This window comes from Lissotriton vulgaris, chromosome 3_1, assembly GCF_964263255.1.
Source record: "Lissotriton vulgaris chromosome 3_1, aLisVul1.2, whole genome shotgun sequence".
NCBI classification, from domain to species: Eukaryota; Metazoa; Chordata; class Amphibia; order Caudata; family Salamandridae; genus Lissotriton; species Lissotriton vulgaris.
Window position 1 is genome coordinate 227356790 of NC_141689.1, and position 144179 is coordinate 227500968.

At 43.7% G+C, this 144179-nt stretch overlaps 1 long non-coding RNA gene across 1 annotated transcript; it reads left to right on the forward strand.

Moving 5' to 3' along the window:
* Positions 1 to 8672: 8672 nt before the first annotated feature.
* LOC147726232 (uncharacterized) lies at positions 8673 to 101411 on the forward strand. Its single transcript, XR_015309422.1, has 3 exons — positions 8673 to 8808; positions 14572 to 14715; positions 101295 to 101411. It is a non-coding gene; the product is annotated as an uncharacterized LOC147726232 (long non-coding RNA).
* Positions 101412 to 144179: the final 42768 nt, after the last annotated feature.

Sequence of the window (144179 nt, forward strand, 5' to 3'; positions counted from 1 at the left end):
ACCTGGAAAAGAACAACGACAGCAACACGACCACCCTTCTGGACAACCTCGCCAATCTCGGACTCAAACAACTTGTTGACACCCCCACACACTATGCCGGGCACACGCTCGACCCAATCTTCACCTCCAGCAAGCACATCTCCTTCAATCACACCACAGCTCTCCATTGGACAGACCACTCGACTCGACAACAACGCCCACAACAGCAAGGAACTATTCAACATCGTCAAAGAATTTACCAACCCCACCGCCGGCACCAACGACATCACTCACTCCCAAGACCTCTGCGACTCCCTAGCCTCATTCTTCCACAACAAAATCGCTGACATACATAACAGCTTGGAAAACCAGTCCGAAGACCAGTCCACCCCACCCACCTCCGAACTAAAACCCCCCTCCAACAACCTTTGCGCCTGGAACCCAATCACCATTGAAGACACCATCCGCCTGATGAACTCCATCCACTCACAATCACCAACCAACCCATGTCCCCACCACATTTTCAACAAAGCAGACTCCATTATTGCACCCCATCTCCGAGACATCATCAACTGGTCCCTCAACTCCGCTACCTTCCCGGAAAGCTGGAAACATGCAGAACTCAGCGCCCTTCTGAAGAAACCCACAGCAGACGCCACTGAACTTAAGAACTACCGCCCATCTCGCTCCTCCCATTCCCTGCCAAAGTCATTGAGAAAGCCGTCAACAGTCAGCTCGCCGCCTTCCTCGAATCCAACAAATCCCTCGACGCCTCACAGTCTGGCTTCCGAGCCAAACACAGCACCGAGACCGCCCTTATCGCGGCAACAGACGACATTCGAACTCTACTGGACAACGGAGAAACAGCTGCCCTCATCCTACTTGACCTCTCCGCAGCCTTCGACACAGTCAGTCATAGCACCCTTATACAACGCCTCAGCAACGTCGGAATACAAGGAAAAGCATTGGACTGGATCATCTCGTTCCTCACCGGAAGAACCCAGAGAGTCCGCCTCCCCCCTTTTAAATCAGAGGCCACCGAAGTCATCTGCGGCGTACCACAAGGATCATCACTCAGTCCCACCCTCTTCAACGTATACATGAATCCCCTCACATCCATTGCGCGCCGACACAACCTCAAAATCATCTCCTACGCAGATGACACCCAGCTGATCCTCTCCCTCACCAAAGACCCAAACACCGCCAAAACCAACCTACACGAAGGGATGAAAGAAGTAGCCGAGTGGATGAAGAACAGCCGTTTAAAACGGAACTCGGACAAAACGGAAGTCCTCATCTTAGGTTCATCCCCCTCCGCCTGGGACGACTCATGGTGGCCACCGGCCCTGGAAAATGCACTCATACCTACGGACCACGCACGTAACCTGGGCTTCATCCTGGACTCCTCCCTCTCGATGACCAGACAAGTCAACGCCGTCTCATCATCATGCTTCAACATCCTACGTAAGCTAAAAAAAATCTTCCGTTGGATCCCCACCGAAACAAGAAAGATGGTCACCCACGCACTGGTCACAAGCCGACTGGACTACGGAAACACCCTTTACGCCGGAACCACAGCCAAACTACAGAAAAAACTCCACGCATCCAAAACGCCTCAGCCAGACTCATACTAGACATCCCCGCCAAGCTCACATTTCCGGTCACCTGAAAGACCTCCACTGGCTCCCCGTCAACAAGAGAATAACGTTCCGTCTCCTCACCCACGCACACAAAGCCCTCTATGACCTAGGACCCGAATGCCTCAACACGCGCCTGTCCTTTTACACCCCCACCTGCCAACTACGATCGTCCAATCAAGCCCTCGCCGCAATTCCACGCATCCATAGATCCACCATGGGAGTTAGATCCTTCTCCTACTTAGCGGCCGAAACCTGGAATTCTCTCCCCACCCACCTCCGCCTTACACAGAACCACCTCTCCTTCAGAAAACAACTAAAAACTTGGATATTCGATAAGTAAAGTACCCCCCTCCCTCAAGCACCTTGAGACCCTCTGGGTGAGTAGTGTGCTATACAAATGTTAAACCTGAACTTGAACTTGACCCAGAAGGTGAGCTGGTGATCTCTGAGGATGTGAGTCATCACTTACACTAGGTGAAAATGAATGGGAGACTCAGAAGGTGAACAAGTGATCCCTGAGGGTGAGAGTTGTCACTTCCTTCAGGTGAAAGTGAATGGTGTTCCAGTCACTGCTCTGAGGGATACCCAGGATAGACAGACTATGGTTGTGGCAAAGCTAGTTGCCCCAGAACAACCTCAGAGTACACTGGCAAGGTGTGTAGGGTTACTCAAGCCCATGTTCAGGACATTTTCCGCCCTATGGCTCTGGTAACCCTGGAATGGAATGGGCGGGTGACCTAGAGGAGGTTCATAGTTAGTCCTCAGATTCCATAGACTACATTTTGGAGAACGAGTTGATACCAGTGTTATAAAAACTGAGAGGGGCAGCCGTCAAGAGTGCCCTGACAGTTTAGTTTTCTGGGGGTACCACTCCCAAATGGAGGGTACCAGATTTTAGATGGAGAGGCAGGGTGAGGGAGGACTCACCCCATTCCTGTTCAACCTCAGGGTACAAACCCTGGGTTGATTGGCCAGTTTCAGGACACCACCTTGTTGGAAAATGAATCTCTATGAAGGGTCACCCCAGACTCTGCCTGTCTCCTCCTCATTTTCTGACCTCATATTCTGACGTCATTTTCATCGGCTTTAGGACTCTGAGCACTTTACCACTGCCAGCCAGTTATAAAGTGCATGCACTCTCTTCTCTAAACACGGTAACATTGGCTCAGACCCAATTGGCATACTTAATGTGCTTAAAATTCCCTAGTAAAGTGCACTACATGTGCCTAGGGTCTGTAATTTAAATGCTACTGGTGGCCTGCAGCACTGATTTTTGCCACTCACGTAAGTATCCTGTTAACCATGTCTCAGGCCTATTACTGCAGAGCCTGTGTGTGCACTGTTTTATACTGCGATGTCAACCTGCTTAGTAAAACCCCTATGGTAGACCCCAGACAACCTAGAGGGTAGGGTGCAATGCGTTTAAAAAGTAGAACATGTACTTTTAAGTTTTCAAGTTCAAGTTCAAGTTAGGAGATTTGTATAGCGCACTACTTACCCAGAGGGTCTCAAGGCGCTTGGAGGAGGGAGGGGGGCTTTACTTATCGAATATCCAAGTTTTAAGTTGCTTTCTGAAGGAGAGGTGGTTCTGTACAAGGCGGAGGTGGGTGGGGAGAGAATTCCAGGTTTTGGCCGCTAAGTAGGAGAAGGTTCTTCCCCCCAAGGTGGATCTATGGATGCGTGGAACTGCAGCGAGGGCTTGATTGGATGATCGTAGTTGGCGGATGGGGGTGTAGAAGGACAGTCGCGTGTTGAGGCATTCAGGTCCTAGGTCGTAGAGGGCTTTGTGCGCGTGGGTGAGGAGACGGAACGTTATTCTTTTGTTGATGGGGAGCCAGTGGAGGTCTTTCAGATGACCGGAAATGTGAGCTTGACGGGGGATGTCCAGTATGAATCTAGCTGAGGTGTTTTGAATGTGTTGGAGTTTTTTCTGTAGTTTGGTTGTGGTTCCGGCGTAAAGGGCGTTTCCGTAATCCAGTCGGCTTGTGACCAGTGCGTGCGTGACTGTTTTTCTTGTTTCGTGGGGATCCAGCGGAAGATTTTTTTGAGCATGCCTAGGATATTGAAGCATGAGGATGAGACGGCGTAGGCTTGTTTGGTCATCGAGAGGGAGGAGCCCAGGATGAAGCCCAGGTTACGTGCGTGGTCCATAGGTATGGGTGCGGTTCCCAGGGCTGTTGGCCACCATGAGTCGTCCCAGGCGGTGGGGGATGATCCTAAGATGAGGACTTCCGTTTTGTCCGAGTTCAGTTTTAGACGGCTGTTCTTCATCTACTTGGCTACTTCTTTCATTCCTTCGTGTAAGTTGGTTTTGGCGGTGTTTGGGTCTTTGGTGAGGGAGAGGATCAGCTGGGTGTCGTCTGCGTAGGAGATGATGTTGAGGTTGTGTTGGCGTGCGATGGATGTGAGAGGACTCATGTATACGTTGAAGAGGGTGGGACTGAGTGATGATCCTTGTGGTACGCCGCAGATGACTTCGGTGGCTTCTGATCTGAAAGGGGGGAGGCGGACTCTCTGGGTTTTTCCGGCGAGGAACGAGATGATCCAGTCCAATGCTTTTCCTTGTATTCCGATGTTGCTGAGGCGTTGTATTAGGGTGCTATGACAGACTGTGTCGAAGGCTGCGGAGAGGTCAAGTAGGATGAGGGCAGCTGTTTCTCCGTTGTCCAGTAGAGTTCGGATGTCATCTTTTGCTGCGATGAGTACGGTTTCGGTGCTGTGTTTGGCTCGAAAGCCAGTGCACCTGATAAGAACACTGAGGACATAGGAATTGGGATATTCAAGCCTGCATTCAGGATGCAGAATTTTGTGGGGACTTGGTGCAAAGCAATGCATGTGGGTCAGGAAGGTCTGCGATGCTCAAAAAATGTTTCCTGCTCTGAAAAGTTGTTTCCAAAAAAATCAGAATCACAAGCTCTTCCTCCTTGTGAAACCTGAAAGAATTATACAATCCCTGATAGGACTGACCAGAGACCCCCACCTCACCTCATCTCTGTAGGTGAACTGAGACCCGAAATAACAGTGTTTGTAATGTTACTTGTTTCAAAAATGCCTCTCCCAGGGCATCCTGAATGATTCTCATGATCAAATAAAAATCCAGTGCGGGGGCACTTGCCCTAACAACTGGATGGATGACCTATTGAAAAAACCTCTAAAATCAAAATCCTCAGACTTTCCCAGGGTACGCTGAATACTTTAGCAGCTGAGCACTTGAATCTCAGAGTGGAAGGGACCATAATCAATTGCAGGAACATCTGCAGAATCAAGGCAGGATAACCAATATAATAACCAACAACGTCTCATCCCTCTGGGTCCAGGCTAAATGATTAGAAATCTCTAAAATAGGGAAGGCAGTATCCTCTGTTACACTAATGTCCACACTGACTGGAATTTAAATTAAAATGGCAAAAGAATGAGTCCCGGTTTGAATCACTTCCAGAAGGTTTCCAAGGAAAGTCAAAACTCCCCTAACTTGGATCATTCACTAATGAAGTGTCCAGTTCATTGTTGCTGCTGAGGGCTTACGTCCTGGACGGTACTTAACTTGATATTCAAATCATCGCTCATAATCATGTTGTCTGTTAAAATGATTTTTATCTGTTACTGTAGAACTGTTGATCCGGTACTGATAAACAACTCCATCCACTGAAATATTTTTCTTTGTATGAAATACAGATCCAGATACCAACAGTGCCATTCTCAGGCTGTAGGTGAGAGGAATCAACCACTACTGTATTGGTACCTCTGTCTTTTATCACAACCAGAAACTTCAAGAGATCCCTGGCTATCTTCCCAGAACATCTCTGATCAGAATATGGATTACCATGTTCCACTTGACCCGCATACAGGTCAATTTACTGGTTCACTGGTCAACACACTGGTGTCCAGCTTTAGTTTCTCCATTCCAATGCATTAACTAATGATCTTGATGTCTGTGAACTACAATACACTGATTCCCACCACTGGGACTGGGACCATGTCTTTTGAGAAGATTCTTTGGCAAAGCCAAATATCTTTTTTCTATAATTGTCCTCTAGGTCTAGGGGTGGCAAAAACCTACCCAAGTAGATGTAACTGTGATATTTTGTACAGCATCTACAGTTTAATGATTGGTCTGAATCTTGAACGTCTAGACATCTTCTTAACGGTGTGTAGACAAAATATTGAGTTGGAAATTTCGAACTACAGGAATATCGAGTCCTAAATATCGTCAGTGAGAAATATCGACAGCAAGAATATTGTGGTCAAGAATATTGATTTGAATTGGGAGCCCCGGATTTCCATGCGCTTTGCAATGCTAGCCAACTCCAGTGGCATTGCTACTGGACGGATGATCGCCATTTTCATGAAATCCATATGGCGCGGACTGAATGGGCCAAGGGTGCACTACATACACTACTGCTAACGAGTAGTAAAACTCGTCCAGTGGTGCAACCATTTCTTAGAGTAGCTATATCTTACTGGAGGAAAGCGATCCAATACACCAAAAGACAATGTCCGTACGCGCCTAATATCCTGCTACTTTTTCCCAAACCAACAGGTATGCTCTCCAATAGAAATCTAGCTGCCTGGATAGACAAGGGTGTTACTACGGTAGGAATGCTATTCTCAGATAACGTGCTTATGGACCACAATACGTTTGTGAGAGAAGAAGGGGTTCAGAACACACTATATCTAATACATGCTAGTATTCACAAATATGTGAGAAACACCTGGTCCTCTGTTAGTGCGGAACTACCAGCACATGAACGTGCCCATATGTTATATCTTATGGGAAATGGGAGCCACCTGGTAAAATGGCTATACAGTAGCATTAGATCACAAGTAGCGGTTCCCCTTCACAGCCTTAAAATTAAATGGTCTGAAGGTTCCAGATAAGGAATGGATAAAAATATTAGAATATCCCAAGAAAATCTAAGAAACCCTACATTTAAACTAATACAATTCATGCTAATGCACAGAGCATACTTTTCTCCTTGCAGATTAAACAAGATGTTCACAGACACAACAGACGAATGCCCTCAATGGCATATGCAACCGGCTAAACTGCTACATATGACATGGATCTGCCCGAAATTGACAACCTTGTGGGTGGCAGTTTATAAACTTGTCAATGAAGCAGCACCAGGAGTGGGGAAGGACAATGTGGAATACTGTATTACGGGAGTCAGTAAACACAAAAAGTCACAGAATACCCAAACCAAATTTGCTAATTTATTCTTAATTGTGTCAAGAAGAGCAATAACAATCCGCTGGAAGTCTACTCAACCCCCGACAGCGTTATTATGGCATGAAGAAGTAGTGCAATGGGGAAAGGCCGAAAGTATAGAGATATGGAGAGAAGAAAATAGAGGTCTTAGAAAGCACCTAATCTCGATGGAATGGGATATGCCATTGGAACAATTTATAACTGCTAAACAAACTTTATACTGAACACTGACTGTATCCGATTTGTCGCTGTTATCCCAACCCCTAATATCAAATTAGTCCCAGTATTAACCCATTTATATATATATGTTATAAAATGAAGCATGGAAATGTATAATATGTCCACTTTTGTAGCGGACAGTAACATCTGCTGTTACCGTTATAATGAGTGTGGTGGGGAGTGTGGGAGAGTTTATAAGATGTTATTAACAGAGTAGAGGGTATAGACTGTTCAGTAATTCACTGACACATACTCTGTATACGATTTGTAATTATAATACTGTGCAGGGCTATTATTTCAAAACCCAATAAAATATGTTTAAAAAAAACATATCGATTTGAAGGTAGGAAATATAATTTGTAAAAATATAGAAGTTAATAATATCATTTGCAAAAATATGGTTGATTAAAATATCGATTTTTTCATTAGTGTTATGTATTTTAGTATTTATTTTAAATGTGGATGATGTATTTGTTTTGTACACATATTGTTCATGTTTTATAATTTATGTTAAATTCTTAGTAATTATCAACTATAGTTGAATTAAATTTTGGGGTTGATTCCGATTCAGGAAAAACCACTCCGAATAGCCGTACGGAACATTTTTTCCCGTTCGAATCGTACCCTGCAGCATCTCCGTACGTAGGATGAAGTACGATGAAGTACCAGGAGCAGGACTCCGTACCAATCGTACAAAGACTGTACGACTCGAATCTCCGCATGAATCTCCCTCGGAACCCGCTGTACCTGACATCTGTACGGTTCAAAGCAGGTTTTCCCGACCCAGCAAGTACGATTCGTGTCAGGTATGCACCGTATGACGCTTTTTTTACGGGAGCCCAAAACATTCGGAGAAGCTGAGTTCGCCTCGAAACAGGTATGGAAAGGTCCCCCCCGGGTACGGTGCGTATACCCCATGTCTGCAGGGTTACGGTGCGTACCCCTGCGATCATGGGGTGTACGCACTGTACCCCTGCAATCATGGGGTGTACGCACCGTACCCCATGATCGCAGGGTGTACGCACTGTACGGTGTGTATGTGATTGTGTGGTTGTCCGTACGAATTGTCCTTACCTGACGTGGACCGTACGAATTGCGTCCTTGTACCCCGGTCCTGATCGTACTTGTCGGGTCGTACAGCATGTTTAGCAATCGTACGGTTCACTGGGAAGGGTCCGTGTCATACGGTTTCACCCTTGCAATCTGTACGGTTCGCGACAATGCCTAACAATTGCAGTAATTCTCTAAGGAAGTTTTTGCACAATGATAATGTTCAGAAAAATAACTTTGTTTAACAAATTTACACAAATGTTCAATTAATCAAAACTGTCTTGATACTGTTCAAGCAATTCTAAATAAGGTTCTTCAGTTTGACAGGAATGTCTTAAATGCTTCCAGATGAATGACTTCCCTATTAAGATTTGTAATCCAATGTCTTGACTTCAATTGTCTATTTAGCACCCAAGCGCTTTTTTAAAATATGCATCCAAAACGATAATTATGTCCATAACTATTATTAATGTCAAAAAAGCTTACCGATATTCTGTAGGTTCAATATGTGCAAGGAAAAGTTTTACCGATCGTTCTCTCGTTGTGTGCTATCTTTTCTCCCAGCAGACTTAGAGGAAAGCAGTGGGGAGGAGCGCCGACCCAGGAAGGCGTCAGTGGAGATCCGGATGTCAGGAGGAAGCCGAGGAAGCAACCGGGAAGCAGGGAAGGCGAAGAGAAGGTAGAGCCTCACAGGACAGTGTCCGCAGTCAGGTAAGTCGATTGAGGGGTCCAGAAAAGAGGAGCGGAGCTTCCAAGCCGGTTCGGGTATTCCAATGGTGCGCGTGAAGAAGCAAAGCACCTTGTGACTGTTGGGCGGGGTTTATATAGACTGCTGCACAGCTGCATGTGAAGAAGCCATCTGAGCTAACGTTCTGCACGCGTCCCAATGTCAGTAATTTGGGAACGTTAGACATGTGTATTTCCAGATTGTAGATGACAACCTATTTACCAAACCAATAATGAATGTCAAACAAGCATTGCTACTTTCAAACAATTCTTATGAGTATTTTGTAAACCTTCTAAGTTTTACCAATTGTTTATTCTACACCAAGTTTACAAAATATCAGCCAAGACTTACTGTAATGTCTGGAAATAATAGTCAATCAGACTTAACCCTTAACAATTCCTCCCCCCAAAGGTCATCTCACTGGGCGAGCTTTCTCTGTGTGTAATGCATGGATCGTTCTGATGTATCATAACCTTTCGGGTCTATCAAATAATATAAACGTACTTGTATGCATTTTGAGTCTACAATCTTTTTAACCTCGTATTCAAGATGATCACCTATGACAACTGGTAGAGGAGAATGATCAGGTCTTGTAGAAGGGTTATGAGGTTTTAAAAGAGATACGTGAAAGACTGGATAAATTGCATAGTCTTTAGGTAGATTTAACCTGATGGAAACTGGGTTCAACATTTTTTTTCAATTGGAAATGGTCCTATGAACCTGGGTTTGAACCTTTTAGGACCCGCTAACTGAACGTTGCTTGTAGATAAGCATACTAAATCCCCTACTTTGTATGATGGGGTCGCAAGTCTGTGTTTATCTGCTGACTTTTTCATTTCAGAGATATTGTGGGCTAAAGTCTTTTCAACCTGTTCTTGGAATTTTTGTAGATCAGATAATCTTTCAGAGACTGCAGGCATGAGTTATTCAGAATCAGGAAATGAGATTGGTAAGGACCGTGGATGCAATCCAGTTAGGAAATAGAATGGTGAACAACCTAAGGCTGCATGTACGCTATTATTATACGAGAATTCAGCCAAAGGCAGCACCTCATCCCAATGTCTTGATAGTGTAGTAGTTAAACATTTGAGATTTTTTTTCTAAGAACTGGTTTACCTTTTCAGTCTGGCCATCAGTTTGAGGATGGAATGCCGAAGATAATGATAATTCAATTCCCAAGTGATGACTCAATTGTTTCCAAAACTTAGAAATGAATTGAGGGTCTATGTCCGAAATAATCTTGATTAGTAAACCATGTAGTTTAACTATATTATTTAAAAATACAGAACTGAACTCCATTGCTGATGGCATTCTGAAGTGTCTTTTCTTTAATGGAATAAAATGTCCCATTTTTGATAACAAATCAACCACAACTAGGATTGTAGTTAGTCCATGTGATTCCGGCAGATCTGTGATAAAGTCTAGACTGATTGTATGCCAGGGTAGAGGAGGGATTGTCATTGGTTGTTACAGACCTACTGGTAGTGAATGAAGTGATTTTTGTCGTTCACATACTGGACAAGTCCTTACAAATTCTTGCACATCCTTCTTCATACCTTTCCACCAGAATTTTCTTTGGCATAGTTCAAGTGTCTTAATTAATTCCTGGATGGCCAGCAACTCCAGAATCATGATTCTATTCTAAAACCTTCAGACGCAGTTCTTTAGTTGGGACAAACAGTTTCTTTTCATGAAAAAACAAACCTTCATGAATGGAATGCTTTCTTTGGGATAACCATTGATCCTGATCTAAGGTTTCTGATGTCTTTCTAGTGTTCTCAAGAAATTCTTAGGAATGAATGGCTGCTACAATTCTTTCTGCTGAAATTATACTTTGGGTTTTATGTCTTGTTCACCATGTTTATCTCAAACCAGCCGGGATAGAGTGTCAGACAGGAGGTGTTTTGGCCCTGGGCGGTACGTTATCAGAAAATCAAATTCACAAAAAAATGGCAGCCAGCGCATCTGTTTTGGGGTGAGAGCTTTTACTGTGGAGAAGAATTGTAAGTTCTTGTGATCTGAGAATATTGTGATAGTGTGTTTTGCTCCCAATAAATGGTGCCTCAATTCTTGAAAAACGGCTTTAATGGCAAGTAACTCACCCTCCACTATAGTGTAATTTTGTTCTGCTGGTAGTAATTTTCGTAAAAAAAAGGCAATAGGATGTAAGTGTCCAGAGTTAAATTCTTTTTGCATTAACACACCACCAAAACAGTTTGAGAGGTATACGCCTCCACAAAGAATGGTCTGTCAGGATCTGGGTGAATCAGTCTTGGGGCAGATGTAAATGCCTTCTTTAATTTCTCAAAGGCCTGAGCTGCTTCTGAGTTCCACTGGAACTTTTTTCCCTTTTTAACAACTGAGTGATCAGGGTTACTATCTCAGAAAACTGTGAGATAAAGCGTCTATAGAAATTTGCAAATCCAAGGACCCTTTGAGTGTCTTTTACTGATTCAGGAGTTCGACATTTCAGAATTGGTTCAACTTTTTTCGGATCCATGGTTATGCCTTCAGGAGACAGCCAGTTACCTAGGAATTCAAACTTGGAAGTGTTAAAGACACATTTTTCTAATTTTGCATAGAGAGAGTTGTCTCGTAATCTTTGTAGCACCGAATGAACGTGGTGTACATGTTCTTCGATATTTCTGGAGAATATCATTATATCATCTATGTATACTATGACGCATATATCCAGTAGGTCATGCAGGACTTCATTAATAAAATACTGAAATGCTGCAGGAGCGTTGCACAATCCAAACGGCATCACAGTATATTCAAATAACCAAATTTTGTACGGAAGGCCGTTTTCCATTCATCACCTTCCTTTATACGGATTAAGTGATAAGCCCCCCGTAATCCAATTTTGTGTAGACACTGAAGCCTTTTACTTGATTTAACAACACTGGTATCAGGGGTAGTAGGTACCTGTTTTTAATGGTTGCCTTGTTTACTGCGCGAAAGTCGATGCATGCTCTCAGATCACCTGTCTTCTTCGCCATGAAGAAAAGAGGTGACATTGAATGACGAATGAAACCGATTTCTAGTAGTTCATCAAGGTATGATCTTAGGTATTCATTTCCGGTTCCGTGAGAGCATATATCCGGCTACAAGGCAAAGTAGCTCCAGGAAATAGGTCAATTCTACAATCGTAGACTCTGTGTGGGGGTAATGTGGTTGCCTTAATTGAATCAAAACATCAGCGTATTCCAGATATTCGTCTGGAATACTGGAGGGTACTTGATTTGAAGTGGCACAAAAAAGAGGCATCACAGGATCCTTAGTCTCTTGGTAAGAGTGACCCCGACAATGCGGTGAGCCCAATGTCACAGTGCGCTTAACCCAGTCTATCTTTGGGTTATGGAGTTCTAACCATGGAACTCCTAAGATTACCCCAAACGTTGGAGTATCAATGAGATCAAACATGATATTCTCCGTATGACCATTGTCAGCTACGATCATGATAGGAGCTGTGTTGAATCTGATTAAACCGGAAGACTAGGCTGATCCATCGACAGCTCGAACTGGTTCTGGTTCTTTTTTAGGGACTTGAGTAATTTGCAATCTTTTTGCAAACTCCAAATCAAAAAAATTACCTGTAGCTCCAGAATCCAATAAAACAGGTATACTGTGTCTTTGTTGATTGGTTAGTATAAAAGTTAATCGTATAGAAAGTTTTTAGGGGTACGATTAATAACATTAGTTGCAAAATTAGAGATCTGCATTTTTTTGACTCTCGAGGAAACGATCTTTGCTTTCCTCGAGCACTCTAGTTTTCCTCTTGCTTAAGAGAAACTTTGTCAATCGCCCGAACTTTCTTTCTTGCAGGTTTTCTTGGACATTCTTTTGCAAAATGTCCTGACTTTCCACAATACAGGCAAAGATTCCCTTTTCATCTTCTTTCTTTTTCTTCCAAGGATAGTGGGCCTCATAAACTCCATATTTGCATGGGTTCAATACTTGAGTTCTTGTCTTTATCTTCCAATTCTTTTTTGCCATTTTTAAAGTGCAAATGTCTGATATCCCCTCTGGGTTTTTCAGATCTACGTTCTCCCAATCTATGATCTATTCTGACAACTAGATCCACAAATTCAGTATACTCCTCAGGCAAATTCACAATATTAGTTAAAGAATCCTTTAAATCATCCCTTAGACCTCTGTAAAACAATGATATTCTTTTATCTTCCGGCCAGTGGGTTTTAGCTAACAACCTGTTGAAGTTTGTTACATAAGTTAACAGATCCTTAGTTCCCTAATGAAGATTAAGAAGCTCATTGTCTGGATGAACACATGTTTAGCAAAAAGTCTAGACATAGTTGTTTTGAAATTAACTAAATTATGCAATAAGGGATCATTTGAATCAACCAAGGGCATGGCCCAACTAACTGCTACACCTCCTAAGTATGAGATTATAAAAGCTACCTTGGAAGTATCAGTATAAAAAACCTGAGGTTTACACATAAACTGTAATGATACTGACTCATAAAGGTGGCATAACGACTACTGTCTCCGGTGAATCTTTCTGGATTGGTGAGGGGGACAGGACTGGGAGTAATGACATTAACCAAAAACTGTTGATCAGTAGGCTGTTCTAGAAGAAAATGTTGCAGAACCAAAAGTAGGGGCAGAAAAAATTGGTTTTTCTACCTTACCTCGTGAATCCCTCCAACTAGTAAAACCGACCCTAGTTTTATCTAACTCTTCTCTTAAATTCTGATTTTCTACCCATAATTCCAGCATCTCCTCATGGAGTTTTTGGACCAACTGAGTTAATTGTTCTGTATCCATGATGCTTTGCTTTCTGTCACAATTTCACTCACCAAAATCTCCTGAGTCTCCAATTGTGTTCTTCCTGGTGCTGAATGTTCTAAATTCCCCCTTGAACCAAACAAACTAACACATTTTAGTTAATCCATCAGTCTGAGTGACCCCTGGGGGAAAGGGGAAGTGGAGTGAGAAAAACAAGACAAACACTGGACTGCGTCTTCTTGTAGTTGTCCGGCGCTGTTTTCTCTGTATGAAGTGACTCTGGGTCCTCTCCCTCTTGGTGAATTTTACCAAAGAAGTAACAAACTATTACACACTTACTGACAGTGATGACATTTTCAATAATGTACAGAACTTAAATGCTGTCTACCTACTTAGTTGAGAACCCATGTAAACACTTTGAATGGAAATAAGGCGTTACGTCCCTGACTATATAATGCAAAGAAACAAAACAAACATTAATTATATATAATTAGAAATACTGCTGGTTAGGTGATTAGTTGTGTTAGAATTACTGTATGCACTGAAATCATACCTCACTTTCAAGGACGAATCAGATATCAAGGTGTTCTGAAAAATATAATTAGAGAAAGAAACACAATGCCTAACAATTTCAGTAATTCTCTAAGGAAGTTTTTGTACAATGATAATGTTCAGAAAAATAACTTTGTTTAACAAATTTACACGAATGTTCAATGAATCAAAACTGTCTTGATACTGTTCAAGAAATTCTAAATAAGGTTCTTCAGTTTGACAGGAAAGTCTTAAATGCTTCCTTATTAAGATTTGTAATTGAATATCTTGACTTCAATTGTCTATTTAGCACCCAAGAAGCTTTTTTAAAATATGCACCCAAAACGATAAGTATGTCCTGAACTCTTATTTATGCCATAAAAGCTTACCGATATTCTGTAGGTTCAATATATGCAAGGAAAAGTTTTACCAATCGTTCTCTCGTTGTGTGCTATCTTTTTTCCCTGCAGACTTAGAGGAAAGCAGTGGGGAGGAGCGCCGACCCAGGAAGGCGTCGGTGGATATCCGGATGCCCGGAGGAAGATGAGGAAGCAACCGGGAAGCAGGGGAGGCGAAGAGAAGGGAGAGCCTCTCAGGGCAGCGACCGCAGTCAGGTAAGTCGGTTGAGGGGTCCAGAAAAGAGGAGCAGAGCTTCCAAGCCAGTTCAGGTATCCCGATGGTGCGTGCGAAGAAGCGAAGCACCTTGTGACTGTTGGGTGGGGTTTATATACCCCTCCGCTATCCAACAGTTTCCCTACTGTTACACTCACTGGAGTGGGAATAGTATTTTATACCTCTCCGCTTTCCAACACTTTCCCTACTGTTGCACTGACTGGGGTGGGATTAGTCATTTTTACCACTCCGCTACCCAACACTTTCCCTACTATTGCACTCATTGGAGTGGCAACAGTTCTTTTTACCCCTCCGCTATCCAACACTTTCCCTACTGTTGCACTGTCTGGAGTGGGAATAGTATTATTTACCTCTCCGCTATCCAACACTTTCCCTACTGTTGAACTAACTGGAGTAGAAATAGTCATTTTTACCCCTCCGCTTTCCAACACTTTCCCTACTGCTGTACTCATTGGAGTGGCAATGATACTTTTTACCCCTCCGCTATCCAACACTTTACCTACTGTTGCACTGACTGGAGTGGGAATAGTAATATTTACCTCTCCGCTATCCAACACTTTCCCTACTGTTGAACTAATTGGAGTAGCAATAGTAATTTTTACTCCTCCGCTGCCCAACACTTTCCATACTGTTGCACTCATTGGAGTAGGCATAGTAATTTTTACCCCTCTACTTTCCAACACTTTCCCTACTGTTGCACTGACAGGAGTGGAAATAGTAATTTTTAACCCTCCTCTATCCAACACTTTCCCTACTTTTACACTGACTGGAGTGGGAATTGTAATTTTTACCCCTCTGCTATCCAACACTTTCCCTACTTTTGCTTTGAGTGGAGTGGAAAATTTAATTTTAAATAGTGTAATGTTTTAAATAATAATACAATGTTTTTTTTAAAATAAACTTTCTGTTATTGGTATATGTATATTACCTAATGGCGGTCACCAGTAGGTAGTTATAGTTAGGACATCTGCAACATTCTATTTCCAATAACTTTGGCGCCGGTTGACGAATCTTCGTGAAATGCTCAAAACTCATCGGGCGCTCCGTTCCGCTCCTGTCCTGAAAGTTTCGGTGTGATTTGACAAGCGGGGGCCGAGATAAAAGGGGGTGCCAAAATGTGTTTTCCCCATGCAATTTTCCATAGGAAACTTTAGACACGTCTACAGCCCGAACTCCTGAACGGAATTACCCCAAATTTGGCAAAGAGGTAACCTTTGGTTCAGAAAGAGGCCTTTTTGTTAAATGATGTAAATCCGTTCAGTAGTTGCTGAGAAATTCCAAAGTAAAAACACATATATATATCTAGGGCCGCGGATCCTCCTGAGTACGAGCTTTATGCTAATTGGCTGTCAACACTCCAAACCAGGAAGTGTGGGCAGCCATCTTATGCCTCGGTAGAACTGAGGCACAAGAAAGCAGTGAAACAAGTGGGCAAAACACAAAAAGGGGGCCGGGTAGAAACACCCTGACCCCCTAGGCCTGCTTAGGGGGTCCCACAAGGACCCACAGGACCCAAAAAACATTTTTAAAAAATGGGCAAAATTCACGCAGGGTGCGCGGATCCTGCAGAGAAAAAAAACAATTAAGTGCGGGCTCCCGTGCTTTGTTACTATGTAGCCCCCGTGGGGGCCGAGTCCCAAGGGCAATATTGGTAATGTAAAGGGGCCCAAAGGGGCCCCGCAGACTGCAAACCCCTGGACTTTTTTCAAATATGTGCAGGGGGCTCTCAGTCCCCAATGCCCTGGTGACCGCCACCCCCGAGGTTTCAAAAATGAAAGAGTGGGTGGGGCTTAAAGGTTCCCCATGTGGAAAAGCAATGCCGACTCCCACAGGATGCAGGGAGCCGGCGGGACCGTGGGGGGATTGGGGACCTCCCACGGTCCCCAACAGAGAGGTGCAGCCCCTGGGGACGGGGTCTCCGGGGCCGTAAGTGGCCTAAGGAGGGTGGCTATGCAGCCCCCTCCAAAAATTACATAAAAAACTAAAAAATGGCCAGGCCCCGGGGATGGGGTCCCTGGGGCCAATTATGGCATCGGGAGGGAGACCCCGCGGACTTCTTCCAAATTTAGATAAACATTTTTTTAAAAGGGGTCAGGCCCTGGGGCATAATGACCCCAGGGCAAATAAATTAGAAAAAGAAGGGGGCCACACAGCCAGAGAGGTGTTCTGAGACCACACCCCTTTTTACACCTCTCTGCAATGCAGCTCGGTGACACTTAATGGAGGTAGCTGGTGGGCTAGTTGCATATGATGTCATTTGAGATGTCATCAGTGAAGTCATGAGTGATGTCACTGACCATGTCATGAGTGATGTAATATGTGACGCCATCAGCAGTGTATTGCCATCAGCAGTGTATCGCGGGCTCGCAAGTTATAGTTAGCTGAACTAACTGTAACAGGGGAATTTCAATGATTTTGTACGAGTGAAATGTCCAGCTAACTATAACGCCCCTGAAACCTATGGTTTTTTCAGTGAATTTCTAAGGTTTTTTAAATGCTAATTCCTAACTATAACGTGCCTGCAACCTATGGTTTTTTCAGTGAATATATATATTTATTTGCTACATTTTATATATTTTTAAAATTATAAAATACATTTAAATTAATAGTTTATTAATTGTTTTACAGTAAATAAATATAATATTTATTATATATGTGTGTTTAACTTTGTTAGGTTAAGTTAATTTGTTATTTTTGTTAAAATGTATATTACATCTATTTTTTTAAATTAAATGTATTTAATATATTTAATATTTATTAATTGATATATATATACATATATATACATATCATATATATATAAATATATATACAACTATATTTTTTACATCTATATTTGTCATTGATATTTTCTCCCTGATATTTTTGTACTTACCTTTATAAATATAGGATGTCAATATTTTTTAAATCTATGTTTATGACTCTATAGTGTGGTATTGGGATGTTTTGGGTGTCGATGTTTTGTCAGTGAACTCTTCCTAACCTCGTCACATTCAATTACACCATTTTGGCCTTGCTTCCCATCTGTTGGCTAAGCAATGGCATTGTTGTGGAAGTGTTCCCAACTATCAGAAACCTTGAGTTGAATGTCAAATAGCCTCTGACCAAAAATGAAACATAAATATACAGAGTTCCTGGACTCCAGCTACTATAACATCTATTTTCCAGATGTAAGAGAACCTGTTAAAATAGCAGGATGACTGAAAGCCATCATACGAAATAGCCACCAAACAGCCTTCTTGCTGAGAAGGTCTCCACAATGCACACTGTGTTGAACTCCAGATGACAATGCATGGGACATCTTCACTGTTTGTCCACTTCACTAAACATAGTTGCGGAAAGGAAGCAACACACACTGATACCACTCTACATCTTAGGAGCTTGAAATATAGAAGATGACAACATTCTTTGAAAAGGTTCTCTGAAGGAATGTGGGTGTCAGGGTAGAGATTTGATTTGGAAACCCAAGAAGCATGTGTAAGTGGTACCATATGAGAAGATAAGTGACCTAATACGCGACACAAGGAATATGGTGGTTATCAATGTGCCCAAAGTTATCAGAAAGAAACCCTGAGATGCCCTTCTCAACCAGCCATTAGCATTGCCCAGGGAGAAGGTGGACCTGCCAATGGTTTGGTGGCATGACTGAAGGAGTTTCAACGGACTGATTATATCTGGATTGTGAAAGAACTTTTGACTTGTAATTGAGTAGGAGCAGCTGAACTGCCAGAAACTTTTAACCACAATCAGACCTAAAGCTTGCACTGGTTTCCTTCCCATGATTTCTAGTATAGTCAGAAAGGCAGAGTAAAAGAGAAGGATAACCTACCTCAGTTCCACCTTTTCTGGGCATTTTTCCCACTGCATAATCCATTCACTCTTATTTGTGCTATTTTTTATGTTCACCTGCATCATTTGTTGACTCAGTATTGTAATTCTTCTGCATTGCATTCCTTTTAACCTTACTTGATAGTCTCAAGCATCTGTGCGAGTACCTTATTACTTAATTTTATTCTAATTATGTCATTTTTGTATTTTAGAACTGACTGTGCTTAATGACTGGTGAATTGTATTCCACATCTATTGTCATTGTTTTAAAATAAATCTGCTGCCAGTAGAGTTAATCATTTATTTTCCTTTTCTTTATTTATACAGCTCACTTCATACATTTAATTGTATCCAGCTTCCACACAGCCAGAGAGGTGTTCTGAGACCACACCCCTTTTTACACCTCTCTGCAATGCAGCTCTGTGACACTTAATGGAGGTAGCTGGTGGGCTAGTTGCATATGATGTCATTTGAGATGTCATCACTGAAGTCATGAGTGATGTCACTGACCATGTCATGAGTGATGTAATATGTGACGCCATCAGCAGTGTATTGCGGGCTCGCAAATGATAGTTAGCTGAACTAACTATAACGGGGGAATTTCAATGGTTTTGTACGAGTGAAATGTCCAGCTAACTATAACGCCCCTGAAACCTATGGTTCTTCGGTGAATTTCTAAGGTTTTTTAAATGCTAATTCCTAACTATAACGTGCCTGCAACCTATGTTTTTTTCAGTGAATTTATATATTTATTATTTGTTATATCTTATATATTTTTAAAATTATAAAATACATTTAAATTAATAGTTCATTAATTGTTTTACAGTAAATAAATATAATAATTATTATATATGTGTGGGTGCCGCTCGAAGCAACGTGGAAGGACTTTGCGCTCTGTGTAGCTGGTGATCAGCGAGGAGTTTCCCCTTCATCTCTGGGAGGCTAACTGTGCAACATCAACGACATGGGGAGACGAGGGACTGCGAGTCCCAGGACCGCCAGCGGCTCGGCTGGCCGACGTACCTGAGGCTCTTCCCTCCTGACCACGCCCCCACCTGGGTATACAAATCCACGCCTCACGGCCCCCGCTTCGCGGGCGCCGCTCGAAGCAACGTGGAAGGACTTTGCGCTCTGTGTAGCTGGTGATCAGCAAGGAGTTTCCCCTTCATCTCTGGGAGACTAACTGTGCAACATTAACGATGTGGGGAGACGAGGGACTGCAAGTCCCAGGACCGCCAGCGGCTCGGCTGGCCGACGCACCTGAGGCTCTTCCCTCCTGACCACGCCCTCTCAGTCCAGGTGAATTTTAGTATCATAAAAACACTGAAGGCTACGCGTCACGCGCGCGGGCGGGCGCCGGGCTAAGCCCAGGCAAAAGGCGGGCCGTTTTGGCCGTTCGAGGCCGGCAGAGACCGGACCGGGCCACCCCTCTGACGCCCTGCCCTTCATTCACCCTTCTCTCTTCGACCCGGTTTGTGTGCCAGAGGCGCCCTATATATATGGCTACCAGAGAATCTAGAAGTAAGACTGCCCAACAGATATCAGGCACTATGGAAAAATTCCTCACGAAGGCCAATGCTGTGGTTAACAAAGGACTTACTGTACTAGAAAGCCAACCGGAAGAGGGCACAGATAACTTGTCCCTGGCTTCACCAGGTTCCTCAATCAATGCTAGTCCACCTCTACTGCTTGATGCTACCCATCTATCACTTATGGACAGTATCGATCAGACTATCGAATCAGTCCTACAACAACTGAGGACACCATCAACCTCCCATAGGGATAGAGACCCATTACGCCTTTCTGGAGTTGTGGAACATTCCCCGGAAGTTGATTGTATAGAGATAGAGACGCAGGAGGGCGGATCAGATGTAGTTTCATCTGAACACAAGAGCAGCAGTGGGGACAATCCGTCCAAAAGGAAGAGGTTAAGGAAGCCAAAAGTCGCCAAAAGGGATAAAGTTGATTCAATATTGCCCGCCCAAAATGACAACACAGACATTGCGGCCTCTCCTGGGTCTCCACCTACGAGGAATAGGACAGAACCTCCAAGTTCTCCTTTAGTGCCATCCCTACCGGTGTGTACCGGGCCATTCATTTTTGGGGGGGTCCCCTCCATCACTACAGATTCGCTCACTAGCTCATTTATAGACATTTAAAAAAATCTTCTGAATCCTTTGGCTGTAAAACTAGACTCTATAGAGGCCAGATTGACGGCCATAGAAAAACTCTGTACGGCCAACAACGTTGATTCTGGGTCGGGCACAAATTCCCAAAGGGCCCCAAGGGATAGTGCTAGAATCAGTCATCTGTCCCTAGCAACAACTACTCAGCACCTAGACCCCCCCGCAATTCAGCCGAGGGAAGTATCTAGGAATTGCACTGCTTCCGCCCCCCAACCCGGTCCTTCAGTGCCCCAAACAGGGAGGCCTCCAGTACCTGCACCTAGAAGGTCAAAACAACTAGCTCCGTCACAACAACCTAGACAGGAGAGACCACCCGGTGGACAAACTGGACGTCCTATTAGCCCTAACACCAGGCGTAGGACAGTCAATTTGCCCCCCGAGGCAGTAGTTTACACCGCGATTCTGGTGGGAGTACCGGAGCTTACCAGTGGCGTAACGGAATCGCAGGATTCCTTACGCAACAAGGTAATGAACTGGCTAAATATCCATAGGCCTCTCCCACCCAATCTAAAAGGAGATGTCCTTATGGTCAGAAGGGTCCCTTGGATTGGGTCTACTCCAAAAAAATTTATGGGGGATTGCATAATTGTTAGTTTTAAAAGCCCGCAGGTTGCCCCATATATTTGCAATTGGCTTGGTAGTGCTGGTAATACGTTCATTGAAGTAGTGGCCCTTTCATACTTTTACCCAAATGCACATAATTCTGCCAGGAGGAGGGAGGAGGGTTGGACTAGAGTTGGTTTTGCAGTGGACGGCCCACGATATAGGCCTATGCACAATGCACTCCCTAACTATGGTAACTTCTCTCACCCAAACAGATACTCCTGCCTTGACCAAGTTGACTGACCACAAAAGGGGCCTATTCCACAGTCCCTCCGAGAAACTCCTACCGGGGAGGTAGGCAGGGGGGTGACGAGATCAGCCCCCAACACTAACACCCGGCTGCAGGACTCTCCCAATAAAAATATGTTATCATCTGGAAGCAACAAGGGAAAAGCAGTCTACTCTGTAAAAAGACCAGTGGGTACGAATCTGTCCCCAGCAGCTGTGTGTCTCTTGCCCTTGACATTGGCACCATTAACTGCTCCGGACATCCGGACCCCCCCATAGCCTCTCAACCCACTACATCTGATGGGGCAGGAACATCACGCACCCCACCCTTGAGGGTCCTCTCTTGGAATGTGGCGGGATTGTAAATAAGGTGAACACAACTGACTGGGATCTCCTCTTAAATGGCAGTGATGTCTGCCTTTTCGAGGAGACATGGGCGAGGGAACCCCTGAGTAGAACGTGGTATGAAATATTCGAAATTCCGGCTAAGTGGAGTGGTATAGGAAGGCCCTCGGGCGGCCTGGCGGTATGGGTAGCGACACACATTGGGTGTCAGGCGGAAAGTATGGTTACGCTTTCGCAGGACATCCAGTGCTTGCTGCTCAGATGGCCTGGCCCATTAACCTGGGCAATCATTAATGTATATTCACGGCCTGTTGCCGCGGCAAAGGAGTCATCCACCTTAGATGACCTAGTATCCTTTTTGGGCCAATTGCCTGGTGATTACAAGATAGTGTTAGGTGGGGATTTTAACTGCCACTTCGAACCCCTAGCAGATTTAAAGGAGGGTGCCCTCACTACTGAGGATGATTTCTGGGGAGTTCCACCATCCTCATCTCCACATCCCAAAACCTGGTCCCCCCTGGCAGTACAGATCATGTCGCTCACCCTGAATTTTGCATTGAGGGCTTGTAACAGGCGTACCCTGTCCGATACTCCTCAGTGTGTACTTTCAACAGGAAAGGGCATGAGTCTTGGTTAGATTACATTCTCATAGACATCAGCATGTGGCCTAAAGTCCAGGATTTTAAGGTGTTACCCAGAACGGATAGCGACCACAATGCGCTCCTGCTGGAGGTGCAACACCCTGCACCTCTAGATGGGCCTTCCACTTCCACCTCTGGCGATGACCCTGGGAACTTGGTTCTCACTACAAATAGGCGTCGCGTCAAATGGGGGAAGCTGCTTAATGCGGAAGGTGGCATGAACAAATTATATGAAATAGCACTCCCCAAGTTTAAAGAAGTGGAAGATCTTATAGATCAACCTAGACCCATAGATTATAACAAGAAACTAGCGCAAATCCATGTGGAACTTGTGAGTGGTCTTGCGGATGCCTTCTATCCTGAGGTACCGTCGCGCAGGAAAAAGACTCACACCCCGACTTGGTATAATTCTACCTGTAGGAAGATTAAGTCTGACCTAATAGCCACTATAAAAGAAGGGTCTAACAGAACTCAGAAGGGAGGATAGAGCGGTGATGAAAATAGCCAGGGCAGAGTGGGATTGGAATCGCTGGCACGATCTGTCCGATGCCCTAGACGCCAAAGACTCCAAGAAATGTTGGGCTCTGGTGAACAATGGGACAGGGGAACTTAAATCAGCAGTGGAGCCAAACATTGCCGCCTCTGTCTGGGAGGCCCACTTTGGGACACTCTACCAAGACTCTATTTTAGTGTCTGATGGTGTGGTGTCCGAGGACCTTGTCTCCTCGGAAGTGGGCCTAGAACTTACCCTTGGTGAGGTGATGACTGCAATGGAGAGACTAGCGTTAGGGAAGGCCCCTGGTTTAGATAAACTACCGGGGGATCTCTTCAGGCACAATTCTGAGATCTTGGGCCTGTACCTCCTTATTCTTTTTAACGCCATCTTAGGAGGTATGGCGATCCCCTGTACTTGGCTGGGGGCAGAGATTGTCCCTATATTTAAAAAGGGCTCTCCTCTGCTCCCAGCCAATTACAGGCCGATCAGCCGTATAGATGTCCCCCAAAAGCTATTCGCCCGTCTCATCCTGAACCACCTGTTGGATTGGGTGGAGGCCAATGATATTCTGAGTCCCCTCCAGGCTGGCTTCAGGAAAACTACGTCCACCATGGACCAGATTTTCCGCCTCGTCCTGCTCTACTGGAAGACGGTAAGGATAGAGGGGGGAAGGCTGTACATGGTGTTCGTAGACCTCAGGTCAGCCTTTGACCTAGTCCCACGTAAGAAACTCTGGGAGGTCTTGGAAAAGCTAGGGGTACCTGCTCAGATACTAAATATTATAATCAGGCTCCACGATAACACATATGCACAGGTTAGGTGTGGGAGGGACGGAAGATTGTCATCCAGGTTCCCGGTTCGTAGAGGGGTGAGGCAGGGTTGTGTCCTGGCACCGACCCTGTTTTGCCTCTTTATTAACAATATTATATCTCACCTAGAAAGGGTTAAGGACAATGATGCCCCATGCCTGGCAGGAAGGAGGGTTCCGGCAATTATGTTTGCCGATGATACCCTCCTCCTATCCAAATCCCCAATGATTATTCAGAGGATTCTGGATGGATTTGGTCTTTTCTGTAGCCAACATGGTCTTGAGATCAATACAGAAAAGACCAAATTACACCATTTTGGCCTTGCTCCCCATCTGTTGGCTGAACAATGGCATTGTTGTGGAAGTGTTCCCAACTATCAGAAACCTTGAGTTGAATTTCAAATAGCCTCTGACCAAAAATGAAACATAAATATACAGAGTTCCTGGACTCCAGCTACTATAACATCTATTTTTCAGATGTAAGAGAACCTGTTAAAATAGCAGGATGATTGCTGAGAAGGTCTCCACCATGCACACTGTGTTGAACTCCAGATGACAATGCATGGGAAGTCTTCACTGTTTGTCCACTTCACTAAACATAGTTGAGGAAAGGAAGCAACACACACTGATACCACTCTACATCTTAGGAGCTTGAAATATAGAAGATGACAACATTCTATGAAAAGGTTCTCTGAAGGAATGTGGGTGTCAGGGTACAGATATGATTTGGAAACCCAAGAACCATGTGTAAGTGGTACCATATGAGAAGATAAGTGACCTAATACGCGACACAAGGAATATGGTGGTTATCAATGTGCCCAAAGTTATCAGAAAGAAACCCTGAGATGCCCTTCTCAACCAGCCATTAGCATTGCCCAGGGAGAAGGTGGACCTGCCAATGGTTTGGTGGCATGACTGAAGGAGTTTCAACGGGCTGATTATATCTGGATTGTGAAAGAACTTTTGACTTGTAATTGAGCAGGAGCAGCTGAACTGCCAGAAACTTTTAACCACAATCAGACCTAAAGCTTGTACTGGTTTCCTTCCCATGATTTCTAGTATAGTCAGAAAGGCAGAGTAAAAGAGAAGGATAACCTACCTCAGTTCCACCTTTTCTGGGCATTTTTCCCACTGCATAATCCATTCACTCTTATTTGTGCTATTTTTTATGTTCACCTGCATCATTTGTTGACTCAGTATTGTAATTCTTCTGCATTGCATTCCTTTTAACCTTACTTGATAGTCTCAAGCATCTGTGCGAGTACCTTATTACTTAATTTTATTCTAATTATGTCATTTTTGAACTGACTGTGCTTAATGACTGGTGAATTGTATTCCACATCTATTGTCATTGTTTTAAAATAAATCTGCTGCCAGTAGAGTTAATCATTTATTTTCCTTTTCTTTATTTATACAGCTCACTTCATACATTTAATTGTATCCAGCTTCCATAACTTTCTTGTCAGATAGTAGCTGTTTGTTCTTTTTCCTTTTGTTTTAATCTCACATTGTTATATATTATGAGTCGTGTCCTATTTATTTGCAGAAACGTTTTATGTAGTTGTAAGTATAATGAAACTTGAAACTTTTACTGCAGGACAAAACTACCCTCTATCCAGAGATTTCAAAAAGTATTTGTTGTATTTACTAAACATATTTGGAAAATTCACACATCTTGATCATAGAGAATACAATGAGAATGAATTCTGAATTCCAGAAAAACTTTGGGACTTTGGCCAGAGATATGTAAAAAAAAATAATGGGGAGTGATAAGCTAAATTTGGGCAACCCTCAGCCTCCTTTAAATGTAGTAATCAGTACACAAAAGAGGGAAAGCCTCACCACTGATGAATTCCTAACGTTTTAAGAGGTCAAATTACCTGGTCTCAATATATATCACAGTGGAAATGAATCTGCAGCCTGGTGAATTGGTGCAACCATTGCATCACATGGATATATCAGTAGGATTAGTAGTACCACCAGGGGCATGCTTCATCATCAGATCCTCACCCACTGGACCTAGTGTGAGTGGGCAGGCTCACCGCGGATTATAAGTGGAGTTCTTATAAAACACTAAGTGCAAGTTAGAAAAGTCTTCAGGACCCTAATTCTTGTTTATTAATAAGGTCCTTTAGCTGGGACAAAAACAGTGTGATATTATATGAGTACAATGACATATTTAGATCAGTAAGGTTGACATGTTTCAGCCTGTTACTTGGGCCATTCAGGGTCAGCAAGCTTTCTTCAAGCCTGACTAAATCCGTAGATTTTCTACAGATTGCGTTAAATACCAGCTCCTAAGGCTGGTTTATGCACTACTCTAAACAGGAAGCATGCAGTCATACAGGCCTTATTTGAGATGTCATCAGTGATGTGATCAGTGATGTCACTGACCATGTCATGAATGATGTAATACGTGACGTCATCAGCAGTACATTGCGGGGCGCAAGTTATAGTTAGCTCAACTAACTATAACAGCTGCATTTCTCTGGTTTTGTACGAGTGAAATGTCCAACTAACTATAACGTCCCTGAAACCTGTGGTTTCTTCAATGAATTTCTAAGGTTTTTTAAAAGCTTATTTATAACTATAATGTCCCTGAAACCTATTTATTTTTTCCGTGAATTTCAAAGGTTTTTTTAAATGTTAATTTCTAACTATAACGTCCTTAAAAACTATGGTTTTTTTAAGTGAATTTCAAAGGTTTTTTAAATGCTAATTTCTAATTATGCCTACAGAGGTGCAGAATAGGAAGAAAGGTGCAGAAAAAAAGCAAGAGAAATGCAGAAAGAGGCAACAGAAGTCCAGAAAGATGAAGAAAGGCACAGAAAGAAGTGAGAGATATGCAGAAAGAACCAACAGAGGTGCAGAAAAAGGCCTTGTTGCAATGTCATCCTGTGTCCCCAATGTTTTGCTGACTGGTACAGGTGGTAACTGACTCTGACTAACCAGACCCGGAGCCAGTGCTAAGCTGAAAGACACTTAGAATAACAGTGAAAACACCTACATGTAGTAGGGTATTCTTGTGATTGGCATGCCCTCCCCTGTAAGGCCCTACTACATAATAGGGCAGGGGGAATACAACTACCTCTAACTTAACGCTTGGAACCGGAGGAAGCCAGATTCCGAGCGAGATTGAAAACATTCCTCTACACAAAATAATTGTTCGCTCTGTCTTTGTGCTCCCTGCTCGCTGCCTCTCCCTCTTTTAGCGCGTGGACACGCCGGTGTGCGTAACGCAGCGCTCTACAAATGTCCCAATAATAATAATTAAAGGTGCAGAAAGAGGCAAGAGAAGTGCAGAAATAAACAACAGGGGTGCAGAAAGAGGCAAGAAAGGTGCAGAAAGAAGCAACTGAAGTTCAGAAAGAGGCAAGAGAGGTGCAAAGAGGCAAGAGGGGTACAGAAGGAGGCAGGAGGTGTGCAGAAAGAGGTATGAGAGGTACACAAAGAGGCAAGAGAGGTACAGAAAGAGGCTGAATGGGTACAGAAAGAAGTAAGAAAAGTACAGAAAAAGGCAAGAGAATTGCTGAAAGAAGCAACGTAGGTGTAGAAAGAAGCAATAGAAATGCAGAAAGAACCAACCGAGGTGCTGAAAGAGGTACAAAGGGTGCAGAAAGACCAAGAGAAGTGCAGAAAGAGGCAACAGAGGTTCAGAAAGAAGTAACAGACATACAGAAAGAGGCAAAAGAGGTGTAGAAATAGAAAAGAGGGGTGCCGAAAGATGCAAGAGCAGTGCAGAAAGAACCAACCGAGGTTCAAAAAGAGGCAAGAGGGTTGCAGAAAAAGGTAGGAGGGCTGCACAAAGAGGCAACAGAGGTACAGAAAGAGGTAGATGGGGTGCAAAAAGAAGGTAGAGAAGTCCAGAAAGAAGTAACAGAGGTGCTGAAAGAGGTGCAAGGGATACAGAAATAGCAAGAGAAGTGCAGAAAGAGGCAATAGAGGTACAGAAAGTGGCCAGAGAGGCGCAGAAATAGACAGGGAAGGTGCAGAAAGAAACAATAGAAGTGCAGAAAAGTGCAGCGGTGCTGAAAGACAAAAGAAGAGGTGAAGATAGAAGGAACAGAGGTACAGAAAGAGGCAAGTGAGGTACCAAAAGAAGCAAGAGCAGTGCAGAAATAACCAACATAGGTGCTGAAAGAGGTGCAAAGGGTGCAGAAAGACCAAGATAAGTGCAGAAAGAGACGACAGAGGTACAGAAAGAGGCAAGTGAGGTGACGAAAGAAGCAAGATCAGTACAGAAAAAACCAACAGAGGTACTGAAAAAGGCGCAAAGGGTGCAGAAAGACCAAGAAAAGTGCAGAAAGAGGCAACAGAGGTACAGAAAGAGGCAAGAGAGGTGTAGAAAGAGAAAGATGGGCGCAGAAAGAGGCAGGGGAAGTGCAGAAAGTAGCAACAGAGGTGTAGAAAGAGCAGTGCGGAAAGAACCAATATAGGTGCTGAAATGGGTGCATAGGGTTCAGAAAGAGCAAGAGAAGTGCAGAAAGAGGCAATAGAGGTACAGAAAGAGGCAAGAGAGGTGCAGAAAGAGAAAAGAGGGGTGCAGAAAGAGGCAATGGAAGTGCAGAAAAAAGCAACAGAGGTGTAAAAAGAAGCTAGAGCAGTGCAGAAAGACCCAAAAGGGGTGCTGAAAGAGGTGTGAAGGGTGCATAAACAGCAAGAGAAGTGCAGAAAGAGGCAACAGAGCTACAGAAAGAGGCAAGAGAGGAGCATCAAGAAAAAAGGATGGCAGAAAGAGGCAAGTGAGGTTCAGAAAGAGGCAAGTGAGGTTCAGAAAGAAGCAAAAGAGGTTCAGAAAGAAGCAAGAGAGGTGCAGAAAGAGGCAAGTAAGGTGTAGAAAGAAGAAAGAGTAGTGCAGAAAAAAGAAACAGGTGCAGAAAGAGGCAAGAGAGTTGCACAAAGAAGAAAGAGGGGTGCAGAAACAGGCACAAGGGGTGCAGAAATAAGCAAGTGAGGTGCAGAAAGATTCGAGAGAGGGACAGAAAGAGGCAAAAAAGGTGTAGAAAGAGAAAGGGGTGCAGAAAGAGGCAAGTGAGGTTCAGAAAGAAGAAAGAGCGGTGCAGAAAGAGGCAAGTAAGGTGCAGAAAGAAGCAAGAGAAGTACAAAAATAAGCAACAGGTGCAGAAAGAGACAAGAGAGTTTCACAAAGAGGGAAGGGGTGCAGAAACAGGCACAAGTGCCAACTAGCCAACCAGGTAAGGTAACTCCATTAAGTGCCACACAGCTGGATTGCAGAGAGGTGGTTCGAGGCCATACCCCTTTTTACACCACTCTGCAAACTCTGCTCCTGTCCTGGTGCAATGCTGCTCGGGGAATGAAGTCCACTTGTTTCCTGAGGACCTCAGGACATAAGTGGAACCTCATTGCCGCACCAGCAGTGCACCAAGAGGCGCAGATTGGTGTAAAAAGGGGCATAACCTCAGACTCCCTCTCTGTAATCCAGCTGTGTGGCACCTACTAGAGGAACCTGGTGGGCCAGTTGGCACCCAGGGACCCTAAGTATTCAAGGGGACTTAATTCCCCAACTTAGAACACCCCAGGGGGTATATTTGCAGAGTGCGGCAGGAAGGGGGTGGGTCCTCCGGTGAGTTGCTGGTTTCTTTTTTACATTTTATTTCTGTTATTTTCCAGGAGGGGGCTTTGTGGCCCCCCTTCCCTGGGCCACCTTTGGCCCTGGGGACCTCATCCCCCGAGGCCTGGCAGCCTTGTTCTTTTAAAGAAAAATTGGAGGAGGGGGGGCCTCATGGCCGCCCTCCAGGCCAATTATGGCCCTGGGACCCCATCCCCCGGAGCCTGGCCAGCCTTCTTGTTTTCATTATTTTCTTTGAGGGGGCCACGTGGCTCCCCTCCTCAGATAACATATGGCCCCAGGGACCCCAATCTCTGGGGCCAGCATTCCTTTTTTGGTTTTTCTGATTCATTTTACCCAGAATGGGCTGCATGGCCCCTCCTCTGGGTCAATTATGGCCCCAGGGTCCCCATCCCCCAGTGCCTGGCCAACTTTGTCATTTTTTTAGTGGGGGGCTGCATGCCCCATTCCTGAGGCAAATTATGGCCCTGGAGACCCAATCCCTTGGGGCCTGGCCAGCGTTTTCTTTTTTAAATATATGTTGTGAAAGGGGGGCCAGTGGCCCCCTCCCGGGCCACTCCTGGCCCTGGGGACCCACCCCCGGGGCCGACCCTTTGTGTTGGGGACTGTGGGGGTAGCCCCCATGCCCCCACTGTCCGCCGGCTTCCTGCCTCCTGCATGAGCCAGCATTGCTTTTAAGCAAGGGGAGCTGCTGACATCCAGCTCCCCTTGCTCAAAAGCAATCCTGCTTTGCTTCAGTGAAGCAAAGCATAACAAATTTAAGAAGCCCCACGGAGGTGGCGGTCCTTGGGGCTGTGGGGGGCCACATGCCCCCTGTATATATGTTACATAGCCCCAGGGAGGTGGCGGTCCCTAGGGCTGCGAGAGCCCCTCGTGGTCCCCTGCATTTTAATTTCAGCATTGCATCCGGGACCTGGCCACCAAGGAGCTCATTAAAATGAAGCGGAGGAGCCCTTGCTTCTTTCTTTTTTTTATCAGCAGGATTTGCTCACCCAGCACTAATTCGGCAGATTTTTTTTAAATGCTTTTTTTTGGCCCTGGGGTTCCCTGTGGGACCCCCTGAGCGCAGGCCTAGGGGGGTCAGAGTGTTTCTACCCTGCCCCCTTTTTTCATTTTTCAAAACTTTTTCCACTGTTTGTCTTGTGACTCGGTTACTGAGTCATAAGATGGCTGCGAACACTTCCTGGTTTGGATTGTTGGCAGTCAATCAGAATGAAGTTCGTGTTCGGGAGGAGTATCGACTCCTCAATGCTCAGATATCGAAAGTTTTACACCATTTAAAAAAAAGGTCACTTTCTGAACCAAGAGCTACCTTTTTGGCAAATTTGGTGTAATTCCGTTCTGCAGTTCAGGCTATAGCCTGTACCACTTTTTCCTATGGAAATTAACATGGGGAAAATGCGTATTGGGACCCCCTTTTTCTCGGCCCGCTTGAGATATCATCCCGAAACTTTCAAGACAGGAGCTGACCAGAGTGCCCCATCAGTTTTGAAAATTTCGCGAAGATTCGTCAAACAAAGCTAAAGCTATTAGCAAAACAAAAGTGCTTTTCCTACGGAAACTACATTCTAACTATAACTAACTACTGGCGACCGCCAGTATGTAATATATATATATATATATATATATATCCAAACGAAATCCCAAAGCATTTCCAGCCGCAACGGTGCAACACCAGGGCACAGACTCCAAAAGCAAGGATGCAGGTAAGTTTTGTTTATTCAAACATCAAGGTCCAAATGATGCGTTTCGGCTGCCAGACATGCGGCCTTGATCACACATATATATATATATTCATTGAAAAAAACAAAGGATTCAGGGGTGTTATAGTTAGTTGGACATTTCACTCATACAAAACAATTGAAATTTCTCCGTTATAGTTAGTTGTACTAACTGTAACTCTCGCCCCCGCAATCCACTGGTGATAATATCACATATTAGATCATTCATGACATGGTCAGTGACGTCACTGATGACATCACTGATGACATCTCAAATGACATCACTGATCATCAACATGTAACTAATGTAAAGATGTCGACTATGTACTGCGTGAATTACATCCAACTCACACCCATATTTAAAGAGCAATATGTGATAGAGATTCTAATTATACACTTCTAACACCAAACAAAATCACAATAGCCAGCGCCACCACCACTACAACCACCCCTACTAAACCCTCCCCCTCTACTACTTCACAGGCAGTGCAAACCAGGACAACTAACCTTCCCAAAACAGCTCAATGTTCAGAGATCTGGCAACCAAGTATGTATAAGCGAAAGAACTTGCACATCAACAATAATGTACATAATGCCAAGAGTACTGGTGAAATGCTATACACAATTCACTATACAAACCAAAAACTTTTCTGTGTGTAGATATACCATTGATGCGTGTAGTGTACTGCACAGTGGGCGCAACCATATTATCTCAAACACTGGGGAATATTTCGGTCATGTAGCTGTCTCCAACCCCCCTTTGAAGCAGAAGCGGAGTGGGCTGGTCCAACGTACGCAACGTCAGCGTAAGACTATAAATAATTAGGCTACGCCTTGGGTGTGGTTCACTTCTGCAAAGAGTAGAGACTTTGCCACAATGAAGGCCATCATCCTGCCACGTGGCTGCCACCATGACCACATACCTCCTCAATACAGGCTCATTGCGAACTGAGCACAACAGCCGGCAGTCTTATGTCTGTATCGACTACTGCCTCCAATCTTCACTGTGGACAGCAGGGTTCATAACTTAAATTCAGCTTTGGATCTACACTACGGACAGCATTGAAGTTAGCCTTGATTTATGTAAGGCAGAGACAATTGTACTCTATGTCCTCAGACTTTGTTCAAATAAGTCATAAAAATTCTTCGTCGATATCTGTGGTCACTACTGCCTTCGATCTACAGTGCGGTCAGTAGAGTTTATAACTTGATACCAGGTTCCGATAAGCACTACAGACAACATTGAATTCAGTCTCGATTTATTTAAGGTACAGACAATTATACTATGTTCTCAGATTTTATTAAAGTATGTGACAAAAAAGCATTCCTCATTGTCTGTGTCAACTACAGTCTTCGACCTACACTGCGGACAGCAGGGATCACTACTTGAATTCAGCTTTGCATCTTCACTACGGACAGCATTGAAGTTAGCCTTGATTTATGTAAGGCAGAGACAATTTTGTTAAATGATGCAACAAAAAACATTCCTCAATGTCTGTTCTGCGTACTGCTTTTAAATGTACACTGCGATCAACAAAGTTCACCACTTGATACCAGGAGCGCATGAGCAGTACAGACAACATTGAATTTAGTCTCGATTTATTTAAGGCAGATACAATAGTACTGTGTCCTCAGATTTTGTTAAAGTGACAAAAAAAGCATTCCTTGATGTCTGTATCAACTACTGCCTTTGACCTACACTGCAACCAGCAGGGTTCACAACTTGGTACCAGTGGCACTTTAGCTCTACAGACAATATTAAATTCATTCTCCATTTATTTAAGGCAGAGACAATTGTACTGTGTCCTCAGATTTTGTTAACTGTGAGATAAAAACATTCATCGATGTTTGTGTCAAGTAGTGCCTTCGCTCTTCACTGCGGACAGCAGGGTTAACAACTTGAATTCAACTTTGTATCTACACTACGGCAAGTAGGGAATTCACCCTTGATTTCTTTAATGCAGAGACAATTGTACTGTATGTGTTCAGCTTTTGTTAAAATAAGAAGCAAAAATCATCCGTCCATATCAGTGCTCAGTACTGCTTTTGATCTACAATTTTTGACAGCAGGGTTCACAACTTCAAATCAGCTTTGAATCTATACTACGAACAGCATGAAATTTAGCCTTGATTTTTTTAAGGTAGAGATAATTGTACTTTATGTCCTCAGATTTTGTTAAAAGATACAACAAAAATAATTTCTTGATGTCAGTGATCACTACTGCCTTCGATCTACATTGTGAGGCCTCACGATTTAGATAGAATGGCAATTGTACATGACACATTCCAGTAGACAAGATACATTATACCACTGTGACCCCCCCCAACCACGAACCATCGCAGAGTGAGCACACGCTAAGTTATTTCGGTACCACTAACTCACTGCACCACAAGTCATCTCCCCGTAGCCCTATTAAGACACAATTCACTAGGCAAAAAACATTGCTCCCAGTGCAGACTCACTGCACTACGCATTATCTCAGGATACGTAAAAGCTCAGCTCCAAAGATAGTACTAACTCAGTGCACCATAAATCATCGCAAAGAAGAGTGAACAGTTTTATGTCATGGTGAGACATACTGTCCCTTTTAAACATACACTTTTTAATAATGTATTCTAAACATGTTCTATCTTCCACTTCAATCATGATTACAGATGATGCACTCCACCCTAAGATCTACACTGCGGACAACAGGGTTTACAACTTGAATACAGCTTTACAAGTACACTATAGACAGTAGGGAATTCAGCCTTGATATACTTAATGCAGAGACAATTATACTGTATGTATTTACATTTTGTTTAAATAAGTGAAAAAAAGCATTCTTCTATAACTGTGCTAACTAGTTGCTTCACTGTACACTGTGGACAGTGGTAATCACAACTTGAATTCAGCTTTCTAGCTACACTACAGACATTTATTTAGGGCACACACAAAAAATACTCCTGTGGCACTGCTAGTATGCACAAACACCTTTAATCCCAGTATCCTGTGAACTATGTCCACAAAGAATGTAGAACACAGTGCCAAAATGTACCTCCACCAGCGGCAATACCAAGTACCTCTGGCGCATCACCTTCAACATCGCCACCAGACATACGTCACCATTTTGAGAAAGTTAAAATGCACTGCATGAAATGCAATTGTTTACTTTGTTATGGGGAGCAATCTGTAGACCTAGTTTGCAGAGCAATTGATAACCATTGATGGTAGGTTTTTTCCCCTCAAAGTTCATGCAGTACAGTATGCAAAAGTCAGTGCTTTGAGTACAGACTGGTAGAACCACACATCATTGCAGGGTGAGTACACGCTGAACACCAGATGTTCCACTAACTCAGTGCACCATAAACAATAGCCACGTGCCCTTATGAAGGCAAAATTCAGTAGTCAAAAAACATTACCCCCAGTGCGGCCTGTCTGGACCACGCATCATCGCAGGTTACGTACACGCTCATCCCCAAAGGTACTACTAACTCAGTGCTCCATAATTCATCACCACATGGCCGTATTCAGGCAGAATTCAACTGACTCTTCATTCATTATTTGCAGAGTGCAGTACTAAACTAAATAAAGCGTCTATCAAACCCTATACAATATCCCTTAAGTAGCCTTCCTTCAAAAACGTCTTTTATATCAGTTCTAGGTTTAGTTGAAAAACAAAATTCACGCTGCAAGTGCAAAGGCACACTCAATGGCAGTTTACACTGCGGACAGCACAGCTCACAACTTGAACTATAATGTCCCTGAAACATACATATTTCGACAATGTATTCCATACATTTTTCATCTTTTATTTCAATCATGCTTACAGATTACAGATTATACAGTCCAGTAGGCAACACACTGACTACCAGACTTACCACTAACTCAGTGCACCATTAATAATCGCCACGTGGCATTATTAAGGCAAAATTCAGTAGCCAAAAGACATTGCTAGCAGCGCGGTCTGCCTGAACCACACATCATCGCAGGTTCCACACAACCTGACCCTACCTTAGTGCACCACAACTCATGAACCCTTTACAATAGAATCTTCTGTGTATTATTTTACATGTAGTGCTCCTACCTTTGTACAGCAGAAGTCATAAACCATTTACGATTGATATCATGACACGGCTACAGCCCGAATGGCTGAATGCAATTACACCAAACTTGGCAAAATGGTAGGGACAGGTATGCAGTAGTGCCTGTTCTATATTTGGTGAAAATCCCTCCAGTAGTTGTTGAGAAAATTGAATTTGAGCAAATTATATATCTATATGCCCTCAACATTCTATTGGGAATAGTTTTGGCGCCGATTGAGGAATCTGTGTGTAATTTTCCAGAATTTTGGCCAGCTCCGGTCCGCTCCTTCCCTGAAAGTTTCGGGAGAATTCGTTAAGCGGGGGCCTAAAGGGGGGTCCCAAAACATGTTTTCCCCATGTTAATTTCCATAGGGACCTTTAGACACGGCTACAGCCCGAACGGCCAAAATGGTAGAGACAGGTATGCAGTAGTGCCTTTTCTTTATTTGGTGAAAATCCCTCCAGTAGTTGTTGAGAAAATTGAATTTGAGCAAATTATATATCTATATGCGCTCACCGTACGCTTACGGTACGCTTACGGTACGCTTACGGTACGCGTACGTGCGCGAGCGAATTTCTGATTGGCTGGCAGTCGACTGTCAACATTCCAAACTGTCCAAACCAGGAAGTGTTGGCCACCATCTTGTTTTTCAGGAGAACTGAGGCACAAGAGAGCCCAAAACAAGAGTGGAAAACACGAAAAGGGGGCAGGGTAGAGACCCCCCAACCCTCTAGCCCTTCTCAGGGGGTCCCAAAAGGATCCCCAAGGGCAAAAAAAATTAAAAAAATCGCAGTGTACCCGCGATTTAAAAAAAATAATAATAATTTTTTGCACTTGGTGGGCCTTCTGGGACCCCCTGAGAAGGGCTAGGGGGTCAGGGGGTCTCAACCCTGCCCCCTTTTTGCGTTTTCCACTCTTGTTTTGTGCTCTCTTGTGCCTCACTTCTCCTGAGAAACAAGATGGCTGCTCAGGTGGTCCCAGAAGAATAATAACATATATAAACGTTATCCGCTAATAGAGTTACCATTTACAAAACCTTTGAAATTTATTGAAAACAAATATAGGTTTCACGCCTGATATAGTTAGGAATTAGCATTTAAAAAAACCTTGCAAATTCACTGAAAAAACCATAGGTTTCAAACCTTATATAGTTAGGAAGTAGCATTTAAAAAACCTTGCAAATTCACTTAAAAAACCATAGGTTTCAGGCCTTATATAGTTAGGAATTAACATTTAAAAAACCATTGAAATTGCTCCTACATAGTTAGTTGTACTAACTATATTTCACGCACCCGCAATCCACTGCTGATGATGTCACATATTACATCATTCATGACATGGTCAGTGACATCACTGATGAAATCACTGATGACATCTCAAATTACATCACTGATGACATCTCATTTGACATCACTGATGACATCACTGATGACATCATTCAGTGACTGTGTGTTTCTGTAAAGTTTAAATATGTTTTACATATTGAAGAATGAGTGGATGTATAAGTGTCTGTACTGCGGTGTAGTCCACCAACTACAGTCAACCAAAGCCATTAATCATGTGCAGCAGTTAACTACGGAAGCACAAAGTCTGATGCACCTCAAAAGAAGGACCTCTGAGAAAATTCACCTGCACGTTATATCGGACATCGTCCATTGTGGGATCAAGACACTGTTCCACTGTTGGGACCTATAGTTGGTTGCACCTGGTCAAAGGGAGTACCTTCATCTCCACTCTCAGATGCAGTTCTAACATCATCGATTGTGTGATCAAGGCACCACTGTTGGTACTTAGAGTTTGATGCACCTCATGGAGGGGATACACAGAAATCATCACAGACTTTAACATCCTCAATCATAGAATCAAAACCCAGTTTCACTGTTCGGACCTGCTGTACCCTCTTTGCAATTTCAACTTGATGCATAGTAATGGCTGCTTCATTTTCCAGTATTGGTCGTCCAAAAAGATCGTGACTACATGGACCATTAGTTTCACTATCTTGAGAACTTTCATTACTAATTTCACCTGTAATAGTCTTTCCTGTTCAACTTCATCATTCAACATTTTTAAATATATAGCAGAAATTGTACATGCAACGCTACCTTTACATGTATTACAAGAATCTTCGTAACAGTCAAAGTCTCCAAGTAATTCACTTTCACTACACCATGGCTTAAACAGTTGCAGAAGTGCTAAATAGTAAAATTCTCGCTTATCTAAAGTTTCACAACTCATTTTCTTGTGGTTTATGAGATTACTCTTTGCATGTTTTACTAAACAACCATGACATCCAACTACTGCATATTTTCCTTCTTTTACATTCTGTTTAACATTTCTTTTCAAGCTATAATGTTGAAGTACTTCATACAGACATAGCTGTTCCAGATGTTGCCTCCTTTTCGGTTAGTATGTGTCCAACATATTAGTTTTAAGATTGTCTTTCCTGTCTGTTTCATTTACTCCTAATTCTTGAATTTCTACAAATGATTTCCACACTCCAATTCGTTCACAGGCAAGACCTAAACTTACCCAAATAATTACTTGTGACTTTAAATTTAAACTTGAAGAACACAAGCAGTCTGAACATTCATACAATCTAATTTCTCGGTGGGAAAGCAATTTCAAAGTAAAACTGTACAATTCTTTACTCTCTTGTGCAATTTCTTCCCACACTTATTTAATCTCTATTTTTTCTGATTTTGTTATGTATGATGTAACTTAACATGCAACAGCAATTGAGGTATCTGCAACATACTGAATGTCTATGTTCGCATTCCACATTTTTAAAATGACTGGATTGTAATTATTGATATACTTTGACACTTCTGTTCTTTTTAACTTGTAGTTATTCTTTGGAGATATTTGAGTTATTGTGTGCATTACAAAAGAAAAAAAGAATATACTCTTCCTTTACAAATGACTGGACAGGAAAAATCAAACCGACATCTGGTGTAAAATTTTCCTTTAGACTTGTTTTTTCTTCTGCAATACTTTCAACAACCATGACTTTGGAAACGTAAAACTTGCTATCTCAAGCTTCTCTCTCCTTCTTCTCTTGGTATCTCACCTGTCACATACTATTCAATTAAAAACAATATTGTTTCATCAGAATCATTTCCATATTTAGGTTCATCCTTGATCCATAGTAGCATCTGTATATGAGGTGCACCTATTGCTTGATACTCCTTTCTCCAAAAGAAATTGGTAACCTCTCCAGGAGGTGTATTCTTTTTATTGCAGATAAAAGACATCATAGCTTGAAACCTATTATAAAAATATCTGCACAAATTTACAGGATCCAATGAACACAGTTCACCACGAGTCTTTATTTCAAATTTTTTTATATTGGAATTCGCTTCTCTTAGAAACTCAAGCAAATCTTCCCATGCATACTCTGCACAGCTAAGTGTCACAAACCATGTTGGTGCACCTAAGTTCCGTAACATACCCTTGAGTTCTTCATGACGACAATACCAATACTCATTTGTTCCACGTTGACATGCCATCAAATTGATTAAGTGTCCTTCTAAATTTTCACCTGTTTCTTGAACTTTCTCCACAAATTCTTTCGCAGAAAGAACTTATCGATGAACTTTAGTTTTAAGTATGTGGTTCACTGCATATGACAGAGAAGACAAATCACTTTTAAACAAAAGGTGGAATATGTATGAAATGCACTATCGAAATCTAGAATCTTCAGAATATAATCTGAAATTTCAAGTGGTCAAATTGAGAAAGTGGACAAGTCAAGCACTGAAGATATTTATGAACATTACACAATATATCCTTTGCATTCAAAAGAAGTAATAGGAAGCAGCATTGAGTTATTTGAAATGAAAAAGCACAGGGAACTCCAATGAGTGTATGGGAGAAAAGCTTTGAAGGTCATTATTTACCACAGGTGTTTCCTACAGGAGAAGGTGGACAGTATGATGATCGACCTGTACAGATTGCAGCTTCAGAATATCGGTCAACAAGATTCATCTTCTAAACTTATTACCTGTTAACCCACATTTACAATTTTGTAATAAATATTGTTCTCTATAAGATATAAGGTAGCCTTTTCAACTTTAATAAAACCCACAAATTCGTGCCATATTTTCTGACTTAATGTTACTACACCATTTACTAGAATGACTACTACCTAATTTTCCTCTTTCACTCCAGCAACACTTTCAATATTTTTAATAAAATCCAAAGGTAAGTATACCACTCTTCCTTCAAATCTCTTTGCAAGTCTGTTGGTGGCAGTTTATCTGTTTTAGGCTCCATCCGAATTATAGGTTGAAAAGAATGAACACATTGAATTAGAACAGACTCATATGTATTCAATTCTACCAGTTCCTCCGGAATAGCTACTAATTCTAAGTTATTAGGTACTGTTCTAAAAGTCATTTTGTTCTTGTCTAATTTGTTGTAACAATATTTACATATATGTTGATCACTACCTAACTCTAATTGACCTTCCACCAACAAGTAAATTACAAATTCTACCCACTTACCATTGTTCTCCTTTTCACTTTTCAAATACAAATCAACATCATTTCTACTTTGACTTTTATAATGAGTATGTCGACAACAAATACAAACATAGCTTCGTATTTCAGACCACACTACATTAAACTTTCCAATTTCTTTTTCAAACTGATCAGTTCTAATCACTTTCCCATCTCCTCCAACATCTGTAATTGTCAACTTTCACTTTCTATGAACTGCTCCTCTGAACCAAAATATCGCAACTAATAAAGAAGCATATAAAAGACTTGTACTCAGTTCACTTAAAAATAATGCAGGACTTTTTACATAGTACACTTTCCTCACAAACTTCTGCATTTCTGAATGACGTACTTCTAACATTCTCAACTGATGAAAAACACTTTTACTAACTTTTCTTGAAAGACAAGCCAGAGAATGCCCATACTTCTCATTATATTTTCTTACATGACATGGATCTAGTCCTTGTAACAACTTAACCTTCTGTTTAATACTTTCTCTTCAAAATCACAATGAATAACTTCTGTTTTAAATTGAAAGCACTATCCGATATGCTTTCAATACGCTGCTTCTCTTTGAATTAAAACACTTTCCTTTTATATTTCCAGCATGTTTTCATTGAATTCTGAATCACTCTAGATCGAAAATTCTCTGATGAATTTCATGAAACTGCTTTTGTCTCTGAGTAACAGATACTATTTCTTTATCATGTTTCCTTTTCCTGGTATTTGTAATTGAACTCTGCTTCACCTTACTTTAAAAATTCTTCTTTTTCCTCTAGTTCGATCTTTTTTACATTAAATGTACTTAATATTTTTTTCACAAACTATCTTGTACTTATAGTAGAACAAACTGTTTCTTTACTAGTCGCATTTTTTTCTAATTGAAGATATTGCCTTTTGCTGAAATATATATTTTTCTTCGCTTTTCTTTTTTCCACTTCTTCTTGGCATTTCCAAGTTTTAATCCAAACGAAATAATTTTCAGAAAAACGAAAAATAGATTCAATTATTTTTCATATTTGTTCACTATGTTAAAATAATAACATACAATTACAAACTTCCACTAACGACTTTCACACCCAGTGCTACAACGTGATGGAGCACGAAAGAGAAGCATTAGGATGACAAGCAGTGCCATAGAAAATACAGCAAGTATTTATTTAATTATTTACATACACCTTTACAATTTATATGTAACTGCACTACCTCGTACTTTTCCCCTCTCCGCCGCACCCCACCACCCCACAGCACTCTCTCTGCAAGCCACCAGAGACAACCAGAGATGGGTGGTGAAGTATGCTCCACAAAGAGCAACTCAAAAATTTGTTATTCTTTATAAAAAAATCTGCCTGTCAATACTTTTCGCAAGCCTTTTCGACCCCTTAAGAGGCTGGGTGGATGAGTATAATACGTCGTATTTAGGAACGGAGCGGATGATGCACGGAAATAAGAATGTATAGTTGAAAAAGGGCGAGTGGATGAATGGCCAGATGCATCAATGCATAGATACGTAGATGCATGTATCAATGTATGGATGGATGGAAGGATGAATGAATGCAGGGACCAGTACTTATGATAGACGGGTCGGCCGATAGATGCTTAAGATTGGTTCTGGGACAGATGTTGCGCTGGATATATAGGCGTTTAGCTGTATGAATGCCACAGTGCTTACAATAGGCGAGTGGGCTCATAAATGCTTAAGATAAGTGCAGGAACAGATATATGTATGTATGTATATTAGTAGGAATGTATTTATCAATTAAAAGATGGTTGGATGGTGCAGTGCTTAGGATGGATGGATGGATGCTGGGCTTTAATTAGGCCTGGTCTGAGGACCGGCACTTATTTTCAGGGAGCCTCCAAACGGGTCTCTATCGGGTTCTATTTCCGGCCCTCGCAAACATAGTAATTTTTTTATTTTTTATTGCACTGCAGTGAGAGCATGGGCACCGATGTATACATGCTTATTTTGCTCACTACTGAGAACTGGAGGCATCATGCTAGGTTATCCACATTGTAGAAGGAAGGGAAATCCTTTAAAGAATGTTTTTTTCCGAACATAGGATAATTGGAGAGGATTTTCTAAAGCACACAATGATGCTTATCTTGATTTAGACCACGGCCCAACTTGCATAGCCCACATCCCTTTAAGAGCTTTGCCCCCCTTTTAGAGCACCCCCACTTTTTTTCTCCTACTTAGAACCCTAACTGCACCATAGTAACAAAGAAACAGTTTAATCTTCCATTGAAATTTACAATGGCACCAAGTTTCACAATTTTCATAAGCAAAGAGTATTAAAACCTGCAAATTTGTGGGTAAAACATATACCATGCCATAGGGGACTTTATAAGTGCTTCCAGTGGTACTACATTACCTGACATAGCTCGACATCTGCCCGTTACTAAATTCTGTAATTCAATCAGCACCTCCCCCACACCCATCCCCGCCCTTCCCTAACTGTACGAAATCAAACAGAAACCCCCACTGTTCCTGGTTGCACCACTATACCCATGCACAGGCTTAATTTTAACAGGTGTGTGCCGGAACACTTATCAACAAAAAGTATTCAAACATGCAAATTGGCGGGAAATACATAAACCATCCCATAGAACGGTTAATAAATGGGCAGAGTGAAACTACATTACCTTTACTAACTACATATGCCCACATTACAAATGTCCGTCTTATAATCAGCAACATACACACCTCCCCTATCCCCCACCAATGCCCATGCTTAGCCTTACGAAATCAAACAACGAGCCCCAGCTCTCCCGTTACTGTCACTATAGCCATACATAGACTTAATGTCAACAGGTGCCTGCCAGAACGCTCAACATACGCACCTCCCGCACCCCCACCCATGCCCATGCTTAACCTTACGAAATCAAACTACGAGCCCCAGCTCTCATGTTACCGCCACTGTAGCCATACATAGACTTAATGTCAACAGGTGTGTGGTGAAACACTCATCAGCAAAAGCTATTAAAACCTGCAATTTTGCAACTCAAACATACACCATACCATAAGACGGTTTATTACTAGTCACAGAACCACTACACCACCTCAACACCCAAATGTAAATGTAAATGTAAATGTGTTTCGATTTATATAGCGCAACACTTTAACCCAGGGGTCTCAAGGCGCTTGCTTAGGGAACCCGTCCTGGTATTCCCCTGTGAGATAGCCCGGCCGGGTATCCACAAGGTGAAAGCCAGGCATCCCGCCGCGAGGGGCCGTAGTGGAGATTAAGCAAGCTATTGCCCAGAGTCGCAGAGTGTGACCCCGTGAGTCGAGTAGGCACCGGAGCGAGAATTGTCGACTCCGTGGAATTTTGAGCCCGAGACCCGCCGAGGCGGGGAATCGAACCCTGGTCCACGGCCGATCTCAGCTTCCGGGTCTGCCGCCTCTAACCACTGAGCCACGCTTCTTCACATTTCTCCCCACCATTACTTAACTTTACGCAATAAAAGAAAGACCCCAAGCAAACGTAGAATCGCCACTATAGGCATACAGAGGCTTCATTTCACCAGATGTCTCCCGAAATGCTTATCAGCAAAACGTATTAAAACATGCAAATTTGCGGGTAAAACATATACCATGCCATAGGGAACTTTATAAGTGCTCCCAGTGGTACTACATCACCTTTAGTAGCTCCACATCTGCACGTTACTATATTCTGTGTTTCAATCAGCAACATAACTAAATCCCCCATCCCCGCCCTTAGTTAACCATACAAAATCAAACCAAAACCTCCACCATTCCTAGTAGCGCCACTATACCCATACACAGGGTTAATTTTAACATGTGTCTGCTGGAACACTTATCAGCAAAAACGTTTTAAACATGCAAATTGGCGGGGAAAACATAAACCATCCCATATCACAGTTTATAAATGGGCCCAGTGAAACTACATTACCTTTACTAACTACACATGCCCATGTTACAATTGTCCGTCTTATATCAGCAACATACACACCAACACCCCACCCCACGCATGCCCTTGCTTAACCTTACGAAATCAAACAACGAACCTCAGCATTCCCGTTACCGCCACTATAGCCATACATAGTAGCTCCACATCTGCACGTTACTATATTCTGTGTTTCAATCAGCAACATAACTAACTCCCCCATCCCCGCCCTTAGTTAACCATACAAAATCAAACCAAAACCTCCACCATTCCTAGTAGCGCCACTATAACCATACACAGGGTTAATTTTAACAGGTGTCTGCCGGAACACTTATCAGCAAAAACGTTTTAAACATGAAAATTGGCGGTGAAAACATAAACCATCCCATATCACAGTTTATAAATGGGCCCAGTGAAACTACATTACCTTTACTAACTACACATGCCCATGTTACAATTGTCCGTCTTATATCAGCAACATACACACCAACACCCCACCCCACGCATGCCCTTGCTTAACCTTACGAAATCAAACAACGAACCTCAGCATTCCCGTTACCGCCACTATAGCCATACATAGACTTTATGTCAACAGGTGGCTGCAGGAACGCTCATCAACAAAAGCTATTAAAACCTGCAATTTTGCAACTCAAACATACACCATACCATAAGACAGTTTATAATAGTCACAGTACCACTACACCACCTCAACACCCACCCTAGTTTAACTTTACGCAATAAAACAAAGAGCCAAGTAAACGTAGAAGCGCCACTATAGCCATACAGAGGCTTAATTTCAACAGATGTCTCCTGAAACGTCCATCAGCAAAACATATTAAAACATGCAAATTTGTGACTAAAACATATCCAATACCATACATCGCTTTATAAGTGCTCCCAGTGGTACTATATCACCTTTATTAGCTCGAAATCTGCATGTTACCATATTATGTGTTTCAATCAGCAACATAACCACCTCCCACACACCCACCCCCGCCTTTGGCTAACCGCACAAAATCAAACAGAAACCCCCACCATTCCCTGTAGCGCCACTACCTCTCAGTGTCAAAAATGAGACCACAACCTGTCCACATAACACTTCTGTGTTTCGTTTCATCCCATTTACCTTAATAACACATACATCTCCTACCACCACCCCACCGCACTATTGCCACAAAAAGTATTATTTGCAAATGTGCAACATTTTGTTTATCTCCACGAATACATTGTAAACCCAATTTAACACTGTACCTCATTTTCAAAACCATACAGTCCTATAAAGATGACAAACTACACTTCTTTGTGAAAAATTCCTAAATATATATATAAAGTATATATAAAGTACTTATTTAACAACAGCTCAAATTTTATGCATATATTATAACAAATATCAAACACCACACTAACACTATATTACTTTGAAATAAAAAATACTTTCAAAATTAAAAACATCACCTCAAATACTTAATCACTACTACAGAAAACATAACACACCTTGTTCATGCCTAACTCATCTTTGTAGTAGTTATCAGGATTTCAAATGTCACACACGCATACAATTCTTTCTTTTTCACATAGTACATGTAAAGCACCGACTTCATCAAAAATGGTACCAGGAATGGCACAATTTCTCTGTCGCTCCACACATAAATACATGTAAACAACAAATCAAAATACTTCATTCCTTCAAAGACATTCCAAAACGTATCTCCAATGGTTAATTTAGAATTTTCCTTACAAAAAGCTACTTAATATTCCGCACCACATACAGGTCACAAGTTCAACCTATTTTATCAACACACTTTCTGGAACATTCTACGACACATGCAGGTTAAAAGTTCAATTTTTTTTGTAACCTAACAATACTTTTTCAATATTTTATCGAACATTTAACTGCACGTGCAGGTTAAAAGTTCACAATAGGGGTCAGTAGTTCATCAGCTTTATGCCTAACTCCAGCAGCACCTCAGCTTACGCCCCCAGTGCCATCAGACCCGTAGGAGTCAGTGCTTTCCACTTTCCAAATACTAATTTTATTTCATGCACACAAATTTACCTTTGCACTCCCTATATAACACCCCCTAAGCACCATAAACAAGTTACAATGTTCGAAACAAAAGTTCCTTCGAGTAGCTATAACTACATGCTGATGCTACTTGGACAGATGTGGCACAACAGCCAGAGCACATGACTTCAAAGCATATGACACACAGTTTGGGCTCATGCTTTCATCCCCGAGTCCGGCAGCAGCTCAGCTTAACAGCATGAGACCCTAGACACTACCTCACATATTTTCCGTACCCCAGGACTTTCAGACCAGTACGGGTCAGTAGTTTGTCCTAGTAGTCATAAACACATGCTGACACTTATTCCACAGCTGTAGCGCAGTGGTCACTGTATATGACTTCACAGCATAGGACACGCAGTTTGGCTCACGCTTTAATCCCTGAGTCCTGCACCACCTCACCTTACCAGCAACAGACTCTAGGCAATACCTCACTTAATTTCCGTAATCCACCACTTTCACACAGGTAGGGGTGAATACTTCACTTCGCACCCCCTCTCTATCACACGCTAAACACCCCACAGAGGTTACATTGCTCCTACCCTCCTATTTCCCACTTATTTTGCCCTTTTTTCCCCTTAATCGCTTCAACAAAATCACAAAATGGCGGCCATCACTTCCTAGTTGCAACCGCTTGCACCGCTCACAGCCAATAAGCAGCAAGCTTTTAAGGCCTCAGCCAATCAGATGGCATAATTCCCAAATATCCATAACTGTAAATTTTGATATTTCTCAAAAACTACAGAACGGATTTACACCAAAAAAACAAAAGCGTGCTTTCTAGACCAAGACACTTCTCCCTGCCAAATTTGGGGGTTTTCTGTTCACCCGTTCGACTTGTAGCCTTGTCTAACATTTCCTATAGAAATTAACATGGAAAGAACACGTTTTGGGACCCCCCTTTTTTCTGCCCCCCCCCCTTGACGAATCACCCCCAAACTTTCAACATAGGTAACTAAGTCCTAACTATAAGAACTTACTGGTGACCACCAGTAGGTATTATATATATTCAATTGGCGCCAACATTATTGGGAATAGAATCTTGCGACTTTCCTATAGTAACTAGGTCTTAATTGTAACTTCCTACTGGCGACCATAGGAAAATCGCAACATTCTATTCCCAATAACTTTGGTGCCAATTTACAAATCTTTGCTAAATTTTCAAAACTTATGGCCCGCTCCGGTCAGCTCCTATTGTGAAAGTTTTGGGGAGATTCGTCAAAGAGGGGCCGAGAAAAAAAGGGGGGTCCCAAAATGTGTTTTCCCCATGCAATTTCCCATAGGAAACTTTAGCTGCGGCTACAGCCCGAACTGCTGAATGGAATTACACCAAATTTTGCAAAAATTTAGCCCTTGGTTCTTTTTGTAAAATGGTGTAAATCCATTCAGTAGTTCCTGAGAAATTTGAAAAAGAGAAAAATATCGATCTCTGGGTGGAGCCTAACCACACATGTCATCGTGACATCTGATTGGCTGTTAGCACTCCATCCTGGAATTGATGGCAGCCATCTTGTGACCAATATACATGATAGTACCCCATTGAAATGCATTGTAGTGAATCGATGATTTTGAGGTTTACCAAAAGGAGAACTATAAAGGGTGATAACAGACTTTAGTTACACTAGAATTCATTTGTTGATGGTACCATACTAATTTCAGGAACTGTGGTGTGTTCCAAGGTGATTTTACCCTGTGAAAACCTTCTGCTGGGATATCATGAATCATGTTTGAGAGAAAACTATTTTCAAATGCTTGTCCCATAGAGTTTTGGAAGGTGCTCCAGAAGCTAAAATGAGAGCATATTTTCTGTAAATAAATTCACATTATCTTTCTCAGTCATGTCAGAATGAAGTCTGAGATTCTCAGTAAAACATGTACATCCAACAAGGGCAGAGACTGCCAGTTGATTCCATTGTGTTCTGCTGCAGCTTCCCAGAGTGTTCTAAAAATCAACTAGAGAGCTAACAGCCTTACTTATGACATAAGTATGGCACACCTGAAGCCATCTTGATTGGAATAAACTGGTAACACTTAAAACCTTTAATTTAAAAAGGAACAAAATGATGGGGTTCATTTTGTCATAGAAATTATGGTTAGTGCTGTAGAAAGAAAAATTAGGACATGTTTCAAGTGTGATCTGAAATATCTTCCTGTTATATTTCGACAGGAGCAGCCTGTCAGTCTATGCCTTTGTGTTCTGCTGCAGCTTCCCAGAGTGTTCTAAAGAACAACTAGAGCACTAAAGGTCTTACTTATGACAAAATGATAGCACACTTGAAGCCATCTTGATTGGAATAAACTGGTAACACTTAACCCATTTAATCTAAAAAGGAATAAAATGACAGGGTTCATTTTGCCATAGCAATTATGGTTAGTACTGCAGAAAAAAATGTAGTGCATGTTTTAAGTGAGATCTCAAATCCTCTTCTATTTCATTATAAAATTCTGACATGCAGACTGAAACTATCACTTTCAATACCAGAGGTAGACTTCCAGCTAACTCCCTGGTGAGGAGTAGCTTTACGACAGTGACCTAATGAACAACTAGAGTGCTAACATTCTGAATTTATGGCAAATATGTGACACATCTGAATGCCTTCTTGATGGAATCAAAGTAAACAACTGAAAGCATTTCCTACTGAGATAACTGCAGTAAATGAGGAAATTAGGAAACTTCATAACAAATAAGTCTCCCAAGATGGCCACCAGAGAAAAAAGAGCCCAACCGTAGCGCAAATATCACCCAGATGTCGCCCACATATAGCCCAATGACAGAAGTGTGCAAAACACTTTTTATTTTTAGTTTTTCTGCAGTTTTATATAGTGCAGACTGGTCAGGTATTGGAGAGTTACATCTTACTTGGACCCTTTATTGCGAATTTTGCATGACGTACATGAGATTGATCATGCGGAACATTGAACTTTACGATTCTGTTAACCTGAAGTTGCTCTGAACCGGGCTTTGTAACACCTGTTTTTACCTATTGGTTTTAATGAATTCTCACTGTATTGTATTAGGAAATAGGATTTACTGTTTTTATGTACACTTTTATGATCTATGTTTCTAAATCAGTTTGAATAAAGTTTTTTTATTTTTTGTATTTATTTATTGGCATTTCAACAATTCACAATCATGTAACACGAAATTGGCACATGTTGGACAATAATTTCGCAATAACTCTTGGACATTCACACATTACATGAAGGCAACAGCATCACCCCCAACTCAGACGATGATATTATCATATACACAATACACTCCCTCATTTTAGACTTCATTAGTATTATCAGTGCTCCCCACTCCTGCTCCGCCGTCAGCAGCCAAATCGCAGTCCAAGTTCCTCAAACCAAAGTCTCCACGTCAGCGTGTATTGGTGTATCCTTTCGTGTGCCCCCTGTCTCTAAAACTGAGTGTGTGTCGCTTGAATCGTTATCGCCCTGCCCAGCCCTCCTCTCCAGGTACAGCGCCCAGTAGTTCTAAGGTCATTTGCGGGGTGGGAGCAGCTCGCTGTACAGCCCCGTTTGTGTGCAGAAATATAACATGTCCTGAGACCATCTAGTTAGCGTCGGGGTCGGCCCCCGCATCCAGGTGAGCGCAGCACATCGTTTGGCAACTAGGAAGGCCATGTTTACTAGCCTTCGTCGTGCCGGCGCAATATCCTTAGAATACTCCAGTAGGGCCAACAGTGGGGAGGGGGTCAGCGACAGGTCAGTGACTCTATTTACCTCATCATAAACCGTCCGCCAGAAGTCAGCAACCTTCGGGCAGAGCCAGGCCAGATGCAAAGAGTCTGCAGACGGTGCCCTACATCTCTCACAACCAGTGATCTTTCGTAATGCCGTACTGGAACAAGTGCAATAGATGGTGGCGGCCATTGAGTGACACTCTTTTAACATTAGCACAGCAATATTTCCATTTGTCCTCAGGAAGGTCCGGGGCCAAGTCCATCTGCCACGCTAAGCGTGGTTTAGCATAATGCGCTGTCCGTTCTGCCAACGTGATGCGGTAAAGGCACGATATTAATTGAGCCGGTATCTCAGCAGAGACTACAAAGTCATGTGCCAAGACCGTTTGAGGTTCTGTCATATCCTCTCCCAGCAGCTCCCTCAAGGCATGTCTCACCCTATGGAACTGGAAGCGAGGGAGAAGCAGGGCGCCTGAATAGTCGCCCGTATCTAAATCTTCCCAGGTGCGAGTCTTGCCGTTAGCAAAGAGGTCGCCCATGGTGGTGAGGTTCAAGTTAGCAAGAGCAGACAAAACACTCTTGTCCCTACAGGGGATAAGCCACGAGCACCAGGCCAATTTCACTCCCCGAGTGTACAGCAGCGAGCAAGCCTGGCTGTCCATAAGATGATACCAGGCATGCGTCATGGGGTTTAACGAGTCTAAGATGCCCGTTCGTCGATCTCTCGGACGGACCATCAGCGTCGGCAACGGTGTCGGAGCAGCAACTATTTCCTCAATCCTCAGGTGGGGCGCATCAGCTGGGCCATGCATCCAGCCATACGCATGTGCGCCCTCGGCAGCTCGGAAGTATAACTCAAGGTCCGGAGCATGCAGGCCGCCTTCTTCGTATTGACGTATGAGAATGTCCCATGCTACCCTGAGCTTATTGCCAGCCCAAACCAGTCGCAGCACTAAAGTGTGAAGTTTTTTAAAGAATGTACCCGATAAAACCTTAGAGATGTTACTGAAAAGAAATAGGAAGCGGGGGAGGACAATCATTTTCAGCAATGATATGCGGCCCAGTAATGATGGGGGGAGGCCTATCCACTTATTCACATCATCTAAATCAGATTGAATAAAGTTTAATGAATTCTGTGGCAGGACAGAGGTGAGGATTATGCATATCTTTCCTCTTTCTGCACTGTTCATCAGTTAAGTGCATTCTTTACATTCTTGGCTTACTCTGACGTTGTTGCTGTTTGTATAGCGGTTTCTTGTGCACATTATTATTAGCATTATTGCCTTGGTATTGTTTCATATTCCATGCGCAGCAGGCTCTTGCCCGAGCGCGTTTTCCCTCTCTCAGATTCTCCCGCTGTGCGCTCTGCGTGCGGTGAGATCCTGTCAGGCGCGTCTGGTCCGAATGATGCAGCTCCTTCGAGCGCTCCCGCTGGTCTTTACGTGCGTTTGGGAATCCGGTCACTCCTTTAGTGTCTGTTTCATTCCCGACCAACCCTCTCCTAATTTTGACACCACTACATGTGATTTCCCCACACGACCACATTAGTGACCAGTGCCACCTGGTGGTGGTAATTGGTATTGCGCCTCAGTCTATTCTCATAACAGCTTCGGGGAAAGCCTAGCTGTTCGAGCACCAGCTAGGAGGCTGCCTTAAGGATTTTAAGGGCATTTGTTCTGTGCTCACAACCTCTGCTATCATGTCTTTTCCAGAAGACCATTTTTACTCCTCCTACCAGGAAGTTGCGGAGGGATGGCCCCCCAACTTCTCCCTCCAGCAGTGGACAAAGCCCTCTCTCTGGCTATTTCTAGGGCGCTGGCTCCTCTTAGGGATCAGGCTGATAAGCTAGCGAAAAGCATCCTTGGGGTGTTCAGTGACCTAGATCTGGTGGTGGCGGCTCCAGGTAGCTCCCAGATCGCGAATAAAAGGGCCGTTCAGCATAACGTGGGGCACTTGGAAGGATTTGATAAACCTATGGAGAGCTTCCTCAAGAGTCCACGAATGCTAAAACATGCATCCTGCCGGAAGGAGGGGGAGCCCAGAGAAAATTGCAATGGTGTCACCACTATTTTAGACCCCAACGGCGGGTTTCCCTTAGAGGGAGAGGGTGTATCGGAGGATGATTTCCCCTCCGATGAGGAGGGCGGCCCTGGCGTCCAGAGTCCCACTCCTCTCAGTCGCGGGTTGGGGACGGGGTCCACTCGGACATGTTCGAGCCTACCCAAATCTACCATCCTAGGTCAGCGGAGTGGACCCCCTAATGCCTAAGTGGCAGAGTATGTGGTGGGGAAAATCCATCAACCCCTTGAAAGAGAGGTCAGGAGTAGGATGAGGCGAGAATGCCCCAGGCTTAACTGAAGATGAAGGTTGCAAACATGCCTGAAATTGATGAGACATTTTGTATTTTTTCTCGAGCTATAGGAGGGATCCCAAGAGAGGAATTGATAGGTCTTGGACGTGGTAGGGCCCTTGACCAAAATTATTCCATTGGCAGAGCATTGAAAAGAGTCAGGATCCCCTTTGCCCACGGATATTGTGGCTGGGTGGGCACATTACCCTAAACCCTAAAACACTACCCCCTCCTCTACCCAAACATCACTGCACTACCCTAAACCCTAAAACACTATCCCTAGCATGTCACCCTACACTTCGCAAACATAACTGCACTACCCTAAACCCTAAAACACTACCACCAGCATGACTCCTTATACTACCCAAACACCACTCCACTACCCTAAACCCTAAATCAGGGGTACTCATAGTACGGCCCGCGGGCCGGTGGCGGCCCGGCAAGCCTTCCTGGGCGGCCGCGAACATTGCAGACACCTGTGTTTCCTTACAACGACGTGGATCATCTATATGTTTTTTAGAACGCATGGTCATTTGCCATACATACCTTTACAACAACATTTTTTGTAAAGGCATGTGTGGTAAATGACCATGCGTTCTAAAAAAATGCAGAGTAAGGACTTTGCGATGTACAACGCATGCCAGGTAATGCATGCCTTGTAATGGTATCGCGAAGTAGAAAACTTTATTTGATTAATTAGGGGGAAGGAATGTTGTTATTTTTCCAAAAAGTGCATTCTCAGCTGTTGCATTGTGAAAGTGTCTAGGTGGCCTAGCTTCAATTCCAGTGAGTTAGTGGAAGAGTCTGTTTGGATCTAAAGGAGTTCTGTTGTTGGACGGGACTGGCGCGACACGTCATCAGAAAACATAGCTAATGGAAAGCATCCTTCCTGAAGTGTGGAGCAGTGCCATGAGAGGTTAACGAGTGTGCGTCCCACCGCAGTATGACCGTACCAGATGACACATGTGCCACCTCAGGTGTACGGGAGGCAGAGGCAGCATTGCAGGTCCTCTTGAAGACAGTTGCAGCACTAATTCAACATTTGGGTACTAGGGCATTTTAACTTTGTTGTTCCTGCCAGATACAAAGTGAAGATCCTGTGTTATTCAGTACACTTGTTACCTTTTTATGGGTTGTGGTGCTTGTCACTTCGCTGCCCCGCCGGTGCACACGACTGGGCACCCCACCTCGTGTGCCGAGGGCAGGACCTCTGCCCTCGGATCACTTGTTTCAGTTTCTGGAGTGGCAACATAAACAGTTGCTCCCAAAGGACTAGCCTGAACACTTAGGTAAATATCCCCTGTATTAGCATTCCACTTAAATTCTTTCCTAGCTCTCCCACGTCGACAAGGACGTCATAATAGCACGGCTCCGCTCGCGACACCCTATGACGTCATCGGAACCATAAGAGGACCTCGTCGGCGTGCTGACAACACTTCCACCCATTTTTTCCATGCCACCGAGGCAAACAGGTGGACCGAGACATTTTCAGAATTTATACATCGTATATTAAATATATATATATATATATATTCACTAAAAAAAACCATAGATTTCAGGCACAATATATCAGAAATTAGCATTTAAAAAACTTTAGAAATTCACTGAAAAAAACATAGGTTTCAGGGGCGTTATAGTTAGTTGGGCATTTCACTCGTACAATACCATAGAAATTCCCCCGTTATGGTTAGTTCAGCTAACTAACTCGCACGCCCGCAATGCACTGCTGATGATGTCACATATTACATCACTCATGACATGGTCAGTGACATTACTCATGACATCACTGATGACATCTCAAATGACATCACTGATGACATCATCCAGTGAATGTGTGTTTTTCTGAAAATTAAATATGTTTTGTATATGCATATCTCAAGGTCGATGGAAGACTAAATGGGACAGACAGCTGGTCATTCAAGCAATGATCATCTCGCGGTTGGATTACGCCAGTTCACTCCTTTTAGGAGCGAACCAAGCCGAGATTCTTCGTTTACAGCGAGTCCAGAACGCGGCGGCTAGGGCGGTGGTTGGTCTGCCTCGAACTTGCCCTACCTCTAACACTCTGCGGTCCCTGCACTGGCTCCCGATAAGCAAGCGTATCCAATTCAAGGCTCTTTGCCTTGTTTTTAAAATTCTGAGAGAGTTGGCACCCAGGATACTCAATACACTGATCTCTCCCTATGTTCCAACCCGCTCTCTACGATCCCTTGGTCAGTCCTTGGTGGTCGTCCCCCGTTTTAGACTAAGTCGGATGGGGGGTCGCTCCTTCCGCGTGAAAGCTGCAACCCTCTGGAATGCGCTCCCCTTGGAAATCCGCCTCTCGAACGACCTAATATCTTTTCGTAGGGCTTTGAAAACCTTCCTGTTTTAAATGTTCCTTGCTTTTACTGTTCTGCTTTTTTGTTACTGGACTTAGTGTTGTGTTGTGTTTTCCTTTCCTTGCGCCAGGACGCTCCTTCGCTGGAGCAGCTGTGCGCATTAAAATGCAAATAACATAACATAACATAACATATATAAGTGTCTTAATGGAAGATTTTTTTGTAAAATTGATTGTATAACTGATTGATTAAGAGTATCTTAGTGAATACATGGGTTAGTGAGTAATGTTTAAATATGAAAATATCTGTATCAGTCTCTCACTTTGTGTATGAGTGGTTGCATGGGTTGGTGAGTAGCTACATGAGTGTCTATTTGGGTTATTAGTTGTTTTTTGAGAATCAGTATGAGTGTCTGAGTGTCTGTATGGTTCAGTGGGGGTATTATTTAGAGCATAGATGCATGAATGAGCTACTCACTGTTTGTATGTGTTGAAGACAGCATGTGTGCTGGACTGTATAGGTGGATGAGTGGGTGTATGGGTGTGTTAGTGACTGAATGACTGCCTCAATAGTGTCTTTATGAGTAACTACATATGTTTTAAACTAGTATATGTGAGTATTGGTGTGTATATAAGTGACTATATGTGAGAGTGAGAGATTGGAAGAGTTCCTGTACGAATAAGTAGGTGTTTCTATAAGTGATTGTTTAAGAGTAAGTATGTGTTAGTTTCTGTAGAAGTAAGTGTGGTAGTGTGTGTATAAATGTATATGCAAGTAAATGGATGTTTGATACTTTGTTTGCATGTGTGACTATGTGTGTGAGTAACTCTACGGATGAGTGGCGGTGTGTAACAGGATGTATAGGTGTATGAGTACATGTGATGAGTGAGTACATGTATGAGTGACTGTATGGGGCCTGTTGGCGAATGAGTGGATGTGTGTGTTGATCTGGGAATTACTGAATAGGTGCGTTGTAACTGGTATTGGTATGTCCATTGTTTTGAAAATGTTAGTTTGTATTTGTGTGTATTAAAGGTTATATTAGGGAGAGAGGAGGTCTGCCACTCTATCACAAGGATGATGTCATCAGTGATGTCTTTTGAGATGTCATCAGGGATGTCACTGACCATGTCATGAGTGATGTAATATGTGACATCATCAGCAGTGCATTGTGGGCACGCGAGTTATAGATAGCTGAACTAACTATAACGGCAACATTTCTATGGTTTTGCACGAGTGAAATGTCCAACTAACTATAACGTCCCTGAAACCTATGTTTTTTTCAGTGAATTTCTAAGGTTTTTTAAATGCTAATTTCTAACTATAACGTGCCTGAAACCTATGGCTTTTTCAGTTAATATATATATATATATATATATATATATATATATATATATATATATATATATATATATATATATATATATATATATATATATATATATATATATATATATATATATATATATATATATATAGAGAGAGATAGATAGATAGATAGATAGATAGATAGATAGATAGATAGATAGATAGATAGATAGATAGATTTGTATTAAGGGTGCTGCAGGAGCGCTAATGCTCTGCAGTTCCACAATGCAGCTAAAAAAGGAAAATGTAATTTTTAGGGTGCTCCCAACCAGACCTAAGCAGCAGGGTATCCCTACCCTGCCCCCATATATTTTGTTATTGTTTATGCAGGACAGGGAACTGAGTCCCTGAGTCCTAAAATGTCTCTATATAAACATACATTCTAAACCTTCAATTCTCAAATCCTCCTTAACAGTTTTATACCAAATCACAAAAAATACACTTAATGGACCAAGATCTAGCTTTCTGACTAATTTGGTGTAATTTCGTTCAGCCATTTTGCGGTATCACTGGGTCAATTTTCTTATGAAACATTGAATAGGGAAAACACATTTTGGGACCCCACTTTTTCTCGGCCCCTGCTTGACAAATTACCTCTAAACTTTCCCGGAAGAAACTGAGATGGGTGATTTTTGTAAATGTTTTGCGAAGATCTGTCAAACAGCCCAAATTGTAAGCAAACTAAATCATCAATTTCCTATGGAAAAGTGGTTCCAACTATATCTTTCTGGTGGGTCCTAACTATAACTGCCCAGTGATGACTGCCACTGGGTTCTATATCTATATTGATACCTACCAGTTTAATTTGAGGTATAACAGCAGCAAAATGGGCACATGATAAGAATCCGCATGTTCCAACAGTCAGAATCCATTCCGACCGAGCCCATCAGAATGGCTCGGTCAGAAAGGAATCCGGCCGGCACATAACAATGTCGTCAGAATCGCCCCCCAAGTGGTGAAGTCGGATTATAAAACACGTGCACAGCATGCTAACATGACTGGTGAGTACTTCAACAATCATGTTGGTGTGCTGGCTGATCACTATGTTGGTTTTCTGGTATCTGTAGATCCAGTTGGGTTTGAGGACTGCTGTCGAATTAATCCTGCACAATTGGAGGGCTGCGAGCTCCTGTCGCCAATGAGGTCTGTGGGCGTCTCTGCGAGCGCTGACATTTACCCGGTCTTATCCACAAAGACGTCGCCAGATCCCCTCATCGGAAGACGAACGGAATCCTCCTATCAGAACCTTTCGGTACCATTCACCGCCATGACGGCATCCGCCCGGTAAATGTCAGCGCTCGCAGAGACGCCCACAGACCCCCAATCGGAGAACTAGTGGACACAATCCAAAAGATTTTCCCCACTTCACCTCATTGGCGACAGGAGCTCGCAGTCCTCCAATTGTGCAGGATTAATTCGACAGCAGTCCTCAAACCCAACTGGATCTACAGATACCAGAAAACCCCATTAAGGAAGAACGAGTAAAACATTCAATAAAGGTTCACCTGGACATTCACATGGCTCCCTGATGAAGGCCCTCAGCCGAAACGCGCGTAGTTGTTATATTTAGCCATGTTTTTATGTATAGTGTGTTGAAACAAGCTTCCATACAGTTCTCAAATCATGATTTCCTTTGAAATGTACTGAACTGCACCAAGAACCAAATTATGTGTATATATATGTAGATTAACCATCACATGTATAGTGGAGGCACGCACACAGAAAAACTCGCAACAAAGTAAAAGTGTTTTTATATTAACTATAAACAAATTGTCATAATCGAATTAAATAAAGTCTATATTTTTGTACCATGCACTTTGTTTCCCTATAGCCATTGCTGTCCCTTGTCAGGTTTTGTCCTTTAGTTAAACCAGTTCCTAATTAACCTTTTTTCCAAATACTGTACTGTGGTGTTCCCATCATGAGCAGAGAGAACAAGCACAGCTGGCTATGTTTCCATTAAATGCAGCAAAGCAGTAAGCATTGAACTTCAAGCTGGTTTCGGAGAGGTGAGCTATGCCCCAAAGCACATGGGAAGCAGGGTTTTGTAAGTAGATCCAGGAGGCCCATGAGCTTTGGGGATTGCTACAAGGAAATATCTGGTGGCACAACATGAGCTGTGAGAATAGCAGCATGGCAGCATCTAGCATAGTAGCGTGCTTAGAAATACATGGTGCACTTAAACAGTTCTGACAACAGAGAGCAAAAAAGCTGTATAACTGTTTACTAATTTCAACAGATAAGCCCATATTTGCTTCAGTGCGGTTGGTTTAACTGGAAACCAGAATCCCAATTCATTTAATTTGATGCAGGGATTTTGAAAATTAGATTTTCAAGATGTTCATCTCTCATTTTAGAAGCCCAATAAATATAGGATTTGGGTGAAAAAGACTGACATTTAATGCATTTGACAATCTTGACTTTAGTCCTGATGATGGGTCCACATCATTTGTGAAAAGAACGGAAATGTTCCCCTAGCATAGCATACATTCCCTCAAATACATCATATATTACATGAAAAACGAATTCTCCATTGAATGATTATTTTGAGAATTTTTCAACTGGCTAATTCCTAACTTGTGCATCTATTGCTCACAAATTTAACTGGATATAGAGCAGAGGTGTGTTTTTGTACACTGACAACTATAGAATAAATGAAGGGTTGTTTTTATTTTTATATTTCAAAAAAAATGTTTGTATCTGTCACAGCTAATTATACAGCCGGTTCATGCATTATGGGAATTATTATCTACCTAAAAGGCTTTCCTTGACAATCACTTTTGTTTTGTAATTGAGTTGAATGCTGAAAATATTAGGAAGACTCTACCTCCCTTGAAGACACAAAACTACATTCATCACACTTGCTCACAATGGGACTGGTCCTTACTTAATAAAAACAAATGCCTACTCTAGACAGGTTTGAGTTTGAGGGTCCTGAAAGGTGTGCATAGGTCTTATGATACTTACTCATAATGTCCTATCTCCTCTCTGCCTTCCCTGGGTATTCACTCAGGGCTAAACAGAGCTCATCAGGTGAAAGTGGGAGTGGGTACCATAATTATTGGTTATATGTAAATAGACTGCTTTTCAATGAGAAACCATGTCATTACACTTAAGGGGATGCTTACTGGTGCAAGAATTTCCTATGAAGGCTGAAATTGCTAGTTTCATGACACGCTAAGAGTCTCAGAGATTATAAAATGTTCTCTGTAGTTTCAGTCCAACATATTTCGTGTTGCTGGTGCATTTCTGATATGTGTATGCTTGGTTTAAATTTCTAAACATGAACAGCATCTCCACCTTTAGCATTTTGCTGAAAATATTTTAACTAAATCTCCACAAGAAACTGGGGGAACGTGAGTGTCTCCACACTTTAGGATATCGACTTGCACTCACCTGGCTACCTGACATCAGGTTCTTGCTCAAAACCATAACATCCAAAGATTTAGCTTTTATAAGATTTAGATTTCAAACTGTGTTCTAGATATGATCTAAGAATGGGGCAGGTGAAAACCTCATGCGCTCTGATGGAGACAATGTAATAATTTACAGATCATTGAATTTCTTTGGGATTTCCAATGAATAATTGATCTATGTGCCTTTAGGAGAGCAATGCATATACGTCTCAAGAAAGGTTAAAAAATCTTTCCTCATTTTCCTTTATAAATGAGATAGAGTACCCTGTCATGTATTAAACGAACGCGGAGTTCTTATATAAGTCATAGAACACCAAGATGACTTGCAATAACCTCTTAAGGTACAGTATAGGGTATTTTATTCATGGTCACACCATCACTCTTCTCATAATACGCTTAAATCCATATTGTCTTGCTCTTTTCTGTTCCTTGCAGACAAGAAGAGTAAAAGCAAAATCTGTTCTGTGAAACTAAACACTCCAAAAGGCAGTTAGTATATTTTGCAAAAAGATATTGGGATCAATTTAATGTGGGTCAAGTACAAAATGCTGTAGCTCTCATTGTGTAGAAACATGCAAAGAGTCTGTCTTTCCCTCAGTGGCCTATAACTTGTTTCTTTCCTTGCCTTCCACACTGGCAGGTGACTCTGGCAGTAGACATTGTGACATCAGAACTCAACTGCAATACGTTATTAATGTTTAGCAGCTATGTTATTTATTTATTTCATATGACGAAAGACATCACAAGTAATTGCATTTATACAGTGCCTACTACCCCTGACGAGACTTGTATACATGAGATGTAGGCTCCTATTCAATATAATGTATTTATTCTAAACCATTAGGATGACAAAGAACAGTTCCTACAATAAGGAATTGTGCTATTGATTTATAATTGAAATTTAAATTGGGTTGGGATTATATATCACAAGACTTCCCTAAGTCTAGATTTCAGAAAAAATCATGCTCAAATGGAAAGTGTAAAGTGTTATGGGGGATTTGACAGGCCTAAAATCTCAGCTTTGGGCAGGTCATCCAAGTACTGCTCAGGAGATCGCTTACACGCAGTTTCTTTGATAGAACATCCTTCTTTGATAATCCATTTTTGCAAACCCCTCCATTGCTAATTCTTTCAGGAATCTGCTGGGCTCATTGCTGTCTAAATAGCATAGAAGTATTTGACTTCTGGTAAGAAAGCGCAACTGCTGACATTAGTGTAACTCAACTTTACCTTTTATGATTCTGATGTCGCTAAATGACATCTTGTTACATTGGGTAATAGTTGTCTGTGTTTTTTTATAACTCTACACAATAGCAAATCAAGTGCAGTGTGACAATCATCACTGTGGGCCGAGTCACAGAACTAATCTGAGACAAAATCCTAAACTTACTACTTTTGGTATTCACAGAAGGCATTTAGTATTAGTAAAGTTAGGAGTTTGTCTTAAATTAGGATTTTGTCTTAATTTAGGATTTGGTCTTAAGTTAAACTTAAGTTTGTCTTAAATTTTTGCCTTAAGACAAAATCCTAACTTAAGACAAATGACTAACTTAAGACAAAATCCTAACTTAAGACAAAATCCTAACTTTACTACTGCTAAATGCCTTCTGTGAATACCAAATGTAGTAAGTTTAGGATTTTGTTTCAGATTAGTTCTGTGAATCGGCCCGTTGTTATTAATAATGGTTTGCCACTGCCGCTTGGTCTAGTGTTATGTATAAACCACATCCATAAAGCAGGGAGCCACTTATTAAACATTAACGTTCTCCACCATCTCTGTAAGGCATGAGTTGAAAACATGTCAATTGAAGGATGCTTGTTCCGAGTTCATTCTCATAATATTAAAAAGGATTTTAGAGAATATCATGGAAACTGCACTGTCTGATCAGAAATCTTGCTAATGTTGGCAAAAAAAAACATAAGACTCGATTCTCTAGGCTTCAGGGCATCCTATTCATACTGAAAGGCTAGTCTAGATGCTGCGCTCTCTGGGCATGTAAGGGGCCTCTTCTGGCTCCTCGAAGGATCTTATGATGGTGGGGCCAGTAGTGGCCTCCACAGGCTTTATGCAGGGGTGCCTGGCACCGAGGACAGGTGGCACAAGCCACAGCTGCTTGACTATGCACCAGGGAACACTTGCTTCTGGAATCTGTTATTGCATCTTCCAGTAGTGGGTTCCTTGGTAGTGGGGGGACATCCTTTTCAACGCAACTTTTACCACGCAGTGCCTTTACGACGCAACTATTACAACGCATGCCATTACAACGCATAGCGCTGGGGGGTGCTCTAGGATAGGGAATAGATTTAATTTACTATCCACTGGGACTGGAGTTCGAATAGTAAATTAAACTATTCACTATCCAGCAACCCTTGACGCTATGCGTTGTAACAGCATGCGTTGTAAAAACTGCGATGTAAAGGCATGCGTGGTAAAAGCATGCGTTGTAATGTCATACATCCTTGGTAGTGTGTGGGACACTCTTTTTCCACTGTCGTAGCCTTCTGGCGAGAGCTCTGGTCAGGGCTGCACTGGCTACCGGTCGTTTTGGAATGCTGCTGAGCTGGGAGCTGATTTCGTTGATGGGGACTTGCGTGTTCTGAACGAAATTCGTTTTGCTTTGTTTATTTCAAAACACACACTGGTCTCCATCAACGAAATCAGCCCCCACCGCAGTGAAGTCCGCCCCCAGCTCGGCAGCATTCCAAAACTCCGGGTAGTCAGTCCGGCCCTGGCTCTGGCCACCCCCAGGTGTTTGTCATTTGTGCCCATTTTAAGTCCCGATTATTACAATGAATGGTAAATATGGAAAAAAGGACTGGTTTAGTAGCATTACTAGCAACACTTTCCACCATGTTCAGGTCTAGGCCCGTTAATTTAGGAAAAAATCAGCAGGAGACATTATTTCCACGTTTAATTCATTCAGCGTTCTCTAGAAGCAAGACAATTCTACCTACCTAGATCATTACAACAATTTGTGGAATCATGAGGATGCACCCTGACATCACCACAACATCCACCGGTAAAAGCAGGGATATGTTTATAATGGTGAGGAAAAGAGTAGTATTCCGGTAACCTGCTTGCTGGACATTTACTTTGGACACATATTCGTGACCTTAGACTTTACAGCAAAGAAAATATCATGTGTAAATATCATGCGTAAGTTGTGTTTGCACCCATTTTGCAAATGTCATTGCACTTTGTCAGAAAAATATGACTTCTTTTGCAGCATTTTGTACGGAACAGGAACCTAAGATACTATCTGGTGCACCTCACCTGTGCAAGCAGCGTAGGAAGTGCAACTTATACAGATCACTTCATAGGCAACAGTGTTAATATGGGTGCAAATGTTGTTTACACGGATACAAAACTGACTTATGGGTCCAAATCACCATGCAAACGTAAGGTAGCTCATTTCATCATTAATACAGCACCAAAGTGAAATGAGGGGGGCGGGGGGCGTGGGGGGGGGGGGTGTTACAGAGCATCATTAGACCTGCACCAAAGTGAAATGAGGGGATATAACAGAACATCATTAGAACTGCACCAAAGTGAAATGTTACAGGACATCATTAGAACTGCACCAAAGTGAAATGTTACAGGACATCATTAGAACTGCACCAAAGTGAAATGTTACAGAACATCATTAGAACTGTACCAAAGTGAAATGAGGGGGTGTTTCAGAACATCATTAAAACTGCACCAATGTGAAATAAGGGGGTGTAACAAAACATCATTAGCACTGCACCAAAGTGAAATAAGGGGGTGTAACAGAACATCATAAGAACTGCACTAAAGTGAAATGAGGGGTTGCAACAGAACATCATTGGAACTGCACCAAAGTGAAATGAGGGGGTGTAAAACAACATCATTAAAATTGCACCAAAGTTAAATAAGGGGAGGGGTGTAACAGAACACCTATAGAACTGCACCAAAGTGAAAACAGGGGGTGTGACAGAACATCAGTAGAACTGCACCAAAGTGAAATGAGGGGGTGTAACACAACATCATTAAAATTGCACCAAAGTTAAATAAGGGGGGGGGTGTAACAGAACACCTATAGAACTGCACCAAAGTGAAATGAGGGGGTGTTTCAGAACATCATTAAAACTGCACCAATGTGAAATGAGGGGGTGTAACAAAACATCATTAGCACTGCACCAAAGTGAAATGAGGGGGTGTAACAGAACATCATGACAATTGTAGCAAAGTGAAATAAGGGGGTGTAACAGAACATCATTAGAACTTCACTAAAGTGAAATTAGGGGGTGTAACACAACAGTGGAAGGGGGCAGAAATGGGAACTGGTAACCCACATACAACGTTTCCAACAATTGACATATTCCTGCCATGATCTACTGTATGTGAGTGCAAACCTAGCCTAATTTTTTTTTACATATTTCTTCAGTGACATGAACAATTAGGGATTGTAAGGGAATGAGCAGATTTTCCATCTCAGCAATTTAGAAGAAACGACTGCAGATGTCATTCGAACGTTATCACCAAACCCTTGTCTCTGCGAAACCTGCAAATCAAAGCTTTCAGACAGATGCAATTTGTCGACTTTGACAGGACTGAAAATCAAGCTTTATAATAGGACAGCTGCAAGCATTCCAACTAAGACTCTGCTAACAAGTGTAACTGAGCCATAATTCCTTCTTTACAAGCTGCAAGCATTTCATTATGGTGATTGAACAATTACATTTGTCTGTGAAAACCTCATTATTCAATGAATAGTGTTCGAGTGGTCTAACCAAGATGGACAGTTCATGAACATGCACTTGGAAACCTTTCCGCAGCTATGATTTAATTAAAATTCATACAAAGATGCTGGGTAAGGTAGCCTCAATTCTGGTATGAACAGGTCCCCGTTAGTAACGCCCTTAAATGTGTCTACAACTATGCCATAAAATGTGATTGTTTGTGAGGGCAAACCGCATTTCTAGGCCGACCTAGTGGAATCTTAAGGTTTTGCGGAGCTTAATAGAGCCATCCGGAGGCAAGGGGGTAAAAAGATCGCTCCTCAGCCATTGGTTCATACATGTCAGTCGCGTATTGATGAGCTCACAGTGAGCCACTGCATGCATATTGTAAACTTCCTTCATGAAGTACGGCACGTTGCCTCTGCACCGGTAAATACCAGTTAATTGGTGTATATTACTTGTATCAAAGCTGCGTTAAAGGAATGTCCTATAAAAATACAGTTGTGCCCATTTAATATTTAGGAGTTATCCACCTTCTAAGACTCTCCCCAAAGAGGTTTAGTTTAATCCTTCCTCACTAAAACAAAACTGTTTGTGCTCAATCATTCAATCGGTATTTGTATAGTGTGGCTTATCACCCCTGGCGCCTCTAGTGGCTGAGGTCCCGTGGGCCTCAGTCATAGAAGCAGGTCTTGAGTCCCTTCCTGAAGTCAGCAGGTGAAGGTGAGGTTCCAAGGTGGAGGGGGAGGTCATTTCAGGATGTGGCGGTGAGGTTGGAGAAGGAACGACCTCCACTGCGGCTCCGGCGGATGAAGGAGACATGTGCGAAGATGAGGGAGGCTGAGCGGAGTTGCCTGGCAGGTCGGTGGAAGGTCAGGCAGTGGTTCTGATGTTGTGGAGGTCTTTGTAGGCATGGGTTAGCAGCTTGTACTAGCATCCCTTCTGAACGGGGAGCCTGTGGAGACTTCTCATATGGGCATTTGCGAAGGATGAGTCTGACTGCTGTGTTCTGTATAGTCTGGAGTCAATTAGGGAATTTGGTGGTGATTCCGTAGGGTGCATTTTCAGTATTCAAGTTGGCTGGTAAAGAGGGCTTGCATGATTGTTTTCCTGGTGTTGATGGGGAAGTATCTGAAGATCTTTCGAAGCACGCAGTGAGTGTGGAAGCAGGAGGAGGATATTGTGTTGACCTGCTGCATTATGGTGAGTTGGCTGTCCAGGATGATGCTGAGGTTGCAGGCGTGGTCTGTGAGGGTTGGTGAGGGTTCGAGTGCGGTAGGCCACCAGGTGTTTTTCAATGGTGAGATGTTCTGCCCAAAGATGAGCACTTCCGTCTAGACCGTGTTCATCTTGAGGCAGTTGGACCTCATCCAGTCAGCAACTTTGGCTATTGCATTCCGGAAGTTGGATCTGCTGATTCAAGGCTCTTCTGAAGGAGAGGATGAGTTGGGTGTTGTCACCATATGAGATAATGTTGAGTCCATGGGTGTGGACGATGTCGGCCAGCAGAGTCATGTAGGTGTTGAAGAGGAAGGGGCTGAGGGAGGAGCTTTGCAAGATGCTGCAGATGATGCTCTTGGGCTCGGAAAGGGGGGAAGCAGATTCTCTGCGTGTGTCCTGTGAGGAAGGAGGCGATCAACTTGAGGGCAACTTGAGGGCATTACCCCGGATGCCGATGTGTGGAGTCTGGTGATGAAGGTGAGATGGGATATGGTATTGAAGACCACCAAGAGGTCAAGGAGGATCAGGGCTGTTGTCTCACCTCGATCGAGCTGGGATCTGATATTGTCAGTTGCGGCGATGAGGGCGGTCTCTGTGCTGCGGTTGGAGCAGAAGCCAGATTAGGAGGCATCAAGCAGGTTGTTTTCTTCCAGGTGTCCGTTGAGCTGGTGATGGATGGCTTCCTTCATGACCTTGGAGGAGAAGGGGATCAGCTAGATGGGGTGGCAATTCTTGAGTTTGCTGCAGTTGGCAGACTGTTTCTGAATTGAAGATGATGTTAAGAGCACAGCCTATTTACTCCCATCCCAGGTTGAAGATGTGGTGGAGGCAGAGGTCTGTCAGTGCTCTATAGTGAATCGAGGTTATGATGGCTGTGCTGGCCAGCGTTTTGAGAGGTTTTCAGTCAATGAGCAGGTCGTGGTGGGTGGCATCGGTGGGTGTCAGGAAGTGACCAAGGTCGGTTTGTTTTGGGTTGAAGTTGCTGTAGTTGTGCGATATCTTGTTGTAGAAGTAACCCTCAAGGGTGTCGCAAAGGGCTTGGGAAGGATGGATTGTATTCTCAGACAGGCAGGAGAACTCTAATGATCCTGAAGGATTCCTTTGTGTGGTTGGTGATGGCCTTGATATGGTTGGTTAGGGCATCCTTCTTGGCTTCTTGGCTTCCCTGATGCGGTGGTGGTATTTGCTGAGGGCAGATTTGAAGGTGATGAGGTCTACGGGGTTCCTGCTGGAGTGCCATTGTCTCTAAAGTTGCTATATTGACACTAGAAGGGGCCAGAGCTTGGGGGTGAACCACCTGGCATGCTTGCTGGATCTGCTGGTACTGGTCTTTTTCATTGGGGTGACTGTGTTGATACAGTTAAAGATCCGCTTAGAGAAGTTCTGGACGGCCAGCTTGAGTTTGGTGGTGGTGTCAGGACTGGTGGTGCTGAGGTCGGTGGTCCATTGGGTCTCAGTGATTTTGTTCATTTTGCGATGGGAAGGAATGGAGGGTTTGGTGGTGGGTCCGGGTGAGACAGTGATGGTGAAATGGATATTCCTATGGTCGGTTCAGGCTAACTTAGTGACATGGGTAAACTTCATTCCGTCGCTGACTGTAAAGATGGGGTCTAGTGTGTGTCCTGCATTGTGCTTGGAGCTGGTGACCAGCTGCATGAGGCGGATGTTGGTCATACTATCCGGCAGTTTGTTGGAGGTGGTGTCATTGGGGTCATCGAGGTGGAACTTGAGGTCACCAAGGAAGATGTAGTACTTGGAGTCGATAGCCAGGGAGAGATGAATTTCAGAGATGATGTTGCAGAAGCAAGGTCCAGGGGCTCTAGGTGTGGGTTCTTTGATGGTTTTCTTTGGGCAAGTTCAGATTTGGAAGTTGAGGTGTTCCATGATTGATGCAATGCCATCAGTGGTGGTACATTGAAGGGTGTCCTTGTGGATGATGGCAATGCCTCCTCCGTATTTGTTGGTGTGGTCTCTAACATCTTGTAGCCTTGGGGTCACGATATTGGGGTTGACAATGGGGAGAGCCAGGTCTGAATGATAATTCTAGCTAGTTAGTTGGGGTTCAGGGTTCCTGATGCGGGGTGCGGTCCATGTATGGATGGGCGCAGATGGGCATGCCTTTGGAACACTTTTAATTAAACAACAGGGGGTGGTGATGGACAGAGTTTCTGAATTAAGCAGAATACTCTCACCCAGTAAAGAGATCAGGGCTTAATCCAACGCCGTTTTTAGCTCACTGCACCATCCCAGCTCAGAACCTGGCTATATGCAAATTAGTCTGTCCCTGGCCCAGTCCATCACCACCCCCTGTTGTTTAATTATTTTGACCACCATAAGCGTGGAAGGGTATACTCAGACGTGAGTCCCTTGCTCATTGCACCATCAGGATTCAAGCAAGCCGGGCCGAAGACGGCTGGAATGCCAGAAACCGGTAGCTTGTTTCCTTCCCAGTGAAAGAATTGGCTTGGTAGTTTGGTTTGCCCTGTTCCCATGATGCACTGGGCCAGGGACAGACTAATTTGCATATAGCCAGCACAGTAACTTTATTGCTAAGTTACTTTGCCAGGTCCATAGATTGCCTACTTAATGCGATCTGTACATCCTGCAATTCTTTATTTGGACCTGCCACTCACTGAACTACTTTTTTAGTAGAAGGACCATAGATCTTGTAATATTTACCTTGAAGCTATGATGGATAACGCTTTAGTGCTGAAAGGAAAACGTTTCTTAGTACATTACCATGGCAAGGAAGGGCAGCACATTTTTGAGCATTTGCCTGAAGGTGTACCTTTGCAAGGTGAAAAACTGGATACAGAGTTACAGAGACTGGAGAAATATTTTGAGACGCAAGTATTACTTTCAGACATTAAAAATATTTCTCTAGCAACCAAATACCAGAGGAATCCACGTAAACTTATGTTATGGGTTTAAGCGATTTCGCGACTTCATGTGAATTTGTAAATTTTACTGATTAACCCATCAGAGACCAACTTGTAGTTAAATGTAACGGTATGCAGACAAAATGTCAATATTTAAATATCGATATACAATAATATCGAAGTTTAAATATCGAAGGGACATCTCGCTCCTCCCATTCCCTGCCAAAGTTATTGAGAAAGCCGTCAACAGTCAGCTCGCCGCCTTCCTCGAATCCAACAAATCCCTTGACCCCTCACAGTCCGGCTTCCGAGCCAAACACAGCACCGAAACCGCACTCATCGCAGCAACAGACGACATTCGAACACTACTGGACAATGGAGAAACAGTTGCCCTCATCCTACTTGACCTCTACGCATCCTTCGACACAGTCTGTCATAGCACCCTCATACAACGCCTCAGCAACGTCGGAATACAAGGAAAAGCATTGGACTGGATCATCTCGTTCCTCGCCGGAAGAACACAGAGAGTCCGCCTCCCCCCTTTTAGATCAGAAGCCACTGAAGTCATCTGCGGCGTACCTCAAGGATCATCACTCAGTCCCACCCTCTTCAACGTATACATGAGTCCCCTCGCATCCATCGCGCGCCAACACAACCTCAACATCATCTCCTACGCCGACGACACCCAGCTGATCCTCTCCCTCACCAAAGACCCAAACACCGCCAAAACCAACTTGTGGATGAAGAACAGCCGTCTAAAACTGAACTCGGAAAAAAAACGGAAGTCCTAATCTTAGGCTCATCCCCCTCTGCTTGGGACCACTCATGGTGGCCACCGGCCCTGGGAATAGCACCCATACCAACGGACCATGCATGCAACCTGGGCTTCATCCTGGACTCCTCCCTCTCAATGACCAGACAAGTCAAAGCCGTTTCCGCATCATGCTTCAACATCCTACACATGCTCAAAAAAATATTCCGCTGGATCCCCACCTAAACAAGAAAAACGGTCACCCACGCACTAGTCACAAGCCGACTGGATTACGGCAACACCCTTTATGCCGGAACCACAGCCAAACTACAAAAAAAACTCCAACGCATCCAAAACGCCTCAGCCAGACTCATACTAGACATCCCCCGCCAGGCTCACATTTCCGGTCTCCTGAAAGACCTCCTCTGGCTCCCCGTCAACAAGAGGATAACGTTCCGACTCCTCACCCACGCACACAAAGCCCTCTATGACCTAGGACCTGAATGCCTCAACACGCGCCTGTCCCTTTACACCCCCACCTGCCAACTTCGATCGTCCAATCAAGCCCTCGCCACTATTCCGCGCATCAACAGATCCACCATGGGGGAAAGATCCTTCTCCTACTTAGCGGTCAAAACCTGGAATTCTCTCCCCACCCACCTCCGCCTTACACAGAACCACCTCTCCTTCAGAAAGCAACTTAAAACTTGGATATTCGATAAATAAAGTCCCCCCCCTCCCCTCCCTCAAGCGCCTTGAGACCCTCTGTGTGAGTAGTGCGCTATACAAATTTCTGAACTTGAACTTGAATGTAGAAGGTAAGTAATATCAATAGATTTAATATCGATATTAGTAATATCGAAGTTTTAAATATCGATGTTAGTAATATCGATGTTAATATTTTCGATGTTACTAAATTATTTTTGTGTATATTATTATGTATTCATTATGTTATGTAATTTTGTATTTTAGTACTGTAGCGGGTTGTGGGTTTATAGGGGAATAGGGTGGGAAGTAATTTAATTATGTTAAATTAATTAATATTTAGCAGGAATTATGAATTATTTTAATTAATTGATAATTATTTTTAATTATTGGTAATTAATTTAAATTAATTGAATAATTGATTATTATGTTCTGTAGCGGGTTGTGGGTTTATAGGGGAATAGGGTGGGAAGTAATTTAATTAAGTTAAATTAATTATTAATTAGTAGAAATTATAAATTAATTTTTAATAATTGGTAATTATTTATAATTAATTTAAATTAATTGATTAATTGTTTAATTATGTTCGGTAGCGGGTTGTGGGTTTATAGGGGAATAGGGTGGGAAGTAATTTAATTATGTTAAATTAATTATTTTATTATTAGGAATTATAAATTAATTTTAATTAATTGGTAATTATTTTTAATTGATTGGTAATTAATATTAATTAATTTATTAATTGATAATTATGTTCTGTAGCGGGTTCTGGGTTTATAGGGGAATAGGGTGGGAAGTAAGTTAATTATGTTAAATTAATTATTAATTAGTAGGAATTATAAAGTAGTTTAAATGTAATTAAGTAAAAATGATTTTTAATTAATTGTTGTGTTAATTATATAATTGTTAATTAATTATTAATTGGAAATTAAATATTATTAAATGGTATTTTTTACTCATTTTTCTAGTTAAATATATTTTGCTAGTCTTGTTTTTAATAATTATGTTTTGGTATTTGTAAATGGTTTATATTTATTTAATAGTTAAGTTTTTATTATTCAAAAAATACATTTATTTATAAGTATGTTATTTTTACCCCTATGCTATCCAACACTTTCCCTACTGTTGCACTCTCTGGAGTTGGAATAGTAATTGTTACCCCTACGCTATCCAACACTTTCCCTACTGTTGCACTCTCTGGAGTGGGAATAGTAATTGTTACCCCTACACTATCCAACACTTTCCCTACTGGTGCACTCTCTGGAGTTGGAATAGTAATTTTTACCCCTACGCTATCCAACACTTTCCCTACTGTTGCACTCTCTGGAGTGGGAATAGTAATTGTTACCCCTACGCTATCCAACACTTTCTCTACTGTTGCACTCTCTGGAGTTAGAATAGTAATTGTAACCTCTACGCTATCAAACACTTTCCCTGTTGTTATATTCTCTGGAATAGGAATAGTAATTGTTACCCCAACGCTATCCAACACTTTCCCTACTGTTGCACTCTTTGGAGTGGGAATAGTAATTGTTACCCCTACGCTATCCAACACTTTCCCTACTGTTGCACTCTCTGGAGTTGTAATTGTAATTTTTACCCCTACGCTTTCCAACACTTTCCCTACCGTTGCACTCTCTGGAGTTGGAATAGTAATTGTTACCCCTGCGCTATCAAACACTTTCCCTACTGTTGCACTCTCTGGAGTGGGAATAGTAATTGTTACCCCTACGCTATCTAACACTTTCCCTACTGTTGCACTCTCTGGAGTTGGGATAGTAATTTTTACCCCTACGCTTTCCAACACTTTCCCTACTGTTGCACTCTCTGGAGTTGGAATAGTAATTGTAACCCCTGCGCTATCAAACACTTTCCCTACTGTTGCACTCTCTGGAGTTGAAATAGTAATTTTTACCCCTACGCTTTCCAACACTTTCCCTACTGTTGCACTCTCTGGAGTGGGAATAGTAATTGTTACCCCTACGCTATCCAACACTTTCCCTACTGTTGCACTCTCTGGAGTGGAAATAGTAATTTTTACCCCTACGCTATCCAACACTTTCCCTACTGTTGCACTCCCTGAAGTGGGAATAGTAATTTTTACCCTTACCCTATCCAACACTTTCCCTACTGTTGCACTCTCTGGAGTTGGAATAGTAATTTTTACCCCTACGCTATCCAACACTTTCCCTACTGTTGCACTCTCTGGATTCGGAATAGTAATTTTTACCCGTACGCTAGCCAAAATGTATTTTTTTAAAATTTGTTTTGCATTTTTATTAATTGTTATTTATATTATTATTTGATGTATATACATTTGTTTGTAATTTATTATATTTTCATTTATTTATAAGTTATTAAACTAATTTATTAGAGGTATTATTAATGAAGTATATACTATGTATTATATTTTTATTATTATTCGTTTTTATAACTTTATTTAATAATTTTTATTATTATAATATATTTTAACTATGTTTATTACATTTATAAGTATTATTTTGTTTATATTCCATTTTGTTTAATTAAAAAAGAACAATATTTTTTAAAAAACGATATTTTTGACATTGTTAATTTTTTTTCCGATATTTTTGTACTTACCTTGTTAGAGATAGGTTCTCGATATTAATGTAATCAATATTTTTGTTGCGATATTTTTGTAGGTACATATTTTTGTAGTCAATATTTTGTCATAGATTCAAATGTAACAATAAGACCATTCAGGAGAAGCTTCTTTGTTTAAAAAAATATTTTTCTGGCTGAAGCTGTTGATGCTGCTTCCATGATTACATTTTTCTCAAGCTGAAGGGAATATCAAAAGGAAGAATTCTGAGTATTTTGTTTTCAATTTTAAAATCTAAGTTTACTCTTTCAAGTCGGCACAACTCTCATCTAAATCGAAACAAGGACCTACAACCAAGTGAAAACTATTTATGTAGATGTTACAAGAACATGCTAACAGGGATCTAACGGCCCATAGATGTTGGCAATATGATCAACTAGATATAATGGGAATATTAAGAGTATAATTGCTGCATAACTACACGAGGATCCAAACTGTCTTAAGCAAATGCTGCTGGCAATCAACTTACTTGATAGTCTCGAATGCTTGGGGTGCGGGAGCCCTCCTGGAGGTAAAGATAGTTTATGAGTAGATGGAACATTAGTTGAACTGGCGCATGTTGGCCATTTATGTATGACGTTGAATAAAGAAGGTTATGTGGCCAAAAATGGTTTGGATATTTAATTCAAGGTAAGGAGTTGTGTAAGTTATACTAAGGATGATAAATATTTGGCGGTAAGGAATTCTCCCATGGTTGCATTTGATTGACCTAAGACTGTTTAGGAAATGTTAGCTTTAGATTTCATAGGTCCTTACTCATGTGTTAACTCTAAGTATGCATTTTTACTGGTTGATTATAAGTCCAAATGGGTAGAGATGCAATTTGTCAAACTTCCTGACACTGAGAATGTCTTACATTTTGTTCAAGATTTTTTTTTTCCAGTGAGGTTTTCCTAAAACCTTGGTCACAGTCAAAGGTGTATAGTTCACATCTGATATTTATGGCCTGATTGTGATTTTTGCAGTGCAGTGGCAGGCTGGCCTGCCGCTGCACCACCAAAACCGCTTGAGAGCTGCCGGCTCCATTAAGACTCTTTTAGTCTCTAGCTGGCGGTTTCTTTGGCGTTCCCATGATGGTGTCTATAAAATGGGTACCACAATTGGAACGCCAAAGGAAGCTCCAGCACAGCATGAACTGTGAAGTCAATGCTGTGCTTAATTGTGGCTGCATGCACAAATTGGGGCACATGTTGTGCCCCCTGATTGCATTCACATGGAGTGAGGCCAAGGGGGGGTCTCCTTTCTTTCCTCACCACCACTGGTTTCATGGAGGAAATCAATGGTAGTGAGGAAAGTCGTAATAAGCTTGGCGGGACCATAGTGGGTCTGCCAAGCATATTACTGCCTCAAGACCACTACTCCACCCCCGGTGAACTGCGGTTTCCTGACAGAGTCGGCAGTCCCCGGACAGCACGAATGGCAAGGTCATAATAGGGCAGTCGGAAGACCACCACTTCTGCCCCACCACACACGACAACTGGCATTTCTCTTTCAAGGCTCTCAAGGGTCATTCTCTATCTACATTTGTAGAACCGCAATCGATCACTCATACCATTTCTGAGCCCAATTATTTAATTTGTAAACAGAGGGTTGATGAAAAATGGTACACTTGAAACAGGCCAATCAATCAATCAATCAATCATGACATTTGTATAGCGCGCTACTCACCCGGAAGGGTCGAAGGCGTTGGGGGGGAGAGGGGGTCCGTTACTGCTCGAAAAGCCAGGTCTTGAGTTGCTTCCTGAAGGAGAGATGGTCCTGGGTTCGCCGGAGGTGGATGGGGAGGGAGTTCCATGTCTTGGCTGCCAGGTAGGAGAAGGATCTTCCACCGGCGGTGGTTCTGCTGATGCGTGGAACGGCGCAAGGGCGAGGCTGGTCGACCGTAGATGGCGAGTGGGCGTGTAGAAGTTCAGGCGGTTGTTGAGGTACTTGGGGCCCAGGTCATGGAGAGCCTTGTGTGCGTGGGTGAGGAGTCTGAACGTGATCCTCTTGCTGACGGGGAGCCAGTGCAGGTCTCTCAGGTGGCCGGAGATGTGGCTGTGTTGGGGGATGTCCAGGATGAGTCGTCCGGAGGCGTTCTGGATGCGCTGGAGTTTGGCTGTGGTTCCGGCATAGAGGGTGTTTCCGTAGTTCAGTCGGCTGGTGCCGAGTGCCTGGGTGACTGTCTTCCTGGTTTCGGTGGGGATCCAGCGGAAGATCTTTCGGAGCATGCGCAGGGTGTTAAAGCACGATGATGAGACGGCGTTGACTTGTCTGGTCATCGAGAGGGAGGAGTCCAGGATGAGGCCCAGGTTACGTGCGTGGTCCGTTGGCTTGGGAGTGGTGCCCAGGGCAGGGGGCCACCAGGAGTCGTCCCAGGCGGAGGGAGATGATCCCAAGATGAGGACTTCCATCTTGTCTGAGTTCAGTTTCAGACGGCTGTTCTTCATCCACTCGGTGATGTCTTTCATCCCTTCATATAGGCTGGTTCTGGCAGTGGCTGGGTCATTGGTGAGGGAGAGGATCAGCTGGGTGTCGTCGGCGCAGGAGATGATGTTGAGGTTGTGTTGGCGTGCGATGGCTGCGAGGGGGCTCATGTAGACGTTGAAGAGGGTGGAGCTGAGCGATGATCCCTGTGGTATGCCGCAGATGACTTCGGTGGCCTCGGATATGAACGGGGGGAGGCGGATTCTCTGGGTTCTTCGGGTGAGGAACGAGATGATCCACTCCAGTGCCTTCTCTTGGATTCCGATTTTGCTGAGGCACTGCACTAGGGTGTGGTGGCAGACAGTGTCGAACGCTGTGGAGAGGTCCAGGAGGATGAGGGCAGCTGTTTCCCCGTTGTCGAGCAGGGATCTGATGTCGTCAGTGGCTGCGATGAGGGCGTTCTCGGAAGCCGGACTGCGAGTGGTCGAGGGATCCGTTCGTCTCGAGGAAGCAGGCAAGCTGTCTGTTGATGGTCTTCTCGATGACTTTGGCAGGAAAAGGGAGGAGCGAGATGGGGCGGAAGTTCTTGAGGTCGGTGGGGTCTGCAGTTGGTTTCTTTAGGAGGGCGCTGAGCTCCGCGTGCTTCCAGCTTTCCGGGAAGGTGGCGGTGTTGAAGGAGGCATTGATGATGTCCCGGAGATGGGGTGCGATGATGGAGTCGGCCTTGTTGAAGACGTGGTGGGGCAGGGGTCGGTTGGGGATTCGGAGTGGATGGTGTTCATCATGCGGGTGTTGTCTTCGGTGCTGACCGGGGTCCAGACGCAGAGGGTGGTAGTGGGGGGGCGCTGGTTTGGTCGTTGGGTGCGTGGTTGGTGCACCGCAGCTGTTGTGTATGGCCAAAGTATGTTCTAAACCGAATGTAGTGAAGAGTGTACATCTCAGGTCATAAAATGGGTGATATGCTGAGGATTAAGATTCCAGGTCTATAAAAGCATTGTTGAAATTCAGTAATCCTAAACGAATGATTGCTGTTTAGTGCAGTTTGTGTGGAAGGGGAAAATGGTGGATTAGGTCATTTGTAGCACTTGCTACGTCAATTGATTGTTAGGAGTCAAGACCAAGACTTTTGGACAAAAGAAGACAAATCACTTCAGACTCTTCTTCGCACAATAACAACATAGCACATGTATTTCCTGCTTCAAATTCTAATTGTTTTTGTCATCAGGATTTATGAAGTCATAACAGTAACAGTGAATTTCAAAACACTCCTAGAGGAAAGGATCGTAAGAAAATGTCACCATACTGAATGAAGGATTATGTATGAATTTTGTAAACACATTAGTGCACATTGTCACTTTTCTTGTTACAACTCAATGCGTTTATGTATGTAGTTTCGTGTTCATTTTATTTTGTAGTTTAAATGAACATTTTGTTAGGTCTATTCTTTCTCTGTTTTCTGAAAAAGTCGTAAGTTTCAGCATTCACCTCAGCAGCTTTCCTGGCTCTTAGCGCCGTGATATCCCTTGGGATGAGTGATGCGCTTTACAAAAACCGCAAAATAAATAAAATAAATAAATGTTGTGGTACAGGCCCACAAGGTTGTGTCTCCCAGCTGTGTGGTGCTTGTGCCACCCATTGTTTGCATTTAACATGGGCGCGGCATGGCCGGGTGCTAGGGTCGAGTGGGGCTGACATACCAGCTTGCCTGGATGTTGGCAGTTACTAAGGCTATTTGTGAGGATGGTTGGAGAGGCGGTAAGAGCTCAGGACTTCCCACTGCTCACCCCAGCGTTAAATTATGTTTAACAATAAAGGAGTTTCCTCACCTCTCTGCTTTCTGTAGACTGTTACACTCAGCACAGTGCTCTGATAACAATGGTTTTACCTAACTTAATCATGGAAATGACTCAGACTAGAATTCTATAAGGTATGCACCATATGCTGGGAAGCACAGGGCTTTCTAAAACTAAATTCAGTGGATACAAGTATTCTAATTAACATAGGAGGAAGGATTACATTTAATTACATTAAGTTGAAGAGATGCTACTCTAGCCTGAGTTATGGGTGGCAAGATCTTGCTCTTTATATTAGTTTGTAGTGTAGTTCCTATATCCCTGATAGGCTCTGCGCATTGGAATAATATACACTTTAGCTTTGCCATAGGTCTGAGGTCAGTATGTCTCTATCAAGTACATGAAACTTATTTACTTGTGTGTGCCAGCTAACTCAGAGGTCACTAGAAACTTCTCGAATGAACAAGAAGGGATTTGTTTCTGACAACCGCATAAACATGACAAGTTTGTTTCCCTTATAGTCGGCCACCAGCAAGATGCCAGTCCCACGGTTTGCGTTCAAAAGGGCACCCAATTTAAGAGACAAACTCGTTCATACTCGTAGTCCTGTGTTGACATAGACATGCACCCTTCCAACAGGACACTATCCGTGTGGTGGTGGCTCTGTTTGTGGTCTAACAGCAGCTGCAAAATGTGTTGTATTACAGAATGTGAGAACTTGGTTTTTAAACCGTTTCAGTAATTGTAATACATCACATGTGATCTACAGGCTTACGTGCAGTTATGGTCTGTACTATATTGGACTGACCTCTCAGAAAGTTAAGATCCATATACAAGAACACCACAGCACAATTAAGGCTAAGAAACTTACTACACGTTTGGTGCAACACTGCACTGAGAAAGGACACGACCATAGAGATTTGAAATGAACTGTCCTAGAGAAGGTGGTGGGTGACACACACAATCTGGAAGCCACTTTTGCAAGAAAAGAGGCCAAATGGATTATCTATGAGAAGACAGATCGCGAGGGACTTAATTAATGTATTTAATGGAATAAAGTTAGCAGACGGTGAGTGGGCGGGGTTTCTGTACCAGGGCTGTATGAGAAATAAGAGTCCCCTTTATGCATTATAATCCCTGTTCTCCACTCAAGGCCTTTACCCTCTCTAACTACCTGGCTCTGTGAATTCAATGTCATTCTTACCTTCTGTGATAAAGCCTTGGATACATCTGACCTGTGTGATTACAGTATATGATTATCCGCTTTGGATCTGTTGCTTCGCTATTACCCCCTTCCTCTGGCGCTGCCAGAGCATGATGAGCTGGGTTGCTGATGGAGTTGTGATCAGGTGGTTGCCTCCTTCCCTTGTAGGCATGTGTGTGCTTCTGCATTTTTTTTTGGGGGGGGGGTAGGATTTTTTCAAGTAGGGCTGTATTAAACTGCCTAGATGGAAAACTAGGCCATGTTATGATACAATGGAGCTATGAATGGAATTGGCAGATGACTAGGCATACTAGCACTTGTAGCAGTATCAGAGCTGCTAAGTTGGGATTGATTGTGGACCTGACAATATCCATGTGTTTGTTTATAGGTTCATGCCCCTACGGGGCGATTCTGTTCATAAACATTTTTTGGGGATTTAAAAAAATATATATATATAACTTCCTCTTTGGCCAGCACCTGGTGCAATGAATGTTGTTAATTCCGCGGGTAGGCGCCTAATGCCTTTATACGGGATGTCGATACCTTCGCAAACATTTATTCAGCTTTATTGACATACCAGGCCTGGTTCTCATTATCTACATCCTGATCCAAAATGGCCACCATGCGCAGTAGTGACGCTATGCGTCACGCAGCGGAAGGGGCGTGTTCGGAGCCCGATTAAAGTTGAGCAATGGCATGGGGAACACGAGGGATCTTCAGAAGCGCCGGAGGAACTCGGCACTAGTAAGATTGTTTGACGCATGTTTGGGAGACAGACACGGGTTGTGTGGAGATGCAGGCAGAGGCCGCGTGCTAAATCTAGTGATTGCGGCGTTGCTTTTAATGAATGCCTGACTGTTTGGGTATAGTTGTGGGCTCCGAGAATACCGGTGGCTCTATTAGATTCACGGACACCGGTGTGGCGGTGTACATGCGCCAATGAGAGGAATCATGTGAGGCGGTCATGTGGATACTAAATAGATTGTTTTTATACATAGAGGTTTTTTTATGGACAGTATTGCATTTGTATCTGTTCTGCAGGGGGCTAGAGATTGAACGAGCCACTGGAGAACACGTGATCTTGTGACAGGGGTTTTGACGTTGTGGTGGTTGCAGGTATGCAGTAACTTGGCAACCATCAGGTAATAATGAGTGTTGGCACTTTAACAGTCTGTGTGTTGTGGAAACACGTTTTCAATCAAATCCCTATGGTGAGGGACTTTGCAGATTCATTGCTGGTTCTTGTTTTTAATGTTACTACAGGTCTTCTGAATGAATGAATGTGAAGATTGAGAATACAGAACCCCATACTGCCCTGATGAAGTTGCTGGAATGTTGAGCAATGAAACATGTTGGCAATAAGAAAATAAGCATGGTATATTGGTAACCATTTTTAATTGGGTGGCCTTGCAGCAGTGAAATAAAGTTGGATAGCGAGCAAGCCTGACCATATTTTTTAATATTGGGAACCAATTGCACTGGTTCTCATGGGGGTTCTATGTGCACACACACAGTTTGTGAATAGTGGACATCTTGGTTATGTTCACTATTTTTTCACTTCACGATTATTAGTTGGAAAAAGGGCACTTTTTTCTTTTTTCTTCTATACAGAACAAAGAGAGAGTGGCCGATGATGAGAAGTGGGTAAACTGGTAATTGTTAGCCAGGAACCCCCTTGGGTGGTGTTACCGTGAGGTACTCTCTCTTTCCTCACTTGTTCCTGTGTTTGAGTGAGAGTTGACCGGTAGTGACGTTTTTACAGGTAGAACATACACCATGACCTAAGGGATTAGTGTTATCTAACACACCCAGGGGATTTAGAAAAATCATTTGGTATCATATCCTCAATGTGGGTCTATCCATGTCGGTGTAATTAGTAGGTAAGGCCCTATGTTGTTGATATTTGGGTGAGTGGGGGGCGGCCTTACCTTGTTTTCCCACTTTTTCCTACCAATAGATTGACTCCCTTAGAGTTGGAACAATCTCAGAATCGTGGAAACAATAGATAACTGTTTCACTCAGTCAATCGTGCATGCTTTGTTTCTACAGAGTTTGCACAGAAATAGGGAGACGGGCGTTTCAATAAAAAGGGTTTATTAAACAGTCTTATTTCTCAGGCAAAAGATATGTACTGCTACAATTGTAAGAAGGAATACGAAGTATAATACGTACAGCATTTGCAGTAAGTTAAAATAATACTGTAATAGCATGGTTTGTAGCTATGACATATATTCATAAAAATACATACACAAATAACACAGGCTAAAATACTCATCTGGTGCTTCTAAAATAATTCTACCCCAGTGTACCTAACCTAAGTGTAGTACGAAGGAATAGGTAGGTGCTGTTTAGTGATAGTCTAGTTAAGCTATAGTTGCCAAGAGTCCATCTAGGTTCCAGTCTGCTCCATACCTTAGAATGAAAGAGGTTGAAATCTCTTTCCCGGGTCTCGATCTCTAACACCCCGCAAGGGGAGTTAGAAACACTGGAGCTGGATTCTCTGCAAGGAGGATGGCAGCGTCTGGTCAGTGCGTGAGTTGGGGACTTGACTTCCTTCCGAACTTGCCGTGGTGAGCCGCGTTGTGCAAGTCAGCAGTCGAAACATGAACCGAACCGTAGTTTGCATGGCAAGTGAAGGCATAGTTATACGTTGAAGGTGTTTAGGAATGCCAGTATTGATGTAAAATTCGGGCATAAGAACGTCATGAATGAACAGCTAAGGAATAGATATTCAAGCATAATAAATCAGTTCTTAGAGAAATCAATATCCAAGCAGGGGGAAGTCCTAAAGGCTTAAGAGTCTGCTTTTCCAAGAACTCGTTGCGACGTAGATGAACGGATGTAGGTGGCCATGCCTGTATTTGGTTCACATAGAGAACGCCTAAATAAGGGCTGGATTTCTATGCCTAAATAGGGGAATGTGAATTGTACCTATATAAGGGCATATCTTGGGAAATTCATACGGAATCTAAATCGACACACAACAAGTTAGTGAACATACAGTGGCCTATTCACAAAGGTCAATTTACAACATGTGTTGTTAGGTACTTTTGGCCATTCAGTAATGCTGAGTGTAAATTTACTAAAAGTGTAGACGTACACGTCTTCATTTGCCGAAGCTGGGGTGTAGGCAACTTTACAAGTGTAAAGTTACTCCGAATAACTTTTTACAAGTAGGCAGAGGTGTCCCTTTGGTAAAGTATAGGGAACATTTCAAAAGTATAATAAACTTAAAAATGATAGAAAGAATATTTTTAGTTTACATATTCCTACAAATAATATTTATGAATGTATTTTCAATGTGGAACAAAAATAAATTAAAAAACACTATTAACTAAATTTTTAATTGCATATTTAATTAGTATAAATATAACTATATATATATAATATATAATTCAATCCAATTTCCTCAAGGCACCCCCTACCAAAGCACTTCTTTGCAATCAAATTGTGGCATTTGAAGGGGTGGTCAAACTCCAAAAAGAACGTCACAAATTTTCAAAGAGAAACAAACCAAAGAGCTAAACGAAGTATGACTTAACCTTATGGTCTTGTCAGAAACCTGTCTTCCATTAACAGATGGCACAGGTTCCTTTGTAGATCGGAGTCTACATAGATTGACAACTCTACAAAACCTAGCACAACCGAATAAATGAAATACCAAAGAATACTAGCATAATGCAAAATGTGATAATTGGTTTCAGGCAGGACCTCCATGATCTATGGTGTCAAGTCGTAGAGATGTAGATGAGAATCAGTTGCTTGGAAGATGACAAATTATAAAAACCAAATGAAATGAACAAATATGCTACAGACGAGGCTCACAGATTTGGGAGACCAAACAAAAGACAAAACCTGAGAATATTTGGTCTCTCAGAAGGCACAATAGTCTTGTGGATGGCCTTTCTTAAGTCCTGGTCCCTCACAACTTGGGTATGAAGTTTGACAGAATTTGAAAGTGAGAAAGCCCACAAAGTGTCAACGATGAAAACCATGAAAACACAGAGAGTCATTATCTTCAACTCCAAGAGCTAGAATCATGTTGAGGGAAAAACAACATGTTATCCAGAATGACACTAAAACCAGTATATCACAAACTGCTTTAATAATAATAATAATAATAATAATAATAATAAAACCATTTATAAAGCGCCTGGTTACTCAAAAAACAGTGTGTCCCGTGCTGAATACTGCAAAGAAGCTCAAAGGAAGGAACACGGGTAAGCCAAACACGGGCAGGAGAAGGGATAGGGATTAAGTGCATGGGAAAAGAAAAGTTTTAAGTTTTCCCCGAAACCTGGTTTCAGAGGGTTCCATGCAGAGTTCGAGCGGAAGCTCCTTCCAACACTTGGCAGCCAGGTATCTGAACGAACAGCCACCCATCCTGGCTCTGGTGATTTTAGGGATTTTGAACAACATCGTTCCAGAAGATCTCAGATTCCTGGTGGGGCGATGTATTGTGAGAAGGCATTGTAGATATCCTGGACCAGTGCCTTTGGCGATGCGGTGGGCAAAACATAAGGACTTAAATTTAATTCGTTCCTTGATGGGGAGCCAGTGGAGTTTGGACAAGGCAGATTTCCCTGAGGCTCTGCGAGAAAGGCTCGCAGCGGCATTCTGAGCACACTGGAGTTGGTGAAGTCCTTTTTTGCTCAAACCTAGTAGCAGGGCGTTTCCATAGTCCAGATGGGGGGTTACTAGGGCATGGACAATGGTCTTCCTGGAATCCATGGGAAGGAGGTCTAATACCTTCCGGAGAACTTTCAGTACGCTGAAGCACCTAGCTGTGACTTTGCTGACATGAGGCATGTATGAGAGGTTTGAGTCAAGTATTATGCCCAAGTTACGCACCGAAACCACAGGACAGGGCGGACTGCCTAATTCCGCAGGCCACCACATGTGAGACCATGCAGAAGATGATTTTCCTACCACCAGCAGCTCGGTTTTGTCGCCATTAAGGCGGAGGCAGTTGCTGTTCATCCAAGCTGCCACGGAAGAAAGACACCATAAAATGGCAGAATGTTTTGAATCTAAGAGGAACATCCTCAGAGCATCATTTACGATCACACACAAGATCGACAATCCTTTATTTGATGTCCAAGACTCCCACGACTCCTATATTTTTAATCAATTAGAATCCAAAATAATTACCTGCCATTATCGCCTGATAGATGTCCAATCAAGGTGTTTTAATTCAAAGATCTCTCATTCAATGGGTCTATCTATGAGTTAGTTATGAGTTAGATTGGGTCATTTTTCCTAGTTCAATGTGAGCTTATGGTATTATTACTGCTTACTATATTTCTGAATCTTATTAATTAATCTTAAGCATTATGGATACGGAAGCCAATTTACCTTTTTATAAGAGGTCCTGAAATGGCCATACAGAGTTAAAATTGTGTTTAAATTAATATATGAGGTAGACCTCATCTCTCAATGTGCTTTACTGTCATTATTGATGTATATACGGTATTAGTGCTTGCCTAATAACAGTTACAGATGCTAAACTCTTCTCAAGAGTTTTACTTAATAGCAGCTCATGGATTTCACTGCCCCGGTTTACTTTTTAATGAATTAAGATGGACAAGAGATGGATTTGAGTTTCAGACCACAATCACGTTTTTTTCTCCTTAATTTCTCTGTTGCTAGAATCTGTTTCAATGTAAAAATCAAGAAAGTGAGGGAGGAATACAATTGAGGTCTTGACTCACCCTCCTATTATGCAGTGTCACACTCAACAGAGAATCAACCTTGAGTCATCCCCTATATCCCACTGTATATAGGGGAAAGATCTTTTTCATAAAGGAACTCTCACTCATTGAATGTTGTCCGGTGACATGCTTCATCATCAAGTTCTTCCTGAGGGCTGGGCATGCTGCAACCTCTTTCCCTACAAGGGAGCAATTTTAAAGGAAAAGTGCTGTGGGATCTATATGAGGTAATCTTTAAAATTTCCTAGGCAGTGGTCAAATCAGTATTTATTCACAGGTACATCTGGCAAGGTTAAAAACGGGGTAAAAACATGCTAGTTGAAGTTACTATCACTCCTTGGCCCTTAAGTATGATCAACTGGTTTCTGCTACATACCCAAATCCAGTGGCTTTCATCAGAATCAGTGTGTCCCTACTAATATCCTTTGGGAAAGAGTGGCTGGCTATTTATTTAATCATTCATATCATGCCACACACATACACGGTACACTTCGCTTGCTCTTCAAACAAACAGGCTATTGACTCTAATATTAAAGAGTTCATGAATAAGAATCTCAGTACATGATACCAAAGGTAGCTGTATCTTTTCAAGGCTCTAAAAAGATATGTGCCTCAACTGCTGATAAATGCAAAAACAACAGTTGATGGCCAGAATGCAGAACAATGTCATACATTCACCCCAGTACAGAGATCTGGGCCTAAATCCATCGTTGTTTTGCACTCCACACCACCCCAGTTCAGACATGGCCATATGCAAATCAGCCTTGACCCTGTGCCTCATGGGAACAGTCCAGCCCGAACTGCCAAGCCATGTCTTCCCTGGACCGGAATCAAGCATCCTAGGACCGGTTTCTGGCTATCAGCCGTCATTAGCCAGGATTGCTGATGAGCCAGATTTCTGAACACAACAAATCAAGAAATAATTTATTTGAGGGTGGTGATTTTAACTTAACAATTGGATGGTACTCATTCTGTAAGTGTAGGTCCAATGAATCTCACAAAGAAATGATTTATCTTGTGACTTGTCTGGGCTTATTCTGACCTATTTATTTCAGGTTTATGTTTTGCTTCTGCAATCACAATCTTACAAAAAAATACATCAGCTTCTGGGCCTTATTTATGGCATAGGCCAGTACCGGAATGCACCTTGCTGCGCTGCCCTACGCAAAAGTGAATGGGCAGGAATTTGCCATATTTTAGCAATACAGTACAGTCCTGTCCTTTCTGCCTGTGCGGGTGCAGCTTTGGCAGCCTAGCGCCAATGTAGGCACCCTTGCACCATGGTACATGGGTGCCCCAATTTCAGGCTGGATTGTTTTTCTGCAGGACGAGACACCTTTCTGTACAAAAACAATCTTACAAGGCATTTTTCGATTTTTGTGTGTGCTGCAGACTGCAGTTAGTTGAGCTAACTATAACTTGCGCCCCAGCAATGCACTTCTTATGACCTCACATATCACTCATGACATTGTCAGGGACATCACTCATGACATTACTGATGTCATCTTAAATGACATCACTGATGAGTGTTTTTAAAATGTTTATGAGTGTTAAATATTTTTACTAAGGTGTATTGGTGAATTAGTGGGTGTTTGAGTGCCTGTATGGAGGATTCAGAGGGTGTGTGAATGACTGTAAATGTGAGTGATTAGGTGTCTAAGTGAATGTATGGCTGAGTGAATAAGTTGTGTGAATGTCTCTTTCTGTCTGCCAGTTGGTGTCTAAGTGGCTGTATGGGTTGGTGAGTGGGTACGTGAGTGGCTGTATGGGTGATTGATTGGTTGTCGGAGTACCTGTATGGGTGTATGAGTGTCTGTGTGGTTGGGTAAGAGGGTGTGTGACTGCCTGGATGAGTGAGTGGCTGTATGGGTATGTGAGTGCATCTGTGAGAGGCTTTATGGGTGACTGTGTGGGCGTCATCCCCAGGGACTCCTGGGGCCCACCCTTTTAAAAAAATATAATTGAAACACGGGGGCAGAGCATCCCCTTTCTGTGCCATTTTTAGCCGGGGACCCCATCCCCCAGGGCATCTCCATGGATTGATTTTTGTGCTGTATACCCCCTCTAGACCCTCACACCATACCCCATACCCCTCAGTGCCCCCTGTTCCACCCCCACCCTACAACCCCCACCCCAAACATCCTCCCCCCTTTTTGTAGGCAAATAGGCCCAAGGCCCTACTGATGAAAAGCGAATTGACCCCCCTGTGTTCCCCCATCCTCCCTAACACTAACTGGCTTACTATAATCATAAACTGACTGTATTACATGGATGCCTACCTTATTACCATAGCCTATAATACCAAATCCTAATGTTCCTACATATAGCCCCATATATTAATTACAAAGCCAGTTCATAACAAAAACCATACGCAAACCCAACAATATGCGGCCAAGGAGACCCTTATATAGACACTTATATTGAGGTCAGATATTCTTTTGCTAACACTTCAGAAGTAAAAAAAAATGTGTTTGACCATTTAGAGTTACTTTGAGGGTGTCAGTATTTAATAAAAAAACTTGAGTCCATTTCCCCTGAAAGGGAATAATAAGCTGGTGTAGCTGCCACCTTTTTTTCACCGTTTGGTGACAATAATCTGGTCTTTAAAAAAATTATATTCCCTTCTCAGCCCGCTTTCTATCAGGCTGTGCAAGTTCATATATCACCTGGCACGCCCAAAAATTATTCAAGCAGATCAGAATTGCTCGTGGTCTTGCATCAAGTTGGTCAGCTTTCAGGACTCTCTGCTTGAATGGGAACCTATGCGCCCTCTGCACTTCGTTTGTCTAGTTCCAGCCTGTTAACTCGGGAAAGGCCTCTGTGAATAGGTCGTCCACAAACTTCATTTCAAAGGTTTTTTAAATGCAGATTCCTAACTATAACATCCATATAACCTTTGGTGTTTTTACTCAATTTCTAAGGTTTTTGAACTAGCAGTCACGTTCACAGAATGGAGAAAGGGGGCTTTGCCACCGGCCAGTTCTCAGGAATCCAGCTGTGTAGAACTTACAGGATGTACCAGGAGGGCTTCTTGACCCACAAAGTCCCTCAGGAGTAAGGTACACTTCATCTCTGAACCAGTAGAGCAACACAAGCTGCATTTGCAGAGTGGTGAAGAAAGAGGGCGTTGCCTCCGAAGACCTCTTAGCAATCCTGCGGTGTGGTACTCACTGGCAATAACAGGAGGGGTAGTTGGACCCCAAAGGCGACCTTGATGGCCAACTAGCCCTCTTGTTACCTCCAGTAAGTCCCACACAGTGGGAATACTGAGACCTGATAGGAGGCCACACCCCTTTTCTCTACCACTCTGCCAACGTACCTCTGGGTGCACTACTAATAGGGGATGAAGCTTTTGAGGGCCCTTGGTGGTCAACTACCCCTCCTGTTAAGTCCAGTAAGTCCCACACAGTGGGTTTACTGAGAGGTGCTCAGTGGGCCTGCCCCCTTTCTCTACCACTCCACAAACGCACCCCCTGTTGCTCTACTAGTTGGGGGAGGAAGTCACCTTGGCTCTTGAGAGTAATTCGGGGCCAACGACCCCTCCTGCCACCTCCATTAAAACCCACATAGCTGGATTGCTGAAAGCTGTCAGAGGCCATACTCCCTTTCTCCACCACTCTGCAAAATCTCCTGCTGATGCACTACTGGTTGGGGGAAAATAGTCCACTTTAATCCTGAGGCCCTAAGGAGTAAAGTGGAATTCATTCCCCAACCAGAAGTGTGACAGGAGGCGTGTTTGCATATTGGTAGAGAAAAAGGGCGTGGCCTTCAATCCTCTCAGCAGTCTCTCGCTGTCTGGGACTTACTGGAGGTAACAAAAGGGTGTGTTTGCCCCCAAAGATCCTCAGCATAAAAGGGTATTTAATTACCCAACCACCACTGCACCAGGAGGCGTGTTTCAAGAGTGGCCGTGAAGGGAGCATGGCTTCTGGAAACTTGCAGATGTTTTCTTAAAATAAATATTTGTATTTTAGGGATGGGGCTATGTAGCCCCACTTCCCTTGGTTGATTTCTACCCTGGGGACCCCATCCCCAGGGCCCGGACTTTTCCTTTTTAAACCCCACCTACAGTAATAAGCGGACTCAAACTACCCCACTCCCTTTCGCCCACCACTCCCACCGCTTACACACAGCCTAAAGTCATTTCTGCCACCTCCAACGGGCTACGACATTTTACCCAGCTCCACAAGGATCACTCACTCAGACACCCCAGCCTTAATGCCTCCCACCATGCCAACCGACTCCAACCCCCTTTCCTCCCCCCTCATAAAACGACATGGACCAAACTCCTTCTCTAACATCCCGCCCCCCAGCCTCACACCTAATGCTAAAAAATCCCTCAAACATAAACTGATCAGACAATTCCCCGAATCCCTCTTTGCGGATGTCTACCACTGTCCCTCGAAAGGTCAAATAAAACAGGACCTTATCTTCCACACAGCCAGACCAGGCTATTGGTTCTCCCACCTGAGAGAAAAACGCCAAATCACCAAAACAACTAAGACGATCCATAGCTGCAAGCTCTCATTTTACACCCCAAATCACCTGCCCCACAACGGATCACTTCGGTGACCATATACTCCAACGGCACAGTCTTGATCCAAGCCAACAATGCTAGTCTGGAGGCTTTTGACCTCCTATTCCCCTCTCTACACACTAACTCTGTCACGCTTGATGCCCACCAGGGACCTCAGCCCCCAACACTGAACACCCTCCTGACACCACCCCCCGGGAACACAGGCACCCCTGTGCAATCCTTAACCCTCTCCAATCCCCCTGAAACCAAAGACACGGCCCGCCCACCACAACAGCCCATACTCCAGAATCACCCCCGATGCTGAACACCCCCCAAGCAGCACCAGGTGACCGCAAGACCAGCCTCAAGTCCCTCAATCCCCAATCCCCACTGCCCCTAAAAAATAACCGACTAACGTAGCCCATCCCCCAACTCCTCCATCCCAGACCACAACCCAATCAGACTCCACAACCCAATCAGACATCCTAATTAACGCCAAAAGCCAACACAACCATATCATCTCTTCCCCCCGCCAAGGAGACAATACCTAGAAGCAACACCCCCCCCACTCAGGAATGGTCACACTGCCGCCTCACCGGTATCGAAAACCAAATTGACATTATAATACAAGACCTGAATCTTATCCTTACCAACCTCTCGACACTCCACAACCCTCCCCCAAACACCCACTCCACCACCTTCTCTCACACCACCACTCACCCCAGGCCAACCAAATCATCACTCCCAACCAACACACACTCCCCCTCCTCGTCCCAGGCCCGGAGACCTAACAGAGCGGTGAAATCCATGTCCTCGGAAGAGGCGCTCGAGCTGGCCTCCTCTTACACAACCTCCACCACCCACCTCCCTCAATCCACTATCCAGGTAATCACTGGTTTCAGAAATGATCATCACCTCCCAAAACCCCCTAGACCCCCATCTCCCGAATCACTATCCCCACTGAACCACTAAAAAAAGACTCTCCTTGGACCAACTGCCTGCTCATAAACTGCAGATCTGCCACAAAACATTCTACAGAGCTAGCAGAATCGATCCTCAACCATAACATAGACGTAGCCTTCATCACCGAGACCTGGCTAAACGACTCTTCCCCACCTATCCTAGACATGCTCGTCCCTCCGGGCTTCTCCATCATCAATAAAGATAGGAAGGACCAAAAAGGCGGAGGCATGGCAATTATCCACAACAACAACCTATCAGTGGTCGAAACCGTTACCTTTAATTGCAACTCCTTTGAATGCCTTACTGCCAACATCAAAACCGCCAACAACAATCTACTGCAATGCCACCTACTATATCATCCCCCTGGTAACAACGCCATGTTCACTAAACAACCATCAGACCTGATTGCCCATTGCTCCCCCAGAGAGTCCAACAGCCTCATTCTAGGTGATCTTAACCTCCACTGGAACAATGAGAACAGTGCCACAATACAATCTCTAAATGAACTTCTACATTCCAACAACCTTACCCAACACTGCTCAAAAGAGACCCATAACAAAGGGGCATTCCTGGATGCCATCATCGCCCAACATGATGCAATTTCTATAGACCACATCCTTCCGGTAGATTGGTCAGACCATCACCTAATCCTATTCCACCCCACTCAACCGATCCTGTGACAACCACCCATCGCAGTCCCCCCTACATGGTCCAGGAACCTATCACAGATCAACACAGTTGAACTAGAAGAAAGAATAGCCTCCACCCTGCTAATCTCCTCGGAGGGCCTCTTAACTACTGAACTCATCTCACACTACAACACTACCACGTCCGCCATCCTAGACCAATTGGCACCCCTAAAACAGAAAAAACCTAGGAACATTCCATCTAGACCTGGTTTAACAAGGACATCAACGAGGAAAGATGACATCTCAGAGCCACGGAACGTCATTGGAGAAAGAACCCCTCCTCCAGCCGTTGCGAGGAACTCATAGCAGTAAGAATGTAAAAATTTAAATTGATACTTGTATAGCGCACTACTCACCCGCAATGGTCTCAAGGCACTTGTACGAATACCGCTGTGGAACCCATCCTGGCTTTCCCTGTGAGGCGTCCACTCCTGGGCACCCCCAAGGTGGAGGCCAGGCATCCTTAGCATTGTGGGGGCCGTTGTGGAGATTAAGCAAGCTATTGCCCAGAGTTGCAGAGTGGGACTCCATGATTGGAATATGCACCGAGGCGAGAATGATCAGGTCCGTGGAATTTTGAGCCCAAGACCCGCCGAGGCGGGGAATTGAACCCTGGTCCCGGGCTAGACTTCTGCATCATGGTCTGCCGCTCTAATCATTGAGAAGGTACAAGAAGCATATCAATAGCGAAAAAACTAACTTCTTCTGCAATCTGCTGGACAAGGCAAAAAACAGACCAAGAGAACTCTTTGACATCATCAAAAAACAAACATCCAAGCCATCTACTATCCATCCCCAGCCCTTCAAAACCCTATGTGATAACTTTTCCAGCTTCTTTCACAAAAAAATCACCAAGATCGAACTATCTCTTGACGTCAACCCCCATCCGCATGGCAATAACGACCTAATAACAACCAAAGCCACCTCTAGAGATCCTACCACTATCGCTTTGGCCTCCTTCGACCACATCCACGAAGCCAAGATCCTCAATCTAATCTAATCCTCCAAACCCTCATCACTCAACCTTGATCCCATCCCCTCCCAAATGGCCAAAGGCCTGAAACTCACCCTTGCTCCACTCTGGTGTGAAATCATCAACAGCTCCTTAAAAACTGGCATCATCCCTGACTGCCTCAAAGTCGGCCAGGTTACACCTCTTCTGAAGAAACCAGGCCTAGACACTAATGACCTGAACAACTTTAGACGAGTCTCCAGTCGGCCCTTCCTAGCCAAAATCCTAGAAAAATGTGGGCTATTACCTAAAACAACCAGATCGACAACATTAATCTTGTAGACCATAACCAATGAGGCTTCAGAAAAGGCTATTGCACTGAAACCGCAATCCTGAACATAGTGGATGACATCCGCAACTCACTTGACTCAGATCACTGTTGCCTACTCATCCTCCTAGACCTGTCAGCGGCCTTTGACACGGTAGACCACAAGCTGCTCATCAAGGCCCTCAAAGAACGAGTAGGTGCGGACGATGTGGTCCTTCAATGGTTCTCCTACTTCTTTCAGAATCGCTTCCAAAGAGTTCAAATCAAATCCTTCACATCCGACCCTCTCCCCTCTCCTCTCCCCTCTCCTTAACTGTTCAACATATATATAGTACCCCTCACCACCATACTGAAAAAGCCAACATCCCTTTCCATCTATATGCATATGACACACAGATCTACATAGAAACCTCCTCCTTTTATGACATTCTAAGGCTCAACAACACTCTCAGAGAAGTCCAAGACTGGCTAGCGACGAATCACCTTAAACTCAATCAAGGAAAAACCGAGATCCTCCTCATCTCTAACAAGGAGGATAACCCGCAAATCATTGAATGGGTGAAAGCTATTGATGCCCTCAACGGAAATCTCTCCCTGACTAACTGGGTAAAATCACTTGGAATCACCCTTGTAAACTATCAATGACGAACCACATCAAGAACTCCGCTAAGAGCGTTTTCCTCAATCTAAAACTCCTCAACAAAATCAAACCGCACATTCCGCAGAGAGATGTCAAACAAGCCACCCAATCACTGGTGCTTTCCAGACTGGAATATGGGATTGCAACCCTCTCCAGCACAGCTCTATCCCACCTAGCGCCACTAAAAACTACCCTCAATGCAGCTGCCAGAATGGTCTCCGGTGCAAAGAAATTCGACCACATATCTCCCGCACTCAGATATCTAAAATGGCTACCAGTGGAAATGCGCGCTAGCTTCAGAACGGCCTGCCTTACTCACAAAGCCTTTCACACAGGGAAACCAGAATACTTACCCTCTAAGCTCAAGAAAGCTGGTCAATCTAGAAGTCTCAGAAGTTCAAACTCCCTCCTACTCATCCCCCTGAGAACCCGGAAACAAAAAACTGTGGCCCGCTCTTTTGCAGGCAACGCTCATAAAATTTGGAACTCCATCCCTGTGGACATCAGAACTACCCCTTCTGTACCAGAATTCAAGAGCCGGCTAAAAATCCTCTACCTCAACCGTGCATTCCCAAACTCAATTACGTAACCATCACGCCTCTGCCTGGCAGCAACCTGTCATCACGTACCCACTCCCTCACACGTCCCCCCTCTCTAACCCACAACCCGGGCTCTTCATTGCTAAGAAAAAAGTCCAATAATAACTTTGACTATACATCAAGAATACTATGAATCGAAAACACCTCCGGACCGCTCTACCTCAACAGCACACCCTGAACCTCTGACTACCTCAAAGTGGCTACCTCAAAGTCACCCCTCAGGCGCCAAACACTATTTAATCTTTAAACAAGTATGAATCTATTTTTGCTTTATTGTTCTTTACCTGTCTTCTCCACATCCACTGTAAAGCGCTCCGATACCCTCGGGTCTGGCCAGTGCTATAGAAAACTTCTAAAATAAATAAAAATTAAATAAATAAAGGAAGGTGGGCCATGTGACCCCCTTCCCTGTGCCAATTGTTTCCACAGGGACCCCAACCCCAAGGCCTGTCCTTTATTTATTTAAACATTTTTTGACTGGAGGGGGCCACATGTCCCCCCTCCCCAGGCTTATTGTGGCCCCTGTTACCCCATCCCCCAGGGCCAGACCTCATCTTTTTTTTAAATGGGAAGGGGTCCAGCACGGCTCCACTCTCTAGGCTGATATTGCCCCGGGGACCCAATACCCCGGGCATGGCACCATCTTGGGGACTGCAGGGGGAGCCTCAAGGCCCCCATGGTCCCTGCCGACTCCCTAACTCCTGCAGGAACTGGCATTGCTTTTCCACAGAGGGAGCTGTAAACATGCAGCTCCCTCTGTTCAAAAGCAATTCTGCTCCGCTTCATGGAAGCAAGTGCATTTCCCATGCTCTCACTTCCATGAAGCGGTCCAGAGTTTACTATGGCTTGGCGGGAGCTGTGCTCCCACCAAGCCATAGAGTTGGAGACTTTCTCCTCAGAAAGAGGAGACAAAGATTGGAACACCATAGGGAGAAGATTGTTGGCCAATGCTACAGAATCCTCAATTGTAGTAGAGTATATTTTTCTGTAAGGGCTGTTTGAAGGTTTTTTAAAGTCCTCATACATGTATTTTACCTTAGAGATGAAGAATTCTGCCATTTTGTTACTTAACTTTTGACTGAGGGCTATCACCTTCATGTTGCCCAACGTGGAGACGGTTTTAACTGCTTTAAATAGTTACTTGGATGAATTTCCAGCTGCTCTGATTTTATCTGTAAGATAATTTGATTTTGTTATCAAAATCAGATGTTTATGGTTTTTTAACATGACATTACAATTTCCCCAAGATCTGTTCTTGATTCCTGCAACTCTTTTTGGATTCCCTAAGCTCTTGCAAATACCAGGGATCAGAAGAAGCAGTTTGATCATTGTTTTTGGACTTAGGAGTAACCCTGGGTTTAAAACTCCGCTCTGCTCACAGAGTTTCTTACATTTATGGCAACTCCGCGTTCCTCATAGAATGCGAAGTTTCCGGAAAACTCTGCACTCACCAACAGAGCAGAGTTTTTTGTGTTTGTGCACCCAAAATGCATTTTTGCACATGCAAGAGTGACTTACCTTATACCTGCAATCACCAACAAGATTTCCCATCCATTCGTGAGTGCCACAAGATTTGCTAGCCGGCCACACGGTCCAGCAAGAGTTTGCGATTGCGAACATGTCATTTGGGAACGCCATCAGACTTCCGGTGGAAGTTTTCTGAAGAACCTGATTTCGAACACACAGAATCTGCAATCTGGAGAAGGTTCTCTCCCGAGCAGCATCAAACCTACCCGAAATTACGATTTGGATAAAAAAAACTCCTCAGATTGAAATTTGGCTGTACTTTTCTGTGCAAGGAGTTCTTTTGGAGAAGTGCTCCAGAGTCTCCAACTTCCAATTCCTGTCCAGCTGGCTCCTCCCAATGATTTGTCCATCTCCTGTTCAATTTTCTTTTGGATTTGGAGCTGGAAGGATCACTCTTTGTGTCTGCTGCATCGTATATCATCGGATTTGAGAACCTTTGAATTTGTAATTTGACAAGTAAGTTGGAAAATTGGTGTTTGTTTGATTGGGGCCACACACATAGATGTTTTTGGGCTTTTCATCATTTAAAAAAAATGTTTTGTGGTGCGTGGCTTGTTGTTTCAGTAGGGTCCTAGTTGATTCTTCGTACGTAATTTTTCTTCTTTTATAAAGAAAACATGTTGTACAGTTCACTACATTTTCTCAAACTTTTGAAATCAATTAACAAAATGTATTTAGTTCACTAGCCCAGTAGTCTGCCAATAGGCCTGTTAGCCAGTTTGCGCAGAGCTACTCTTGGGTGCATGAAACAACAGTTTCTGTAAACATCATGAAGGGCATGGATACCATTGGATTGAAATGCAAAATGTTATTTTTTTGGGGTATTCGCCTTTTTTTCATGTGTGTTAAATAAATACCTTTGTTGGATGTGTGTGGTTGTTGTAACTTGCAAACCTTTTTTGCCCTGTGGATTTCCATTTTTGGCATTGTTGCATTAAAGTTGTGTTGGTTAGCACGCCTCCTTTGTCTGGCCAGTGTGTGTGTGTGTTTGTAATAGTGGGCCAGCGTTTGCCTTGGCTGAGCCTCCCCATGTGACCTGGGGTAATTTTGTAAAGTCTGTGTCCAACTCAATATAGGCCTGCTTGAGTTCATTGCTTTACAGGTCTCCTGCGTATTTTTGTTGTGACTAGTGAGTGACCATGTGGCTGGTAGCCATTTTTGGGTGGCAGTTAGTGTGATTTACTACTTTTGCTATAGGCCTGCATCTCTTTCCTTTTTTCCTCTTGGCTTATTGCTTCCATCCATTGTCAGCTGCAGCTCCCTGAATGCTGCATCCCACGTGATGAACAATGCTAAACCTGGTCCGTTACATTTGTATTTTTGTTCGTGTTCTTCTTCTTTCCTATCATTCCTGACTGTACTGCACAGTACACCATGAAAGCCCTTGTTGTTGTCAAAGTCTCACAAATGGCTACACTGTAATGTTATGTTTTCTTAATAACTGAGGTAAGAAATGTAATAATATTAATAACACAAGCAAGTGTGACCACACACTGAGTTATATATTATATATGTTTGTACTAGTAGTAATTGAACCACAACAATAAATGCCACGGTTCACTGATGTTCTTCTTCCTTCTTTTTTTTTAGGTGCACAAAAGAGGAGGAGACAACATCACCCATTGTACTGCCAGACACAAGTCCAGCTGCGCACAATGTCACGTGACATGTGACCACAGACATCTCTTCAACTCGTGTCACAGTTTGCTACTGACATCTTCTAGATAGCCCCAAAGAAAGGTACTACATTCAGTACCAAGAAAGTTGTCAATGAGAAGAAGGAACTGCCACTTACCAAGACCATTATGTCACCCAAGACCTTTTTTGGGAAACCAAAAATTGTACCTGCAGCAGCGGTGTCCGGGGAGCAAGCTGGGAGCAACACCCCCGCATCAGTGGACCCACCCCACCAACCTAGGCCCAAGGCCATGTCTGTCGCAGAGGCAGCCAGTCTAATCATGAGCCCAATGTCGACGAGCAGTGATGTTCAAATTGACTTATCGTTATCGCAAAGTAGTACCCAATCAATGCAGGAAACTCTGATAAGTGGGCAACAAAAGCTGCAACCATCCCCAATAGGAGTTGTTCCTCCCAAACTAGGGGCAGTTCAGCAGATTGAGCTACCTGCAGAGGAAGAAGAAGGGCAAGCCACTCTTTCAGAAGATCCATTGTCTTCCAGAGCCCCAGCAAGGAAAAGGAGGGTTAGTTCATCAACTTCTTCTGCAGGCCTCCCTTCTGTTGATCCTAACGCCACTTGGACGCAACCTCAGTCTGAGAGTGAGACACACCACAAGACAAAGCTAGGGAAAAGGAAGGTTCCAGAAAGCCTTAGAGTTATGGAGGTAGATGTAGAAGAGGACAATGATGACGAGTCAGTCATCATGGACATTAGTCCTGCCCCAGTCGAGACTGACATTACCCCATCCCAAATAGTTATGAGGGATGTGGCACAGATACCACAATCACAGATACCACTAACACTAACTTCAGTTTCCATATTTCACCGGCAGCGACCTACATCCACCACAACCACCTCAGTAGAAGTAGGTACTGCAGAGAGTCAGACATCATGCCCACCTACCAGTTCATCCAACATTGCAAGAGGCACAGCAGCTCCAGAAAATTGACCACCCCAGTTTGGGACTTTTTTTGGTTAGCAAGAAGGAGGTTAACATTGCTATATGCTCAATTTGAGGACAAGGTGTTAGTCAGGGTGAGCTTGGCACAAACTATGGTACCATAGGCCAAACAACCCATCTGAAAAAACACCACTTGATCCACTGGGAGGCGTACCTTAGCACCCAAAAAACTGCACGTGTTGTTGGTGGAGGGGATGAAGGAGAAGAAGAACCGATCAAGGTGGAAGGTGAACAAGTGGGAGACATTGTCTCTGTTACACAAAGCAGCCCTGTCCCCAGCAGTGCAGTGGTACAGCCCATTTCATCATCAGCAACATCGCAATGGCACAAGAGTCAGGCTGAGACACCAAGGGGTCCAGGCAATGAAAAAACCTGTATTGAGCCTAACATCTGGCATCAATAAGTCACCTGCATCAGTGGCACCAGAAAAGAAAAATATTCCAGGCTACCATTCTCAACATGTTTAAGTCAGAGTGGCAGTGCGAATGCAACCCAACGGCACGTTTGTACAATGCAAAGCTGGCTAAAAAGTTAGCACTGGTCCTCCTCCCTTTTCCTTTTGTGGAAGGGGTGTTTTTTTTGCATTTGTGGCAACCATCTACCTGAAATGGAAGGTTCCCAGCTAGAATTGCTTGACCAAGCTTTGTAGCAGAGTGTTGTTCACACTATCCATCCAACAACAAACATGTGGACCGCACTGATTACATGTGCATCACTGCACACTGGATCTCTTTTGTGAGGATTAGAGAAAAGATATCTGCAGGTTTTGACACTGCTGAGATTTTTAATGCTTGGAAACATGCAACTGTAGCCTTGTTCCACATGGAGAAATATCATAATGCGGAAAACATTTTGGAAGACTTTGACAGCAAGGTCTTTGAATGGCTGTGACCAAGAGGGCTAAATATTGGTTTTGTTGCCATGGACAATGGCAGTAATATAGTTAAGGCCATGGCCGATGGTGGCTATTTCAGGTTCCTGTGTTTGGTGCACTGCATAAACATCATTGTTCAAGATTTTCTGGAAAAAGAAGACAGAGTCATCAACTTGCTGACCACCTGCAGAAGAATCTGCACACATTTCAGCCATTCTTTTAAAACCCGGAGGCAGCTGAGGATCATTCAACAAGATAATAGAATGCCAATTAAAGCACACATCCAGGAGGTGCCAACATGTTGGAACTCAACTTTTTACATGCTTAAATGTCTGTTTGAGAAGTACAGACCAATCAATGAATATGTCATGCAGAGGAGATGCTACTGTGAAAGGCATGATCATTAAGATGGACCAATGGGGCCTAGTTAAATGCCTGACAGAGATGCTACTTCCACTCGAGGTTATTCACACGCTAAGTCAGCAAGGAGGGTTGATCGATTGATTGATTGAGGACTGTACAGACCCCCCAGGATATAGCGGCATCGATTCGCAAATTTAGCGGCACAAATATTGAAATTTAGCGGCACAAATATTGAAATTTAGCTGCATTTTTGCAGCACTTTATTTTACTCATAATCATTCATTTTCAGCCTTAAATCAATGGACACCATTTTAGCAGAGTATTCCACTTTGAATAGGCAACCTGGAATATGGAATAGAGGAAGCAGCCCACAGGTTAAGGCTGTTAGCCCTTGGAAATGCAATTCTCTATTTGCTTTAGTATAGGTTGGTAGCAGTTATCACACCTTTTGACACATTGCGGGACCCGTGTTTGGCACATCCTTAACCCTTTTCTCGCCTGAAAGTCTGAGGGCGGCTGGACACCGCTTTCGTGTGCGTTTTTATGTGTAGTTAACTGGAGGTGTAAGACCGCAAAAAGTTACAGATCATTTTTTTTCGCCACACCTTTGACCTTCCCCCAAACACGCTCACACTTGCCCCCATTGTGCACAGCATCACAGTTCCCATACTTCTTTTTTAGGCACTTCCACCACTGGTTGCTGCTTGCCCGGGCTCCCTTCCAAGTCAACCTCCAACCCATTTTCTAACAGTTTTATTCTAAACCACTGGTAATAAGGGCCTCAGAGAGGAGGGCATTTTTTATTGACAACAAAGGACACCGGTCTAAGGGATGTTTTACCTTAAGGATGTACGAAGTGGGCTAGTCATTGGACTCAATTGAATAAAATTATTTGTAGATAATTTGTGAATTTCTTGTGGCCTGCCCTCGACTACCCCAAGATGGGGACATGATACTCCTTTTTTGTACCAGATTGTATACTGAAACAAGGCATATATCCCGCTCTGCTTTCATGTAACTGTGAAATCTAGAAGGATATTTCACTGTCCGCCACAGATTAAACGTATCTAGTTAGTCACAGAAATACAATGTAAACCACAGTAGATCAACTGTGCATAAGCACAGGGACAAAAATCATTATACTTGAAATACACTAAAAACTAAGTTGTATCATAACTTGTGCAAAATGAGCACAATTCAGTTTTTTACACGTATGACTGCGTGGTATTTACATATTACAGATTTAAATCTGAGATCTATATAAACATGTCTTGGGCTGCAAGACGCGCCATTCACTAATTCCATGCTACATTTCTTCACCCATGTACGCTCCCACATCCTACGTAGATTGCATCCATGAATAGGTGTGCAAATTATGCTTAGTCCGCATGTGCACACATCTCATCACAACCTGTTTTTCAGGTGTAAGTCTGATTTATACCTAGAAGATACTATCGGGAAAAATGGAGCACATTAGTTTAGACCCATTTCTTCTGCCTGCAGAATAGTCACATGGCTGGCTCAGTTGGGAGCCAGCTTTATATAAATGTAAACTGTATATAGAAATACATTTCCACTGGTAGGTGGTTAGCATTCTCCATGGTGCAGCCTGAAGTAGGGCCGCCACAGGCCTCCCAAACTGTTTAACTCATGTCCAACCACCGACCACATCGCTTTCAGATGTGAAATCACCCATATCCTGGCCATATTCATAAGACAAGAAACATATCCTTGTTTGGATTAAACAGAAATTGGAAGTTGATTAGCCAGTAAATTAGGTAAAAGATAAAAATGAAACATAAATAATGTCCATGAGTAGGAGAGTAAGAAAGAGACAAAGAAAGATGGAGGTAGAGAGAAGGTATTACATTGGAAAATAAGGAGGGCGATGAGCAGGCTAAGAGAACATGTATGATGTGAGCCAATAAGCTTTGGGTCTGAAAAGCCAAGCTGTCGGATGTGCCAGTGCTTGTTTATTTTTGCGGCATCATGACGGGATAAACATCTCTTCCGCGGCTCGTGCACACCCCTCTGCTGCATGGAACCCGATTTCACGGCACTTAAAAAAAAAATCATGGCACTTTAACTAAAGTGCCGATTTTGCGACACCCGCAAAATCGCGATATCCTGAAGGGTCTGACTATGGGCCAACCTATCCCATTGTTGCACATGCTACAGTAACAGCTGAAGGGGGTGTCTGCAATGTATGCGCATGTGGAGGGAAAAAAGAAGCATATGAGCTGGTGGAGAAATTAACCCCTAGCTTATCTCAAAACGCAAAAGTGCAAAGAGGCATTGTATCATCCAACCATTACATTGTGCCACAATTCTTGATCCATGGTACAAACCATTACTGCACACTTTCATTCCTTTTTCAGCTAGGGATATTGCCAGCTACACAACTTAGATAGCTGTGCAAGCCAGTCTGCTAGAAAAAGAACGGCCAGGAATTGGAGGCCCACTCCTCCAGGGCACAACAGGTACTGCAGGTCAGCCTTCAGGTTCAACTTCAGAGCCTGAGGGCAGTGCGGTTAGCCCATAGCAGCTAAAACCGCCAAGAACAACATCAACAAGAACAGGAGCATCAGCCCCAAAATCGGCACAGGAATGGTTTCTATAGACAGGGCTTTAACCCAGTGCTGAGGCAAAGGCAAAAGAGGCTGAGTAAATCAGAGCACCCATGAGCATTGAGCAGATGGTCCAGGCCTATTTGGATGACCCAACAGAGGTCTACTTTGATCCAAATCAATTGTTGTATTGGCGTGGGAAAAGGAGTCAATGACCAGTGTTCAGCAGGCTGGTGATAAACTATCTGTCTTGCCCTGTCGCAAGTGTCTCCTCTTAGTGTGTTTTCAGGGCTGCTAGTGCTGTTATGACAATGAGAAGGACCAGTGTCTCGCCCCAAAATGTGGAGAGGTTACCCATGATTAAAATGAATCAGCAGTTTATACCACCGGATTACAACATACCTGAAGTAGCATAGCAAGAATATGATGATGGCGACTCAGGTCATGGAATAAGTGTGTTAGGTGACCTACTTCTGGATAAACCACCAGATTTTGAGGACGAGCTCTACTTCCCTGACAACTAGGCTTTCAAGTTACTTTCTTTCTTCCTTTGACGCCCCCCCAAAAAAACAAAAAGATATAGCTAAGGAATAATATTTACCTTAATAATTGTGTGTGTCACTGTTTTTCTGGTTCGAATCACAACACATCCATCCCCACTGTCTTACTCTTTTATTGCTGGATTGGATTTGCAACTGTGTGCAGTCAGTGATGAAGTAAATCCAGGCCTCCTGAATCGCCCTAAATCCACATCCTTCAAGTCACACATTGGATGGAGAATAGTACAACAATTGTGAAATGTGTGCCCGCCTAAAGTCCCTCCAAGCCTGACTATAGATCTATTCTCCTTTCTGAGCTTAGCGGGACTGCCCCGGAAGAACAGGCAAATGATAGCATGAATTTTAAGCTGCCTCCGAGGGATTGGTGTATGTTATGCATGATGTCTACCAGTATTCTATACACTGTTTATACACTTTTTTCTTAATTTGAAGTAAAGGTTGCTTGCTACATTATGAATTTAGGGGACCAAGGGGGACAACAACATTTTATTAATTTCATGCTGTTGTAATGTACATTTGGCTGCTCTTATGAAAACTGTTTGTGCTTGATGTATATATATATGTTTAGATTTCTCTTTTATGGTCATATTTTTATATGCTGAATAAAGATTATTAATATTATTATTATTATTATTATTATTATTATTATTATTATTATTCGTATTAGTAGTATACTAGTATTCTACACACAAAGAAAGTTACTCAAGTCAATGTTTCCCTTCTTATTGTCCAATAGAAAAATTGTACTACTGCAGGCCAATCCATTGCATTTTTTGAGTCTGGACTCACTCAGGACATTATAGAGTTGGACACCATGACCATACCATACTCACAGTCAGTCAGTAGGATCGGAGATGATTGATGGAATAACTTAGGGCATTTCATGACGTGGCATAAAAGATAAACAACAACACCAGACCTACATGTCTGTGTAATGGTGGTGGCAAGTGTGCTGGTGTTACTGAGCGGTGCATTGATTTTGTTACTTAATTTGAAAAATGATATGTGGCTGTGTGTGTATGTGTGCTCAGTGCTGTCTGGCTCAAATCCTAATGTACGCAGAAGTTGGGGGGGGTGCCTGCTTCTGTTGTTGGAGGTAACTGCTGGCAACAGACGTGATTTAGCCATGCCGCCTCTGAAAGTCTTCTTGTTGCACTTGTCCTTAATTTATGCAGTTTAACGTTCCTCCTTGATTTATCAATATTCTTTTTGTTTTTAAATCTACAGGCCGGCCTTTACCTGTGCTATACTGGGAAAAACAACTCACACATAACATACCAAACAGCATCCCCCAGGCAGGCCCCCAAGATCGATGGACGGACTGTCCAATGAAGGACCAAGAGGAATGCGGAGATGCAAATCTCAATTTGGCAATAATTAAAGTATCATGCCATTTGATACATTTTTTCTCTTTAATCATTACTACTGTGTGTGTTGTTGTTTATGTTTGCTTATATATTTGACTCCTACAGATATTTTTCAAATTTTCTTTGCTCTCTTTCAAAGGAAGCCCAGTACAACAACAGAACATAAAATGTATGTAACTTCGGTCTCTCTGGGGGCAGACAGGCAAGTCCCTAATATTGTACTGCCCTGTACTAGTCTACTACTACACTCAAGTCATCATCATGCATGCATTTGCTTTTTCTCCCTGAACAGATTTATGATAGTCGGCTGCTAAGATTATGTGTGTTGAGTGTTGTCCATGTGTAGTGTTCATCTTTGTCAAACCTTTCCCTCAAATCCCACTACCCAACCATTCATCAAACCCACCCTCTTCTTTCGGTTTCTGTTATTTATATAGAGGTGTGGCTAAATTAAATGTTCGCCAATTATTGATTACACACTTGCTGGGGCGGATGTGGTGATAGTAACACTAACTCAAGGTAGGATGAGGATCTTCTTCTGCTCTAAATATATATACTGTAGCCCACACTGGCAATATTAGATTGTTCACCCACACACAGTACTCAATATTCCATTTTTTCCCCAGAGGAACATAATCCATCATAATATAATTGGTCGCCAGGATCGACCCATCAATCATCCTAGTTCCAGCACTAAAGGTTACAAAGTGGCTTGTCCTCTTCATAGCTCGAGTCGTCTTCAGTTTGTAACTTGTACTAGACTAGTCCTCCAGGCACTCTGTTTTTTTTTACATGAACATTGCTTATCATCATCATGGTTTCTTGTTTGGCAGTCTTCTTGTGTACTGTACTTCTACTACTTGTTCCCTAGTCTCCCTCAGGTGACTGGCTTTCTTTTTTTGCAAATGCTTTTGTCAGTGTCCACTACTAATGCCACCACCATGGCACCTTGGGAAAGCAGACTATCACCATGGAGCCATTGCTTTGCATAAGTATAAACATCAATCACAGTTAGGAGAAGAAGTTTAGGGGAGACATAATGTATATACTATAAATCACACACCCACATCCTTCCGAGTCCATAGGGGTTTTAATTGGATACTGCATAGACCAGAAGTGAGGGTACCGCGTCTATCTGTTGGTGTGTTACACTATCGGCAGATTTGAATCAAAAACTGGCTGCAGCCCTGCAGCAAAGGAACCAGTGTGAATCAAAAGAGTAACCCCCCTCACAAAAGATTTACATCATAAGTGAACTATAAATAATTTATTCCCCTAACAAATATACCGGACCCACTCCTCTCCCTAACCCCAACCAATGTCCATCATTAAGAGTCCAATTGTCTAATGTCCTTAAATTAAAATACCATTAAAAAAATACAAGTTTTGCCCAATGTCCAATTCCCACCCACCCACACAAAAAAAGTTGCACAAGCAAGCACAGTACATAAAATTTGTGGTAACCTCCCACTTCCTCGGCCTCTAACATTTGTGGGATTTTCAGGCATTACTAGACACTATGGAGTAGACAAGTCTTCTTCTTCTCTCTCTCTTATTTAACTAAATTAACCTTGTAGGTATGCCAGCTCAGTCAGCTTGTACCCCAGACAGACATACTCGTGTCGCAGTCGCAGACTCACTTTACTTTACTACTGTCTGCATGCGGGGCAGCTGTAGTCTACAACTACATAATTATCTAGTTTCCTATTATGGCCATACTCTGTTAAATCAGTGGCAACTGCTCAATTTCACTTTCACCCTGACTACTACAACAAGGCAGATGATATCTGATATGTATGATTATATATGCGACCACAGAGGTACTACTATTGTTTGATTGTGTAACCATGCAGTCGATAGGCCACCCATGGCTGACCCAGTTGAAATGACATAGCTAAGGAGCGGGCCTCGGAATCGGAAGGAGGCTATTGATAATGGGTGGGTATGGGTACATACGTACACAATATATATGTTGTGCTTGCAAACTACTGAGGGTCAAGGGAGTTTTCTATTCTGAAATACCTTGAATCAAAAACCTTGAAAAAAAACAGTTCTTGTTTCTTCCCAGCAATCTTTCCATTTATCTTTGCATTGCTCTTACTGCATTATTCTTATCTTCATTCTTGGCTTTGCTACTCTGGCACGGTTTATTTTTCTTTTAATATCCAGTGACAGTCTCCATCGATGCTATGATTGAATACCATCATTCTTCTTAATCTCTCAACAAACCTTTCATCACCAACATACATTTGTCATTTTTTTAAACGAACACCCATGCGTTCTTGCTTGCCTTTGAGTTTGACCCTTCATCCGAACCGCAGTTTCATTATTTGACACTTCATTATTAGTTTTAAGGTGGAGGACAGATAGGGTGGCAAGATCCCACTACAATAAAGTTTTAGTGCCCAGCTTCCATGACTTAAGTTTTTCAAAGTTTGCATAGCACTGTCAGCAGACAGTAACTTAGCATGTTTTGCTAAAAGTCTCATGGTTGCTGATATGGGTATGGGGGATGACCATATTTCCTTTGCTTCCAATGCCTCAACACAATGTGCTAGAAATTCACATCATATGGACCCTCAGGTGTTCATCATTATCCAATGTTTTTCTTTAGTGTGTTGTCCCAGGCTTGGTTAGCTTTTAGACAAAATGCTATAAATCTAGCTTTCAGGATCCACTTTTGGGATGAAAGGTTGAATTCCCTACGTATTTGCGCATTTGAGGTTGCAGTCGGTAGGAAAAAGAGTTTATGGAAATAGGCTGACTAAGCACTGTCCAGCCATGTTGTCATCTTATCTTTGAAGGCTATTGCTCCATCGGCTACAGACCGTAAAAATTGTGCCCCCATTATTCAAATTAAGGGAGTGAAGTCAGGTGAACTTATGACTTTCCTTAGACAACAGGATGTGGGAGCACACCGCTGACCTCTCAGGCAAGATTCGCCCCTGTCATTCTGGGAAATGCAGTCTCGCGCTCTGATATTTTCGAGTATTTCGCCAAGGTTGGCGCAGATAGTGCTGATCCCTAGACACGTGTTTCTGGTTTGTTAACCGTCATCAGTAGAGAATACAGTCTTGTATTTTGGGAGTTTGCTTGCTCTACAGAAAATGCCTTTCAAAGATTGTGCAGTTCCTTGCATTGCAGTGATGTGAGTGGAGGGCCGTCCTTTGTGATTGATCCACACTCCTAGGTGCTTGTAGGAGGTCACTATCTCAATAGGTTTACCTTCAGTGATCTATGCACCTTTTCTTTTTGTTTGTCGCAATATTATCATTGCCTTTTGTTTTTGCTGCATTTATTTTTAAATTGTTCTCTCTGCAGTATAGAGACAATGCCGTTAATAGCCGCTATAGGCTCGTTGGGGTTTGATCAAGTAATATTGTGTTGTCTGCGTATAAAAGCAATTGGATTTTGGTTTCAACTAGTTTGGGAGGAAATGCTCGTGCTTCAGCCAACCATTCCAGTAAATCTGCCAGGTATAGATAAAAATATTGGGGCCAATAGGCATCCTTGCTTTAAACCTTTTTTGGTTTGTATTTTTTTGGTGGTGGACCAGGCTATATAGTGACTCTAATCTTGACTCAGGTATCCGAATATAATAAAGTGCTGTTAAGAGAAGGTTATCAATTCCCCAATTTGTTTGTTTCATCCATAGTCACTGGCGGAACACGCTGTCAAAGGCGCTTTGGAAATCAAAGAATGCAAGATACAGAACCCTGCCTTTTTATGCCAGTGTGGTCTTGATCAGGTTGGAAATACAGATTAGGTTGACTTCGATGTGCGATCCATTTTGGAACCCAGTTTGCATGTGAGGGATCAATTTACGCACTTGGCCCAAGCCGTCAGCTCTAGTAGCTGTATACTAGCGTAGAATTTCCCATCCACATCTAGGAGCGCAATCATCAGCTAGTTTTCTGGGATAGATCGTAAGCCTTTTTTGTGTATTGGGACAAGAAGGGATCCCCTCCTTGACTCAGAGATACTTCTTCCCAATCTATACTCCCAGAATAAAGGCGCCATGATTGTTGCCCACTTACATGCCATCTCTTTGGAGACCGCTGCGGAATACCATTGGGTCTTAGTGCTCCTCTTAAATGCATTTTTTTGATGAGAATGAGATGCAATACTTCAACGTGAGTAATTTCTTTTCAGTCAACGGGAAGGTCTTGTGGCTCCATGCTCTGATATACGTTGGTATTGTTCCTTATAAGGGGAGATGTGCCATTGTACATGGAGAAATTCAATGTAATTTTCCCTAGCTGTAGGGGAGATATTTTTTATTAAAGGGCGATTTGGATCTACAGCACTTATTCATCCAATTCCAGAAACGCTTCTGGTCTCATGATTTTATAATTTCATGTGCTTTACTCCAGTGGTTTTCTTTCATCATTCTTGTATAAGAGAATCTTGCTTTCCTATATTCTCGGCAGATATATTTACATTTTGCCTTTAGGGATCTATAGTCAGGCCTTCTTAGTGGTTTTGTGCATGATATAATTTAGTTTGCGTTTCATTGTCACTATTTGTAGTTTTTGTTTTGTGGGGCAATCATCTTTTTGGGGAAATTGGTTGGATCTTAAATTTGTCACAGTTGTTGATTTTTCCCTTTTTTCTTCCAAGAGGAGTTCCTATGATTTAATTTGGGGCAATTCGTCATTTCCATGGTTCACTTTGTTCAGTAAAGATTCCACTTCCCGGACACAATGAAATGGAATATCCCCTATGGAGAATTAATGAGAGCCAAACGTAATTGCAGGGATGCCTCTACATATAAAAAAGAGGAACTATGCATTTGCAAGAGAATTAAAGAGAGGAGTTACCAAGATTCAGTTCTTAACAAAGCCAAGAAATGAGTGAGGGAACTCACTAGAATATTTTGTTAAAAGACCCTCTCAAAAACATCCTAGAGAGCAATCCCATTATTAGACTTATTACCATGTACTGCGTATCACAGCTAGAGCTACACATACTCAGCAGGCAGTATCAGGAAAAATCAAACTACTTATCGAGTTGCTGGATGCTCAGTTCCTCTTGTATTCCATCCATTGGATGTACCTAGATCAATGATAAATCTAGATTCCTTTTGTCTTAGCTTGAGTGCTCTATTGCCACCCCTGGTACACGGTGAACATGTTTAATGGCAAAATACTGTTATGCAAATCCTCTCTATGCCATTCCACTTTACAACACTCCACTGCACCCCATTTCAATATAAGCTATTACACTTTACTCCCCTCCATTACATGCTACTCCATTGTGCTTCACTCAACACTATTCGACTGTATGCCAAACTAATGTATGTTACTCCACTATGCTCCACCCTACACTATTCTACTGTATGCCACTCTACTGTATGCCACTACTCTGTACGCTACTCCACTCTACGCCTCTCCATGGTTCACCACTCCACTTTGAGCTGCTACACTCAACACTATTCCACTCAACTGCACTTCACTCTATGCCACTCCACTTTTCGCTACTCCACTCTTCGCCACTCCACTGCGTGGCACTCCACTCTATGCCATGCTACTCTAAGATTTTCCACTGAGCACCACCACAACATACTCCTCTCCCCTCTGCACTATTCCACTCTAAGACACTTTACTGTATGCCACTCCACTGTACTCTATTCCATAGCACGCAATTACACTTTGCGCTACTCCAGTGTATGCTATTAAACTGTATGCAACCTCACCCTAGGCTATTACACCCCACGCCATTCCACAGTATGCAACTCCATGCTACACCACTTCACTATAAGCTATTCCACTGTACGCCACTCCACTGTACATCACTCCATTGCATGCTACTTCACTCTATATCGCTTCAATGCACATTAATACACTGTATGCTAATGCACTCTATGCTCTTCCACTGTATGCCACTCTATGCTACTCCACTCTGTGCTATTCCACTCTACTCTACTCTACTCACTCTATGCTACTCCACTCTGTACTATTCTACAGTATGCCATTCCACTGTACGCTACTCCACTCTACACAATTCCACTATATGCAAGTCCACTCAATGGCATTCCACTCTACACTATTCCACTGTATGCTACACCACTGTATGCTACTCCACTCAATGGCACTCCACTCTATGCTATTTCACACTACCCCACTCCACTGTATGTCACTCCAGTATACACCACTACACTGCCGTTTCACTGTACACTACTCCATTTTATGCTTTTCCACATTATGCCATTCCATCATATGCCACACAACTCAGCTATTCCACTATATGCTATTCCACTGTATGTCACTCTAATGTATGACACTCCAGTCTATGCCACTTCACTTTACGCCACTCCACTGTATGCTATCCCACTGTACGCCACGCCACTGTACATCACTCCACTGTATCCCACTCCACTTTACTCTATTTCACTGTATGCAAATACACTCTATGCCACTCAAATCATTATTTAAGGGAGAAGTAGTTAGCAATGGTAAAGTGTGCAGAGTCCTGAGGCCAACAAAATCAAATTTGAGCAAAAACTGGAGGTAAGTTGGCCAAAAGATTGGAGGAAGAACACCCTAAGGATGACAGTTCTAACAACCACAATACACTACAATACAATACTCCACTATACACTTTTCCACTGTACAACACTCCACTGGACACCGCTGTATCCTTTTCTACTTTACTGTATTTCACTGTACATAACAACACTCTATGCCACTCCACTACAGTCTATTCCACTCTACATCACTGCACTGTGCACCATCACAGTCTAAACCACTCCACTATATGCAACTTCACTCTGCACTACTCCACTCTACGCTATTCCTCTCTATGCCACTCCAATTTATGCTATTCTACTGTGTGCCACTCCACTCTACGTCACTCCAATATAAGCTTCCATTGGTCACCACTTCACTGTATGGCACTCCACTCTAAACTATTCCACTCTATGTCACTCCACTGTATGCCACTCAACTCTATGCCACTACACTACGTGCTATTTCAGTGTAAGCCACTCCTGTGCACATCACACCATTCTCCACCACTCCACTGTAATCCATGATGCTGTACACCACAACACTTTACACCATGACAGTGTAGGCCAATGTGATTAATTGGGTTGCTTGTTGACTTGGGTGTGAGCCTTGGTCCAGCAATAGCCAAAATCCCTTGCAGGGTGAACTAGAAAAAGTCACAACATTAACCTATGCTTATCCCTGGGCAGTTTGGCACAAAAAAGCCAGTCAGGTTTAACTTAGAGGTAAAGTATAAAGTATTTATGTAGCACACAAACAGTAATAAAGTGCAAACACAACACAATAAAAACCACACACAAATTTAGAAGGATTGAGTACATGTTAATAAATTATTTAATATCAAAACAACAAAAATCCAATCAGTAGAACCTGAGTTAAAAAAATCTTTATGTTTTTAGGAAAAACCAATGCCTAAAAGATAAAAGCGTGAACTGCAGGCACTTAGTCACATAAGATCTGATCAAAATTGAAAATATGGCCGACCACGGTGGAGCACGGGTCAGATACAAGAAGATGATTGGGCCCAGTCAGAGCTTACATTCAGACTTAGACAAAATTCTGAGAAGGTAAAGTTTAGCGTTGTTAGGCTGGAGGAGGTGTCTAAGGAGGGAGTGTCATTGTCAGTTGGCCTTGAAATGAAGCCACATTGAATATTTCTACATTCAAAGTAAGTTGCTGAAATGGAAGTCAAAAATCTCCAATGGGGCGAGGCAGAGGACTGTAGTTGAAAACAGTTCCATGAGACCCTATGCTCCTTTGGCGAAGAACCACTTAAAAGAATTTTCTTCTGCGGAGAACAACAGAGTGGGAGAATACACAAAGTCAATTCAAACAGTGAAGAACGTTGGGCGGATATGTGAGTTGGTTGGTCCTGGTCTCCTACTTGTTCTCAGAGCAGTTTTTGACCAACATTTTTTCAGTTTTGGGATTTAGCTATAAGAGCACCTTTAGCACCACAACCAAGGGTCCAGGACTGGAGGGCAGCTGTTGGGGTTCAGGACTCACTCAGGCTGTGTCCAGGGAGGCTTCAAGATGGTTGGAGCCTCTTATGTCCCCATTGCTCTTAACAGGAGGCCTTCAAACTAGCTCTTGGAGTAACTCTGGAAGTCCTGTGTGCAGGTGAAGATTTAGGGCTTAGCAGCAGAGTTCGCCGCTCAGGTTCAAGCCAGGATCCAGGCAGAAAAGCAGTCCTTCCAGGCACAGTGGTGCTTGGAAAAATTAATAGAGAAAATATTGTGATGCATAAATAATGTGGCAAGAATTTTGGAATATCAAAAATATTGTCAACAGGAAATTCGAAGGTAAAATATTTTTTTTTGTCTTGTTTTTAATATCATAAAAAAGTAACAATGTAGAAAGTATTGCTGTATGCACTATCAATTATAAGTGTTAATTAGTATATAATGTATTGTAGTGTGTTTGAGTATATACATGTATTTTTGTGTATTTGCATTTTTAGTAGGATCATTTTTTAGTTATGGAATTTTTGAAATTTGCATTTTTAGTTGTATTAATGTACATAATTAACTGTTAAATACTTTTTAGTAGCAGAATATTGGGTTTTTAGGGGATAAGGGTAGGCAGAGTTTAAAAAAATGTATGTTTTAAATTGAAATTTTCAGTTATTAATTTTAAAGATATGCAAATTGCTAATTTAGAATGTTTACATTCATTCTGTCATATTAATATTTGTAATACATTTTAATGTGATGTTAATTAAGATATATATCAATGGTATTAAATTATTCTTTAAAAATAATTCACATACATTTGAAAACATATAAAAGTTATATTTTTATTTTAAAATGTAAACTTTTATATTTTTTAAAACAAATATTTAAATTGGATACACATTTTACATTTTCCGATACATTTTTTCTACATTTTTTAATATAAAATGTATTTATAGATTTTTTAAATTTGTGATTGTTAATTTTGTCTAATGATTTTATTTTTAAGTATATGAATGGTAGTAAACATTTCCAGCAGTATATTCATTTCTAATAGTCTAATAAGTGTAATATATTAAAATGTAAGTATGCATATAAAGGTTTCTAGTTTAGATTAGTGTTTTCTAGGTAACATTTTAGGTAATTGCATAACAAAATGAAGGCGATATGGTAAAATTAAACTCTTTAGCGTCCCACACCTTCTTCAAACGGCCTTAGATTGGAGTAGGAATAGTATATATGACCCCTTTGGAGTCCAGCACCATCCCCAATGTGATTAGATTGGGATGGGAACTATGAATGCCACCTGTTTAGTGTCGAATGCCTACCCCAAATTGATTAGCTTGGAGTGGGAATAGTAAATGTCACCCCTTTATTGTCCAGCACCTACACACATTGATTTAAATGGGAGTGGCAACAGTAAATGTTACCCATTTAGTGTCCAACGCCTTCCCTAAATTACTTTAGAATGGAGTTGCAATAGTAAATGTCACCCTTTTAGTATCCAGCACCTTCATCCAATATTGTTGGATTGGAGTAGAAATAGTAAATGTCACCCCTTTAGTGTAAATGTAAATTGATACTTGTATAGCGCACTACTCACCCGCAAGGGTCTCAAGGCGCTTGTACGAATACCGCTGTGGAACCTATCATGGCTTTCCCTGTGAGGCATCCACTCCTGGGCACCCCCAAGGTGGAGGACAGGCATCCTTAGCGTTGTGGGGGCCATTGTGGAGATTAAGCAAGCTATTGCCCAGAGTTGCAGAGTGGGACTCCGTGATTGGAATAGGCATCAAGGCGATAATTATCAGGTCTGTGGAATTTTGAGCCCAAGACCCGCCGAGGCGGGGAATTGAACCCTGGTCCCGGGCTAGACCTCTGCATCAGGGTCTGCTGCTCTAATCATTGAGCCACACTTCTCCACACCTCCCCAAGTTGGTTTAGAATGGAGTTGGAATGGTACATTTCGCCCCTTTAATATCCAACATCTTCATCTAATATGGTTAGATTTGTGTGGTAATAGTAAATGTCACCCCTTTAGTGTGCAATACATTCTCCAAATTGGTTTACAATAGAGTGGGAATAGTAAATCTCACCCCTTTAGCTTCCAACACCTTCGCCCAATATGGTTAGATTGGAGTGGGAATAGTAAATGCCACCCCTTTAGTGCCCAACGCCATCACCAAACTGCTTGAGCTTGGAGTGGGAATAGTAGATGTCAACCCTTTAGTGTCCAACACCTTCCCAAATTTGTTTAGATAGGAGTGCGAATAGTAAATGTAACCACTTTAGTGTCAACACCTTGCATCAATATGGTTATATTGTAGTGGGAATAGTAAATATCACTCCTTTAGTCTCCAACACCTTTCCCGAACTGCTTTAGATTGGAGTGGGAAATGGTATATGTCACCCTTTCAGTGTCCAACACCTTCCTCTAATATGGTTAGACTTTAGTGGGAATAGCAAATGTCAATACCTTCCCTATATTGTTTTATATTTGAGTAGGAATAGTAAATGTCATCCCTTTTGTGTCCAACACTTTCTCAAATTAATTTACATTTGAGTGGGAATAAAAAATGTTACCCCTTTAATGTCCAACACCGTCCCCAAATTGGTGTAGATGGGAGTGAAATAGTAAAAGTCACCCCTTTAGTGTCCAACACTTTCCCCCAATATGGTCAGATTAGAGTGTCAATAGTAAATCTCACGCATTTTGTGTCCAACACCTTCCCCAAATTGGTTTAGATTGGAGTACGAATAGTCAATTTTCCCTATTTAGTATCCAACACCTTCACTCAAAATGGTTAGATTGGAGTGTCAATAGGAAATGTCACCTGTTTAGTGTCCAACACCTTCTTCCAAAATGGTTAGATTGGAGCGGGAATAGTACATGCCACCCCTTTAGTGTCCAACACCTGCCAGAAATACAGCCAGATTCATCAAGCAAAATTGCGATCGCAATAGCTGCGAATTAGCTGTTGCGATCGCAATTAACAGAAAAGCAATTCATGAAATGAAAAACACTGAAATTGCGTATTCGCAAAAGAAATTGCGATTTCGCAAAATAAATCTCGGAAATAGCGAGAGTCCATGGATTCTGCGAATTATATTGCGACATCGCAAAATAATCGCAACGCAATTCATGAAAACTCGCCATGTGCGAAAAAGCTGAAAATCACTATTTGCGACGTGCAATATAAGGAGAACCAAAACCAGGTGGTAACCATGAAGGAAAAAAAAATGCTAACTAGCCACAGGTGCTGTCCTGATCAAACACACTTAAGGAAACACAGTAGGAGCGTGAGGACTCTCACAATGCCAGGACTCTACATGGTGGTCAGGCGACGAAGGCTCCAGGCTGCAGCACGGAACAGACGCAGGATCCAGGAGCGAATACTCCGCCAGCGGGTCACACTTCTGGGCCAAACTGTGCGCAGCCAGATGCGGCGCTTGCCAGCCTCTGGCACCCTCCGTGAGTCCTTGCCAAACAGGCGTGCATGGTCCTTACAGACCCGCTCAATGAGGAACTCAAGTTCTTGCTCCGAAAACTTTATCTTCCTCTTCCTCCCTGGGGCACTGCTCCCTGCTGCTTCCTGGGACTTTTTGATGGTGGTTAATGTCCTGCTGTGGTGCTGCAAGTTGACTGTAGTGGAGCTCTTCCCAGTATTGCTTCCACTTTCAAGCTCAGTGATCTGAATGAGGGAGGGAACAGCCTACTTCCTGGTTGTGATGTCATCAATGGGCTCGAAATGCGACTTCCTGTTTTTGCGATTTCGCAGTTAGCGAGATGGCAAATTGCGATTTTGGTAATTGCGAGATCGCAATTTCAACATGGAATCGGGCCATTGGGGCAAAATCGCAATCGGCAATTGCGGCCGATTGCGATTCGCTTTTTTTTATTGCATTTCTTCATGAATGCCATTCTGCGAATTCTAAATTGCGATTCGGTAATTATCGCAATTTCAAATTCGCAGAATGTTGCATTGATGAATCTATGTGATAGATTGGAGTGGTGGGAATACTAAGGGACCTATTGCGATGTCGGTCGGTGTAGGTCGGCAGTTCCGAACATTGTATTATGATGCGACCGCACATGGTTCAGTCGCAAACTCCAATTTCTCCATGGGAGCTTGTGCGGCTTGTTGAAACTGCCCGCAGAACAAGCTCCCGTAATAAATGAGATTTTGTGTAAATCTTTGCACCATGTGACAGCCACCTTATGGTACCTGTTACATGGTGCAGGGATTTTCAGGGGGGCACAATAGGTGCCTCCCATACTCATAATTGTAGGCCCCTGCTAAGGGCCCCCAAAATCACTTTCCGACAGGATTTCCATATCAGGAAGCTCGACATGGAAAGCCTGTTGGAAACCGACATCATAATCCTGACGGCAGACACGACCTCCGATAGGGATTATGTCTGACTCCTTGGTTTTTATTATGTTTTCCCGGAACAGGCTGTGGTAAGGTGCTGCTGTTCGTCTAAACGGGTAAGTATTTTTTTAAGGATTTTTTATGGGTTTTGAGGGTAGGGGGATTTAGGAGGGAGGTCTAGAAGTAAGTCATAGTGTTGTTTTTTTTATAGTTGGATGTATTATTGTTAGTGTTTTTCACTAGTTTGTAGTTTTGCGTTTTCCTACACTATGTTAGTAATGTGTCACTATGTTATTTTCAATAGTGCAATGTTAGCTATATTTTGATGATTAACTGATATGTATATAATGTATTTATGGGTATGTTATTTGTTTTGCTGGAGTTTTTTAAATTCACGCTGCAGGTTTTTGTCTCCAAAATTCCCTATGGGCAATTAGAGTTTATGCTTTTGTTTTTGCTCAGGAAATCAGTTTTTTCTTTGATTTCCATTTTATTGTGAGGTCAGGAGAATTTCTTTTTTAAAACATCATTTCTAGTCTTTCATCGGTTGTAGATACTTTGGATTGTTTTGAGGGATCTCTATATTGGGGTTGTTACATTTTTGTATCTTTTTTGAGTAGTTTTTGATATTTCTTTTGCTAATTTTTGACCCATTACTATCTTTTAATATGTGACTACAGAGAAAGATCTGCAGCTACAAAACAGTAAGGGTCCTATTACGAGTTTGGTGATCTCACTGCCATACCACTGTTGTGGCGGTCCCAAGAAGACAGCTGCGTCAGCAGTCTTCCACCATCCATATTACGATGCATGCAGCCTTAAACACAACCGGAGTCAATGGAATGGTTGCCGCCTGTGGTGCGCCGGAACGCAATGTTGATAATGTGTGCTCCATCTCTGTAAGATCCTCAGCTTCCTGCTAAGACTATTTTGAAAAGACAGTTGTACTGGTGGCGCTCTTGGGGTTGTTCCCCAAGGGTTTTAGGTGGTTGTAGTAAGCTCTCAGCAAAGCACAAGAACAGTGGCCATTTATTGGATACAAAAACAAACTGCTGATGTCCATTGGCTAAGTGGACACATCTGCAAATCACACTTTAAAACACACCCTATTCTAGACCATGATCCTTTGCCTCTCCACTGCAGCAAAGCAAGACAGAGACCAAACTTTTTGGTGAGATAAGGCAGCCCTATTTTTCCCCATCTTTTTTGGCACTCTCCAATAACTTTTCTTGCACATTTTCCCACATTCTTTGGTCTTTTTTCTACAGAGTCACTCACTTTACTTTATAATTATGTTTTACCAATCAAATCCACATTTATCAGAGGCTGAGTTTTCAGTAATGGTGACTGAAATCATAAAGAGTAGAGCCAAGTCCAACATACTATTCTCAGTAGGAAAAGGGAAATGTGGTCCAGGATAGTTGAAAGAGTGAAAGCTGTATCTACAACCATATGCACACAGGTCAAAATTAGGAAGAGGTGGCACGGCGTTGGGGGAAGGTGTGTCCCCTCTGAGCATCAACTCGAGGCCCTAAAGACTGGCAGTGGTCCTCCCAGCACCCCACTACATCTGTTTCCCTGAAAGGTGAAGGTCGTATCCATCCTACATTGTGAGAGCTTGACAGGAGTATCTGGGAATAGTCAATTTCCCCTCTTTAGTATCCAACACCTTCACTCAAAATGGTTAGATTGGAGTGTCAATAGGAAATATCACCTGTTTAGTGTCCAACACCTTCTTCCAAAATGGTTAGATTGGAGCGGGAATAGTACATGCCACCCCTTTAGTGTCCAACACCTACCAGAAATACAGCCAGATTCATCAAGCAAAATTGCGATCGCAATAGCTGCGAATGAGCTGTTGCGATCGCAATTAACAGAAAAGCAATTCATGAAGTGAAAAACACTGAAACAGCGTATTCGCAAAAAAAATTGCGATTTCGCAAAATAAATCGCAGAATCTAGGAGGAACCCCTATAGCGATTCGGAAATAGCGAGAATCCATGGATTCTGTGAATTATATTGCGACATCGCAAAATAATCGCAAACGCAATTCATGAAAACTCGCTGTTTGCGGAAAAGCTGAAAATCGCTACTTGCTACGCGCAATATAAGGAGAACCAAAACCAGGTGGTAACCATGAAGGAAATTTTTTTTTTTTAAAAAATGCTAACTAGCCACAGGTGCTGTCCTGATCAAACACACTTAAGGAAACACAGTAGGAGCATGAGGACTCTCACAATGCCAGGACTCTACATGGTGGTCAGGCGGCGAAGGCTCCAGGCTGCAGCACGGAACAGACGCAGGATCCAGGAGCTAATATTCCGCCAGCGGATCACACTTCTGGGCCAAACTGTGCACAGCCAGATGCGGCGCTTGTCAGCCTGTGGCACCCTCTGTGATTCCTTGCCAAACAGGCGTGCATGGTCCTTACAGACCCCCTCAATGAGGCACTCAAGTTCTTGCTCTGAAAACTTTATCTTCCTCTTCCTCCCTGGGGCACTGCTCCCTGCTGCTTCCTGGGACTTTTTGATGGTGGTTAATTTTCGTGCTGTGGTGCTGCAAGTTGACTGTAGTGGAGCTCTTCCCAGTACTGCTTCCACTTTCAAGCTCAGTGATCTGAATGAGGGAGGGAACAACCTACTTCCTGGTTGTGATGTCATCAATGGGCTCGAAATGCGACTACCCGTTTTTGCGATCTCGCAGTTAGCGAGATGGCAAATTGCGATTTCGGTAATTGGAGATCGCAATTTCAACATGGAAATCGGGTGATTCTGTGATTATTATGCGATTGGGGCAAAATCGCAATCGGCAATTGCGGCCGATTGCAATTCCCTTTTTTATCGCATTTCTTCATGAATGCCATTCTGCGAATTCTAAATTGCGATTCGGTAATTATCGCAATTTGAAATTCGCAGAATGTTGCATTGATGAATCTATGTGATAGATTGGAGTGGTGGGAATACTAAGGGACCTATTGCGATGTCGGTCGGTGTCACCTCTTTGTGTGGGAACCGAGCGACCGTAGGTCGGCAGTTCCGAACTTTGTATTATGATGCGACCGCACATGGTTCAGTCGCAAACTCCGATTTTTCCATGGGAGCTTGTGCAGCTGGTTGAAACTGCCTGCAGAACAAGCTCCCTTAAAGAAATGAGATTTTGTGTAAATCTTTGCACCATGTGACAGCCACCTTATGGTACCTGTTACATGGTGCAGGGATTTTCAGGGGGGCACAATAGGTGCCTCCCATACTCATAATTGTAGGCCCCTGCTAGGGGCCCCCAAAATCACTTTCCGACAGGATTTCCATATAAGGAAGCTCGACATGGAAAGCCTGTCGGAAACCGACATCATAATCCTGACGGCAGACACGACCTCGGATAGGGATTATGTCTGACTCCTTGGTTTTTATTATGTTTTCCCGGAACAGGCTGTGGTAAGGTGCTGCTGTTCGTCTAAACGGGTAAGTCTTTTTTTAAGGATTGTTTATGGGTTTTTAGGGTAGGGGGATTTAGGACGGAGGTCTAGAAGTAAGTCATAAAGTTGTTTTTTTTATAGTTGGATGTATTATTGTTAGTGTTTTTCACTAGTTTGTAGTTTTGCGTTTTCCTACACTATGTTAGTAATGTGTCACTATGTTATTTTTAATAGTGCAATGTTAGCTATATTTTGATGATTAACTGATATGTATATTATGTATTTATGGGTATGTTATATGTTTTGCTGGAGTTTTTTTAAAATTCACGCTGCAGGTTTTTGTCTACAAAATTCCCTATGGGCAATTAGAGTTTATGCTTTTGTTTTTGCTCAGGAAATCAGTTTTTTCATTGATTATGTGACTACAGAGAAAGATCTGCAGCTACAAAACAGTAAGGGTCCTATTACGAGTTTGGTGATCTCACTGCCATACCACTGTTGTGGCGGTCCCAAGAAGACAGCTGCGTCAGCAGTCTTCCACCACCCACCCTTGTCCCTGGGAGGTGCCTTGCCTGTAGGATGTGTCCTGTCCCTGGAATGTGCCTGAACCGTGGGCGGTGCCCTGTCCCTGGGAGTTGGCTTGTCCTTAGTAGTGTACCGTCCATTTTAGTGTCCCATTACTTTGCAGTGTACTTGTCCTTGGAAGTGTCAATGGCCTTGGGAGTTGCCCTTTCCTTTGCAGTGTCCTTATCCTTGGGAGTGTCCCTGGCCTTGGGAGGTGCCTTTTCCTTTGCAGTGTCCTTGGGAGTGTCCTTGGCCTTGGGAGGTGCCCTTTCCTTTGCAGTGTCCTTGTCCTTGGGAGTGTCCCTTGCCTTGGGAGGTGCCCTTTCCTTTGTGGTGTCCTTGTCCTTGGGAGTGTCCCTTGCCTTGGGAGATGCCCTTTCCTTTGCAGTGTCCTTGTCCTTGGGAGTGTCCCTTGCCGTGGGAGGTGCCCTTACTTTGGGAGTACCTTTTGAGGGGGATGCCTGTGTCACATGTGAATCCCTGTCACCCAACACCCCTTGATCACCCTGTGTGTCAACTCCAGGGTAGCTGATGTTGTGGTCTGTGAAAGATTTGCCTGTCCTAGGGGATGGTGTCTGTGCCCTGGCTTGCTGCCTGTGGCTGCTTCTAGTGCAATATCCCGAAAATGAGACCTGCTCAGAATTGTCACTCTCCGCTGACACATCAAGTGGTGTGGATGGGGGAATTGAAGTAGAAGCTTGTGCCTGCAAATTTTTAATGGCTGCAGACACTGTGCTGTTTAACGACTGAACTGTTCTGTGTAGACCAGCAACATCGCCATGCATCCCATCCATGAATGCTACCACCTGCCCCAACTTCCTATTGTGGTCTAGGAATGCATTGATCATGTTGGTCTGCCCTACACACAGCTGTCGCAGCAGATCAACTGCCTCAGCACAAAGGGCATTTTGTGTCACAGGGGCAGGGGCAGCGGTGCCTTCCCCGAAGGCCACTCTGCTCCCCTTACTCTGGCGAGCACGAGCAGTACTTGGTGCAGTTGTTGGCAGGGTTTGCCCTGTGTGCTGCGTACCGACTGAAGGTGTAGATTGCCCACTCCCTGGGCAATCTACACCTTTAGCAACAGTGCTGACTCACCAACACCGTCTGAAGATGAGGACGATGGAGTCTCCACATGTGAGTCCTCAGGGACAGTCCTGTCCCCCTCTCCGGGGCCTGCTCTCTTCAGTTTCAGTCTGCGTGTGTGTGTTTCCGGATTCTGATGCATTGCCACCACTGAACTCTGTCGTTTGTGGGTCAGTGCCCTCGGCCAAAGCTGAAAGAGAGAAAAGAGGTATACGTAAGTGCCACACTCATGTACTGAAAATTTCAAAAAACAAAACACCTTCAAGTTCAAGTTCAAGTTCAAGAATTTGTATAGCGCACTACTCACCCAGAGGGTCTCAAGGTGCTTGGGGAGGGGGTTCATTATTTATCGAATAGCCAGGTTTTAAGTTCTTTTCTGAAGGAGATGTGGTTCTGTGTAAGGCGGAGGTGAGTGGGGAGTGAGTTCCAGGTCTTGGCTGCCAAGTAGGAGAAGGATCTACCTCCCATGGTGGATCTTTGGATACGCGGGACTGCAGCGAGGCCTTGATTGGAGGATCTTAGTTGGCGGGGGGGTGTGTAGAAGGATAGTCGAGTGTTGAGGCATTCGGGTCCTAGTTTGTAGAGGGCCTTGTGTGCGTGGGTGAGGAGACGGAATGTTATTCTCTTGTTGACGGGAAGCCAGTGGAGGTCTTTCAGGTGGCCGGTAATGTGATCTTGGCGAGGGATGTCCAAAATGAGTCTCGCCGATGCGTTTTCGATGCGTTGGAGTTTTTTCTGTAATTTGGCTGTAATTCCGGCGTAGAGGGTGTTTCCGTAGTCTAGTCGACTCGTAACCAGTGCGTGGGTGACAGTCTTTCTTGTCTCAGTGGGGATTCAATGGAAGATTTTTTTGAGCACTGGAAGTACGTTGAAGCAGGAGGATGAGACTGCGTTGACTTGTCTAGTCATCGAGAGGGAGGAGTCTAGGATGAAGCCTAGGTTACGTGCGTGGTCTGTGGGTATGGGTGCGGAGCCCAGATCCGAAGGCCACCATGAGTCGTCCCAGGCAGAGGGGGATGATCCTAGGATGAGAACTTCCGTTTTGTCTGAGTTGAGTTTAAGGCGGCTGTTTTTCATCCATATGGCTACTTCTTTCATGCCTTCGTGAAGATTGGTTTTGGCGGTGTTGGGGTCTTTGGTGAAGGATAGGATCAGCTGGGTGTCGTCAGCGTAGGAGATGATGTTGAGGTTGTGTTGGCGCGCGATGGAAGCGAGTGGACTCATGTAAACGTTGAAGAGGGTGGGACTAAGTGATGAACCTTGTGGTACACCGCAGATGACTTCGGTGGCCACTGATTTGAATGGGGGGAGGCGGACTCTCTGGGTTCTTCCGGCGAGGAACGAGATGATCCAGTCCAAGGCTTTACCTTTTATGCCGATGTTGCTGAGGCGTTGTATGAGGGTGCTGTGACAGACAGTGTTGAAGGCGGCGGAGAGGTCAAGTAGAATGAGGGCCACAGTTTCTCCGTTGTCCAGTAGTGTTCGGATGTCGTCTGTTGCTGCGATGAGGGCGGTTTCGGTGATGTGTTTGGCTCGAAAGCCGGTTTGTGAGGGATCAAGGGAGTTGTTGGATTCGAGGAAGGCGGCGAGTTGGCTATTTACGGCTTTCTCAATGACTTTGGCCGGGAATGGGAGGAGGGATATGGGGCGGTAGTTTTTAAGTTCAGAGGGGTCTGCTGTGGGTTTCTTCAGGAGGGCGCTGACTTCGGCATGTTTCCAATTTTCTGGGAAGGTAGCAGAGTTGAAGGAGCAGTTGATGACATCACGGAGATGGGGTGCGATGATGGAGTCTGCTTTGTTGTAGATGTGGTGGGGACATGGGTCGGTTGGCGAGTCAGAGTAGATGGAATTCATTAGGCGGATGGTGTCTTCAGTGGTGATTGGGTTCCAGGTGCTGAGGTTGTTAGAGGGTGGTTTAGGTTCTGAGGGGGATGGAGAGGATTGTTCGTTAGAACTGTTATCGAAGCTGTTATGTATGTCGGCAATTTTGTTGTAGAAGAAGGAGGATAACGAGTCGCAGAGGTCTTGGGAGGGAGTGATGTCGTTTGAGGCTGCGTTGGGGTTGGTAAATTCTTTGACGATGTTGAATAGTTCCTTGCTGTTATGGGCGTTGTTGTTGAGTCGATTCTTGAATGCTGATTTCTTGGTGGATCGAATCAGCTGGTGGTGTTTGCGGGTGGCTGATTTGAAGGTGGTCATGTTGTCGGTGGTTGGGTTTTTTCTCCATGTTTTCTCGAGAGTCCGGCATAGCTTCTTGGATTTCTTAAGGTCATCGTTGAACCAGGGGGCCTTTTTGTTGTCTTGTTTGGTGTGATGGTTTTTCAAGGGTGCTAATTCGTCAGCGCTGTGAGTGATCCATTGTTTGAATTTGATGGCAGTTTGGTTTGGGTCCGCTGAGAGGGTGGGTGGGTTCTGGTTGAGCGATGTGAGGAGTTGGTCGCTGGTGATTTTGCTCCATTTTCTCCTGGGGATAGGTTGTGGGGGGTTGTGGGTCGAGGTGGTTTTGTAGCTAAAGTGAACACAACAGTGGTCCGTCCAATGGAGAGCTGTGGTGTGATCGTAGGAGATGTGTTTGCTGGAGGTGAAGATTGGGTCGAGTGTATGACCGGCTACATGGGTGGGGGTGTCAACAAGTTGTTTGAGGCCGAGATTGGCCAGGTTGTCCAGAAGGGTGGTGGTGTTGCTGTCATTTTTGTTTTCCAGGTGGAAGTTGAGGTCTCCTAGTAGAATGTAGTACTCGGAGGGGAGGGCATGTGGACTGATGAAGTCAGTGATGTCTTCGCTGAATTGTTTACGGGTTCCTGGAGGCCTGTAGATGAGGGTGCCTCTGAGTGTGGTCCTAGGGTCGGTGTGGATCTGGAAGTGGAGGTGTTCGGCGGTTGTAAGGTTATCGTCGGAGCTGGTCGTGATTTTGATGGTGTTCTTATGGACGATGGCGATGCCGCCTCCTGTGTGGACGGTGCGGTCTTTCCGGATGATCTTGTAATTGTCCAGGATGGCAATGGCGATGTCGGGTGTTGATGATGCGTTCATCCATGTTTCAGTAAGGAAGGCGACGTCCGGTGATGTAGTGTCGAGTAGATCCCAGAGTTCAGTGGCGTGTCTGTGGACCGAGCGGGTGTTCAGCAGGATGCACTTCAGGTGGTTAGAGTCGGAGCTGTGTTTGGGGATAGTGGATGTGGTATGGGTCTTATCGCTGGTAAATTTGCAGGAGCGGCAGGCGAAGGGACCGTGGGTACGTCCCGGGGCAGCTTCGCAGCATTGTGGTGTGTGTCCGGGGTTAAGGGCGAGGAGAGTTGCGGCATCATACGTGAAGCGAGTAGGCTGGGTAAGGCGGGGACCAGGGGGTCTGGTGCTGGGCGCGGTCCAGGCGCAGACGGGCGTAGACGGGCTTACCTATGGCGCACCTTCGGCGCGCATAGGGCGCGACCTCTGCGCGTGAACGCTGCACGCAGAAACATCTGTCATATGCGGATAGAAGAGGGGGAGGGGCGAGGGATGGTCAGCTGGGAGGCGGGGGCTGGGCGGGGATCTGGGCAGGGAAGGCACAGAAAGCAAACAGCAACAGCAAGCTCAAAATGGCCTCAGCCGAAATCGAAACCGGATTGGGGCACAGAGATCGATAACGTGATCCTGATGTCAGTGGCACCGGTGACATCAGGCAGCAATTAGTTAGGCAGGCAGCGCATCAATTTTAAAATATTAATTACAGCGTAGTTAGGCAAACGGAGCACTACGGCAAAATAATGCTCAACAAAGTCCCAGCCTCTCAGGCAGTTTAAACGTTAATGGGTACTTGCAATATCTCGAGGCAGGCAATGGCAGGCAAAAGAGCGAGGCAATGAGGCAGAAGCACTTCAGGTGGCAGGCAGAGCGGGGAGCAGCGTCTGGAGCGACCGTGTCTGTGGAGAACAGGACGGTCACCTTGACTGCTGACCAACATGTAACCCACATCCTGCACAAGAACCACCCCTACCATACATCTTCATGTCAAGGAACCGGGGGTGCCTGTGAAACATGTACTTCTAACTAGCAGGGCAAGTGCATGCCGACTACCACACATGTGTCGCCAGGAGAACACAGGCCTCAAGGTCATGTCATGTGACCCTCCACTAAAATGCAACTGGTGTGTCAACCTGGCTGACATGGGTGCCAACGCACACTCCGACAATAGCAACCAACATGCTATTGCAGCACAACATACACACCACGGATGTCACTACTGCGTGTGGCATCAATACATGCATGCACTCACAAGTCACAGACACATTCAGTGTGCTTATCGCTAGTTTGCTGCTGATCCCCTCCCAAACGGGCAGACAGTTTCAACATGAGTCACTGCAATGATATGGAGCATCAGAGGGGTCATGGTGAGTCGGGTAAGCCGGGATGTACGTGGAATCTGCCCCAGTGTCATCTCCGTAACATTCTTGCTGAGCCTGAAGATATCGTCCCATCGCTTGTGGCAGTGTGTGTGTCACCTATTGCACACCCCACTGCCCGTACATCATGTGCTGTGGTCCTTCTCACGGCCTTGCGAAGGTGCAGCTTGACCTACCATGATGGGAGACAAAATTGGAAAGTCAGTGGACATATGTACAGCCACACAGATAGGAGCAACACGTATCCTGCAGCAGCCATGCACAGTACAGCACATGTGAAGGTCCCACAGCACACCACCAAGATTGCAAAAGCCAGGAGTCAGTGACCACCTCATGCACACCAACATGTCCCCCACTGCACTTACCACCTGTCCGGGAGTACCGTAGATAGTGGCGGAGCACACCGTCCACAAGGACATCGAGCTCCGCTGCGGTGAAGGGACGAGACCGGATCTCTCGCACTCTCGACATGGCAGAATCCCTGACTGTGGCACAACAGCAGCAGTTGGAAGATTGGTCAGCAGCAGCAGGTAGAGGTGATGGTTGCAGGCAGCAGTTGGCGGACTGGTCAGCAGCAGCAGGTAGAGGTGATGGGTGCAGGCAGCAGTTGGCGGACTGGTCAGCAGCAGCAAGTAGAGGTGATGGGTGCAGGCAGCAGTGGCTGGAAGCAGTGGATGTGTGCTGCAGAGATACACACATATATAGGGCCCTGAGCTGATATCAGTGGCACACGTCTGCTGCAATTGGTTTTCCCGGGCTGCCTCTTTCAAAAAGAGCCAATTACTGGCCCTGCTGTGGCGGTGCACGGCTTTTTAAATCGCTTAACCTGTTTCCATTGGCTACAGGTCCAAGTACCGTCACGGTCACACACCGGCAACCGCATGTGCGCGCTACCGCGATGGTGAATCATTTGAAATTAAGCTCTCACTGGCGTCGCAATGGCGGAGCTCGCATTCCGCGGGGCGGGGCAGGTTAACACATGCATTTGAATGTGCAAGTGGGAATGGTAGTTGGAACCCCCCTTACAGTCACAATGCAGCACCCACTGCACACCGCCGGGACTGGCCGTTCACCGACCGCCGTGTGCGGGCGATGGTGAACCACCATGTGTACATATATCAGCCTGGCATGGTTGCCCCTGGCCGCTCACCCACCGCCGGGTGCAGGCGGTGGGTGACCAGCGGGTGCAGCCGGTGGCTGACTGCCGAGAGCGGGCGGTGGTGTACCGCCATGTGTGCAGATATCAGCTTGGCATGGTTGCCGCTGGCCGCTCACCCACCGCCTGGTGCAGGTGGTGGTTGAAGGGCGGGTGCAGGCGGTGGGTGACCGACGGGTGCAGGCAGTGGGTGAACGGTGGGTGCAGGCGGTGGCTGACCGGCGGGTGCAGGTGGTGGCTGACCGCCGGGTGGAAATCGACAGTATTCGACAGTATTCATCATGTCATGTCAATGGCACGTGTACACGTGTATCAGTTATGTCCATTGTTCACATGTGTGGCCATACTAGTGACCTAGCCAGTGTTGAACATAGGCCCGTGATGTGAGCCCAAGTTGAGTCACATGTGCATGGCTATGTGTTTATGTTTTGATTTTTGGCTCACACGTTTCTATTGGTACACATCTACACAGTACATCACAGCTGTGTACCCACATCCAGAAGCTGTTGTGAGTGTGTGGTTTGTGTGTGCAAGTTGCAATGATGGTGGTATAGATGCTTACTGGGTATGTGTATGTGTGTCGCTTGTTGTATGCCCATGCCTGTCATGTGAGGATGCAGAGCATTGTAGGTGGGGTAATGGGTGCATGATGACAATGAGGGTGTTGTCCATGTTCGTGTTGTGTGTGCACGTCATGGTGTGTCTGTGGCGACGCTTCTTCACACTTGGTCAATCTGTCATGTTATGTTGGCAGTCCTTTCAACATGTCTGCACGTGACCTTCGATATTTTAGCATAACGGATGTTGTTTCAGGATGTACATTGTGTGTGTAGGCAGCTGCAGTGCCTAATTTTGTGGTCACATCACACATACAATCAGTGTCTGCTACATGTATAATTTGTATTGTGTTGGTCAAGATGTGATGGTGTGGCCCAGATGTGTGTAGTTGGTGATTTGACATCTGCTCCCATCTACTCCCACACAGGAGGGCTCCAAATGTGCATCGACCATACACTGTGCTGGAGGACATGGTTGACGAGGAGGTGATCCGCAAATTCCGGCTGGACAGACGGAGGTTGTAGGACCTTGTAGGCCAATTGTCACTTCATCTTCAGCCACGCATGACATATCCAGGATCAATTACACCCACAGCAAAGGTGATGGCGGCACTTCACTTCTTTGCAACTGGCACTTTCCAGTACACAGTTGGACATGCCAGGGGGATGTCCCAATCCATGTTCAGCATGGTACTGTGGGATATGCTGGATGCCATGATGTCTTACAAGGATGATTACATCCATTTCCCATGTTCGGCAGAGCTGCCTGCAGTGAAGGGTGACTTCTATGCCCTGGCCCAGATTCCACACGTAGTGGGTGCCATTGATGGGACACATATTGGTCTGATTCCACCCCAGGCACGTGAAGCCGTCTATCGTAATAGGAAGCACTACCACTCTATTAATGTGCAAGTGGTGTGCCTGGCTGACAACATCATCTCACATGTGTGTGCAAGGTTTCCAGGATCCGTACATGACTCCCACATCCTGCGGAACAGCATTGTCCCCCAACTGATGGCTAATTTGAATCAAAAACGTGCATGGCTTGTAGGTGAGTGTGCTGTGATGACTACTGTGTTGTATGTGAGACATGCTATTAACAACAATCCTGGTAATGATGTATGTGTCTGTCATCCCCCCACCTAGGTGACTCTGCAGACCCAAACTGACCATGGCTGCTGAGCCCCCTACGGAAACCAACTACCCCAGGAGAAATGCGCTACAATGATGCCCATGGGAGGACACGGAGGGTGGTGGAACATACGTTTGGATTGCTGAAGTCTAGGTTTTGCTGCCTTGATATAACCGGAGGGGCTCTGCCATACGCACCCAGAAAAGTATGCAAAATCGTGGTTGCCTGCTGCGTGCTCCACAACCTGGCCTTACGCAACAACATTGCACTGATCATGGACCCTGCAGACCAACAGGTTGCTCAGCCTCCCATACCACCCATGTCCAGTGATGAGGATAGTGGGGAGGAAAAAGGTGTGGACCAGAGGCATCAGCTCATTGCTCGCTACTTTCGTTAAATGTGAGTAACTACCTCTTGTGCTGGTGTTCAAAGCGTGATGTATGTTAGCTGGTGATATGTGGACGTGGTGTGTGGATGCTGCCTGTTCTGGTATGTGCTGTTTGCAATTGGGTGTGGGAGATGGTGTACATCAAATGCTCCCTGATGTGTGTCCTGTGATCCGCTTAATTTGAGATGAGTGTGGTTTGTGGGATGTTGCTGTATGTTGTGGTGTGATGGTTGTGAATCTGAATCCTGACCTGTGTTTGTTGTTGTCTCATTTTCCCTAGGTCACTCCCACAGTGACATGATTGTCAAGTACAATGATACCTGCACCTGGTAATGACAAGTACTAAGACGTACCTTTGAATGAAACATGGAGGTCACACAGTATTGAGTGTTTACGTGGTGTTTATTTACAGGGTGTGGATTACTGTTAGTGCATATTTACAAATAGGTGTTGGTGGGGAAGTGAGAGTTGAAGGTCAAATCAGATGATAACACCGTGGGGACACCACATTGTGTGATGTACACATAGTCCAACAGACGTGTGCCAATGCTTGGCATTGTAGTGCAGGATAGTTCGCAGAGTGAATGGCAAGCTCAAGGAAGGGTGAAGTCAGTGGCGGCCCCTCTTTGAGCGGGTGGTTGGTGCATTGCCACTGCTGTGAGCTGTATCCAGCATCAGACGACCCCTCCGTCTTGGAGCCGGAACGGTGCCAGCTGTGGGGGCAGGTTGTTGTGGGGCAATCTCCCTGTTAGTGGCCTCAGGTGATGGTGGTGGTGGTGTTGATGGCCTGTCCCGCTGGCCACTTGGGGGTGGGGGGTGGTGTTGGTGCCCTATCCCGCTGGCCACTTGGGGGAGGGGGAGGTGGGCTTGGTGCCCTATCCCGCAGGCCACTTGGGGGAGGGGGAGGTGGTGTGGTGCAGGATACCCACTCCCTCCAAAGAGCTGATAGCTTCCCCATGATGTCAACTATTTGTCCCAAACGGGTGTCCACTGACCGCAACAGCTGGCAGGTGTCTATGGTGTCTTGGTGGGCACGATCGGCATGTGGCTGCGACCGCTCGTACGAGGCTTCCACTCTGGCAATGGCATCCAGTGTCTCTCTCCCAGGATGGGCTGGGTGTTGTTCACGGCTTTGCCTTGCAGCTACACTCCTGTTAGTGACCTGGGCCGTCACCTGTGTCCTCACCCATCCACTGTGCCTGCTAGCCTGTGAGGTAGATGTCAGTCAGGATATCCGTGGCAGGAGTGGTGGCGGTGGTGGTGGTGGTGGTGGTGGTGGTTGTAGCTGCAGAGGTCACAGTGGCAGTAGTTGCTGTTGGTCCAGTGTTGCTGGCGGTGGAGGCAGAGTTGTCCTGTGAGCCTGATGGCCCTGGAACTGTAGTTGGGCCGGCATCCTCCTCCGCACCCGAGGTGTCCACCCGATCATCACCTGAGAGTCCATGCTGTGAGGTGGGCGACTGGTGCAGGCGGCTGCTGGTTTCTCCTGTCAGTTCACGTTCACCTGAGGGACAAGATTATGGAAATCAATGCTGTGGACATGACAGGTTTGTTGTTGTGACATTTCTATTTAGTAGGGCATGAGGACAAGGTTGTTGGTGTCATCAAATGTGTGTGTTCCACAGTACTGGGCATTATGGTGATGGGGAGGTGGGGAGACAATACTTGGATATGTGTGGGCCTATCCTGCTATTGGATGGTGCCCCTGTGAAGAAGGACACCTACATATGATTTTTCAGAGGGAAATGCAGTGGTCTGCACATGGTAGGCAGACTCCATCTTGCTGTGGGACGGGACATGGGGGCCTGTAGGGAGTTGTAGTGCTGGAGCAACCCCCCCCCTCCCCCACACTCCACCACCCTCCCTGTGAACATGGGGGCCTGTTCGGAGTTGTAGTGCTGGAGCAACCCCCCCATCCCCACACTCCACCACCCTCCCTGTGTACATGGGGGCCTGTTGGGAGTTGTAGTGCTGGACCAACCCTCCCCCTCCCACACACTCCACTACCCTCCCTGTGAACATGGGTGCCTGTTGGGAGTTGTAGTGCTGGACCAACCCCCCCTCCCCCACACTCCACCACCCTCCCTGTGAACATGGGGACCTGTTGGGATTTGTAGTGCTGGACAAACCCCTACCCCCCCTCCCCCACACTCCACCACCCTCCCTGTGAACATGGGGGCCTGTTGGAAATTGTAGTGCTGTGTGCTAGTGGTCATTGGTTTGTACTTACCAGCCTCAACTCCCTCTTCTATTCCTTCAAGGCTCTCTGGGTGCAGTTTGCCCAGCACCTTCTCCTCCCATTCTGTAAATGGTATGGGCTCCGGAGGAGTGCCGCCGCCAGTGTGGTGTGCCCGCAGGTGGTTCTTGGCCCTGATGCCTTTCACCCTTGCCTTGAGGTTGTGCCACCACCTCTGGATCTCGTATTTGGTGCGTGGCACGGTCCCTGAAGCATTGACTCTGGTCACTATCCTGTGCCACATGTTGGTTTTGGTTGCCAAGGTGGTCTGCTGAACTAGGTTGCCGAATAGGTGTGGTTCCACACGGATGATTTCATCCACCATGACCTTCAACTCTGTGTCTGTGAACTTGGGGTTTTCTTGGGTGCCATGGTGTGTGTTGTGCAAGGTGTGGGTGGTGTGGGGTGGGGTGTGCAGGTGTGTGGGATGTAGGGATGGTGTTGTGGAGGTTTGTGTGATGGGTATGCTGGTTTGCAGGTTCTATGTGCGTGTGTGTGTCTCTGCTGTTTGTGGTATTCTCCCTCCTTCTTCCAAGTGTGCTATGATGCAATGGATTGTGGTTATGGGAGGGATTCCTTTAACACTCTGTGTGGTTCTGGTGTGCCTATGGTTGTTGGCAGTCAGGTGTTCTGTGGGTGTGGTGACTTGCGTGCTCTTGTTTGTGTTGGGGGGGCCTTGGGGCGTGTAGTTGGTGGTGGTGGGTGTTTCAGGTGGGTGCGTGTCCTGTTTTGTGTATTTTGTATTTACTTCCGGCCGCCATTTTAGATTCGGTTTGACGGCAGGGGTGATGTTCATTTGGTCCTTCCGCAGTCATGCTCCGTTTTCTGATCATTCCGCGGCGGTCGTTGGAGCTGGTGAGTTCCGTTGGGGTTGCGGGGTTATCCTAATCGTGCGGCCAGACCCTCCGCAGGTCGTGCGGCGGTTGGCCCTGTTTCCGCGGTGTTTGCGTCTGCGGCGGTGGGAATTTATGTAGGACCATCTGCATGTTATCCGTCCACCGCGGTCGGTGTTTGATGTGGTCCGTCCACCGCGGTCGGTGTTTGCTGTCAGTTGTATCCTAATCGCTACAGCGGATTATCCGCGGAGCGGTCGGGAGTATTTTTACCGCGACCACGGCGGACGGAACGCGTTGCCGTCCGCCATCCTAATCGACCCCTTAGTTAGGTAGCTGTTGAGAATTATACATTGCTTTTTTAATGTTTTGGTCGTAGGATCTGGCACAGTTTCCTTGCCTTGCAGCATTTGACAATTTTCAAGTATTTAGTTGTTGAAATTAGTGTCCCTTTTAAATTGTTGATTTAATTGTTTGTTTGATATTATTGGATAATGTTGTTTATAGTTTTATTTTATTGGTTGGTTTCATTTAGTATGGATATTTTTTTAGCAGTTGAGTACTTCTATGTTAAATGATAATTAAGGTTTTATATTTGATGTATGATATATACTTTGATCTTTTTGGATATAAATTAATTGTTACATATCTTTATTAATGTTTATGCTGGTGTTTCAATGTTTGTAGTTAATGCAAATTGATTTTGGTGTTGTATTGGTAATATTTTAGATATATAAATTATTGGGGTGAATAATAAATATTTAGTGGATTTAATATATGTTTATTTAATTTACATATGTTGCTAATAAGTTTTTGGTTTATTTGAAGTAATTGTTTTATGTAAAAAGTGTTTTTTAACTATTCATTATTGAATATTTAATTATTTGGCCAATAATTTTGTAGTTGATATTGTGCAAGGCAACATTTTTGATATCTTTTTTTCAGAATTTTTAGTTTTTTACTAGTTAAAAATTTAGATTTTTAACAACAATATTTGTGTTATTGATATTTGTTGTTTTATAGTAAAGTATAGGAAGTCGATATTTTTGTTATCGATCTTTCATTTCCTTTTTAAAAAAAATTTTTTTTATTCATCATCATCAAGATTACAATTACATTTTCATTATGTATTTCAACGGGATAAGAAAATCAAATAACATTCATTATTAACTTAATTCCTTATCAAGTTCATAAATTTGTGCTTATATTTAATAAATTCTATCCATAATAGATCTTACAAATTCAGTTTAATGCCTAAAACAAATTATTAGTTATCTTACTGTATGCTTATAACTCCCCCAGCTTTTGCTTCCATGTTATTATTGGAGCCCATATTCGCATCGCAGCTTCCCTTCTTACCCTTCCCTTTTTTTCGTATAGAGCCTGTTCCAAGGTACAAATTGCCAGCAGCCTAGAAACCCATTGATGTACAGTCGGTGGACTAGGATCTTTCCATAGCGATGCTATACATAGTCTGCTTAATACCATGGCTATATACAAAAACTCATAGTGAGGAACTACCACGCCATCCTTAGCAACTCCTAAGATCATAACTTCGTTTGACAGTGTTATATTCATTCCCAGTGTTTTCTGAAAAAATTGTTCCATATCCTGTTTATAGCTATCTAACCTAGGACATGAAGCAAACATGTGAATCGTGTCAGCTTGGGTAGAGTGGCATCTTGGACAGATTATCCCACTTGTTCCACCCCACTGTGCCACCCTGTGGGGGGTATGATACAATTCATACAATGTTTTATATTTCTGTATTTGCAGATTTGCTGTACTCAGCTCCTTATTTGATATTATTAACGACTTCTCCGCCTCATTCCCAGTCAACCCTAATTTAGTTCCCCATTTCTCAAACATTTTTTTAGAGTCATCCTTCTTAAATTTACAAATTTCGACATACAGTTGCGAAATAGAGCAGCCTGACTCCTTTCTCAAATCTTCCATCAAATCTACCTTTTGCATGTCAGCCTCTCCGCCCCTCTTTCTTGATAGGACTGACCTAATTTGTAAATATTTATAAAAATCTCTTCGCCTTAATTTATAAAGCCTTTGCGCGTTTTCGTATGTGATAATTGCCCCTGTCTGACCTACAAGGTCTCCTAAAGTTTTTAACCCTTGCCTGTCCCAATCTTTCATTATGGAATCATGAAATATTCCTGGAATCGATGGATTCCCATATAATGGTGTATAATAGTTCATTCTACCCAATTTTAGCTTCTTTTTAAGGATAGACCATATTGTTATGGCAGCCCCCAGGGTCTTAAACCGTACCTTCTTTTAGTAACTTTTCTCATCATATTTGAGCAGCCAGCTATCCGAATCCTTGACCAGAAGCTCATATACATCCGGAGTCATATCCCTCCCTCTCCATTTGTCCGATATATCTCCCCCCAGCATCCCTCTTATAAATTGTAAACCTGATGCCCAATAATAGGTTTTGAAGTCTGGGAGTGTCAACCCACCACGTCTCGGGGCAGCGACAGAAATTTTTGGCTACGTCGCGTTCTTTCTCCTGCCCATATAAACCTGTTTGTTACCCCTTCTAGCTCTCTGAACCGTTTATTGTCGAATAGTAGGGGAATGGACCTAAAAAGATATAGCACTTTAGGCAGAAAGGACATTTTTATCAAGTTGCATCGGCCAATTGTAGTCAAATGTAGGTTGTTTAATCGGTTAAAATCAGTTTTAGCCTTGCGTATTATAGGTTCTAAGTTCTTCTCTACTATGGTTGTGATATCGGAGGAGATTGAAACCCCTAAATATATCGCAGTCTCAGTGACTCTTTGATCTGCCAACGTTATTTTGTTATTTATTACAACTTGCGTTTTATCTACATTTAGCTTATATCCTGATAATCTTCCATATATATCTGCCTCTGTTTCTATTGCCCGTAATGCATTTTCAGGATCGCAAGAGGTAATCGCCAGATCGTCTGCATACCCCAGAATTTTTTTTTCATGTCCATTCAAGACTATTGGCCGTATGTCTATATTCTGTTCTATTTTCCTAATAAATGCATCTATATATAGGGCGAAGAGTAGTGGAGAGCAAGGACATCCCTGTCTAGTTCCCCGTCCAATCATTATCTCTTTACTCCATTCGCCCATAATTCTAAGTTTAATTCTTGGATTGACATATAAAGCCCTGATAGCCTTTATAAAACCACTCCCAATATTTACCTTCTCCAATACTGCCCAGAGGAACCCCCACGAGACCCTATCAAATGCTTTTTCTGCATCTAATAATATTAATGACATAGGGTCTCGTGAGGCTGTCGTTCCATCAAACAGGGTTACAACTCTCCTGATATGTTTTGTGGTGCCTCTCCCAGGGATGAACCCATGCTGTCTAGGGGATACTATCTTACTTATTACTTTCCCCAATCTATTTGCCATCATTTTCGAGTAGACTTTCGCATCACTATTCATAAAACTTATTGGTCTATATGACCCTGGATTAGTTGGTGGTTTATTTTTTTTGATGAACACTATCATTGTTGCTTCGCTCCATGACTCTGGAGGAGGGATATCTTTTTGAATGTTAATTATTAAATTGTAAAAATACTCTTCTATTTCAGGAAAAAAGATTTTATAAAATTCTAGTGGTATGGAGTCAGGACCAACAGCTTTCCCTGCTGGAAGATCCAAAATTGCTTTATGCATTTCCCCTTGACTAACCATCGAGTCCAGAGCCCTTTTGTCAGCATCTCCCAGTTGTTCTAAATTAGCACCTTCCAGAAATTCCTCTGTCTCATACTTCTCAACCCCTTGATCAGGATTATATAGTAATTGTTAGAATTCTTGAAATCTGGCGCATATATCAATTGGTGTTGTAACCATGCTGCCATCCTGAAGCATTACCTCTACGATATCACCCTTTGTGGCCTCCTGTCTAGTATGCACGGCCAGTATGCGGCCGATCTGTTCGCTGTATTCATACTGTTCTTTTCTCCAGGCCAAATACTTCCCTGCTGCTTTAGATGCAAGTATCTCCCCGACCGCTGCTTTAGCCATTGCTAATCTCTGTGATATTACAGCAGTGTCTTGTTTAGACCTTATAGCTCCAACTAGTTCTTCCTCAATGTTTGCCACAGTTCCTATTCTTCCTGCCATCTCCTCCTTTTCAACCTTGTTTCGTCTAATTGAATATCTGAGTGTCTCCCCCCTTATGCCTGCTTTCATAGTATCCCATACTATAGCTGGGGAGGCTGTTCATCTATTGACCTCAAAGAATTCTTTTAACCAACCTCTCATGTATTCAATATATTTGACATCTTGTAATAGTGCTCTCTCAAATGTCCAGTTTAAGCTTAGATTATTTTGTGATGAAATTACAATGTCCAAAATCAGTGGGTTATGGTCCGATATGACACGGGAAGCTTACTAACTTTGCTCATGGTTGCTATTATAGGGGATACCAACAAATAATCCAGTCTTGCTAATGTTTTATGGGGTGCGGAAAAATAGGTGCTGCCCCCCCCAACCCTGTGCTGTTGTTCCCAGATGTCTATTAATCCATTGTCTTCCATTAGCCTTATCAAAGCCATATGGCCTCTCTTTTTCCTCCCCCCAAATTTTTTCGGGTCTTGTTTCCATAAGCCATTCAGACCATTAATATTAAGATCTCCACATACTACCAAGGGTTGGGGCCAGTTGGCCAGTTGTGTACTTATCTGGTTAAACATTTCAGGGTCATCGACTGTCGGGGCATACACTGTGCATAGAGTAAAATTAAATCCCTTCACCTGGCATTCCATCAACACCCATCGCCCATATGAATCAACTTTTTGCCTTTTAGCATTAACCATACCTTGCCGTGCTAATACCGCCACCCCTCTTGTTCTCGTCCCTTGTGTTGTATATGCAAGCAATAACTGCTAACTGACCCAATAAGCCCTTCTGGGACACCTCAATATGGGTCTCCTGTAGACACAGAATATCAACCTGGATTGTTTTTAAATATTCCCTCAGCTCCCTTCGCTTCCTTCCATCATTTAAACCACATATATTCAATGTGCCTATCCGCATTGATAATTTTGTTTTATCCTCATTTCAGCATACAGTTTTTCTGCAATTCTTTCGTCTTTTAAAAGATAATTATCCCCTTGTTCTATCTTGTCTTGATGTGATTTTTTTTACGTTTTTCTCCCCCCCTTCCCCCTTCCCCCTCCCCCTCTCCCCGCCTCCCCCCACCTATTAGAGCAAGCAGGCCGCTGGCCTCTGTGATGGAGTCTGGCTGTCGACTCCCCTTTGCCGACCTTTATACTTAAATTACATTAAACCATCTGGATTAGTTACTTCCCTTAGATTTCCTCTTTTAGAACCACTTTATCCATTTCTCCCCGTGAAAAAAAAACAAAAAAAAAACCTTTCATTCCATTTGTCCATTTGTCCATTTGTCCATATTGTCCATATTGCCCATATATCTTCCCCTGAGAAACAAGACTCGTATTTCTGTATTCTCTACTCAGATACTAATAAACCAACTTTTCTCTTGCTTAACCAGCATGTAAGTTAATGAATACATCCCCTTTGCAATCTTCAAAGTTTGTCTCTAGCTTCACTACTAGTCTCACTGCTGGCTCTGATCATATCCATATATTCCTTTGCTTGAATCTCGGAAAAAAAGACCCTGGTAGAGTTCTTGTGAATTATCTTTAGTTTGGCCGGGTTCATTAAATAGGCCTGCAGGCCCATCTTATGGCATGGATCCAGTAACTCTCTCAATCTCCATCTTCTTTCAACTGTGCTATGACAGTAGTCTGGGGTTGAAAAGAAGGATTGGTTCTCAAATGTGCGTTTAGCATTGGGACGAGCTTTTGCATATACTTCTTCCCTCAGCAAGAAGTTGCCAAAATATACTAATATGGCTCTTGGTCTTGTTGTCCCCTCAGCAGTGGAGGTGGTGGAACCTTTCTTTTTGAGAGTTAATGGGAACCTATGCACTCTTTGCACTTCCTTGTCCCAATCCCAATGACTTAATTCCGGGAAGGCTCCTTTGAACATTCTCAGGACATATGCCCTGATATCCCCGCCTTCAACCCCTTCCTCTATACCCAGGATTCTAAGGTTATTTCGTCTTTGACGGTTCTCTAAGTCCTCCAGCTTCCACTGGGCGTCCACCATCTGTTTTTCATATCCCTTCAATCTGGTTGAGTCTTTAGCTTGCTGGTCCTCCATCAACCCCGTTCGTTCTTCCAGGTGTGTTATCCTCGTGTTTGTGGCTGTACATATTTTTGCAACCTTCTTTATAGCTCCTTGCAGATTTTTGGTTGCTGAGCGGTTTTTTTTTCCCTCAGCTTTTGTAGCATCCTGCAGTTGTTTGATTGAGTTGAGTATTAGCTGCAGAGTGGGTTCCGTCGCCTGTGCCTGTCCATGCGCCTCCCCAGCTTTAGGATCTTCTTTTTCAATCTCAATGTCATTGTAGATCTGCTGTGTATCTGAGTAGTCCCAGTTTAGAGCTGCTTCCGTTTCAGTGCTAGCCGCACTTATCCGTCTGCGGCTGCTGCCTGATTTCTCTTGCGATTGTGTGCTCCTTTGACGTCGAGACATCCTTTTCTTCCTTGGCTCTTGATTTGGCTCTTGACTTTTCCCTCTTGGTGAAGATCCACTTCCCCCTTCCAAACTTAGTGGCAGGCTTGAGTCTGTATTGATACCACCATTTTCCTCCAAGCCTGAGCATGTCTCCTCAGATGCATCTGACCCATCTGTTACTGAAAACAATTTATCCACTGGATCCATGTTATCCTCTAGCCCACTCTGACCACTGTTTGCCGTTATTTTCTGTATCAACATTTCAGTTTGTTGTGCTAGCGTTGTTGTTGTCTCTGAAGTCTCTAAGGTCTCAATATCCACATTAGGCTGTGTATTTTCCTCTGCATTATCTATGATGTCATTAAGGTCCATAATGTTACTCCATTGTATCTCTACTGGAGGGGTGCCAGATACCTCAGAGGCATTAGTTATAATATTGGTGGCGCTCTCTTTTGCTGTTTGTGTTGTGTTCGTGGGGGTAAAATATCCTGTTATATTTTTTGTTTGACCTGAAGGCTGCGTAGCATTGATTGCCGCTTGTTTCCTAGTTCTCGTTTTGCTATTAGCCGTTGCCCCTTCCTCATTCGTAACTTGTGGGTCCTTATCACCCCCCTTATTTTTCGCAGTTTGCCCCAGGACTTGTTTCTCAGCCCCCTCAGGTGCTTTCGCTTTCCCTCCACGAGCAGTTTTTGGAGCCATTATGACCCCTTTGTCTCCTTTGAGAGCTGCCCTCGCCTCTGATACCTCTAGCTCAGCCTCTATGGCTAGCTGATGTTGTTTCTGTTTTTGTAAATCTTTCTGCCCTTTTAAGCCAGGCAGACTCCAATTCAAACACAAGTTCAAACTCAGGCGCCAGCTTTGTGAGTAGGTTCCAGATGTGCTCACATTGCCTGATTGAGTAGTAAATACTTTCACTTTTCTCTTGCCCCCTCTGGCCCTATACGACGCTTCTGCCTTACCAGTACTTCTTGCTTGGCAGTCTCTTGAGGTGTGGATATGGAGCTCTGAGCAGCGTATCAATATTTCCCTTGTGTCCTTTGGCTTACTCTGGAGCTGCTGCTGCTGTAACTGCAGCTGCCGACTACACCACGCTGTCTGTCCGTGATGTCTCCGTCGTCTTCCAGCTGGCGCTCGACTCCTCTGACCTCTGCTGCCCCTCCTGCGTAGCAGGGAGCCAGAATCTCCTCTCAGTCCGCGAACTCCGCTTCCTCTGTTTCCTCCGCTACTCCGCTGGTAGCGCCACGATGATTGCACCACAGTTGCTCCGTCCGATCTGCCTCCTCTGCTGAGATGTCGAGCGTGCTGCGGGGAGTGCCGTGAAGTTTGCAGGAATCGCGCCTCAGCTGTTGGTATCGCCGAGGCTGTCACTGCTGCAGTGAGCGCGATGCCATTCTCCATTCTCCGTTAACGTACAGTGGGGGCAATGTCTTTTTGCTACAACCTTGCTATAGGCGAGCCAGAAAATCAGCGCGTAGTTCCTGCTTTCTAACCTGTGAAACTAATCCATAAACTTGGAGAATGAACAGGTCGGCGTCGGAGCGCTCTCACCAGCCGACTAGCCAGACGCCATCTTGCTCCCCTCCTCTCCATCGGATCTTTCATTTCCAATATTATTGTATTTTGATATTTTATGCATTAATATTAAGTCAGTTATGAGGTCACAGCAGCAGGCAGTCCTCTGAGAGTACTTTCACAGGTCCAGTAGTGAACTGAAGAGTGGGTCTGGAGGTCCTTTTCTGATATTCTGGTGCCCTTCTTCAGTAAAGTGAGAGAAACGTCTTTAAAAGTGCATGTACTTTTCTGACTCCCCTGCCCTAGCTCCAACCTGGCTGCAGTGATAATATGGGGTTGTTAGTCCCTCTTTTTGAAAGCAGAGCACAGGCCATTCAGTAGTAAGAGGGGTTGTGCTCAGCTCCGTTACCCCCCATCCTGCCCTATGGCCTATTGAGGTACATCCATTCCTTCTATTTTGTGATTGTCTAATGAGAATTCCAAAAGTGTAACTGGCAGCCACATGACCCAAGCGAGGCTGTTGGCACAAATGGCTAAGGGTCAATTTTCTAAAAGTATCCCAATGAATTTGGGCAACCCAATATACGCTTGTCGGCTTGTATAGTTGAAGTTAAACAGGTAAGAGGGACTGCTAGGGATTTGTTTTACACTAAAGTGTTTGTATCAATCTGTCTCTTATACAAGATGTTTTACCATGAAATCCCAAATTAATTGGAACAGTACATGAATTGATGACTAGTTAATTTTCTCCTATTACAACTGTAATATCTGTTACCAATGTTTGTGAGGATTTGTGTTATAAACCCTCATTTCTCTGTATTGTCACATTAACTGAAAAAGGAGAATTTATTTCATCAAACAAATAAGTAAATGTACTGTTCCAAATAATTTCGATGTCAGGGTGAGACATCTTATATAAGAGATAGACTGATACAAACTCTTGTGTGTAAAACAAATCCCTTGGAGGGTGTAGGCCTCACAGTAGTGGAAAATGAATATAGGTGTTTTTCACTACCAGGACACGTAAAAATGAAAAATACATATGCAACCTGTTGATTACTATGGCCAAACTAGGTCTTAACTTAGGGGTGATTTATATGTAATAAAAATGGGAATTTAAGACAGCAAGGGGATTTTAATGCCAAATTGACGTGCAATTTAAAACTGTATTTAGCATGCAATAGAAGGCCTGGGACATGCTTTAGAGTGCTACTTCAGTGGGTGGCACAATAAGTGCTGCATGTGCACTGGTAGCATTTAATTTACAGGCCCAGGGTATATGGTATACCACTCTACAAGGGACTTATAAGTAATTTAAATATGCCTATTAGTTATATGCCAATCAAACCACGTTTAGGGGAGAGAGGAAAATAACTTTAGCACTGTTAAGCAGTGGTAAAGTGCACAGAGTCTTAATCGCAACAAACAAAATGGCCACGAAAATTGAAGGTGGTGCGTAAATTATAAATTTACGTTATATATATATATATATATATATATATATGACGAAAAAAGCACTCCAAAATTGAAGAACTCAGAGGCCAGAGGGATTGCAGTACAAACAGCTCGTGTTTATTAACAGGTAAGCAGTGGCGGCGAATGCATTTCGGCTCTGTTGGCCTTCCTCAGCGCCCAATCACTGTGGCATGTCCTCCCCCAATGGTCATCTTCCTCTTTAAAATGTCCTCCAGCGTGTGAGTCCCCTCCCCCTTGAAGCAGTCGGCTCACCCTCAGTAGTTCACGACAGTCTTGAACCACAACATCCAGAATGCACTGTGGCGGCAGGTCCGGGTGGGTGGCGTAGGGGAGTAGGATGCGCGGTAGGCTTTTGCTGGATGCAGGAAGGTGGTGGTAGGCGCGCATCCATGACCTGAAAATATCCATGGCTGCCCGTTCCTGGTCCCTCGTACCGTTGCAACCAGAGACCGCTCCCGGCGTATCCAATGAGCAGGGGCAGTCAATACGGACTGTAATCCCATATCGGTGAAATACCAGACACTCCCCACTGGTGCCGCGTGTGTCTCTGGCAGTCCCAACAGCTATCGATCCCTCGATGAACAAAGTACCGCAAGCAGCGTGTTGCCAGACTTGCTGATGGGACACTTGGGTGCATCGGGGCCAACTGTACTGCGTCGTCCGGCAGGCGCAGAAAATATGACGAAAAAAGCACTCCAAAATTGAAGAACTCAGAGGCCAGAGGGATTGCAGTACAAACAGCTCGTGTTTATTAACAGGTAAGCAGTGGCGGCGAATGCATTTCAGCTCTGTTGGCCTTCCTCAGCGCCCAATCACTGTGGCATGTCCTCCCCCAATGGTCATCTTCCTGTTTAAAATGTCCTCCAGCGTGTTAGTCCCCTCCCCCTTGAAGCAGTTGGCTCACCCTCAGTGGTTCACGACAGTCTTGAACCACAACATCCAGAATGCACTGTGGCGGCAGGTCCGGGTGGGTGGCGTAGGGGAGTAGGATGCGTGGTAGGCTTTTGCTGGATGCAGGAAGGTGGTGGTAGGCGTGCATCCATGACCTGAAAATATCCACGGCTGCCCGTTCCTGGTCCCTCGTACCGTTGCAACCAGAGACCGCTCCCGGCGTATCCAATGAGCAGGGGCAGTCAATACGGACTGTAATCCCATATCGGTGAAATACCAGACACTCCCCACTGGTGCCGCGTGTGTCTCTGGCAGTCCCAACAGCTATCGATCCCTCAATGAACAAAGTACCGCAAGCAGCGTGTTGCCATATATATATATATATATATATATATGGAAACAAAGCTCCTCCTCAACACGCTCTGCGCTCGCAAACACCGCTTCCACGCCAGCAAAATGAGGAACGGACCAGCAAAGTCAGCAAGATGTTATTTATTTATCCACAGAACCAGCGACGCGTTTCGGGCAAAGGTGCCCTTGTTCACGCTGCCATATATATATGTGCAGGTAAATTCACCAAACGACTTGAGGCAGCTGCCCCAGCCCAATCTGAAATGACGAAAGAGCAGACCCGTTTTTTCGTACTTAATCAAGGTGCTTTATTTCCTCCAGCAAGCCAGCCGCCATTACGCGTTTCGCTTTCCACAAAGCTTGATGACAAGGCCTATATATATATATATATATACATATACATATCTCTATCTATCTATCTATCTATCTATCTATCTATCTATCTATCTATCTATCTATCTATCTATCTATCTATCTATCTATTTGTCTATCTATCTATCTATCTATCTATCTATCTATCTATCTATCTATTGAGGTACTCGGTTTTTCGGAACCCAGCGGTGCCAAGGAGAACACCCGAAGACCTTGAGTCCTTCCTGTTTCAGACTACAGAAACACAGAGTCTTCTAGATGAAGTCAAAGATGGTATTTATTGGCTGCAGCCAGTAACAGGTATCCTAGAAGTACAACAGCATGTATGTTCTCAGGAGACTGCTCAAATTTACAAAGCCAGCCTTCTCTTTTTATACAAAATAATAAGCTTCAGGCAAACATTCCTTATTTTACAGTTGACCATACGCATATTTTCACTACAAAGAAAAAGCAAAGTCATGATGACAAGCTCACATTTCCGTTTGTCCAGTCCATAATAGATTACCCGGCAAGGCCCAGAACTTTCATCAGATATCGACGGACCCCTAATAAAAACGGGCACCTCCTCCTCGTAAAACAGGTCATAAAGAAGAAACAGGGACAGGTGTGTGTGAGATTAGGCATAGTTTGTGTGCGATGAACGGTTTATGACATGTTGTGCCTTGATACTAATCTCGTTCGGCCATTAGGAAAGTAACTGCCCGAACAGGTTTGGCTTGAGGCAGTGGAGTCAGCTCGCCCAGGTCACAGAGGAGTAAGCAAAGGTGTACGTGTCCTTCAGATCGAATTCGGCCTTAGTTATTCGGTACTACAGAATAGCTGAGTCCAGAATTTTCAGTACCACAGACCCTCCTTTTGCCCTTACATAGTCAATAACCTATACTCATGCTAATCTGAGTCCAGGTCTGTATTCCTAAAGTCATTGAGATGTTGCTGTAGCATCATCCTATTACTTAGTTCGTCTCTTGATACAGGTTTCCTTACACATGATGTAGCACAGAGGCCACATATTGCAGAGGCACACTGTACACACAGACAGAACAGGAAAAGGATGGCTAAGATCATCCCAATGACTATCAGAATCTTCCATCCCCAGGCAGATATCAGTTCCCAGAACCACCCCATCAAGGACCAGTCTCCTTCATCCACGTGAATGGATTCAGAGATCTTATGCAGTTTGGAGATGGCCTGGTATACTGTTGGAGCGTTATCGGGGATGAAAATGCAGCAACTAGATTGGATCACTTTACATACCCCACCTCGGTCTGCAAGTATGACATCTAACGCGACCCTGTTTTGGAGAGTCATAAGGCGATCCGACTGGAGCTCAGCAGTCAAATTGCTAAGGGCACCGGCAGTTTCAACTATAATGGATTCAACCACCCTTGTCAATTGCCTTATGTTCCTGCTGTTCACCATCGGCCCCCAAAACGGCAGAAAACCCTTTGCAAAATCTCCGAATTCTTGTCCTGCAGTGTCTTCTTTACTGATGACACCTCTAACTATCCTTGTCCTATGGTAATCTGCCGCGGCCGTGTAGGTGGGAAGCAACAGGAACGAGACAAAACATGTGCCCGAGAAGTCAGGGGGCAACCATGTATAGGCTCTATCATGGCAGATGAAATAAGTACTCTTAGCTGCTAGGAACGAAGGGGAATTTCGAGATGCAAACACATATGTTTCCGTGCAGACGCTCTTCCCCAACTGAGCTCTGGGATTTTTGCCATTACCTTGCAGACATAGGTGACCCTGATGGGGTACAATCCAAATAGAGGAGGATCTCTTCTTTCACTGGTTCTCACTCAAAGCAACTCCATATTTCGTCATATTCCATTTAACATAAGCTTGCAACTCATCTCTAAGAATCGTTCTATACGAGTCAATTGTTCTGCTCATATTTGCAATTCCTACTACTAATGCTTTGTTGCTTGAGTTACTTTTCGTGGAATGTGGGGAATATGGTCCAATGGCAAATATGAACATTGTTTGAAACTCCCATAATGAACCATTGTAGCAAAATGGTAAGACCAGGTATGGGATACCCTTGTCTGTCATATGCGGCATAAGACCACACACCCAACAGTTAGTTGTGTTTACTACTAATTGGTGTTGGTGTAAAAGCTGAATGAAAGAGTTATTAATAAACTCTAATCTGCTAGAGGACTCATGTTCAGGCAGGGGGTATAAAGAGTGCGAGGAAACAGTAGGAGGAGGTCTGGGCTGTGTAGTGGGTGTAAATGTCACTTGAAAGGTGTATAAAACATATCCTATTAAAAATATCATGACACCAAGCAACATAAAAATACAACATATCAACGATCTCTTCTTCGACATTAATATACACATTTTGTCTTTAAAGTTAATTCGTTTGGCAGGTCTCTCCATCTCAGAAAACTCCATCCTCTCTGCTGCCCGCGGTGGTAGGGTGTTTCTGCTGAAGAGTGCTTCTGTTAGTCCAGGGCAACTCCCTTAGACCAACCAGAACTGTCGACCTAACCGTCTTCAGCTGCACTCCAAAGACTTGGGCAACCGCGACCCTAGCAGCAGAACCGGATAGCGGTTCGAAAAACAAAAATGAGCAAGTTTCTCGGATGAGAGAGCTGCACAATCAAAAAGTAAAAAGAAATATTTTATTTGTCCATAGTCATAGTTCTTGGCCTTAAATTGTAACGGTTTCTGCCAGGTGCTGTCTGGTCTTGGAATAAGAGTTCAGGCTCTGTAGTGTTCAATCGAATTGACGGAGGCTCAGCTTCTTGCAAAATGTTGTCGCTTACCTTTGCAGAAGTTGTTCCTTTTACACGTGCATCGCTAAAAGGTAGGAAACGAGGAACGGTCTCAGTTTCAGAGTCAGCGATCCCCTCCTGGACCCACCGGTCGTACGGAAGAGGCAGTGGGACCCTCTAACAATGAATGCCGTGAATCCAGTGTTTCTTTCCTTCCACTCGAACAGCTGATCTTGTCGAGAGAAGAACTAGATGAGGGCTGGTCCACCGGGGTTGGTCATTCTTTGTTCGCTGAAAATTTTTAATCAGCACATAGGATCTAGGATCGATAGGATGCTCTGGAGCTTCAGAGGCCTGAGGTAGAGTGTCGTGGACCTGTTGGTGTAAAACACGCAATTTAGCCGTCAATTCATACAGATAATCAAGCAGTACAGGGTGTTCTATTTCGCTAAACCTGGTGGGCCTTGGCACTCCCCATATGTTGGCCGGGCGGCCGAACACAATTTCATAGGGACTAAGTCCCACTCTAGAGTGAACAGTCATTCTTGATGATAGGAGTGCCAAGGGCAGGGCGTCAGGCCATTTAAGACCTGTGCTCGCTTGAATCTTGGCCAATTTCAGATTTAACGTGCCATTATAGCACTCTACTACTCCAGCTGATTGGGGGTGATTTGCAGCGTGGAACTTTTGCTGAATGCCTAGCCCTTCACACACTCTCTTCATCACTCGACCCACAAATTCACTCCCATTATCACTCCAAACCATTCTAGGCATTCCAAATCTGGGGAAGAATTCTTTGACA